We start from the raw sequence: 144,179 nt of genomic DNA on the forward strand, positions 1-144,179 counted from the left end.
TTTTTACAGTTTGAAGGTTTGTGGCAGTCCTGCATTGAGCAAGCCTGTCAGTGCCATTTCTCCAACAGCATTTGTTCACTTTATGCCTTTGTGTCACATTTTGATAATTCTCACAATATTTCAAACTTTTTCATTATTATCATATTTGCTGTGGTGATGTGTGATCAGTGATCTCTGATGTTACTATTGCAAAAAGATTAAGACTCACTGAAGGCTCAGATGATGGTTGGCATTTTTTAGCAATAAAGTATTTTCTAATTCAGGTATGTACATTTTAAACATACATAATGCTGTTGCACACTTCATAGACTGCAGTATATCGCAAACATAACTTTTATTGTACTGGGAAACCAAACAATTCATGTGATTCACTTTGTTGCAATATTTGCTGTATTGCGGTGGTCTGGAACCGAACCCACGATGTCTTCAAGGTCTGCCTGTATTAATGATTGCCCTGGGGAAAAGAAGCTCAAGTGGGGACCTGCCCCAGCAAACCAGGACCTACAGCCACCCAAGATGAAGGAGCTAGTCGTGTTGCAAGATTGATTTGTTTAAAACTGTGGTAAAATATACATAACATAAAACTTACCATGTTAACCATTTTAAGTGTATAGTTCAGTGGCATTAAGTACATTCATACTGTTGTGCAACCATCACCAACATTCATCTCCAGAACATTTGTCACTTTTCAAAGCTGAAATTATACCTATTAAACAATAACTCCCCATTCACCTCTCCTCCTAGCTCCTGGCAACCACCATTCCTACTTCCTGTCTCTATGAATTTGACTACTCTAGGTACATTATATTACTGGAATCACATAGTATTTGTCCTTTTGTGACTGGCTTATTTCACTTAGCAAAATGTCCTCAAAGTTCATCCATGTTGCAGCATGTATCCAAGTTTTACTTCTTTTAAAAGCTGAATAGTATTCTTCTGTATGTATATACACATTATGTTTATCCATTCATTACTAAATGGATACTTGAGTTGCTTCTGCCTTTGGCAATTGTGAATAATGCTGCTGTGAACAAGGGTGTGCAAATTTCTCTACGAGCCCTTGCTTTCAATTCTTTGGGGTATATACCCACCATATTGATTTTTAAATGAAGTTAAATAGAGGGAAAAAAGAACATTATTTCCTCTCAGGATCCTTTCTGGTTATACTTCTTCGGCATAATACTCTGTCAGGCTGAAGTCCAGCTATGCCTCTGCAGAATTCATCAGAAAAAGGAATTTGAGATAACCTAAACAAGCTGCCTGCTGAAAAAAACACCCAGGGTCTCAAATTCCATCCTCACACAAAAAAGGAAGCTAGCTTTTCTGTCACGACTACCATAATGCATTGACCACAGATGTCTCTAAGTGAAAAGGCCTGGCATCTAGAATGTCAGAGTTGGAGTCACATGAATAGCCTCCAGCAGCACAAAGAACTAGGGGATCAACAGCATGAGATCGAACAGAATTGGTCCATGTGACCAAAAACATAACACAGGGGACCGTGAACTTCCTGGAAACAGGCAACAGAACCAACAACCATCTGTTCGCTTGGAAGCTGAGATAAAAGGAGATGGGCTACAGTCATTGGCTGTGGACCTTCCACGTACAGAGAAAAATATTCTTCCTTTGGCTGTGGAAGTAGATATCAAAGTCAAGAACACTGGTGCACCCCAAACTTAGATAATCCCTTTATGGAAATAGATGCATTAAAATATGACCCTTCATTTGAAATTTTAGGTAATTGTATTCCCATTACAGATTTATAGCCCTGGAAAGTTACACTGACATATCTGCAACAAATAAGGAATTGCTGCATTTGCTGGATGGGAACTGCTCCCTCTCTTTAAATCTCAATGGCAGATACCAACCTTCTGTGGAGTCAACAAAGGAATCTCGTTCATCTCGAACAGCAGCCTTGAAGAAACTTAATAAACTTTTGGTAATTAGTGGTAACCGAGCTTCAGAAAATACATCTGTAGAAGTTATCTGCCAGCCAGAGATGACAGCTGAGAGCCCAACAGGTGTTAAGGATGTTGAGAAAAGCAGACCCAAAGTGAGTATCTTATGGGTGCTGAAAATGAACAGCGTTCACAAGTCTGCTCTCGTTAGACCACACTTGTATTGGCGAGCACTGAAAAATTAACAGGCAAATCCACACAAAAACCTGCACGTGCATGTTTACAACACAAACATCCCAAATTTGCAAATAACCAAGATGTCCTTCAGTAGGTGAATGGATAAACTGTCTGTCCATACAATGGAATATTATTCCGTGATGAAAATATCTATGGAGCCACAGGAAGACATGGAGGAACCTTAAGTGCATAACTGCTAAGTCAATAAACCAGTCTGAAAAGGCTAAATACTGTATAATTCCAATTATATGACATCTGGATAGGCAAAACTTCAGAGACAGTAAAAAGATCAGTGGTTGCCGGGGGTTTTGGGGGTGGGGGAGAGGAGATCAATAAGTGGACACAGGAGATTTTTAGGGCAGTGAAACTATTCTGCATGGTATGTGGGTAATTGTGGATACGTGACATTTTGCATTTGGCAAAACCCATAAAACTGTATGGTACAAATTATGAACTCTACTATATACTATGAACATTTATGAATAATAATGTACCAATATTAGTTCATCAGTTGTAACCAATGTTCCACATCAATGCAAGATGTTAGTTTTTAAATTACCTACATATTTTTAAAAATTAATAGTCACTTCATGTGCTAGGGTAGAAAATGTTAACTTCAGGGGTCCAGGTGATGGCATGTCAGGTGGTAGGGAACATGGCTCCAACTCAGGGAGATTCATAAACAACAGCAGTTCTGTCATTCTAGTCCCAGCTGAAACATTTCACAAGCTGCACTTACCTTAGGCAGAGAAACTTCACCCAAGCTCTTAGGAGGTGAGGAAGATGTACCCAATCAGACTTCCGAGCAAACTACTGCTTGCCATCCAGTTGCACGTGGGTTAAAGACTGGGATCAGAGCCCAGAGAATCCAGTGACAGGCCTGAAACCAGAGAAAATGTCGGTCTTGAAGCTGTAAGGCTTAAGCCTCGGATGAAGTGAAGCCAGTTTGCAACCAAACCAACCGGGGACCAGGATGTAGAGAGGAGGCTGCAACCAGAGCCCAGAGCTGGAGGGGATCTGCCCGGGTTTAAACTCTGCTCCAGCCTAACAAGGAAAACCCAGCTGGTTTCAGGTCTCTGCCTCTGCCTTTAAGTCCTGATGTCCTTTCCCTCCCCAAAGTTGCTAATTAAAGAATAAAATTTTAAGTGGTTTCTTGAAGAAAAAAAAAGAAAGAAAGAAAAAACCTTCATTATCGAGGCTCTCCAACCTTCTACCATTAATTTTTCCTACTGCAGACACTGCCCGGATTCTCCAGCCTGGCTTTTCTCTGCAGAAAGCTCTTGAGGCTTTGCATCAAGTTGCCAGAAATGCAGACCTACCTTTTCTTGTTTTGCTAGAGAAGAATGTTGTAGCTCCTATGTGACCATGAAAAATTGGGCCAGACCATCCGCCATTCCCTTAAAAAAAGCTATATAGACACAGGTGCACACCTATATTTATGCAGTAGACGTAGAAACCTGCAAGGGGAATGTTGAGCCAGACATTTTTAAAGTAATTTATGATCTTTTAACTGATAATTTGTCTATTCTACTTGTTAAAATTTAGGCCTCTTGAGATGCACTGGCAATATGTGCATTCAGAAGCTTTTTATTTTCATTAGGATGATATATTTTGGTATACACTGACGGTTTTATAACATATAACATACCACTTTAGGATGATAGTGAATGTTTGAAAAGCAGAAGCTACTAGAAATCCCACCACTTGTGCTGTTAAAAGCAGATGACTGTGCTGTAGGCAAGACATGCCCTGTTGACTCAACTGTCAAGTAGCAGACTTTTAACCACATGGTTTGGTGTTTTGAGTGATTCCCAGTGCTCTGTGTATTATGATTCGTCCTTTAAAACAGGAAATTGAATATTTTTTAAAAATGGAGGAAAACTATATGATATATATATATATATATATATATTTTTTTTTTTTTTTTTTTTTTTTTTTTTTTTGCGGTATGCGGGCGTCTCACTGTTGTGGCCTCTCCCATTGCAGAGCACAGGCTCTGGACGTGCAGGCTCAGTGGCCATGGCTCACGGGCCCAGCCGCTTCGCGGCATGTGGGATCTTCCCGGACGGGGGCACGAACCCACGTCCCCTGCATCGGCAGGCGGACTCTCAACCACTGCGCCACCAGGAATGCCCTATACGATATATTTTGACATGGAAATTTTTATTACAGGTAATAGTAACCATTAAAACATTTATTCAAGTTTTTGAATACTTTGTGTACCAACTAATTTAGTTAAAGTTGTGACTGCTTTAGTTAGATCATGGATCTGTTTATTTGAACTAGACTGCAGTGTGGCATGGTGGACCTCTGGGCTTGTAGAATCAGTACAGGTGGATTCTAGTCCTTCAGAAACTAACTATATAGTTTTATTTACTCCTTGGCTCTCAAGTATTTGTAAGTGACACCAATGGCATGATTTTCACTTACCGTGCCACAAAGCTTGAACCTCAGTCCACACACAGCTGGTATTTTCCTCGGCCTGACCACGCCAGCATCACATTCTTCCCTCTCTGACCTTATATCCTGCAACCATTTCCCTTCAAGCCTTCCTCAGCATCCTGAATCCTTCGCTTGAGCAGCACGTTAGCTGTCTGAGGCTTCTTGACTGCTGGATGACCAGTGGCTTCAGAAAGGCTACGTTCTGGTCCACGTGCTAATGGTCAGTCCCAGAGGTGCCAGCAAAATGACCATCCTGTGGAATTCAACTGCAGTTTTTCTCCAGGGTGGTGTGGGCAGGAGAACCCGAGAGACCTTTGTGATAGAGTGTGTCACATGGCAGCCAGGCTGCAGTGGGTTGAGAGGAGAATGAAGGACGAGGAAGCCGGCTGGGCTCACGGACCCCTCTTGAAAAGGAAGAGGAGTGTAAAGCTTGAGGGCAGCAGTAGGGTCTGGGAATGGCTGGCTTTGTGCGTGGTTTTCTGTTTCTGTTTAAGCTCTGTGTCTCTGCTGGCTGAGGAGAGGAGGCCGTGGGGCGAGAGCCTAACGCTGGGACGGAAAGAAGAGGCTATTGTCCCAGGAAAGGTGGGGTCAACGGAGGAGAGGGGCCAGCCTTGACAGCAGTCTGATGGTTCAGAAACAAAAGGGATGTACAAGGCTGTGGGGTAGTAAGAGGGAAACGGAAGAAATTCACATTTTCTTAATGAAGTAGGAACAGAGTCAGCCTGATAAGGCATCGTTTTGTCACTATCTCAGGCTTTCTGGGGAAATTGAGTTAGGTTCCCAATGTAAACAATAAAAGTGAAAGCTTTGTGTTTATATCTATTTGCCCATATTTGACTTTAGTTTTCTCATGCATGAGCTGTGCAACTTCTCATTTTCTAACAATTTAGGAGGCCATCAAACAAAGGTCTGGTGATCGAAGCAGACTATTGACTGGCCCTTTCTAAGGAGAAAGCTACTTGTAAAAACTCAAGTCAGTATTGTCCTATTTTTGTTGTTATGTAAAAACTATTTATCAAAAACATTGTATTTCATCCTTATTTTTTAATATTTCACATTTCCACATCGTTGGAATTGGGGTACATCTTACAGTTGATGACATAGCATCGCCTTTCTTGGTAAAATAACTGTGCTTATCACAAAATAGATGGGGTCTTCGTCAGCATGAGTGCCATGACCAAGTACCGTAGACTGGGTGGCTTAAACAACAGAAATTTGTTTTCTCACAAGTTCTGGAGGCTAGAAGTTCCAGCACAAGGTTTTAGCCTGTCTGGTTTCTGGTGAGAGCCCCCTTCGTCCTGGCTTACAGATGGCCACCTTCTCACTGTGTCCTCACATGACCTTTCCTCTGTGTGCACATGGAGAGAGAGAGCCCTCTGGTGTCTCTTATAAGGACATTAATCCTGTCAGATCAGGCCCCTACCCTTATGACTTCATTTAATCTTAAATTACCTCCTTATAGGCCCATTTCCAAATACAGCCACACTGAGGGTTAGAGCTTCAACATATGAATTCTGGGGGAGATGCAAACACTCAGTCCATGAAGATGGCTTCCTGGATTCCATTAAGTGTTCTATAATCATCACCAAGAAATATTTCCATCTTGCCATAGGTGCTTTATGTTAAATCTTTTGTCTTATTTAATTTTTTTTGGATTTTATACAGCAGGTTCTTATTAGTTATCTATTTTATACATATTAGTGTATATATGTCAATCCCAATTGTCTTATTTAATTTTTAATTTAGAATCAAACTGTATTTAACTTGTTTTTTAAAGTAGATTATGACGAAACTCTGTGAAGGTTAAAAAGTGGTATTTATAGTTTTAAATTAGACATAATAGACAGTGTATCCTTATAGGCTTATTGCTGAAGAAACAAACACTGTCATAAAGTGGAGTATGAAAACTGAAAAAATTAAACTTTCCAAAACAGTCTGGTTTATTTTGGGCACAGACTTAATAACTCTTGCTGCTAGGAGAAGTACAATTTACTGCCACAGGAAAGCTTAAAATGTCAAACATATTCTTATAAAATACAATGCAAGCTGCCTGCAGATTAGACCACTTTTTTTTTTCACCTGGCATAATTCCTCCTTCTATGCAGCTTTCATAACTGTGGCACTTACTTTGAATTGAAAGCCTCAGGTGTGTGAGGTAAACGTTCCAACCCCGCTACTGCACTGGTTGGTTTTCAGAGGTGTGGACTGCTACAGACAATGGAGAGAATTACGAGATCTGAGCTATCAGGAAGGAGCTCAGTAGAAATGAAACAGAATCAGCACTGATGCGAGCAAACAGCAGGGAGCTGAGGTCAGGGAGCTCTGCCTGAAAAACCAAAGGCTGACAATCAGAGGGCCAGCACCCGAGGATTTAGCAGGAGGCCACAGGTCCAGCAAGCCTTTTCCAGCCTCCAGATCATGACCCAGAACCAACACAGCCTGAGAGCCATCAGTACAGATGTCACCAAACTGGTTCATCCAAAGCTGACCCCTCTAATGACCCGAATGTCTTTTTCTCCATTTTTTAGGTAGGCTTCCAACAGATTTAGTTGTCTGATCTCTTTTAAGCCCCAAGCCAACGAAGAGAAGCAAATTACAAGGGAGAAGAGAGAGACAGAGTGAAAAGTGACTGCCCACAGCAGGGTAGGGCAGAGAAACAGTCAAGATGCATTCAAAACCTAGTGCCACTTAGCGTAAATGCAGACACTCTGTTAGGCTCTGGAGAGCGTCGCTGCTCTATAATACTTTGCCATAATTAACTCCTATGTTATCAATTTAAAAAATGTGTTATATAGGCTCTTTAGAAAGACATAAGGGAATTCCCTGGTGGTGCAGTGGTTAGGACTCTGTGCTTTCACTGCTGAGGGCGCAGGTTCAATCCCTGGTTGGGAAACTAAAATCCTGCAAGTCGTGAGGCGTGGCCAAAAAAAAGGAAGCCACATCTACATAAAAAGTTTGTGGTATATGTTAGAAAGATTTCCCTGAAAGTGATTAAAATAAACAGTACCTTGGTAATGAAAAGGGTCAACCTCCGCTATTTCTAATGTTCAATTATGTGACCTAGGTTTTTATTAAAATCGGTCTAAATTTTGAGTTCAGTACCTGTCTATTTAGCACAGGGCTTCCCAGACTAGTACAGGAGCTGGATGGCACATGCTAATACCACCCACCCTCCCAGAGTAGAAGCAAGATGCGGCGGGAGGTTGGAAAGCACTCTGGCTTCTAGAACAAGCCATCAGTTGGAAATGAGTGGAGCCTGTCTGCCTGGGAGTTGGCCCCTGGGGAGGCGCAGGGGCGGGGGGAGGGGTGGGGGGAGGGCGGGGGAATAACGGCCTCATTCCTTCAGATCAGAGGAGCAAAAAATAGAGGTTACAGCATCATCTCGTTTACATTTTTAATTGTCCCTTTCAAGTTTTACATGATGAGATTATAAGCCAAAGGCATTTTAGGATTAGGGAGCATCATCGTCAGTACAAGCACCAATGGTTAATACTCCTGAGGTATGGGAAGTGTAAGTAACAAAATCCAGGTGGCATGACAATAAATTTTTTCACAGTACACAAAAAATTGGATTGAGAAGCAGAAATCTTCTGTAGATTTTGTGTGCAAACACTGCTTAACTGTAGGGCACAAGGTAAATCAATTCCTGTATTTGTTTTCTCTCTGAAATGATCATCTAAAGATACGTACAGGGCCCCGAAATCTTCCACCAGTTAAATTAAACACTAGTGTGTTGGGCAAAAGCACAAGTAAAAAACCGTCCAAGGCTTTAGGAACAAACGTGTTCCATGAGGGGATGAGAGAGTGCAGGAATTTAGGGCTTCAAAACCATGTTCTTTACTCCTGTCCCACCCTATCGCTTCCACACAAAGACTGAACCTCAGCAGAACACAGGGAAGTCAGAGGGACAATGACAAGTATTTGCTCACCTCAGAGGTTTTTCTTGTAGTACAGCTGACATTAAAATGACTTTCTCTGTTGGCATTTGACCAACTCAAGCCCACATCATTTCGATTATTTCTTAAGTTTTTGCCCCTAACACACTATACCTAAGTGTATGTATCCTTTCTAATTAAAGCAGCTATTTAAAATTGATAATTTCTAGGGAAGGCAAATTCTGAATTTTAAATTTTTCTTGTTAAGAATGGAAGCTGTCATTCCCACAGTAGAATAACAATCACTAATCAACTCAGAAAGCCAGACCAGTACTAAATACATTTTTAGAACATTGTCTTTATACTGTATAGTGATTGTCCATAGGAAAGCAATAACTGGGACTAAGCTATTAACAGATTATGAATTTCTTCTGAAGCACTGTTACAAGTTTAGTTTACCACGGTCGCTGCACAGGCTGAAGGACTTTGTGATATGGTTTCTAAAAAGGGACAACACCATAGATGATTTTCTATTTTAAATGAGATGCTACCCAGATCACAGAAGACATACATGCTAAGGGACTATAAAGGTCTGCAGAATTACATGCCCTTCCTGGGACGTGGCCTGTTCGATAAGGATGAGGTCAGAAGGGGAACAAAGCGGGCAGAGCTTCCTGATTTCTGTTCCTTTAATCTAGAAAGCCATGGGTTTGCTCTTTGGAATTGCTGGAAAAGAAGAATTTTCCTTTCATAAACAAACATTGATCCTTTAGTAATTTCTGATTTATTTGTCTTAAGGAGCTACCATGGCTCTTTTAATTAATTACCAGAATCTCTTCATGTTCTCTAATCTGAGGTCTGAATGTTTACAGAATGCAGTCAGGGTAAGAGGAATCCTAGTGATGTTGCGAGGTTCGAGCTGGAGTCCACGTGGGCTGGGTGTCCAGCTGCCCCCCCAGGAGGGACCGGTCCTCGGGATGAGGCGCACAGGCAGCCCAGGGGGTTCGACTCTGAGGCGCTCACAGGCGGCACCAGCAGGCACCTCCACCTCTCCCGGTAGGCTTTATGCAGTTGAACAATGTCGGTTAATTACGAGAGGAGCTCAGGCGTGATGAACAGAAAAGATGCCCTGTATTAACTACCCTGGCCTGGCCTAAGCAGCGTCACAGAGAGAAGCAACCGATCCGCAGTCCTTCAGAAGTCGTCACAGAGGCATCTCCTCCTCACACACTTAGGAAAACCAGAGTCCCTCCCTCTCGTGGTTACAGCCCGGCTTCCATCCTGGGCTCTGAGACAGAGCTGCCTACTTCTGTGCTCACACAGGCTTGTGAGTCTACTTTCCTGTTTTGTGTCATTTATATATAAACACACACACACACACACACACACATACATACAGAGAAAGAGAGAGAGAGAGAGAGAGAGAATTCCTTGAGATCCTAGGCTCCCTCACTGATCGTAAGCATTCCTTTTTAGCCCCTTCCTGGGGCCCCCTCCAATACTACTTAGTCTTCTTCCAGGTAAGAAAACCATATTTTCTTACTTATATATATTTTGTACACACACATGGTATTTTACTTCTGTGAACAAAATTGTATGAAAACAACAAATTTACTCTGTTCCCTTTTGTAGACATGTGCTATCGTTAAACAGACCAGTCTGTTCTTTCACTGTCCTTGAACTTTTGACTCTGTGATGTCTTTTACGTAAGCCTGTTTTTCCTCTGTTTGCACTATTTCTAAAGTAGCATTGGACCGACTTTTATACTGTATTCTCCATCACACAGAACAGTACAGAGAGAATGGTTATAGCAGTTGTACTCTACTTTGTATTGTACCATTATTCCAGTTCCTTCTTTTTTTTGTTTTCATTTTGTTTTTATTTTTTTATTGGAGTATAATTGCTTTATGATGTTGTGTTAGTTTCTGCTGTACAATGAAGTGAATCAGCTATATGTATACATACATCCCCTCCCTCTTGGACCTCCCTCCCCCCTCCCCATTCCACCCATCTAGGCCATCACAGAGCACTGAGCTGGGCTCTCTGTGCTATACAGCAGGTTCCCACTAGCTATCTATTTTACACATGGTAGTGTATTTATGTCAAACCTAATCTCCCAGTTCATCCCACCTTCCCTTCCCACCTTGTGTCCACACACGTCTGTTCTCTACATCTGAGTTTCTGTTCCTGCCCTACAAACAGGTTCATCTGTACCATTTCTCTAGATTCCACATATATGTGTTAATATACAATATTTGTTTTTCTCTTTCTGACTTACTTCACTCTGTATGACAGTCTCTTGGTCCATCCACGTCTCTACAAATGACCCAATTTCATTCCATTTTATGGCTGAGTAACATTCCATTGTATATATGTACCACATCTTCTTTATCCATTCATCTGTCGATGGACATTTAGGTTGTTTCCATCTCCTGGCTATCGTAAATAGTGCTGCAGTGAACACTGGGGTACATGTGACTTTTTCAATTATGGTTTTCTCAGGGTGTATGCCCAGTAGTGGGATTGCTGGGTCATATGGTAGCTCTATTTTTAGTTTTTTAAGGAACCTCCATACTGTTCTCCCCAGTGGCTGTATCAATTTACATTCCCACCAACAGTGCAAGAGGGTTCCCTTTTCTCCACACCCTCTCCAGCGTTTGTTGTTTGTAGATTTTCTGATGATGCCCATTCTAACTGGTGTGAGGTGATACCTCATTGTAATTTTGATTTGCATTTTTCTAATAATTTAGTGATGTTGAGCATCTTTTCATGTGCCTCTTGGCCATCTGTAAGTCTTCTTTGGTGAAATGTCTATTTAGGTCTTCTGCCCATTTTTTGATTGGGTTGTTTGTTTTTTTTGATACTGAGCTGCATGAGCTGTTTGTATATTTTGGAGATTAATTCTTCATCTGTTGCTTTGTTTGCAAATATTTTCTCCCATTCTGAGGGTTGTCTTTTTGTTTTGTTTATGGTTTTCTTTGCTGTGCAAAAGCTTTTAAGTTTAATTAGGTCCCATTTGCTTATTTTTGTTTTTATTTTCATTACTCTAGGAGGTGGTTCATAAAAGATCTTGCTGTCATTTATGTTAAAGAGTGTTTTTCCTATGCTTTCCTCTAAGAGTTTTATAGTGTCCAGTCTTACATTTAGGTCTCTAATCCATTTTGAGTTTATTTTTGTGTATGGTGTTAGAGAGTGTTCTAATTTCATTCTTTTACATGTAGCTGTCCAGTTTGCCCAGCACCACTTATTGAGAGGCTGTCTTTTCTCCACTGTATGTTCTTGCCTCCTTTGTCATAGATTAGGTGATCATAGGTGTGTGGGTTTACCTCTGGGCTTTCTATCCTGTACCATTGATCTATATTTCTGTTTTTGTGACAGTACCATACTGTCTTGATTACTGTAGCTTTTTAGTATAGTCTGGAGTTGGGGAGACTGATTCCTCCAGTCCAGTTCCTTCTGTGGACTATTATTCCAGTTCCCTCCGTGGACCATTATTCCAGTTCATTCTGTGGACAATTATTCCAGTTCCTTCCATGGACTATTATTCCAGTTCATTCTGTGGACCATTATTACAGTTCCTTCCATGGACTATTATTTCAGTTCTTTCTGTGGACCATTATTCCAGTTCTTTCTGAGGACTATTATTCCAGTTTATTCTCATGGCTCCGTGGGTGCAGGGCTTTTTGCTGTGAGCCTGTGCTGCATTGGTCAGATCTCGGGCTGATGTCTTCTGGGCTGTCTGACATGTTTAGATGTCACGGAAAGAGAAGAGTTCACTGCCCTGACCTGGTCTTCTTTGAGCTTTGCAATGTATTCCAACGTGTTAGATGTTTCATGTCAATATTAACACTGCTCCACTAGGGTCTTAAAAATATCCAGCCAAGTTTAAAAAGTGTTAGCTACAGAAAATTATAATTTCATTTGGACCTGGAAATAGGAATTGGCACCAAAACTTTTTATTTGACTGTCAGTCACTTCACACTTTCCCAGGCTCAGTCTGGGTGTAGTGATAGGTTTGGGGACTGTGATAAAAAGACATTCGAGTCTGGGATAGACTGTCGATGCTTGAAAGTTATCTTGTGCTCTTGGGATGTGAAAGCACATTTCTATTTGAAGAATCAGAGTCTTAAAAGAGGAAGGGCACTTTAGAAATGATCTCTACTTCTTTATATCTAAGTTGAAGTCACATATACCAAGAAAAGCTAAGAGACTTGCCCAAGGTCACATGGCCAGTGACGACCTGGGCCTACGTCAACTCCCGATACAGTATTTTTTCATCACATCAAAATGCCCCGAGTTCTCCTTTTGAAGTTTTATTTGTGAAATTTAACGTATTGGTGTTTTGATTTTTTAAGCTGTGTATTTTATTGATTGAATGAATGTAAAGGAAGAACACACTCGTGTTTGTCTTCCCTACTCTCACACTGCTTCACTTCTGGTCCCCAGATGTGGAGGTTTCCCATATGTCTGACAGTTCTGCCACACCAGCCGAGTGTCCTACAATTTAACTCAATCCTGACATCATCCACCTGGAGATAGACTTGGACACCACAAGTCAAGGGCTCAGTCCCACAAGATTGCTACCCTCCTGCCACACACACACACATCAGATGCCAATGGTAAGTCCAGGTTGTCACCTGTGCTCTGACTGACTGGTTAATAAATCGGGGGTTCCCATGACCCCCTACTCAGATTAGATTAATTTGTTAGAGAAGCTCACAGAACTCAGGAAAATATTTTACTTACTAGGTTACTGGCTTGTTTTTAAAAGGTATAACTCAGGAACGAACCAGATGGAAGAGATGCGTAGGGCAAGGTCTGGACCTTTCAAGGCCTTTCTGCCCCCTTGGAGTCTGAGGTGTGACACCCTCCTGACATGTGGATATGTTCTTGTCCACCAACATGGAAGCTCTCCAAATCCTATCCTTTTGGGTTTTTAATGAAGGAATTATTGATTAAGTCCTTGGCCCTTGGTGTCTGAACTCTCTGGAGATCTGGGGGATAGGCCTGTAGGTCCAACCCTCCAATCACGTGGTTGGTTCCCCTGGCAACCAGCCCCTTCCTTAGGGGCTTTCCAAAGGTCACCTCAGTAACAGAAACTCAGGTGTGGTTGAAAGGGGCTGGTTATTTATTAATAACAGAAGACACTCATTTCGCCTTTATGCTCTTGGAGCTGTTTCAGGAACTCAGAAAAAACTAAATATTATAACAAAAGATGCCCCTGTGGCTCTCATATAGGAAATGATAAGGGTTTTAGGAGCTCTGTGCCAGGAACAGTGGAGGAAGACCAAATATATATTTCTTATTATAAATTGAAATATCACACTGACTGACTACTTACGGATAACATGCCCTAATGAACAAGAAAAATATGAAGAAACCCCCACTGACTAAAATTATTAAACAAGAAAATGGGGGGAAAAGCACAAGATGGATATTGCTAAGAATTTCAGAAAGAGAGCTTTGCAAACTTCAGCTACATATTTTCCCCTTGGATATATTTACACGTGGTTATCACTTTTATATATTGTAAGCACATTTTCATGACTTATTTTGGTTTTTTATGTTCAAATTAAATATTTCCTATTCATTTACCCAGTTAAGATGATACGGGTGCCTGCTGTATGCCAGGCTGTGTTCACAGTGCTGGGTGTATAGGTCAGTGAACCAAAAACACCTGGTTCCATGGTGTTTACAAACCAGTTAAAGCAGACAGGCAATAAACAACTATAGCAGGTGGTTGAAATGAAACAGTTTCTTGTTTTCATTTCTTGCACGGAAGTGCAGGAATACAGCAGTATTAGTCAACATCCCATCAGGAAAACGGAAACCCCACTAGTTATGTTAACAGAGGGAATTTAATATAAGGAGTTGGTTAAACAGGTATTAGAGGACTGAAAGTCATAGAGGGAACAAGTAAGGTAGGAATTGTCATCCTGTGCTGGGGGACCCAAGAGAAGAGAATGGGCTTTTCAGAACCTAGAAGCTTAGAGGAGGGGCCCCTGGAGCTGGGAACCAGACCTCAGAAACTCAGAGAAGACCCATGGAGTTAGGACCCAGACTCTGGGAAGAGGGTGCTGGCTAGCTAGTGCTGTTACCTTGAGAGCTCAGACGGGGGGCCCTGAGGGGCTGGGAACAGATCTCTGGGCAGGAGTGCTGCCCGGCTTGGAGGTATCTCTCAGGGGTAGGCAAAGGGCTGGTGCTGGGAGAGTGGAAAAGAACTGGGAACTGATTGCTCCCAGAAGCAAATGGTGCTGTGGGGTGCAGGACTGTTGCCAGGTTACACTGGCAGGAACAGGAAGCAACCAGAAGGGGGCTGGTCCCCCCTCCTTCCTCTCACCTACCGGACTCGCTTTGGTGTGGTGTGCCCTGTGTGCAGAGCCACTTGGCAAGGAAGAAATATTGTCTGCAGAGCCCCCATGCCCACAACACAAGTTGTGGAGAAAGGGGGTGCAGGGACCACACTTCACAACAGGCAGGGTCCTGTTGTGTCCCCAGACGTTAGGGGGCAGTTACTGTCATGGGCTGAAACTACTTGCTACGATACCCAAGCAGGACTTGCAGAAGAAAGGGCAGAAATCTGTTAAAATTTACCATCTTAACCATTTTTAAGTGCACAGTGCAGTGGCATTAAGTACATTCACACTGTTGGGAAACCAACTTCAAGAATTATTCTCTTCCTAAGCTGAAACTTCCTGAACAGTAACTCCCCCGCTGCTCCCTCAAATTCCCCAGCACCCCCAACCTTGACCACCACTCCACTCTCGGTTTCTATGAATTTGATTACTCTAGAAAGCTCACATAAGTGGACCATCCAACATTTGTCCTTTTGTGTCTGGCTTACATCACTTGACATAATGTCTTCAAGGTTCATCCGTGTTGTAGTGCGTGTCAGACTTTCATTCCTTTTAAGGCTGGATAATATGAAATCTGGTTTTGTGACCCTTAGGCCAACATCCATGTGGAAGGATTTGAACACGGGGGAGATGACTGGTTTAGAGAGATTGTTTCTGGCGTGCTGTGGATAATCCCTTTCCCTGCTAACACACACACGCGCGCACACACGCACACACACACACACACGGCATCTTGGGGGAAGAGAGGGAAATGTTTGTTCCATCCTCAAGTCAAGTGGCAGGGCCCCCAGGAAACGTGACAAGGGATGGTGAAGCACGCTGGGGTAGCAGCTGGGAGCAATATTCACCCCAGGCCTGAAGGGGAAAGGGAAAAAGACTAGTTACTTGGCAAGAACTGTAATCTCTGGAAAAAGCAGCCGAGCAGAAGCTGTGGCCGTCAGGAGAGAAACGAAGCCACCGTTAAACCCAGGCCCGTGTGGGAGGGAGCTGGCATAACAAAGAAGTTCACCTCTGTCTCCTCCCAAATCCTGCTCCTGCCCTTCATTGGCCCAAACCAGATGGAAGCCTGAGGGCAAAGCAGAGCCTCCTGGAGATGGTGCTAGGAGACGGTGTTGCTAAGAGAAGCGTGGTAGGCAAAGGAAGAAAACACAAATCCAGATTGAATGTTTACCCCATCTAATTCTCCTCTAGTTGCTCCCCCTCCATGATGAAAAGTGGCCCCAGACAATCAATCTGCTATCGGGCAAATAGCTGGTTCCCTTGGAGCTTTGTATCCCATCGTGGGCTCAGGGTTTACTACCTCTGCTGGTTGACTGAGCACTCGGTCACGAGGGTAGCAAGATCAGCCTGGAAAAAGGATCATATTATTGAGCACATATATAGCCTCCATCCTTGTCAACATGGCAGCCCAAGGAGTTCATGCACCCAAAGAGTCAAAGCTCTCGAGTAGTGGAGAAGGAGGTTGTGCTGGCCATCTTATACTCTTGAGTTAAAGATTCTCACACGGTGAGTCATTCTGAGAAGTCCATCCATACGATTCTCCCCCAAAATGTGTTTCTCTGTTACTAACATGCCAATCCGGTAGCCACTACATGGCATGAAGCAAGTCATCTTGCCAGACCTTAGCTGATCTTTGGCCAAGCAACGTATGGCATCTCATTTCTGACTGGGCCACCACTGAGTCCGGACTTTGATGCACCTGATGGGCAAGCTTCTCGGAGCCCCTCACTTTGGGCAGGTTGGCACAGTGAATCCAGAACCTCTGGTGAGGGCGCCCATATTGGTAAATCTGGTACAATCTAAAATTATATTTCCCTCTTTTGGGCAGTCTCCCTCAGAATCCACATGTGTGGACATTTACCCCAGCTCTCTGTTTTCTACCTTCAATGTCTGTAATTCTCCTGGTGTGTAAGCCTTCGGGGTTTGACTTCATCTCCCTGGGCCGTGCAGGAAAGTGACTGGGTACAGACCTGGGGACAGTGAGAGGTGGAGGGAATGTAGGTGTGGAGGGGGCCAACCTGTGTCCCTCTTATAAGAAACCCTCTCTGGTGGGGGAACTGTAGGGCCTACAAGGAAATAAGGAGGTGCTGGATCCATTAATTCTCAGTTCTGTTTTCAGGGCCCAGTCTATCCCCCCAAGAAATGTCCTAACTTTCTCATAAAATACTTGGTGACTCTGTGAATGCAAGTAATTTGGTAACCCACAAGCTCTAACTTGGAGTTTAATTTTCAGCTGCTTTAGCCCTACAGCTTCAAGAGATAATAGAATCAGGCTTAAGAATGAAGTAATTTGTTTGTTTTACTCTTTCTTAAGCTCTCTGAATGTCTTATCTCCCTTCTGGAATTCCTTATCTTCTTCTGTACAGTTCTCAGGGATGCAGAGTTGGTCCCCACAGCCTGGCCTCTTTAGGTGCCTCATTCCTATGACCACAGGTAATTAACTGATTTAGCCTTTTGCTACTGTAAGCCATTAGCTGCCAGATTCCCATTCTGAAACATTAATGGTGGTTTTCAGAATCTTTGTATCTCTCTGAACGGACTGGACTGTAACAACTACTGATATTTTAAAAAAATTAGTCGAGGGCTTCCCTGGTGGCACAGTGGTTAAGAATCCACCTGCCAATGCAGGGGACACGGGTTCGAGCCCTGGTCCGGGAAGATCCCACACATCATGGAGCAACTAAGCCCATGCGCCACAACTACTGAGCCTGCACTCTAGAGCCCATGAGTCACAAATACTGAAGCCCACGTGCCACAACTACTGAAGTCCAAGCCCGCGTGTCTGGAGCCCATGCTCCGCAACAAAGACAAGCCACCGCAATGAGAAGCCCGTGCACCGCAACAAAGAGTAGCCGCCGCTCGATGCAACTAGAGAGTACTGTGCACAGCAACGAGGACCCAATACAGCCAAAAATAAATAAATTAATTAAATTAAAAAAATTAGTTGAAGTTTTTAATTGCAAGCAGCAGAAATTAATCCTAGACGTCTTAAGTAGAGAAGAAAAATTTCTGGAATACACTGGGGACTGCACGAAATCAAGAGAGCCTAGGCTGGAAAATGGGCACAAACCAAGACCATCTGAAAAAGACATTGCCAAGTTCCCACTGGAGCCCCCAGGGGAGGGTCTGTCCTTGCCTCCTCCAGCCTCTGGAGGATCCAGGAGTTCCTTGGCTTGTAAGCATAGCTCCGACTTCTAGCCTCCAGGATTGTGAGAAAGTAGGTTTCTGTTGTTTAAGCCACCCAGTCTGTGGTACTTTGTTATGACAACCCTACCAAACTAATACACCATCCCACCAGGTGAGGGAAGCAGGCAAACCTCCCTGCTTCGGTGGCCATGGAGAAAGGCAAGGCCCTGCATCTCACCAGTACTGCACACTAGAGGCTGTCCCTAATCACAAATACAGCTGCATGTGAGGCAGTCCAAAGACACAAGACAATGGCCACCAAAATGCTAGTACTGATGTGTTTCTGTATACTACAGAGTAGACACAAGGGAGCACAAGGCGGTGAATCCTAGCTGGGGTCAGGAAATATGACCCAAGCTGAACCTTCAAAGAGAACTGTGTCTGGCAGGTGGGCTAGAGAAGAAAGGTAATTCCAGGCAGAGGGAAGAGATGAGCAAAAAGCACGAAGACCTCAAATGTCTAAACTGTTCGGAGAATCGCAAGTCACAAAGGTGACACCAGGGAAGGAGCTTGTGCCTGAGTGTGAATCAGCTAAGTTGCTAAGCTGACGGCCTTTTTGGGGACCGGCGATGTTGAGTAGCACTGTAGGACACAGGGCATGGAGCTGGGGGGTGGGACATCACAAGGGACAATGCTGGGGGTGGGCTGGGGTCAGACTGTGGAGGGCTTTATGACCTGCTGAGATATTTGGACTTTCTCTTTAAGTCCGAAGAGGGGCAGCAAGACATGACTGTGACAGTGCCGTGGAGGATGAATTTCAGGGCACAGAACTGTGACGGCAGGGAGATTGGTGGGTTGGGAAACCACTGTATTAATCTGCTCTCCTAAACCCAGTTCTTTTTTTTTTTTTTTTTTTTTTTGGCTGCGCCACACGACTTACAGGATCTTAGTTCCCCAACCAGGGATTGAACCCGTGCCCCGGCAGTGAAAGTGCCGAGTTCTAACCACCGAACTGCCAGGGAATTCCCTAAGCCCAGTTGTCTATTCCAGTGTTGGTTTGTGACAGTGTTTTCATCAATCTGTAGTAAAATGATAAATTTTTAAAAGGTAGAGTAAATTTTTCATAAAGCTGAATTTTATTTAATTTTAAAGGACTTCTTCAGTTCAAAATGATGACCTCCCAACATCTGTGGGGATAAACTGTTTATTCATCGATGCAGTCATGGTGTCAGTGAATAACAGGTTTTAAAAAAAATATAGGTGTGTGCTAGCCTTCAAGTGAAGAAGCAGCTGGTCCCTCTGGTTCTCCAAATGTCCCTTTGAGATTTTCCGGGTCCGTGAAATCCACAAGAGTGTGAACTCCTGGATTACTAGGGCAGGGCTTAAGCTCAGGCTGAGGCAGTGGGAAGGAGATGGGGAGACGCGTAAGGGGAATGAGACAGAGGTGGAATCTGTAGGACAACATACTCGACAGTCCAGATGTTACTGTACTTTGCACATGGACTCTCTTCCTGAATGTCAAATATACAATCAGACTTTTTTTTCAGTAATATCCCATGAGTGCCTCTTTTGGGTCAATTGTATTATAAACGTATTTTATAAAATACACCTACATAATTCACTCTCACATTTCTCCCCTTAATTCCATTCTTAGAATAACCATCATATGACTTATAGTTTTATGGTTGAGTACACGGGCTTCCCGCAAAAGCTCCTTCTTGAACAATCATTTGACGAGAAGATTCTAAAATGACCATGAGATTCCCTGTCATGCAACCTGCCGAAACCTTCTTCCCTCAGAGGAGAGGGGATGGGTACTGTGCCGCTTCTCTTCTGGCTTTGCCTTTCGTGATATCACAACCATCTCCTCCCCAGCTCCTGTGCCGGGAGCCTATTGCCTCGACTTTAACACAGACGGAGAGCTGGTTTCATCAAATTGACACGAGCAGCAAATGCCGGGGGTTATATTCTCATTTGTCTTAAATCTCATATTGGACTTTCTTGTCCTTCTCTGGCATTCTCTAATCTACACAATCAAGATGAACTGTGACAGAGTCACAATGAATACGGCCCAGCCGGTGCCCGCGGAGAAGCAGCTTTGGACAATAGATCTCATAATGAATATTGTGCTTCCTCATTTCCTACTTTTTTGTATTCTCCACCCGGAACAACCCCCCGCCCCTCACACAGACACACATTCCTTGCCTAGATGTTACCACCTTCATTTCCTTTATTTAGATTCTGGAGATACTATTCTACTCTGACACGAAGTCAATTTAGACACACAGTCTTCGAACATTTTCAAGAAAATCAAGTTATTCTTTGGGACTCTTTGATCTTTCCCCTATAAGAAACCCCCTCATTTTGTCCACATTCTTTCCACATATATTTACTCCAGGGTAATCTTTCAGTCCCTGTTGGGATTACAGAGAGGGTCCTATTCTCCCAGGGCTACATATTTTGTTATTTGAAAGCCCTGAGTTTGTTCTGCTCATAGGATTTCAATTAGAAATGCCAGCTGCCCTGCTCCTACCATTTCTACTATAATCTCTGGTGTATCATTAAGTGGTTCTGTGTAGCATAGGCAATACTAATTAGAACAGCACCCTGGCTTACATGCCTCATTATTTAGAGCGAGTAATACTCGGAGTTAAAGGATCACCCCAAATTATTTTTATTTATTTTATTTTTATGGCTGCGACTGGTCTTAGCTGCAGCACGCAGGATCTTCATTGAGGCATGCGGGATCTTTTGTTGCAGCGTGTGGGCTTCTCTCTAGTTGTGGCATGTGGGTTTTTCTCTCTCTAGTTGAGGCACACAAGCTCAGTAGTTGTGGCGTGCAAGCTCAGTAGTCGTGGCGTGCAGGCTTAGTTGCCCCGCAGCATGTGGGATCTTAGTTCCCCGACCAGGGATGGAACCCATGTCCCCTGCATCAGAAGGTGGATTCTTTACCACTGGACCACGAGGGAAGTCCCCACCCCAAATTATAAAAGCTGACACTGCTTGCTACCTTTGCTGCTCTATCGATAAATCATATGCTTGCTCCCTACGGTGTCATTCCACCGTTATTCGGTGTCACTCTTCACCTGTAGCTTCTTGAGAGTGAGCGCCACCCACCTCTGTTCTTCTCAGAGCTACCGAAAGCAACAGTTGCCTAGTAGTTTCTCAGTCGGTATTTCTTGCATTAAGTCTAATTACTCTAGAACCCTAATAGCACATGGCTAACCTCTCCTCTAACATGTATGGGGCTGACTATTGGTGATTCATGGTCTCCTAACCTCATGTTTTTTCTTGCTCTGCACAATCTCTTGATTTAATTCACTCCCTTTCTGTGGTGGGCTGGGTTTTAAATTATAAATGCTAACTGCCTCCGGGTGAAAAAGAGCTTTTAATAAACACCTTATTACCTCTTCACTGGACCAGCCCAACAACTTTAATTTTTTAATTGTGCAGAGATTTTTCCATGTAAATAGAAATGATCGTTAACTGGTTCCTTGCCTTTGCCTCTTGGGTCCATCCCCTGGACCAGGCTGGTGCTCAGGAGATTCTGTTTTTTAAGCTATTTGAGTCAGACCAAACTGTATTTGGTTGTGTCTGAACACTACATGCCTTCTCTCTTTGGGAATAAATGGTAAAAGTTAAAAAAAAATGTCACTGCCAAGTCCTAGGATAATGATGATTTTTAAATGATTTCTAGTCCAGCCTGCTCCCCTGAGCTTCATATCCATCTTACTTGGTTGTCCTTCAGATACCACAAAAACAATACGTCCAAACCTGAACCCTCCCTCGGATGTATTCCCTCTGACAGTGAACTGTAGCACCATCTAAAGGGCCCTCTTTTTTATTCTTCTCTGCCTTTCTTCACATATTTTTACCACAGACACCGACTGAGTGCTGTGTAAATTGCAATACTCAACAAGGATGCAGCGATCACGAGATCCACTGTCCCTATCTGGAAAATGTTGCCATCAATTACAGAACATACGGAATATATACAAGCAGCCCAGGCCATACTATAAAATATAATGTGTTACTGATCACTATGGCAATTCCGTTACAACACTTAGTCCTTCTTATAGCCTCTTTCCTGTAGATGCATACATGTTAAGTAATCATCTCTGGCTGTATTCACATGCATTCCAAAGGAAGCGTTTGTCACAGTTTATATATGGTCATTACCAAAGTTTCCTTTTGTTTGCCTTTCATTCTCACTCTCTCTCTCCCTTTATTTTAGGATGGAGGTGGTAGATCTTACAGGATCAGCCTTATCAGTATCACTGCTTCCTCTTCAGTGTGTTCTTTGCCTTAACTCTTCATCAGTCACCAAGTCCTATTAATGTGATGCTCTCTCCTTAATATCTCTTGTATTTTCCCCCTCCTAAGCATCCTTAATACCATTCTTTGTCTAAAGTATTTAATTAGGTTCTTTGTGAACCTGTCCAGGAAATACTAGTCTACACTCTTACCATAGATTTCTGGAAACCAGATCAGATTTTGTCATTTCTCTCATTGACATAATTCTATGGCTCACCATTATGTCCAGGATAAAATCTAACTCCTTAGAAAGCTAAACTAGGTCCTATGTGGTCTGACTCCTACGTATTCTTACAGCATCACCTGTCCTCCCTCCCTCCCTGTCGACTGTCTAGGTAAGAGTGTGAACTCTGGAATCTAACCTGGTTTCAAATCCTGGCTCTGCTATGTGACCTTGGAAAGTCACTTATGTTCTCAGTTTTCTTGTCTATAAAATGGGGACAAGATAGTTCCTGTTTCATATAGTTATTGGGTAGATTGAATGAGTTAATATATGTTAAATGCTTATAACAGGCCCTGGATGGTAGTAAATAATATATGTTGTGTGCACATGTATGTGTGTCTTGCTATTATTGTTAAGTTACTTGAAGTTCATCCAAGATTATAATTAGTCTCATTTCTTTTTTTTTTGTATATGCTGTTTCCTATGGCTAGAATCATCCACTCCCATTTTACCTGACTTACCCCTACTGTCTTCGGAGCTCCAACTTAGTTGTCAGTCTCTCAAGGAGGCATTCACACGTGCCCCCGCCCACCCCCCACCCCCCAGGCTCGATGAGTTGCCTCTCCTACGTGCTCCTATAGCACCTGTGCACACCTGGATCATAGCATTCATCATACCAGATGTGGGCTCTTGGCACTTGTGATCTTAAATACTTGTGATGGCCCAAAGGTCCATGAGGTAGTAATTTGTAATAGGTTTATTTTATCTGTTAATCTTTCTATCTATCAATCAATCAGTCTATCTAAAGATCGACAGATAAAATAAGGCAAGGCATAAGTAGCTTGGGGATTCAGAAGCTCAGAAGCTCTCGGGATGTATCCATACCAATAGTAAAGGTTCTACCATACTTTAATTTTCTATTCCTTTGTGTGTTTCCCGTATTAAATTTTGGATTCCTAAATTGGGGGACTTAAAAAACCCTTTATCCCTAGTGCCTTATATTTATATAACAGAGGTTTAAATAATATTTACTGAGTGAATGAATGTGTATTTTTAATTTAATACAGATTTTTACCCCAAAACTGACTTTGCCCCTGAGCCACAGTTTGAGGTGCTGACCCTCTTCCCAGGAAAATATACACACAGGGTTAACCTCAAAATTTCAGAAGGTTTGAGTCACCTTTGCCCTCAAGGACAGTTTCCCATTTATTCAAGGAGAAAGGGAGAAGGAATGCATTTTTTAATACTAAATACTCCAGAGATGTATGGCTGATAAAGTAAAAGGACTCATTTGAATTCAGCTTTTGAAAAGATAGATACTACCCTATTTTGTCTTTGCCCAGCAACTTCTTGGAAAAGGTAACATGATTCGTTTTCAAGAGAGACAAATTTGGATCATAATTTAGTAAACTTATAGAAAGTCAATTATCTTTAGGTGTTTGGGGGCTCTGATTCGGGGATAAAGAAGAAAAGTTCCCCACCCCTGCTTTCACCCGAGTAGCTCACACACGCCTGCTGCACTGTCTGAAATTCTTTTCATTCGCTGCACTTTGTGATTAAGGCTCAGAACACTCTGCCCTCAGTGGCATATCTGAGAGGGTGAATGCGTTTGGGCATGAATGCCTGAAGGAAAGGTGCTTAGACAGCCAGGGTGGCTGGTGACAAAGCAGCCCCTAGGTCACGGCAGGAAGGGTGAATCCCAGGGGACAGCCTTTAGCTTTGCCACTAGCGTGGAGGCTCAGACGACAACATCACCTCCTTTATGATTAAGGCAGGCTCTAAACCTGCAAAAGGAAGGGTGAGATCCTTTGGCTAGTAGCTCTTTCGAGACTCTTCCTAAATGTTCTTCCTAAAAAGCCAAGCGTCGTGGGTCTCAGTGGTACAGATCGTAAAGCTGCATACGACTGAGAGATAACATGTTAAAATGTATATGCATATTCTGAAGACCAGAGGGAAGCTTTCCAAAGCACACCCAAATCAGTGCTTCTTAAAGAGGGACCAAGAGTGGGGTGGATGGGGAGCTCAGGGAAGTTCAGGGACCCTCCTGAGAATCACTGTGTGTAATAAAGGGGTACAGTTCGTGGCACTGAGGTGCACACACAAAGGATGTGAAGACCGAGGAAAATGGTTGAGAACTATGATCGAGATTAAAGTCCATGTGCCTCATTTACAGGTAAGGAATCAGGTCCCCAGGTGTTACAGGATGGGCTTTTCCTACCGCACCAGACATCTCTTCAGACCTCATTTTACATCCTAAGACCTCTCCATTACAAAGTGCTTTCTGTCATACAAGGTCCTTTTTTTTTTTTTTTTAAAGTAACTCAGAGTCTTTTGATGAGCTTCATGACAGACCTGCTCTATTATGAAAAAAGAAAAAAATAAATGTGAACAACGAAGAATACCTAGGAATACTTGTCAAAGTGACATGGAAATAGCTGATAATATGAGCAAATATTGAACAGTTAAGTTGTACTGGAATGACTTAATAACATTTAGTCATATCTCTTAAATAGTTACATTTAATTAAACCACTGGATTCAAAGTTGACTCTCAGCGCTTGTAACTTTTTGAGGAACAAGATGAAATCATCCAATTTAATTTTGGGAGCAAGTACTGTATGTTTTACAGAAAGCTGAGGAATTGATTCAGAAACTACTCTTATAGTTCTGGCATGTTTCATATATTAACAGTTCTTTCTAATCCCTTCTTCTCTGGGTAATTTATGCATATGTCAAGAGGTCAACCTGGGCTGTAGCTGGTTCAATATTTTTATTATGTAAAATGAACTTTAGTATTTGTTTTTTTCCTAATAGGTCCTGTACTCCCTTCAAAGGCTCATGCAGAGTGGTTCGTCGTGTGAAGGGCCTTGCTATTTGATTCCACTCCTACTACTTTGCATTTACATTATACATTGAGAAAATTATGAACAACAGCTATCACTCTCTGAGGGTGGAAACTGCCATGAATCACAAAGACAAGAAGTAATTTTCTGTAATCACAAGATGACTCAGGTTAGTAGCTTTCAGTTATCACAGCAATTCACATAACATGAGCATATTCGGGAAACCTAATTAGTCCCAATCCCTTTAATTTAAAATTTATGACAATGTGATATAAGGTAAGCTGGAGTTTATTTTTGCACTAGGTGGAAAAAAGAATTTGAAAATAGTTGTCCAGGGTGAGTTAAAATTATAAGAATGTATTTAGTGTTTTATTAGAGAACAAAATGTGTTTCTAGGACTTAAGCATATTGTGAAATGATAGTTTTTATCATTCAAAAGGTTGCGGTATAATTTGTACTTGAAAATAATATGTAGGTGTTACATTTGAAGTATCATATATTAAAAAGTTTTTTAAAAACCTATGTATTTTATAATGAAGTCTTTTTATAATGTAAGTAAAGTCTTTGAACTGTCCAGGCCAATTTGTATTTTCACTTTAGAATTATAGTTTGAATCCATCTTTGAGATTTAAAGCAGTTCTATTCTCTTTTTTTAAATATTGTGTCTTCTGTGGCATTTATAACAAGAGAACAGTGTACAGTTATTTATATTTGTTTTTAGTTATAAAAATGTGACTATTGTGTGTCTAGGGTATATCTCTGAAACAGGCCTCTGCAAGGGAAGGAAATTATGAAACACAAAACACAACCGGGAAAGCTCAGTCTTAGCCCTGCTTCCTGAGTGCCTCTTGACTCCTACCAGGGGATTAATGATTTATGACCGCATATTTGAGGACCAGTTTATCTGGAGTAAAGCACTGTTGTCTTGCATAGGGAGCTAAGGAAACAGCTCACTGATTCATTAGTTCTACAGTTAATTATTGAGTGAAGGCACTATGATATATAAAAGAAAGATCAAATTTCAGTTCTGCCCTCCAGGAGCTTCTAATCTAGTTGGGAACATATACAAAGTTGAGAGTTCAAGATAGTATCAGGAGAAATGCTCTAAGAGTGATAGTGATAATAAATATGCAGTATATAGAAATACTGAGAGAAATTATTATTTTTATGGATAGCTATCCTTAAAGTCTTTATGGAGGAGAAAGAGGCTGAGCTAGATTTTGAAGGTAAGATTTTGGAAGGGAAGCATTTCAGATGAGAAAGAACAGCCTGCTGGCTTCAGCAAAGACCTGGATGACGAGCTATAAACAAGGCCCACTCAGGGAAAGGTGAGTCGAGTTCTCTGGGTAGAGCTGAGAATTTGAGCTGTGGCAGTTATAGGACATGGCTGGAAAGCTAGACTGGGACCAGGTCATGGAGGTTTTTGAATGCCAGATGGAGGAGTGCAAGCTTCATCTCATAGAGGTCTCCTGAAGGGTTTTCAACAGAGAGGGGAGATTATCAAATGCACATTATAGGAAAATTATCCAGCATCGGCATGAACTAGAGATTCTAAACTGCGTTTCTTGGGTTCATGGAGGAAAATTACAAGTTACAGCCATCAGGCTAAGAACAGCACATATGCAATGTGGTCTTTGCAGTTGCCTTTTACTATAGGAGTGTATGGTGTCTCCAGCAAGTGAATAGTGATTGAAAAGGAGTATTGCAACCTCCCAGCATGATGGATATATTAGAGGTGACGGGTGTGAGGAGTGGGAGGAAGGCAAGGGGGACAGAGAGACCAGCTAGAAAGCTGTAAGAACAGCTCAGATACTAGGTTGTGGCAGTACAGAAAAGGAAGACGGAGAGTTGGCAAAGATGGCAGCACTATGACAACAGCTCTGATCTTCTCTTAGTCTAGCGTTGGTTCCAATAGGACATTGCGTCCCACTATGTTCTGTTGCCAGAGGGCTCCAACAAGAGCCCTTTCATCTATGTGTGGCAAGTCCTCTTGGGACTCTGGTGGCCACAGCACATCTCTTCTACTGTGACACCCCCTGACGTCCATGTGGTGATTGTGAAGATGCATTCAAGTCTGAAATAAAGTGCTTTGCCTGCAAACATCAAAACGAACAAGAGGAGGGATATGTTGGGAGTATACTAAGTAGCTGATATAACAGTAGAGCTGCAAACCAAACCTCAGGAAAGGTAAGACTTAGGAGAAACTGGAGGATATTTCCTTTTGTGATTTGACTTCAACTACCTCTTGTCAGTTTCTCAGGGGAGAGAGAATGATTGTCCTAGATTAGGTCATGTGTCCACCCCTGTCCTACGTGACTGGCAGGCTCCAGCATCACTCGAAGTCCAAAGAGAGGTGCAGTTCCTCAAAGGAAGAGTGGGTAAGCAGAAATTTTTAAAAGTATTTAATCTCTGAAATGTCTGGGATTGTAAATAATGGTCATAAATGCTTGGGCTCAGGTTTGGGGAGAGATTAAGTATTCCCTCGAATCTTAGATCTCCAAAATTATTTTTCACTACTACCTCTGACAGATTCTCTTCTTTTTCAAACTAATGTCTTACTGTTAAATACACACACACACACACACACACGTTGACAGAAACCGCTTCCAGCAATACCTTGATGCCTTCACACTTTCAGGTCCACAGATATTAGTGTCTTTTCTCCCTGCCTCTCTCCTTTCCTTCCTTGGCTCACAATATTAAATTAAGTTTAAAAAAGTGGGATATAGAACCGTATTCTGTTTTCTCCCAATTTTGTTCTATCTACAGTAAAACGTATTAGTATTTATAAAGAAAAAACAGGACAAACTCACATAGTAACAAGTTATCTTCTAACAGAATATGATTGATAGTTTTTACTTTTTCATTATCTAGATAGATAATCAACATCCTTTATGATGAGCTGTTTGTTCCCTTATTTTTGGCTTAAAACATGCACACTGTCCATCCATAAAGAGGAGTCACTCAGGGACCTGGGCTGATGCTTCCAGGATCGCAGAGACACACACTGGCTCATAAAGCTTCTGCCCAGAAGTGATTCACATCTTTTCTGATCACATGTGATGGTCAAAGCAAGTCCCATGGCTTTGCCTGAATCAAGCTGGGTAGACAAGTGTTATCCTAGTTACATGCCCAGAACAGGAAAACCAAACATCTGTGACCTGTTACTGACCACCCTGTTGCTAGAAGCAAGGATGCTGATGTTTCTCTCTTTGCTTCTCTCTCCATGGGAAACACACCAAGCCAGTGACCTCTCCTATTAACTTTCTCTCCTCTTTTCTGCTTTCCGAGGAACCACTTTCCATTGTACTTAACATAAAGCCCAAAATAGTTCTTCAAGTGTTTGGTGCATTACATTCTATGACTTCTCTGTCCCTTTCAAATTACTTTCTCTTCTTTCGTGACTCACCAACAAGGCATCAGCTCCAAGGGCTGGACTTTGTCAGCACACAGATTAAGAAGCCTGGCTAAACCAAACCCTACCTTCCTAGCTACAGCTTGAACCCTATGTTACTACTTTATTATTTATTTATTTATTTATTTTATTTTTTGCTGTACGTGGGCCTCTCACTGTTGTGGCCTCTCCCGTTACGGAGCACAGGCTCCGGATGCTCAGGCTCAGCGGCCATGGCTCACGGGCCCAGCTGCTCTGTGCCATGTGGGATCTTCCCGGACTGGGGCACGAACCCGTGTCCCCTGCATCGGCAGGCGGACTCTCAACCACTGCGCCACCAGGGAAGCCCGACTACTTTAGTACTAGTCTTACTAGCTTAGTCATATTACCGGATTCACAAGGAATTTGCATACGTGTATACTGCAGGAAACTTAAATCCACAGACGGTGGAAAATGTCATATTGGATGGCCCCAACTCTACAGATCAATTTCATGGTCAGCTATATATTCTGCAGAATATAATCTTAAGTGTAAAGTAAACAAAATGGATTTATATTGTTCACACACATTATAATAGCTCTTTGAGGTTACTTGTTTATAGTAGAAGGAGGGCAACTTGGGGGGAAGACTTAGAGAAAGGTCTCCACGGGGTGCTGTTCAGATACTACAAATTCTGAGCTTGTAGTTGGAGCCAGATGGAGGGGAATCGAGTTTATGTTGATTTTGCCACTTAACATGGGCAAGTGCTGTAAGGTATTAAAATGTATTTGTTTTACGGTTCTCAAGACTGTATGGCCTGATTGATTCCTCAAGGGGGAAAAGTTTTAAACAGACTTAAGTCTACTGAGATTTTGATTAAAGAGAAAAGCACTCCGTGTTTGGGTTTTTCTCATGTGTAGGCAGTTATAGCCAGCCATATGTTTACTTTGTAAATTCTAGTTGAGGGTGCAATATAAGCTGTTTCAGTTTGGGTGGAAGTTTTGTCAGACATCACAAATGAGATTTGTACTCTGTCAGGAGTTTGCCAGATTTTTTGCAGGGACTGTGGGCAGGTCCGTAGTAATTAGGGATAACCTACTGCTAGTTTGTTTTAAGAGTGAATACTGAAAAGCTCTTCCTCACAGTTGAGGGAATGATGGAATTAGAATATTATCATTTGGTGACAGTATTACTCAGCCATAAAAAAAGAATGAAATTCTGCCATTTGCAGCAACGTGGATGGACCTAGAGAATGTTATGCTTAGTGACATAAGTCAGAGAGAGAAAGACAAACACCATATGATTTCACTTACATGTGGAATCTAAAAAATAAAACGAATGTATGTATCAAAACAGAAACAGACTCACAGATATAGAGAGCAAACTAGTGGTTACCAGTGGGGGAAGGGGAGGGGCAAAAGAGGGTTATGGAATTAAGAGATATAAACTACTACGTATAAAATAGATAAGCAACAAGTTTACATTGTACAGCACAGGGAAATACAGTCATTATTTTGTAATAACTTTAAATGGAGTATAATCTATAAAAATATTGAATCACTATGTTGTACACCTGAAGCTAATACAATATTTTAAATCAACTATACTTCAATTAGAAAGAGGCATCAATGGACTGGATGCTAAAAGTGGTGAGTGAGATGATGAGAAATAGGATATTTACATGGTCTCAAAGTATCTCTCATATTTCTTAAATAGAAAGCCGGGGAGGGGTGGCGGAGGGGTAGGCACTTTACAGTGGAGCAACTAATTAGATGCCATCTTACCCAAGTGCTTCCTACTTCCTAGAGTGGGAGTAGTGAGGGGGTGGGCGTATGGAGGGAACACAGAGACTGTGCAAGGACATTACCTTCTCTTACCATATTCCCATCTACAAGCTTGTGGGTGTAGGGTCCCCTCTCTTCTCACACTCCCCAGGTTACTCTCTTCTACCAAAGCCAATGTTACCCTCTGTACTCAGAGTCCATTCTGGTTGTTTGTTTGCTTGTTTGTTCATTTTTTGAAGGCCTGCTGTGTGCTAACTACTGAGGATTCAGCATTAAGTAAGATAAGTCCTATTTACCTAGGATCTTCCAGCCAGTGCTAGAGAAAAATATCTAACAGACTGTTACAGTCCTTGGTAATCTGTAGAGGATGCATGGGATGCAACAGGAGTACAAGGGGCAGGACTGAGCTAGCTGGTATGCACGAGTAGGGTCAAATGGGTTCTTCAGAGATTAATAATACTTTCATATTGGTTGGTAAAAAGCCACATTCTGAGCCCTTCCCTGGGATACTACTCCTCACTCACATGCCACAAGACAATAATTAAAAGATCAAACCCCAAATAAGCAGAGGCCTCTAAGAGCTGCTCTTGTACTTTGCCCACTCCTTTCTGATTGCCCTTATCCTGCATGGAAGTCAGGGAAGTCTTCCTGGAGGAGGCGATGCCTATGCCAAGGATGAACAGGAGTTCGCCTGGTAATGCACAGCAACCGTCCAGCCCCCGGATGACATGGGCTGTGTCATGCCTGAGAAGCCACGATCACTGAGTATTACAGGTGCATCTGATGCTGGGGAAGGGCGGTGAGAAATGGCTTCAAGAGGAAAATGGAGGCCGGATCAAAAAGAGCCTTGTATGCCCCCTGAGATACCTGAACTTGATCAGACAAGCTATAAAATGCCTTTAAAGAAGTCTAAGATAGGAAGCAACACAGTAAGACTTGTGTTACAGAAAAACAATTGTGGCATAATTGAAGGAAAGGGATTGAAGGGCAAACAAACAAACAAACAAACAAAAAACTGTTCACAGCCTGTTGAAGCAATTCAGGCAAGAAATGAGGACCTTTTCTAAAACAGAATCAGTAGGATATAGAGAAATGGTTGGAATCCAAAAAAATTAAAAAGGTAGAATCAGTTGGGCTTTGTGATTGGATTGGAGTGCTGAACGACGTGCTATGAAATTTTACAATCTATTTAGCATCCGATAGAACGATTTTATCCAAAGTGAACCTTTGCTAAGACCTTTGTGTATGCTTCCAAAATTAAGAATTGATCTTTCAGAGAAACATACTATAATTCGCTCATTCCCAAATGACTGTTTTCTGAAGATGTGCAGGTAAGAAGGATGCATTTGCTAGCCTTCTGACAACTCTGGTGAGGTTCCAGTGAAGGCTGTGTTCTTTGCAGCTTATAAGAAAGTATAAAAACAGGGAGTTCCCTGGTGGTCCAGTGGTTAAGGCTCCGTGCTTCCAGTGCAGGGGCTGTGGGTCTGATCCCTGGTCAGGGAAGTAAGATCCCACATGCCGCATGGCATGGCCAGAAAAAAAAAAAAGTATAAAAGCAGCACAATCTTGGCAGTTGTGAGTTCCCAATTTTAGGAAATCTGCATCCCCATCAGCCATCTCTGGTGCCTACTCTGAACTGCGTTCCTTGGTGTGGCCCTGTTTTCCCCAGGATGGATCATGCAGCTGCACAGCTGGAGAAACAGCACGTGCACGATGTGTATGAGAGCACCGCTCCTTACTTCAGCGACTTGCAGAGCAAAGCCTGGCCTCGTGTCCGCCAGTTCCTCCAGGACCAGAAGCCTGGCAGCCTCATCGCTGACATAGGTAACCCGGGGCGGTGCCACGTAATCTGAAATATATTCCATCATGCCTTTCCTTTTCAGATTCATTTTTCATTTCTGTTCTAACCAGAAGTCTGAAATTGTGTCCTTGGCATGTCAGCACCTGGAATATTCACTTTATAGCAGAAATTCATACAGTCAAGCCAGAAAGTAGAAAAGTCCCTCAAATCTACATATAGACAGTGGCAATTTTTTCAGAGCCTTCGTGCACATCCTCCCACAAAAATCAACCTGACGTTGCTTGAATAAATCAGGATTGAAATGGCCGCTTGTGAAACTGACCATTTTAAATTCAGAGTGGACTTCCCTGGTGGCGCAGTGGTTAAGAATCCGCCTGCCAGTGCAGGGGACACGGGTTCGAGCCCTGGTCCGGGAAGTCTCACATGCCGCGGAGCAACTAAGCCCATGCGCCACAGCTACTGAGCCTGTGTGCTAGAGCCCGCAAGCCACAACTACTGAGCCCACTGAAGCCCGCGCGCCTAGAGCCCGTGCTCTGCAACAAGAGAAGCCACCACGATGAGAAGACTGCGCACCACAACGAAGAGTAGCCCCCGCTCGCTGCAACTAGAGAAAGCCCTCACGCAGCAACGAAGACCCAACACAGCCAAAAAATTAATTAATTAATTTAAAAAATACTTTAAAAAACACTGAATGATTTAAAAAAATAATAAACTTAGAGACATTCACATTCGTGAATACAGTGTTTTGGTGGCTCACGCTGAGTAGCTCTCACGCCTTCTAAAGAAGAGCCAGAATTGTGAGATTATAGAAGAGGTCCTATAACCTCTTATGAATCTCATGGATCCTGTCCCTTAACTATTCCTTAGGGGTCTTATTATTAGAGCATTATCTTTAATTAGATCATATCTTCATAATCAAGCAAATAATGATTTGCTTGGAGGACTTTGGCTCAGTATCTTTTGGAATGTAGAAGTGGTAAATCACAGCCCAGGAGATCTAAGATTAAGTTTTAAGACATGGTAGGATTCCTATTTGAAGCATGCCCACTTAAAACGGCTTTCTAGCAATTACATGCATACGGCACCGTAAGAATCGTTAAGTCTACAGTTACAAGTTCCGTCTAATTTGACATTCACTCTAAATTTTGGTAAGAGAAACAGATGTGCCCAGGGCTTTTGGCTTGTTAAAGATGGTGCGAGCATGTAGAATTTGGGGAAGGGGTACATGCCACGTAGAAGTGGAGAGTCTTTAAAAACATCTTTATCATGTCAACTTAAAAAAAAAATCTGGTTTCATAAAATGCAGTGAGTTTGGAACTCTTACCACTCACAATATAAGCAAAGTACCAGAATCTTAAATCAACTGGGAGGAAAAGGTTTGGGGACAACAGAATATATATGCTACTTTCTCATACCTTACACCAAAAATTCCAAATGGAGCAAAGATTTAAGTGTAAGAAAATGAATTCATTAAAGGACTAGATGATGACTATATAATTAAAAAAAATATTCTCAAAAGCAAAAGGCCTCTCAATGTATGACACAAAAAAAGGGAGAAGACATAAAATAAAATACAGTTGACTGTCATTATCCACAGTAGTTAGGTTCTATAAAGTTTCCGTGAACCCTGAATTAGTGAATACTGAGTTATTGCCCTAGGGGAAATACTGGATTAGGTTCCTAGGAGCCTGTGGTCACAATATTTTTGTCAACTGATCAATACCTAATCTTGTTTCATGTGTGTTTCTGTTTAACGCTTTACATGCATGCGCTGCCAGTACAGACTTGGGCACTGCAAATAAATTTTAGCAATTAGATGAAGAGGCAAATACAGAGTCTGTGAGTAATGAGGATTAATTGCGTTGGCATTTTTGACAACATAAAATTTAAAAGGTTCTACAAGGAAAATTTCTAGACAAATATATAAATGAAGTAAAAAACCAAAAACAAACTAGGTAAAAATATCTGCAATATATCTGACAGAAAAATAGACAATTTTCTTACTCTATGGAGCCTTCTTCAAAGCCAGTATGAAAAAGACCAACACCCCCCCTGCAAAATGATGAAACCATATGAACAAACAGTTCAAAAATGGGAGGAATACAAATTGCTTAAAATTTTTTTGATAGGAAATCCATTTAAATGGCTTAACAACAAGGTACAAAAAAATGTACAGTGAAAAATATTCTCTCATCCCAGTCTTCCAGCACCAAGTAACCCACATCAGAGGCACCATGCTCTTAGCTTTTTTTTTTTTGCAGTACGTGGGCCTCTCGCTTTAGCTTCTTGTATAATCTTCTTGAGGTATTTCACATAAATATAAGCGTATATGTGCATATAAGTGTGTGCATGGGTGGATTTCCCTTTTTCAATTACACAAATTAGTATGTTATACAAACTGCTATACACCTAGCTCTTGTTTCTTTTAATATATTGAGATCACTCCATGTTTGTTCTCATAGAGCTGCTAACTATTAAAAGCTGCATAGCTTTCTATGCTAATAACACCATACCAACAGATATGTATGTTGTTTGCTACATTTTGCTACTACATATTATGGCACAAATAATATTCTTTAAGTACCGCTGTGCAAATCAATAATTATATCTAGTAAATGTTATTTTACCCATTTGTATCTTTTTTTTTTTTTGCAGTACACGGGCCTCTCACTGTTGTGGCCTCTCCCGTTGCGGAGCACAGGCTCCGGACGCACAGGCTCAGCGGCCATGGCTCACGGGCCCAGCCGCTCCGCGGCATGTGGGATCTTCCCAGACCGGGGCACCAACCAGTGTCTCCTGCATCGGCAGGCGGACTCTCAACCACTGCGCCACCAGGGAAGCCCCTGGGCTGTGTAAATCTTGAATTACTTGGGTCTCTGCCACCAGAAAGTGAATGTCAAAAATGGTCTATTTAAGGGACTTCCCTGGTGGTCCGGTGGTTAAGACTCCCAATGCAGGGGGCCTGGGTTCGATCCCTGGTCAGGAAACTAGATCCTGCATGCCGCAACTAAAGATCACGTGTGCCACAACTAAGACCCGGTGCAGCCAAATAAACAAATATTTTTTTAAAAAATGGTCTATTTAAGAAAAAATAGTTCTTTGTCAGAGTTGTATTCAGAGTTAATAGAGATCATTTAAAACCTAGCACTGACAACAGATTGGATAAAAATATGCTGAAATCCTTTTTTCATTCAAATTCAAATTTTCAATTTTTGAAAGGGCTGTTTTATTGTGTAAGTTATTTTATCTATACCCATTGAAAAGTTGTTGACAGTAGTCTGTTTTACATAGCCAGCAAGTGATGAAGGTTTGGAAAGATAACACAAGAATAAATGCCCAGAGCATGAGGACCTAAACATAATGAAATATGTGTGTGAAGGTAACTTTTATAGAGAGACTGGACCTTGTCACTAGGATACTAGGGAACTATTATTCTCTGCTGGAGGCCAGCTGACATTTCTTGATTGTGCTATCCTGTTAAGAAAGCCCTATGGACATGACCTCATTAAATATTCAATAAATAATATTTCTTTTTCCCATTTTCGTTTCCTCTTATCTTCTATATAAAATCATGTATGTGCTCTCTGAAGGCTTTTCTTTTTGTTTTTGTGTGTACCTTCAATCCATGTTGTGTTCTGTCTTGGTTAGTTAATACAGGCAGACCTCATTTTATTGCACTTCCCAGATACTGTGTTGTGTTTTGTACCAACTAAAGGTCTGTGGCAACCCTGCACTGAGCCAGTCTATTGGTGCTATTTTTCCAACGCCATTTGCTCACTTTGTGTCTCTGTGTCACATTTTGGTAATTCTCACAGTATTTCAAACCCTCCACCAGCAAAAACATTATGACTTGCTGAAGGCTCAGATGATGGGTAACATTTTTTTAGCAATACACTGTTTTAAAATTAAGGTATGTACATTGTTTTTGTAGACATAATGCCCTTGGACACTGAACAGACCACAGTATAGTGTAAATGTAACTTTTAAATGCACTGGCAAGCCAAAAGAGTCATGTGACTCACTTCATTGGGACATTCGCTTTATTGCAGTGGTCTGGAATGGAACCCGCAGCATCTCCAAGGTTCGCCTGTATCAAGTTATTTCTATTCCCTGTGATAAGACAAAGTGACCGACCATGTTCCCCTTTCCATTAAGGATGGCGGGTAACACAGGTTTTTCTCTTACAGGTTGTGGAACTGGAAAGTATCTGAAAGTGAACAGCCAGGTACACACCCTGGGCTGTGACTACTGTGCACCGTTGGTAGAGATTGCCCGGAGTAGAGGATGTGAAGTCATGGTATGTGACAACCTTAATCTCCCCTTTAGGGATCAGGGCTTCGACGCCATCATCTCCATAGGAGGTAAGGCAGCCCCGTCACACATTCACTCTTCACCATGAGAACAGCGTTACCTAGCTGAGGCTGCTCTCACAACTCAACATCCATTCTTTGTAGAAAGATCTATGTAATTCATTTTGTCTAATTTTTAAAAATATTGCAACTGAACTATTTAACTAAGTTCAAATGTACTTATGGTGGTACATACGATTGTTTTAACTAGTTCAACCCTCAAACTGTTGTTTTCTTCTTTTTGATGACTCATTCCAATTTCTTTCACTTACGAGTAAGAAAGTATTGGAGGAATTGTACTCATTGAATATAGTACTTTGTTCTACTGAAATGAAGCCAGATTCTTTCAACGTGAAGTAGATCTTTAGAAGTCATATTACCTTTTCCAGGCCACAGGTGTGCCCTTTATTAGCAGAATATTGCAGGACTAAGGCACTGAATGTCACTGGAAGGATGTGTCACTAACCTGCCACTCACTGTACAAAAGTCGCTGGGGAAGATGGTCCCACCTGGTCCCAGATTGCATTGTTTTTATAGTGCCAGTCTGCTCTCTTACTGCCAGAGATTGTTCATAAATCTAGGGAATACATTCCTCATATTCTCCCAACAAGTGTGCCCATAAAATATACATGCCAAAAATGAAAAGAAACAGCAAAAATCCATGCTTGAAATATACACAGGTAAGGGTCATTTTATTCAATACATATAGTCCTGAAACTTAGTGTGCTGGTCATATTTAAGTATGCTGGGGAATCATATTATTTAAGGAAATCTTGTGGCAAATCCTTTCCCAAAGCAAAAAATCTTTTGCAGGGCAAATTATTCCCTCCAACACACTTTAAAAAAATTAATGTATTTGAATATAACAAGCTTTATCAAAGCAAGGTGAATCTATATAAAACTGACCGCCAGATAAACATATGGAATAAGACTGCTCCATCCTGGAATAGATGAGAAATCGGTATTTCCACCATTCGCTGGGGCCTGTATCTTTGCATAGTGAGGGGATGCACGCTTGGATGCCATAACCTTGGAACCAGTTAGGACTGGGCAGGAGGTGGTTGCCATGGAAACCTGCTCTTTGACAGCCCTGCTTCTTTGCGTTTGAAACTGTTAAGTCCATTTGGTTTTAAGCATTAAGAGAAGGGATTCCTGTTGAACCAAGCAACACTATGCAATGCTCTGAATCTTTAGTAGGAAGAATTTTTGGTTTGGTCATGCTACCTAAAGAACCAGAAATTGGAGGGAGGCCAGAGAAGTGTACTTTTTTGCTCTTCTATTGTTTACTTTAGTTGTAGAGTCTATACAGCTGGCTACCTACAAAGAGGCTGTGCTGTTGAACCACTGTTGCAGGCATGGGGCTCCTGACCAACTTTCTTACTTCAGGGAAATGCTCCATGTTGTACATGGTTAAGTCTTTCTTTTCTTTCAGTTTAAGTCTCCTGCCCACAGAGGAAATGGAGCACACCAGGTTGCCATCTTCCAATGAAAAATGCTTCCTTAGGTGGAAGGAAACCCAGCATGTGTTTTTATGAACTGTAACTATAATTAACGTGGTGCAGTCAATTTCCAATTAGATTTTACATTTAGAACTATATTATGAGAACTTTCAATAAACCGTCTCTCCTATGTCCATATATATTTACTTCCCTATTTAGAATTCTGTATGTTGGCATTTCTTGCTTAACATGAAGAAATATAGTTTTAAATATATAGTTTTCCATGTCACTTAGTAATGAGACGGTAAGCATCATACCTAATTATACATTCCTTATGTTCTACTCACAGATTACGAAAAGAAACAGTCTTTCTGCTTACTTTTAGAATAGTATGACATGTGTCTGGAGAGCTGATTCACTTTGTTATACAGCAGAAACTAACACACCATTGTAAAGCAATCATACTCCAATAGAGATGTTAAAAAAAAAAAGAATAGTATGACCAAAATTTTATAAAAATTTGTTCATCTATTGAAATAGTGTCAACCAACTATTCGTGCCAGTGGTTCTCAACTTGCGGTTACACTGCCCCCCACCCTCAGGCGATGCCTGTCAATGTCTGGAGACATTTTTGGTTGTCGAAACTGGGTATGTGTATGTGCTGCCGTCATCTAGTTGCTGCCTCCCCAGCTCCCACAAGAAAGAATCATCTAGCTTGTTTACAGACGCCAACAATGCTGAGGTTGAAAAATTCTGCTTCATGCTAAACCCACAGATTCTGAATGCTTCCAGTTAGATGAGACAAACACCCTTAAAAATTAAATAACAATACATCATAAAATCCCAAGATATAACAGGACTTTAAAGATGATCTTGTGTAATTTCTGATTCTGGAGTCCAGTCACTGAATTCTACCTACCCACTTGTTCAATTCAACACCCTATCCTACAGGATACATATAATGAGTACTACTTTTGCCTTTAAATTGTGATTATGATTTTTAAACAACAGGGGACATTTTTATCCTTTAAAATTCAACACAGTTTCCTGACATTGATAAAATTCATATAAATATATGTTTAGGTCCCATTTGGGTTACATTTACAATGTTGCTTAATAGAACATGTATGCATAGGCATGTATAATACATTTTATATGTAATGAACACTTCATTTGTAAATTTTCTCTTTTTCAAAAGCATTTGGCTTAAAAGTTACTTAGTATTATATGTTAAATATAAATATAAAATATAATATGAAAGATTCAGATATTTCCTGGGTGAAATTATGGTATTAAAATGGATTATCGTATAACAAATATTTCAGGAATGAAAAATATAAAGATGTTCTTCCTTAAAAACAAAACTTCTGGGGACTTCCCTGGTGGTCCAGTGGCTAAGACTCCGCACTCCCACTGCAGGGGCCCCGGGTTTGATCCCTGGTCAGGGAACTAGATCCCACATGCCGCAACTAAAGATCCTGCATGCTGCAACTAAGACCCGGCACAGCCAAATACATAAATAACTATTTAAAAAAAAAAACAACTTCTGAAGCCAAGAATCCTGAAATGTTGAAGACCTATAAATCTGATAAAAAGAAATTACTGTATTAAAATAGTCCTGGTTTAATGGCGTTTTTTAATGGCCAAAACACAAGAATACAGTTGCTTCTCATTATTCACCATCATTATGTTCTGTAATGTCCCATGAACACTGAATTAACAAATACTGAACCATTGCTCCCAGGGATAATACAGGATTAGGTTCTTGTAAGCCTCTGGTCACAATACTTTTGTCAACTAATCAACATGTCATCTTGTTTTATGTGCGTTTCTGTTTAAAGATGACTTATTTAATTTTGAACTCATGCCAGCAACACTATAACACCCAAAAGGAGCTCATCTAACTCACATATTTTCTCTGTAAGACACATCGCAGCCTTACGGCTTACGAACCCTAGACAGCACTTCCACCCAGTGCTGGGGCAGGGCTGTGAGGGATCGTCAACAGAGAGACCACCAACAAAACACCAAGATGCGAAAACACACGGCACGAAACAGGCTGTGAAAAGGACACTTGTTGACAGCACCAGAGCTGAGACAGGAAGGCAGAGCATCTCCTCGCGGGACCCCAGCTGGGAACGTGGGCCTTGGGAGGCTCAACTTTTTGGCTGTTCTACGCATGTCAAGGAATGACTACGAAAATGCTGAGCGTACTGAGTTCTGAAGTCACAAGGCAATTTTAGCAAGTAGGCAAATTTGCAGATACAGAATCCACAGATGACGAGGATCACCTGCATTTAGAAAACGCACCCATGGAAGTTCCAGAGTGAATGAGGTGCAAGTTATGGGGGACATTAACGGCCAGGAGTATCCTAGATGTGAACGTTAGTACTGTCCTAAGTTTTACTCAGCCCTGACTTCTCTGCCCCCTTTTAGCTCATTGACCATGACACTACTTCGAGAAGTGTAAGCTTTCAAACTGACCATTGTAAAGGGCCCTTTCTTTGGGGATGGGGATTGGGGAGAACAGCCTGACACCTAGCGAAGTAAAGTACTTGGTCAAAGATCACAAGGCTGGTCACTGGTAGATCAAGGACAAAATACACTGGTGTCCTGTTCTTTAAATGCATTTGAACCTAATACCTCTTGCACTGCTGCATGGTACAGTAAGAGAAGCCAGGGTTTGTGCCCTGCTGATAGGAAAGCAAACCTGACTGGGAACAGTACAAAGTATGCCTCGTGTATAATCTTCCTCTGACAACTTTAGCCATATGATCATCTCATTTTAGGCATTTACGACCTCTCTGTGGCAGGTAAACTGAAGAGATTTATTTGCCTGAAACCACTGCTAACCTCTGGATCATGCTGAGGTTACAGGAGCTGTTTCATCTTCTCTGTTCCCTCACTACTCATATCTGAGCAGTAGTGTCCAGACTTTCCTGAGAGCTAATTTCCTACCTGAGATAAGTGATAGGCATATGTGTGGAAAAATAATTTGATGTTTTCTCTTGACACAGTGTGATTAAACTCTAGAAGCTAACAGACTAGTGCTTTCTATATACTGTTTGATAAAAATATGCCTAATAACCCACCTAAGACTAGATACAGGCAGTCCTGCTTGACTCTCACTTTAACTCTGCAATGACTGCAACTAAAATGATGACCTATAAGCTGCTTTTTCTTAAGTATACACAACAATTTCATATTATATTAACATTATTAAAAACTATAAGCAATCATTACTACATGTCAAAATTACGTCATACTAAGTGAAGTCAGTCAAAGACAAATATGTGATATCACTTATGTGTAGAATTTTTTTAAAAAAATGATACAAATGAACTTATTTACAAAACAGAAACAGACTCACAGATTTAGAGAACATACTTCTGGTTACCGGGGTGGGGAAGGGTGGGGAGAAGGAACAGTTAGGGAGCTCGGGATTGACATGTACACACTGCCATGTTTTAAGATAGATGACCAGCAAGGACCTATTGTATAGCACAGGGAACTCTGCTCACTATTCTGTAATAAATAACCTAGATAGGAAAAGAATCTGAAAAAGAATAGATACATGTATATGTATAATCACTTTGCTGTACACCTGAAATGAACACAATATTTTTGATCAACTATACTCCAATATAAAATTTAAAAAAAGAAAGCATACCTCTTTCTTTACCATTCTTCAACCCAGAAAACAGTTGTGATATAATTCTAATAAAAATCTTTATTTAGGGAAAAAAATGCATCATTTTTATATGGAAAACACTAGCCTATACATGTGTAGGTTTATGTGTGTATATACACACTGAGATCTAGTTTCTTCTTTTTCAGTCATACATCATTTTTCTACTAAACAAAGAAGAATCAGAGCAATAAAAGAAATGGCCAGGGTCTTAGTTCCTGGAGGCCAGCTGATGATTTACGTTTGGGCCATGGAACAAAAGAACCGGCACTTTGAGAAGCAAGACGTGCTTGTTCCATGGAACAAAGCCTTGTGCTCCCAGCCCCTCTCGGAATCCAGCCAGCCTGGGAGAAAGCAGCAGTGTGGGCATCCAGAAAGAAGCCATCCCTCCCACCCTCCCTGCTCTGCGTGTCGCTGTCCCGTTTGTTTTAAGGGGTGCTGTGATTCGAGGCGGTCCCATAGCGTGGACTGTGACTCTGCTCTAGCTGGCACCTGCTGTGCAAATATCTCCAAGGAAGGCGAGGAAGAGAATGGATTCTATAACACGCTGGGGAAATCTTTTCGTTCCTGGTTTTCCTCTAGATCTTTGGATGAATCAACTCTAAGGAAGCAAATTGAAAAAATGAGACCCTTGAAAAACACAGAAAGTTGGACCAATAGCACGATATCCACCCAGCCTTCAAGACACTCCAGTTTCGACTTAGATCATCCAGAGCCATTTTCAACGGGAGAGCAAAATTCAGATGAGGAAGTCTTTGTGGAGACTTCTCCAGAACACCTGGAATGGCTGAGAGCGCCCACCACACACAAACACCTAAATGGAGACCATCCAAGAGGCGTGAGGAGAAATGGAGGTGGGAATTTTCTGGGTAGCACCAATACCAAGGAGAATTGTATGGATGCAGGTAACTTAGAAGAGGGTACCCCTTCTGCTAGTAAAATATGGAGGAGGATTTCTTCAGCTGATTCCAAAGATTCCAACCCAGGTGACACCATTTCTGTCGAAGAACAACAGCCCGACATTTTGGATTCTGGTGCCTTTATGCGCTATTACCACGTGTTTCGAGAAGGCGAGCTCTATGGCCTGCTGAAGGAGAGTGTGTCGGAGCTCCATATTCTGAGCTCTGGGAATGATCATGGCAACTGGTGTATCATTGCAGAGAAGAAGGAAAGTTGTGACTGATCAGATCATTTCAGACATCTCCTCCAAAAGATGAACCCCATTCTTCTCACTGGGTTTGTGATATGGTCCCCTGAATGGGCATCCAATTTCGTCATTGGGTCTGTATTGAATCCATTTATATTTTGGTCTATAGAGACTATGAATTCATCATCTTTTTAGTCTATAGACAAGCACAGTGCTTGGCATCTGACAAAGAGTATTTGTGGTTAAATGTTAATATAAGAGATCTGAAGAAGCAATATAACATGAACTTCAATACAGCTGAATTACTATAATAATACATGTATACTGTTTTTCAGTATTACATATGATTTCAAAAGATTCTGCTTTTAAGTATACCTTTTAAAAACATTATTTGTATATAGGAAGGGGGTAATTCCTACTTCTCTGGTTATAATTTAGATCTGCAAGATAATAGGTAAACTCATACCACTGCACAAATGTAATTTGAACCATGTGATAAATGATTTCGTTGCCAAGGCCTTGCTTCTATTTAAAGTCTTCAGAAAGGTGAGAGACGGTGGAGAGAGACAAGAAGGTTCTGAGAACTTTTCTAGATGATAAGCAAACTTGCTTCAAGATAAGTAAATAATAAGGTTTTTGATGGTGCTCAGAAGGCTTTAAAGGCACTGTCAGCATGTAGAGAGTGGAGTATGTGGGCACCGGGAAGTTGCTGCAAGTTACCCAGGTGGTATTCTTCCAACCTTCTTAGAAGCAGGAATATCCAGTTATGGCAAGACCAAGACTGACTAATGAGTTTTCATCTGGAATGATGCTTTACTTATGCATTGAAGGGATACTTAGGAAATGAGAATCTGGTTGAAACAGTGCTTTTTATTGGTTCTCAAAACAAACAGATCATTAAGGTACAAGATATTTGGACTTGGTGGAGGACTGATTGTTGGATCTTTAAAAATAATACCTGGGCATTTATCTTATTGAAAGGGACTACATTTTAATAGTTATATTAGGGATTTAGGTAGAATCAAGTCCTATTAATTAAAGATTCAATTTCTGCCATTTTATAGACAAACGAATAGCTGGGCACTGTGTGACCACCACATCTGTTTACATTTAACCATGGGTCTGGTGTTTTTTGTTTTGTTTTGTTTTTTTTGCGGTACGCGGGCCTCTCACTGTTGTGGCCTCTCCCGTTGCAGAGCACAGGCTCCAGACGCGCAGGCTCAGTGGCCATGGCTCACGGGCCCAGCCGCTCCGCGGCATGTGGGATCTTCCCAGACCGGGGCACGAACCCGTGTCCCCTGCATCGGCAGGCGGACTCTCAACCACTGCGCCACCAGGGAAGCCCCCGTGGGTCTGTTTAAATCCATGTCGTGGATCCTGAGACACAGATATAATTAGGAGAAGCAAAAGTTGACCCAAGAATACAGCTTCAGGCAGTTCCTTAATGAGGAGAGAATCAACACTTGACAAAAGGCTTTTTACGGTACGGACCACTGTAAACCCAGAGGAAACCCAACTCTTGTTTTGTTTTCCACTGAAATTACTAAAATAGTATAAAATTTCATTAGCGTTGGGCTTATTTTTCCCTTCTGTAATTGTGCTCTAACTTAAAATAATGATGCTACTTTCAAAGAAATTTAAAGGATTTTAAAAAATATTTATTTTCGGCTTCATTGGATCTTCGTTGCTGCACATGGGCTTTCTCTAGTTGCGGCGAGCAGGGGCTACTCTTCATTGTGGTGCGCAGGCTTCTCATTGCGGTGGCTTCTCTTGCCGCGGAGCACGGGCTGTAGGCTCGTGGGCTTCAGTAGTTGTAGCACGCGGGCTCAGTGGTTGTGGCTCGCAGGCTCTAGAGCTTAGGCTCAGTAGTTGTGGCACACGGGCTTAGTTGCTCCGTGGCATGTGGGATCTTCCCAGACCAGGGCTCGAACCCATGTCCCCTACATTGGCAGGCAGATTCTTAACCACTGCACCACCAGGGAAGTCCTAAAGGATTATTTTTAATGTGCATCTGAAAAGTACTGGTGTTTATTACTTTCTCTTGGCTTCGAAATAAGATTGCATCATCACATTTTCGTTTGATGAGGTTGTCGGGTGGAAATGAGGTCTATGATTTATATTGTTTGGCACACAGTTTGCATTAGAGGGACGATGAAAACAGACATAAAAGTGGAATATAAATTAAAATTGAAATAATGTCTTCCATTTCTTAAATGAGGACATTAAGTCATGAGTGTTAGTGGGGTTTTTTGGTGGAAAGAAATGTTCTCAGAGTCAGAGACATTCTTACAATTCAGGCTTGATGACCTTTTTATTATGAGTGGATTTTTCCTCTCCTTGAAGCCTGTTGTCACATGTATCTTTAATCCCAGCCTTGCTGCTAGAAATCTGTTTCAAGTCAGGGCTTCCTGGTGGTAGCCCACCACTAACATGGAACTCAAGTTTATTAGATGGCACCAGAAAAGCTTTGAGCAGACCTATATGAGCAATTCCCTACACACACACACCCCACTTTGTATAAAATGACTCTAAAATAGTTCTTGAGAGAGGAATATTTTCACATAATTTTGACAGGGCTGTAAATTAAAAAAACACTAATAATAGCAATCTTTTGCCCTTCATCTGCCGAGCACAAGAATTCTACTCATCCAGACATTATATCGTATGCAAATATTTGACTTTGTGGTTGATAATATCTCTTTGGTATTCATGTGCAAAGCACTCTTAAATCTAACTTCTGCCTTTGGAGATTTATACGTACATATATATGTATAAATCTCCATGGATATATATGGATATGGTATATCCATATACTTCATATATACATGATATATATGCCCTTGAAGACCCAACCTAATGTAAATATCTTGACCATTTAAAATAAATTTTGTTCATATTAGGACTGTCCTTAGAAGGAAATACAAATACGTGAGTTTAAACATACACAGGTTATTTGTGAGTATTCAGTCGGCCTTAACTTGCTCTATTATAGATTTTGCTAACCTATCTGAAGTACATACTTGGAAAACTTAGACTCCGTTATTAATACTGGATCAAAGAGTGTCTTTCCTGTTCATTCCCCTTTACTTGTTGGCATCACTGCAGAGTCCCAGTATCTGAAGTGGAGGTGAGCATGTGCGGGGGATTCTTGGAAGGGCCTTAAAAACCTCTGCTGGCTTATCGATGCCTCGCTGGCCTACTTGAGGAATTCCATAAACAGTCAAACGATGTGGGGGAAAGTGCGTTAACACGGACAAAGGATGCAACCAGGCGAGTGGCCCATTCAAGCTATTATTTTTAAAATTGTCACCAAAGTGATTAAATGACACCAGCAAGTCATGGTGACTAACAGAGCATCTAACACATGTCTTGGATTATCAATTTCGCTTGTTCTTCCCTTCTCACCACACATCCCTATATACAACATGGTGTGTGATTTCTGGTTTTAGTTTGCCTTTCTGTGTCCTTCCAAATTCTAGATGTCAGTACTTCCTCTGGGTTTTAACTGACCATCAACTGAATGGGCAAAAATTGGCAGTAATCCAGAGAGAAAACAATCCAAATTTAAATCAGCTAGGAATGTTAATGTACTTGTATATTAATGGCCATCAAAAGTATAAGCACTGGTGGATTTTTTAAAAATAAAAGTAAATGGGTTTGCATGAGGATAGAGGGTCTAACCCAATAGTTGTTGATCTCGGTAGGGGAGGATATTCCTTAAAAATGAGTTGTGAGCACTCAGTTTGGGAGGGAGGGGGAAATGGGGTATAACCACTGGCCAGGCAGCTGCAGTCTGGGAAGAACAAATTAGGGCAAGCCTGAGCATGTCTCTCCTATTGTGTAGGAAATATGAAATAATAACAGCAGCTAACTTCTTAAATATCTAACATGTATTATTTTATCTGTAATCCTCACCATTGCTAAGTATACTTATTGCTCCCACTTTGCAGATTAGGAAAACTGAGTCAGAAAGAAATCAATTAAATTGCTCAATGCCACATTCATCTAGTAAAGGGCAGGGCTGAGTTTCAAACCAGGCAGTCTGCCTCCCAGCCTGCGTTCTTACCCACAACACTGTATACCCCCAGTCATGGTGCAAGGCAGATTATGAGAACATTTCAAGGGAAGTGTGATTATCCCCTTTCCAAATAAGCTTTAGTAAGGTTAAGCAAAGATTTCACAGTTAGACAGTAATTGGACAGGAATCCCTTATATATTTTTCCCTATCTTTTTTTTTTTTGCGGTACGTGGGCCTCTCACTGTTGTGGCCTCTCCCGTTGCAGAGCACAGGCTCCGGACACGCAGGCTCAGCTGCCATGGCTCACGGGACCAGCCGCTCCGCGGCATGTGGGATCTTCCCGGACCGGGGCACGAACCCGTGTCCCCTGCATCGGCAGGCGGACTCTCAACCACTGCGCCACCAGGGAAGCCCTTCCCTATCTTTTATATTAACTTTTTTCATTTGTAATTCTCTTTCCATTTGATTTTAATTTAAACAAATAGTAACAAAATGCGCTGTGATCACTTTGATCCAACTCTTCGATCCTCTAAAAATTAGTATTATTGTTTTCCCATTTTATAGGTGAGAAAATAGAGGGCTATTCAGATATTTCATTCCTTCTGTTTGTTCACTGAACCCTGTTATGTGCCAAATACATAGGATAATCAGGTGTATAGAATATCAGGTGTATCAAGGATACACGGAATATTAGAATTAACTGAGCAGGAACTGCCAAACTGGAGCAGTTTTCATATTCCTTGTGCACCTACTACCTCATTCTATTGGTTTGCTTGAGAAAAGCAATTTACAAAAACCCCTCTTAGAGAATCTCAATGCATATGAGCATATTTAAGGCCTCCCCTAAAGTAAACTGGGATTTGATTTAACTGAGCTTGCCCTCAACATGGTAACATCCTCTAGCACAAGCATTCTGTGGAATACATTTCAGAAAATAACGCACCCAACAGAGTAAAATACAGACTCTTTAGGATGGCCTGCACACCCCCCGCTACATAAATTCTCTCAAGTATTTTTCAGCCTCATCTCTTGCAATTGCAAACATTTTTTTCTGTTTTGCAATCTGCTGTTTTAAACAACACTTTCATTAGGATTTACATAATGACAAGTAATTATCACATCCCCTGGATATAAACTTGAATTTTAAATGCCAACTGTAATCCTTCTCCAAAGAAAAATGCATGAACAGACTTCATTCTGTCAATTCAAAGAGCCTCTGAGATAAGTGTCATCACACACCCATCCAAGAAAAACCATGGAAGGGGAAGGGAATTACAGAAGCATCAGCAGACCTCAAACCAGAACACTCAACTCCCCTTATCCCAATCTTAACTCAAATGTATGATTATTGGTTTGATATTATAGACTCCATATCTGCAACCTCGAATATCTACAAAACTGGAGTGGGAATATTTTAAAAGAACGCTTACCAACGAAGGCTTGAAATGATAATGCAAATAGAAAGCATTTGGCACGGTATGGGGAATGCAAACACGGAAGCCTAGGAGAGCTAATCACAGAGCTCACTGTGAACTGCCCTAGTTTTATTCACCTCCAGTATGTGACGGTCCTCCAGTATGTGATGCATTCGTAGGAATGTGAATCATTTCAGTTATAACCCACATTCTGTTTCCCTCCAGAAGCAGGTCTTTCCCAACTGATTATGCCTTGTCATCACCCTACCTGGGTGGGAGCACAGCTATAAGGTAACCTATATGGCCAATCCGACGGACCGCTTGTGAGAGCTGATTGATTATCAAATGGGATCTCTCATGGGGCAAATCAATATATATTTTGTCTCTCCTTCAACTAGAACTGGCAAAAACATAATTTACCCAACCCAACTGATTACTAATTAATCTACATGTAAAAATATATTTTCTCCACACAAAACATTTATTCTTCTCTGGATATTACCTCCATAAAGAAAAGACAGAGGGTCACTGTCGTTAATCCGGAGCCAGTGTAACTGAATGTTGAATTCCATGAAAATTTTACATTTATATTTACGCTCGCCCAGAAGGGAATTTGGCTGAATGACAGGCATTTCTCTAATGAGCTAATCATACCACTTCTATTGATTTTCTATTAATGGATGTAGATGGACACCATTAGTAAAGGTTTGCTTTTCTATTCTACTTATTTACACAGAACCTTGGCAATACTTAAGGCTCACTAATGTGGACCCCAGTGGAATTTCTCAGATACTTTGAATATGTATGTAAAAACTGTCCCATTTTCTTTAGATGTTCTCTTAAATATGTATTATGTAAATATATATGTATGTATATTCCTAGACATCTAGCGTTTGCTGTCACCAGTGACCTTCTTATGCACTTGTAAAAACGCTAAATTAGCAATTACAGTGGAAATGTATTTCATTGAATACATTTTGTTTTGGGGAAATATGAAGAGAATTGTCATATATTATTGTGCCTCCTCTGGTGTTGACGTGTATTTATATCAAAAGTGCAAAAATCCTTTTCTTCTACAATATAGTTAGTTACTTTAGCTTTTCCCAGATGAAGCTAGCAATAGTTTGAAAAGGACAAGTTGATGTAAAATATCGTGATGGTCGTACTAACTTGGAGGTATTTTATTTGCATTAACCAATAATGTTTAGGATCTTCTGTAGTAAGTATTATTTAAAATAGTGTAATTTGTATGCCTATGAAATGTATAAGATAGTTTAAGTTATGTCTAAGTTGTACTTTTTAAAATGTTACTAGATGAACAAAATCCTGCCTTTCATCTCCACTCTTGAGTGTGACAGGACAGGTATTACCCTCTTTCCAGTCACACAGGCACCTCTCCTTAGACTCAACAGAACTGGGCGAATTTGTATTTGGATTCTGTTAGTTTTGTCTAAAAGAAACGAAGCTAGCCATTTAATAACACAGTGTCATTAAGGGGTTAATAAAGGGATATTATTGACTAAAGCAAAAAGACATCTTTTAAGATGAATAAAGATGTATTAGACTATCTGAAAGTGGGCGTGTGTGAAAATACAGTACTAATATTGAAAGAGCATCATTTTTTATGTTATTGGAATGCAAGCACTTTTATTCTTTTTCCTGACCTGCTCCGTCTGCAGGCTGTCAGCTCATTATCAGAGTTGGGGGTGTGACGTAAAAGGGGACTGAGACTGGCACTGCTGTGGCTCCCACGCAGCTCAGCGGGGCCGCGCTTGAGAAGCAGATGGTGCCCTGGCATGTGCAGCCCTGACCACCTCCCATCCCTTCAGCATCTCCCCGAGCAATGGAAGAAGCTACAGCATCTCCCCAAGCATCCGTGTGCTGACGAAAACTGATGATGTGGGCTTGGTCCTTGGAGTTCACTGATCAAGGGTTAAAATGAAAACCACCAGTGACCAATTATCTAGCCATCAGTTACTAGCCCGAGCGTGGCTGCTTGGGAGACAAAAATGGAAAGTACCGACGACAAATGAAATACACTCTGTGCCCGTCTTTTGGCAAGAATCAACGAAGCCTCCATCATGCACTACGCACTCTTTGGCAGAAATCTCTCAGTTTAAAAACATCACTAGTTCCTGTCTTTAGAAACCATCACTTCTTCTATCTTTGTGCTCATCTTGCATTTCTGAAACATCTAAGTGTAAATTCAGCTTTAAAAGCTCTATGCATAATGGGTTTGTTAGCAGTTTTTAGAGTTTTCTCGATGGTTGGAATCAGAAGGAAATCACCAGCTTCAGTGTGTGCTTTTTACTGTATGCGTCACTCCCCGCCCAGTCCTCAGGGGCAGGGCACAGAAGACAGTCCCCATGACGATGGTGTACCTGTAAAGCAGTCTCAGGGTGGGAAACTGCCAGATGCTTGAGCTGCCAGGGACCTAAGCTGTCACTGACTCCAAGAAGGAGGGACTTGCCCCAACCAAGAACCAGACCTGCTCTTCCCACCACACCACACTGTATTCCTTCGGGGGGTTTCGGCCCTTTGCATCCATCCAGGTCTTTGTCACACTGCAGCCCCCAGCTCAGGTCCCACCTTCAGGGAAATCACCCCGATCCCCCTGCTCCACGTTGATTTCATCTTCACCATCCTACAGCCCTGTGCATTTAGGATAATTGACAGCACTACTTTTCCATATTCACCTTTAGCAATGAAAAAGCCTTCCTGCATCATCCATGATTTTGTCCCTTATGTCTCTCCAGTTAAAAAAAAAAAACCCAGCAAGTTGACTAACACCTTTCCAGCTCCAGTCACTTTTCTACCTAGTGTCTTTCTTCTCCATGTCACCCCCAACCCTGACCTCCAGAAACCAGCCCTCATTTGCCATTTTAAATGGCCCGCCTAAATGGACACAACGGAGCTCTCCCACCCACCGGCGACTCCAAGCCTGGCTTCTGAACACGAGAAAGGAAGAGTCCAGCTCTGGCTGCTGGAATTCCACTCCTGGGATCAGCTGCCTATGGAGGGCTGTGTCTCAGCTTCACTGACTCCCCGCATTTTGAGTCTCCTCCCAAGATAACTTCTCCTCATAGATCCCGTACTTCTAAGTCCTCTCATCTTTCTCTAAGACTCCCAGGTGGGAAGAGTTAAGTGTTCACTTATCTGTGAGATTTTTTATTTGAGGGCTGATGACAACTGATGCTGTGGGCTTGGTCCTCGGAGTTCACTGATCAAGGGTTAAAACCACCAGTGACCAACATTTAACCGTCAGTTACTAGTTTTGTCTTTCTCTTGAAGAGAAAGAGGCCACAGTATTTGGCTAAGTATACAATGAAGGGCGTGAGAGTTGGAGATACAAAGGGAAATCGCTTCCTTCCCACAAGTCACTCCTGAAAAATCAGGGCCGCCAGACCTTCGTGTTCAGAGCTCCCTTGCTCCAGAGGAGAACAGGACCATGAACTTAACCCAATCCATGCCTTTGAGAGGCCGAGGCCCCCAAAAGGTTGATCAATGGAGACGCCGCATTAAGAGGAAGGCTGGAGCAGCCCCACTAGCAGGGAGCCAGTTGGGGCCCCCAATACTGCCCCAGGGGTGGAAGGAACCTGCCTGGGGGTAGCCCCACATGTACCATGAGCCTGAGCACTGGCCCCATGTTTGGGAACCTTGGCAAAGATTCCTGTGCCCAGGCTTCGGGCTTGGCATAAAGTGGGTGGAGCTGTGACTTTCAAGTGGCACAGTGGGGCCATTTCCATAGGCCTTGTTCTTGCGCTGTGATGAGAGACCACCGTCCCTGTGCCCCGGACAAACCATTAACCTGCTTGTGCGCATCCTCATCAGAGGCACCTGAAAGTTCCTCATCAAAAGAAATGCAGTTGGGGGCTTCCCTGGCGGCGCAGTGGTTGAGAGTCCGCCTGCCGATGCAGGGGACACGGGTTCGTGCCCCGGTCCGGGAGGATCCCACATGCTGCGGAGCGGCTCGGCCCGTGAGCCATGGCCGCTGAGCCTGCACGTCCGGAGCCTGTGCTCCGCAATGGGAGAGGCCACAGCAGTGAGAGGCCCGTGTACCGCCAAAAAAAAAAAAAAAAAAAAAAAAAAGCAGCTGGATCCCCAGAGTTCCATGAAACGAGTTGAACTCCATGTGACGTTGATCGTTAGGGTGTCCTCATCCAGTCCCACACCCCTCTGTTTTATTAACGGGGTACCTCAGTGTGTAAGCTGCAGTGACCTGCACACCCCATGCAGAAAGCGCTCCCTTGCTCTGGGGGGAGGCACAGCACAGCCATCCTGAAGAAAGTCACCCATTTCACCTTGTGAGGCCTCAGCCCTCAGAAGTGGGTGTCTATGGAGAACCTGCCTGGTTTTCACTACTGTGATACGTCGGTACAGGCAGACCTCGTTTTGTTGCGCTTCATAGATATTGCATTTTTCACAAATTGAAGGTCTGTGGCAACCCTGCGTTGAGCAAGTCTATCTGAGCCATTTTTGCTCACTTTGTATCTGGGTCACATTTTGATAATTCTCGCAGTATTTCAAACTTTCTCATTATTACTGTGTTTGCTGTGATGATCTGTGATCAGTGATCTTTGATGTTACTGTTGCAAAAAGATTATGATTCACTGAGGGCTCAGAGGGTGGTTACCATTTTTTAGAAATAAAGTATTTTTAAATTAAATTACGTACAATTTTTTGGACATAATACTATTGCACACTTAATAGACTATAATATACTGTAAACGTAACTTTTATATGCACTGGGAAACCAAAAAATCTGTGTGACTTGTTTTATTGTGATATTCACTTTATTACCATGGTCTGGAATGGAACCCACAATATTTCCGAGGTCTGCCTATAACTGATTCAAAGTGAGTGGAGTAACCACCCCAAGAAGGGTACTGAAAACACAGCAACAGAAAGTGCTATTTTCTCCATCATTTTAAAGATGGTGCTTTTAAAACTCTACATTTCTTTATATTTTGTGTTGGACAATTTTTAAACAATTCCTTTTGGCAAGGAGCTATCTAGGGACTGTTGGAGATCTTATGGGGATAAGAGACAGTCCCTGGTCCTGGAGAACTGAAAACTAGCAGGAGAGATAGATGTGCACAGTTCTCTCTTTCTGGAATATTCTTCCACCCCCCTACTTGGCCTGACTTAACTGCATGTCCACCTCAACTTAAATGTGCCTTTCTGAGGTCGGCCCATGCTAACACAGACGAGATACTAAGTCATGTTCCTTCTCTACGTTCCCAGAGCCGTGTGTAGCCTTCCTCTTGAAACTGGTCACACACATTACTCCCTTAGCATGTTCTTACTCTAGCAGAGTATCCGTGCGGCGAGGGCGGGGACCCTGTCTCCCCTTCCACTGCACAAACTTACAGGCCTGGCAGAGTGCTGGCCCCGACAGGAGTGCCCAGGAAGACGGTTCACTGTTGCCAGGCTCAGGGCAGGAGGGGCTCCCAGAGGAAGATGCAGAGAATCACGGGGCCCCGGGGTAGAGGAGGGTTGTCTAAGGGAGGTGACACAAGGCTGGACCTTAGAGGGTGGCACATCGACAGGTGAGGAGGGTAGGGATTTGGACAGTGGCGAAGAGGGCGAAAACTGACGAAGTAAACTGACGAAGATGATGATAATAGTGATGGTGCCCTTTATCACCTGGACGCCAAGAGTTTCATTAATTGTCACACCGACCTGAGGGGAGGTGTTGCTGGGCCCCGTGAGTAGAGGTGGGCACTGGGGCCTAAGAGGTCAGGCCACCTGCCGGAGTCAGGGTTCTCCGCTTTGCACGTGGGCTTGTCTGTGCAGCTCCTGCCAGAGGGAGAAAAAGGCAGGGAAGACGACGGAGCAGGTGGCAGCTTTGATTCTCATAAGCCTTGAACACCTCACTAGGGGGCTGGGCTTCAACCTAGAATGCTAGAGAGGCTGGAGGATTTTCGAGCAGACGCTTGGCCAGAATACAGTGGAGCAGCGCGCAGGTGTGGGGGGAGGGGCTGAGGTGGAGGGTCCACGGCGGGCCGAGGCGCAGGGCGGGGCTGGGCCAGTAGGTCTGGAAATGAAAATAAGACACGTGCAGAGCTCAGGGAGAATGAGCGAGAATCTGATTAGAGAGCCAGGGAGGAGAAAAGGAGGAAATGGTTCCCATATCCCGCCCCCCCCCCCCCCCCCCCGGCTGCCCAGGAGGCTGGGAACAGAGCCCAGCCGGGAGCTGGGAGGAGAGGCCCTGCAGTGAAGGTGGAACTAGGGCGCCCTCTGCTGGACAGTAAAAGCCGGCTGTGCACCGTGCTGTCAGCCCCGGCCCAGCGCCACCTAGAGGTCTTTCCAGAACCGGTTGATGCTGAGTCATCACTAACTTCCAAACACTTGGTAACTAAGAAGCTGGTGGTAACCAGGTAGTAATTCAGACAAGTCTGTGCAGAGACGAGAGGCTTTCCAAGCCAGCTGCTGCATCTTCTAACGCATACTACCTCGCACTTAGAAGCTGTTCAGTGATACCAAAGAATCACCCTCGACAGAGAGTAGAAGAGAACATAATCTGTGGAAGAAAAATAAAGGCAGGTCTCCCGGGGAATGTTAAAACACGTGCAGAGTTGACAGAGGACTGAAATCGTGATCTTTAGCTGCTAAGGCGACACTGGACTACTTAAGGCTGTCAGCTGCTGAAATGTGGAAGGTTTGAACAACTTAAGAACATTGCACTTAAGAATTTGCCATTTGGCAAAGAGAACAGGAGAAGGACACTGGGCTGCACGGGTGGGAGGCGACTCAGTGGGAGGCCTCTGTGGCTTCCTTGCTGGATACACCTCAGCACCCAGCTCCCTGATTTCCACATCCACCCCGTGACAGACATGTGTCCTGGGCCACTGACAACGCCGGTGAAATGGCTGCTCTGGCCTGAGAGTCACGAGGAGAAAACTCTCAGCGACCTTCCAGCACCTACTGCTCGGACCCTGTCCCCCTCCAGCCTCATCGCTCACTCTGCTCCCCCGTGTCCGCAGCTCCGGCCTTGCTGCCTCCTCGCTATTCCTCAAACATTTCAGGACTCAGGGACTCCGCACTTGCTGTTCCCTCTACTGGGTCCCTGAAGCGAAAGCAATGCTCCCCTCACTTCTTTCCAGCTTTGGCTCGGATATCATGTTCTCCAAGTGGTCTTCCCGATCGACCCATTTAAAATTCCGCACACATACCCACTCCCTAGTCCCCCTCCATGCTTCTTCTTTTCCCCCAAAGCCCTCACCATCTTTAAATATTACATTTTACTTGTATATGTTATCTGCTCCCCACTCCCCAAGATGCAGGGCTCCAAGAGGACAGGGATTTTGTTCTGTGGTTTTGTTTTTTGTCCACTGCTCTATCTCCCACACCAAGAACAGGGCTGGGCACAAGGCAATCACTCGATAACTATTTGATGGGTTCCAGTGAATCAAGTCTTGGCTCGGCAATACCCAGCGTTCACCCCCGTGGAGACTACGTGACTGACCTTGGGCCAACTTGGCTGGGGCGGGGGGTACACCTGGCGGGGGGGTTCTCTGCAGCCTTTAATTACCTACATCTGACTGCTCCTGTTTTCTCCTTTCCCAGGCTGGGTGAGGTCTGTGTGGAAGCGAGAAAAAAAAACACACTTTGCCTTTCACCTACGCAGGAGTTTAGAGTTGGAAAACCGAGAACTGGGTGCCTCGATTTTCGGATTTTGAAGGGATGCCCTTTCTCAACAGCTGAGGGTGATTCCCCCCCCCCCCCCCCGCTGGCTGCCTGGGAGACGGTGTTCAGGACACAAGTGGAAAACTATAGTGAGCATGGGAGCTTGGACCAGGGGGAGATAAGAGAGCAAATGGCTTCCTTTCTCTGAGGTGTTAAGCCTCCCCTCCTAGGTTCTATCTCTCGCTTCTGTTAAGACCGACGGGCTTAACCAAATGGCTTGACACATCCTGAGCCTCAATTTTCTCACCTGTACAATTTCTTCACCTGTAAACTCAGGTTAATGGTAACAGTCCTGGGCAAACTGAATAAGATACAACCTGTGTTTGCATTTCAAAGCATCAGGAAAGGGAGTAGCTGTCAAGGAAGGCTGCGAGCACAGGGTTAAATGTAACATCCTCTCCAAATAGGTGGCCCAAACATCTTGTTTTAAAGGACAAACAGGACAAGAATAACTGGTGAGTAATGATGCTGAGACATTTGTCCTGTTCTTTCTAATTGTAAAAAGAAAAACATTAGAGTTTTGTATTAAATAGTAAAAAAAGAAACAAAATTGAAAGAGAGGAAGCAAGCGTTTGTAGCATCAACAGATCAAATTCCAAACCTCTAGTTTATACAAGGGCATTTTCCCAGTAACATATCCAACTAGAAATTGCCCGATGGTGTCAGGGCCAGGTCAGGGCCAGGCTTAGGCAAACCTGGGCAGCGTCCCCACTGGTTTTCACTGTCCTCCCCCCACACTCTGTGCCCACTCTGATTCCTCCGTGTCCCCAGCAGGCACTGGTGGTCCCATGCCATTCCCAGGAGCCCAGGGACTCCAAGTGTCCTACAGGTCATACATCCCTGGGAAACGTCTCAAGCCCAGAGCAGTAAATTTCCAGAACTTGGCTCTCTCCTCTCCAACCAGCGATCTCATTCGCCCGGGCCCAGCTTTCTAATCCACATTCATTCAACAGCTAAACGCAACTCCCAAAGCTCCCCTCTCCGGGGAACTCAGGCCTCCTCCTGTACTGCTTCATCCACTGCAGCTCCACACGGCCGTCAGAGTCGCCCAAAATGCAAACCTGCTTTAAAAACCTTTCCCGGGCTCTCCTTTGCTTACAGAAGTGGTTCTCAGCCTGGTTGCAGATGAAAAACACACATGCCAGTGAACACAATCCACTCCAAACCCACTAATTCAGACCCTCTGTTTCTAACTCAACTCGGATGTGCAGTCGCAGTTGGGAACCTGGCTCCTGAAGTCCCAGCTCCTCTTCCGGCCACAAGCCGTCCTAAGCCAGAGCCTCTCTCCCGCCTCCTTGCTCACCGTCATCTACACGAACAGCCTGGGGATGCTCCCCAAATCCCCTGACCACTTCATGCCCAGGCGGTTTTGCACATCCCTCTGTGGGTCTAGGACCTCATGACTCAAAGAGCGGTCCCCAGACCAGCAGCATCCATCTCACCCGGGAACGCAGAGCCGCAGCATAAGGAATCTGAATTTTAGCAACATCCCCAGCTGATTTGTAGGAACATTAAAGTCTGAGAGACACTCTGGATCCTTTCCCAGCTCACATCTCTGCAGAATTCACCTCATGCTTCCATCTCTCACTCGAGTGACTCTTCTGCAAAGCCTCTCCACCCTCATCCTCTTCCCTCCCAGCCCTCTCCCCCAAGGAACTAACCCTCCCCACTTCATGACGCCATGTCTGCAGCACCCAAGCACCAAAACCAACATACTGCCCTGTGCCCGTGTTAATAATGTTAGGACCAAACAAAATTACCTAGCTGTTCGCTTCAGGAAATACATGCTCCTAGAAGAAAACAATGAACCAGCTAGACAGCTGACTTACCAAGACTCATAGCTTGCGCATCAAGAGTGGCCCCAGGTCCTCACTTCACCGTGCCCACCGATCCAGAGAAAGCTAGGAAGGCAGAACTCGGCCCAATCCTGACCCCACCGTGCAAGACGCATCTGAAACTCACCCAGCCCAGGCCCTGGAACCATACAAATACCCTGCTCTCATCTCCTTTTTCGAGACACTACCAAGACAATCAGGGTTATGTTCTCCCTCATCGTGGTAGATCTAATAAACTTAGCTTTGCTGAATCAACACGTTTGTCCAGTGGCCTTTTAGATAGTTGTCAGGCAACACACCAATCACAGAGTATGTTATTTATTTATTTATATTTATCACACAGTTATTTATTTGTACGGTGGATATGACCCCATTCCCGCGGCACTGCCCCTTCCTGGGTTCTCTCTCTCTCTCTCACATACACACACACACACACACACACACACACACAGACTCACACACAGAACATCAAAACAACACAACCAGATGACTGAAAAGCTGAGCTGGAAACAAGGAGAGGAAAACAGAGTGAAAGGAAGGATGGGCCAAGGAGCAACTGAAAAGAGAGACGGGGCCAAAGAGGGGAAGTTTCCCATCAGGCAGGAAATAAACAGTCCTGGGCTGAGCCTAGCAGAACTCCTGCTCACCCGTCCTCCCTGGAGGAGCTCAGGACAACTGAATTGAATACAGCAGAGGAGCCAGTTTCAAATCCAGACAGCCCAGTGGAATTTTAAGGATGGAATATACAACTTGAACCTGAAACTAAAGACTCTTCTGTATCTTCTGTATATTCTAAGAGATTTATTATATGTATGGAGTTGTGAGTTATATGCACTGAGTACTGAATACATGTATAATATGTACTTGATCAGTCAATTGCATGTGTGTGTATACAGATATATAGAAATATACATACATATACATTTACCGAATATATATATACATATATATATATACACACACATTTACTATATATATATATCCACACATACACACAGTTACTCTATGTATGTATATACAGTAAATGTGGTACACATATATCAGCTTGGGTACCTTTGTGTAATAATGTTCCTATTCCTTCAATGTTATGTGACCTCTCTCTCTCTCTTTCTCTCTCTGTATGTAGTTCTTTGAGAGCTATCAAGACAGAGAAAACATAGGTTAAAATTAAATAACAGAGACAAAAGAATCTTTTGAGCTTATGTTGAAAGGGTAGGAGCGAGCATAATTACAAAGTCATGACCTTAGTAGGTAAAAACGTACTTGGATTTATCCAGAACTTTCTAATCCAAATATGAAAATATTATCAGGTAATTTTTCAGCACTGATGAATTAATTATCTATTGCTACATAACAAATTACCCCCAAATTCAGTAACTTAAGACAACAAGCATTTATTTTTTCACTCAGCTCCCGAGGATTGCGAGTCCGGGAGTGACACAGCTGAGTGGTTCTGAGCTAGTGGTTCTGGGTCTCTTACAAGGTTGTGGTCAATATGCCAGCAGGGTCTGCAGTCATCCAAAGGATTGACTGGGGCTGGGAAGCCACTTTCCATAAGCTTCACTCGAAGGGTTGTTGGTAGAACATCTCAGTGTCACGTGGACCTCTACAAGACTGCTCACAGTTTTCCCCAGAGTAGGCCATCCAAGAGGAAGAGCAAGCAGGAAGAGCCCGTGACTTTATGACCTGGTCTCTGAAGCCTCACACTGTCACTTCCTCTTGACTCAGTCATATACACACTACTGTATATAAAATAGACAACTAATAAGGACCTATTGTAGAGCACACGGAACTACACACAGTACCCTGTAATGGCCTATACAGGAAAAGAATCTAAAAGAGTGGATATGTGTATACATATAAATGATTCACTTTGCTGTGCTCCTGAAACTAACACAACATTGTAAATCAACTAAACTCCAATTAAAAAAAAAGAATTGAGTCAGTAAGTCCAGCCCACACTCAAGTACATGGTAATGAGGCTCCCCCTTTTGAAAGGAATGTTAAATAATTTGTGGACATTATTTATTTGTTTATTTATTCGCGGTACACGGGCCTCTCACTGTTGTGGCCTCTCCCGTTGCGGAGCACAGGTTCCGGATGCGCAGGCTCAGCGGCCATGGCTCACGGGCCCAGCCGCTCCACGGCACGTGGGATCTTCCCAGACCAGGGCATGAACCCGTGTCCCCTGCATCGGCAGGCGGACTCTCAACCACTGCATCACCAGGGAAGCCCTATTTGTTTATTTATTTATTTTTGGCTGTGTTGGGTCTTCGTTGCTGAGCGCGGGCTTTCTCTAGTTGCAGCGAGTGGAGGCTACTCTTCTTTGCAGTGTGCGGGCTTCTCACTGCGGTGGCTTCTCTTGTTGCAGAGCACGGGCTCTAGCTAGGCACGCGGGCTTCAGTAGTTGTGACTCGTGGCCCTAGAGCGCAGGCTCAGTAGTTGTGGTGCACGGGCTTAGTTGCTTTGTGTACATAGTTTAAACCATCATATTCCTCCCACATGCAAAATACTCTCATCCCTCCCAACACCTCCCAAAAGTCTCAACCCTGTATAGCATCAGCTTAAAGTCCAGGATGTCACCATTTATTTATTTATTTATTAAAATATATACTTTACTACTTAACTCAACAATTGTGTATTTTTTTAAGGTTTTTTTTTTTGATGTGGACCATTTTTAAAGTCTTTATTGAATTTGTTACAATATTGCTTCTGTTTTCTGTTTTGGTTTTTTGGCCCCGAGGCATGTGGGATCTTAGCTCCCCAACCAGGAATCGAACCTGCACCGCCTGCACTGGAAGGCGAAGTCCCAGCCACTGGACCGCCAGGGAAGTCCCCAGGATATCATCATTTAAACCAGGTCTCAGGACAGGTGAGTCTCCTTAGGTGAAGTCTTAAGTACGGATCTTCAAGTAGAGTTCAGACTTTAGTTATGAACTAAAGATATTATCTGAAGCATCTATTAGTTATCTGTCACTCTGTAACAAGGTACCCCAAAGCTTATTGGTTTAAAGCAACATTTATCATCTCCGTTTCTGTGGCTCAGGAATTCAGAGATAGTTTTGCTGGTAGGTCTGACTCAGTGTCTCCCAGGAGGCTTCAGCCAAGGTATCAGCTGGGGTTGTGCCATCTGGAGGCTTGATGAGGCTGGAGGACTTGCTTGTAAGGTCAGTCACTGACGTGGCTGTTGGCCGGAGGCCTCAGTTTCTCACCATGTGGAGCTTTCCACAGACCACTTAAATGTCCTCATGACATGAGAGTTAGCTTTCCCCAGAGTAAGTGATCCAAGAGAAAGCAAGCAAGATGGAAGCCAGGATGTCTTTTATGACCTAGTCTCTGAGTTGACAAATCATCACTTCTGCTGGGTTCTTTTGGTCACACAGAACAACCCTGATATGATATGGAAGGGGACCACACAAGGGGACTACACTTATGAATCCAGGAGGCAAGGCTTATTAGGGGCCATCCTGGAGACAGGCCAGCACGCATGCTAATGAATTAATGTTAGAAGCTGGACCCAGGAGCAATGTCAGAGGCCATAGAGTCTTGTAATGTTTCTGCCACTCTTCATATGATCTTCATACAGCAACAAAACTTACGGGTACCATGAAAATGGGGGTCTTATATAATAACTGTTTCTATCAGATGAATGATTATTGAATGGTGATGACTGACCAAGAGGAGTTGTGTGAAAACAGCCCACAGACACAGGTGCTGCAGACACATGTTTATCTGCAAAGAGGGTACTTTAAAGTCACATGAACCCCGCAACTGTGGTCTTGGAAAAAAATCACTGGCTTTCTCTCTTCCTTGGTTTGTCTTCTCAGCTCCAAAAAGAGCAAATAATAGCTCCTTCAGTGACATTTTATAGGGATTCAAAATTACATGTGTAAAGCAAACAGCAATTATTAAATTAAATTTAAAAATAACTATTGTAAAGATTACTTCATATTTCATGATATTGTATGGTAACCATCTGAGTTGATAGATGTCTTTCAGTTTTTGGAAAGAAATCTATAAATTCATAAAACATAAATCTCTCCCATTTTATATCTCATATAACCACATTTCAGAAAACTAATAAAAAAATCATCCATTACCCTGCAAGTCTAATACAACCTCATCACCATATTTCCTTCCAGCCTCCTTTTCTATGCACTTTTCCCGTAATTGAAGTCAAGGGTGTACATAGGGGCTTCCCTGGTAGCACAGTGGTTAAGAATCCACCTGCCAATGCAGGGGCCATGGGTTCGAGCCCTGGTCCAGGAAGATCCCACATGCCGTGGAGCAACTAAGCTCGTGAGCCACAACTACTGAAGCCCGCACGCCAACAGCCTGTGCTCCACAACAAGAGAAGCCACCGCAATGAGAAGACTGCGCACCACAACGAAGAGTAGCCCCCACTCGCCGCAACCAGAGAAGAAGCCCGTGCGCAGCAACAAAGACCCAACACAGCCAAAAATAAATAGATTTTTTAAAAAGTGTACATAAAAGTCTGCCTTTTGTTTCTTTCACTTTATGTCTTAATACAGAAACTTCATATAGAGTTTGACAAAGAAGCTATTCAAAATGTCATACTCGGGGCAGTGAGCAGAGGGTGGGAGTGGGAGGTGAAAGCTGGGGGAAGGAGGGAGGCACCACGGGTCAGTAAATGCTCAAGAAGGCTGTGTCATGATCAGCTGAGGCTCCGAGAAGCAGAAGTCTTGGAGGTTATAAAAGGCCAATGAGGGGAAACAGTAGGAGGTGCTGAGAAATTCTGGAAGTTGTGGTCTAGAGGTGAAATTAATTACCTAACCAATCTTTGGTCCAATTTCTCTACTATAAATCACAGATGCTACATGCACCTACCTTTATAGGGTTGCTGGTGGGGGGTTAGTCAAATTAATATATGTAAAGGGCCCAGAATATAGGAAAGATGTTATTACTAAAATGATAAGATTCCATGAATCAGGATCTAGGGTTTCCCAAAAACTGTTTAGCAGCCTAAGAATTCTTAACAGACCTCTTAGGCATACAATTTATGCCCTAAAATAAGCTAACGCATGACTAATTTCTATTGTTTAATATAGGACAGTCCATCTGGACATCAGGTCAGCGTAGGACTGATCACTAATCAAAACCATTGATAACAAATGCCTATGAGGACAGGAACCAGGAGGGCAACCCAAGGACAGGACGCTGGGAGGAGCATGAAACCTGGAGGGTGGAACCCCACCTCCGGGGGGCAGCAGGTACCGGCCTCATTGCACTGTGGGAGTGTAGACTAGGTTGCCAGGTGACAGCAAGCGAACATTTTCATCATTCATCAGAATTAATGTGCTATCCCACAAAGCAAGGTGATGCTACAGGGATGTTTTTGGAAAGTTACACACACAAACCAACAGTGGTTAGGTAACAGGGTTCCCAGCACAGGGAGAAGACCTACACTTTCTGTCTTATCCCCAACTGTTGGGGGTTATTTGATTTATATATTAAAATACAGTTAATTTATAAATTTTTTCAAAAGTACACAGACATACAAAATGTTTCAAGCAGTCCTACACTAGAGCCAAGAAACCCATTAACTTTATTCAGCCCAGCAGTTCTCATACTGTTTGACCTGGAAGCTTTGTGTGCATTATAAAATGTATTAACACCCTAGAAAGCACACTTTGGGAAAGGCTGCTCAGCTTTCAAAAAGAAGGCCCAAGCAAACCAGTCAACAAAAACACATAGGATGTTGTTACGGTGCCATATGCCCGGAGCACCCCAGAGCTGTTCCTCCAATGGTGCTGGCAGACCTCTGCCACCTGCCATCCTCGTATCATCAGCTGGGACACAGAAGTTACTCCTGAGGGCCTGACCCTCTATCTCTTCTCACTGCTCAGCTCACAGTGAACAGGTCTGAGCATCATGTTAGCACTTAAAAATGTGAGTGTCCCCCTGAATCCTTGGAAAACTTTTTTTTTCTTTTACTATTTCTCTAACAATAACCTTACTACAGAAGCTTTATGAGTATGTGAAAGATAGAGAACTATCTCCTCCAATGAGGCTTGAATACACTTGGTACTGTTGGAACCCTGCCAATGGTGTTATGATGAATTATAATGACAATAGCATATTTCTCACTTGCTTCTCTTTTATCTTCTTTATCAGCTTGTGAACATGGACAGCAGGCTGTGGTAGCCTTAGATTCCTTGTCTGTAAAATGAGCATAATCATATTCATCTTACAGAGTTTTGACAGCAAGAATTTTTTAAAGATCAAATAAAAAGGCAAATGTGTGTAAAGTTCCTAAAACAATACCGGAGATGTAGCAGTACCCAGTCACTGACAACTACTGATATTCTTTCTATACTTCCTCTTGGAGGATGGAAGGAACCATGGATCTGACATGTGTACCATCACTAGAGTAGGCCACAGAATTGTAGTGCTTGCAGTTGGCTGAAATTTTTTAAAAGGTTGGAAGGATTTTAGAAATGATCTTTTACAGATGAGAAAGAGAGAAACTGAGGCTGAGAAAAATCAAGCAACTTGACCATGTTTTTCACATGAGTGTAAATTACCACCCCCCAACACTTGGATCTCAAACTAAGAACACAAAACCTCACTGAAAAGTTCAAAACAACATTCAGGACTCATCTGAGGTGAAGACACCCATAAATCTTCACTTCACATGGTCCCAGGGATTCTGTAATTTACACACATTTGAATGGTTAATAACACACTAGAACTTTCTGTATATCAACACTAAGTGACCTGTTGCAGTTCCCAGTATGTGACTTAGGTCCCTGTTTGCCTGTATTTCACAGTCCACAGGTTTTCTCAGGCAGGCATTGCAGGAATTAGGCAGCAAAACATCAGCCCATTCCATCACTAGATGGTGCTGCACCCACTCGTGGCGGATCTGGGGAAGCCGGCAGAGGGAGGGACAGCCGAAGCTTGAGGAGAAAATAAGAGAAGTTTAACGTCCGGGTTCTATTTTAAATGTTCATACTGGGCCCCGAAAGCAGATGAGTTAAGTCTGCCATTATCCTGCATACTTCAATCTAATTAAATTTAATAAAAATAGAGCACAGCTGGAGAAGTGGCTGCCAGCCCAGCCTCTCTGGGCTCTATTGTGGGCAGAGGGAGGATCCTGACAGAAACCAATCTCCAAACTCTAGGTCCGCCCCCAACTGAACAGGAAGGGAACGCACTCTGGACCTTCTTTCTAAGAAAACGGTGACCATCTGTAACGTGATTTTAGAGGCAATGGGAACTGAGTGATAAGAGCTAGTGAAAGAGAACCATTTTGAAAGAAGTTAAATACAAGAGCACTTAATGTTGGGTTAATAAAGGGAAATGGAAGAGGACAAACAGCACGTAGAAAATAAAATCAGAAAGAAGAGAAATGAATGTTTCAGAGCAACAAAGTGTGGTGAGTTGGAAAGTGAGGCTTTTATAAGAACTCCGAGTTGCAAAATTTCAGAGCTGGAAGGAGCCTTATAAGGAAGCAGAATTGGGCCGGAGAACTAAATAATTTGCCCCGAACTACACAGATAATTCGTAGCAGACAACCACTGGACCCACATGTGCGCTAACCCAGAGCACTTTCCACAGAAACACGTGGCCCTCCGCACGTCTAACTGAAAACCTTTCACAAAATCCAAGGAAAACCGTGTAGAAACACCCTCCCTTCTGTCTCCGCGGGCGGTGTGCACACACAGCCACCATTCCAACAATACAGGAAATTGATGGAAGCCATCCGAAACTTCAACGGTGGGCACAGCTGCCACAGATAACATATCACACGAAAGACTGGAAATCCGTGCTGTGCACGTTCACACAGGAAGCCCAACTCAAGCTGTTTTGACCCTATTTAGTAATCAGTTACATGCTCACAAAAGAATGCCAGAGCAAAAACAGAAGGGAAAGAAAAACCACACACACACACACACACACACACACACACCCCTTTTTCTTACAAAGAAGAATCAGTCCAAGAAATTTAAAGAGAGGCCCAGCTGGTTTACAGTTTTGCAGGAAATCTGGTAACTATTCTGTGATGCCATTGTCTCCGCCAGCCCAGGGTGATGGCACAGCAAGGCAGGCAGTGGGGTCATTCAAATACATCAAAACTGTATTTTACCTCAATCACACTTACACTTCAAGTGAAAGTATTTTGGACACTTACACTTACATTTCAAGTAAATCACACTTACACTTCAAGTGAAAGTATTTTGGACCTCAACACTTCTGATAATTTGCAGATGTACTGGGGTTTGACGGGAGGTGCTGGGCAGACCTGTGGTTCGGCCACCCACTTCAGGGCTGTGTGATCTTGGGCAAGGTAGCTAACTACTCTGAGCCTTTCTTCTACCAAAATGGGACTGAATATCTATGACCTCACAGGATAGGTCTGAGGAAGAAGTAAGAGTCGACTTCCTACAGCACAAAGGAGCATCCGTAGATATTCACCTCCTTCCTTCAGTATTTTTTTCTAATTCACTTCATTGGTGTGGACTTGGCCTCAATTAAAGAGACACGTGAGAAGAAAATGGTTCATTCTTTGGAGCCACTGCTGAGTTCTTTTAACCCTAATCTAGGCCAGGGGTTCTCCAAACATTTTGGCCTCAGAATCCCCTGAACTTTTTTTTTTTTTTTTTAACACTTACACTCACAAAAGGGGATTCTGAGGAGCTTTTCTTTAAAAGTAGGTTATCAGTATTTACCATATTAGACATTAATACCGAGAAATTTTTTAAATATTTATTTATCAAAAAAATACTGCATTACATGCTAACAAAAATTATGACGGTTTTCCCAAACAAAAAGTTTAGTGAGAAGGGTGATGTCATTTACAAATCTCTTTAATGTCTGGCTCATAGAAAACAGCTGGATTCTCATATCTGTTCTGCTTCTACATTCAGTCTGTTGTAATGTCTTATTCTAGTTGAGGTTTATGAAGAAAAATCAGCCCCCGTGTGTGAGAGGAATAGGTGTTTTAGAAATAAGATAATTGTACATATTCTTTGATACTGCAACTAAATGCAGTAAAGTGCTCATTTCTTTAAAGTTAATTTTCAGTGTGGAATCTGCAACCTTGTCAATGAACTTTTAAAACTCTTATATGAAATCCATTCATCTACTTTGCTCTTTGTACAGTTCATTTTCTCATGCATGATTTTGTAACATTTGGAAAGTGCTGACTCATTGAACTATATAGATCATTCCAAATGTTGACCTATTTTATCATACAACATCAAAAAGTCCCACTATTCATATATCACCACCAATCTCAACAGAAAAGTCTCTATAAGGAAGCTCTCAAGCTTCCTGTGATGGACACAAGTTTTCCATAATTCTAATTTTCTCTTGAAACTTAAAATTTTATTGCTGGCAACTGATAGTGTCATTGTTTCACATGACAAGCTCACTTTATTCATTTTTGGCAGAATATGTGTGAAATGCCCAAGTCTAAATAACTATAGTTTGTCTTTCATTCTCTAAAGTAAAAATGATGTTCCATGACCAAAAAAAGAGCCAATTTAGCTCACGATTCAATTGCCAAGTGTTTTTCCTCAAGGAAACCAACATATTTCACTATTCAGCAGAAATGTTCTATGTGTATTTCCCATTTCACCCAGAACATGAAATAGACACGAGGTCGAGATTTCATAAAATGAATAGCTTTCACTGATTTATTGAGGACATTCTTCAATGAAACTGGAATCTGTTTTGCTGTGAGTGTGTGGTGGCAGTTTGGTGCCTCTGCTTTGGTTCATGCCCTACCCTCCTTTGCTTCTGTGCCATCAGTGGAAATGTCACCAAAGTGAAAAAGTCAACATCTGAATAAGGTTATGAAAATAGTTTTGATGTTACAGGCTCTCTGAAAGGGTCTCAGAAACCCCTGCCCCCGGGGCTCCGCTGACCACACCTTGAGAACCTCTGCTCTAGCCCCCTTCCCACCCCTTGATGTTCCTCCTTCCTCGGCGCTCCAGCGCTCCCACCTTCCGTGAGCTCTGGCTGCCCTGAGCTCCCCTCTGGCAGCGCTCAGTGGGATGTCCTATTTCCCCAAGTTCTCCGGTTTACAACTGACCATATCCTCTCTCTTCTTCAAAAACAACAGCAACAAAAACGACTGCATACCTATTACGTGCCAAACACTGTTCTCAGAACTGAAAACACAGTCATCAAGAAGACAAGCAAAGTCCTTGCTCTCATTATCCTTATATTTTCAAGGGAGAAGAAGAGACAATAAACTTGCAAATAAATTACATACAAGATAGTTTCCAAGTCCTGCGATAACCACGGACTGATGCTGACGGAGAGAGACAGGTGAGGCCGAATGAGACGGCCCCAAAATGAGAGGTGTCACGTTTGTGCACCCAGTGTGACTGATGGTAATTCATGGGTACAAACGGGGATGGGTGACGTTTCCCGTAAACTAGCTGGCGTAGAACTGGAATACCTCATGGGAAGCTGGGAAGAGGAGGAGGGGAGAAGGCATGGTTCTTTGTGTTTCAAAGGAGGGCTACCGTGGCCCTGTTGGGGCAGGAGGGATGGCAGCAACCAGTCCTCCAGGGGGAAAGCAAGGCACTGGGGGGAAATGAAGAAGAGTGGCTGGGACTTGGACAAGAAGCCACTCTGCCCCCCGAGGACCGATGTGGGGCTGCTGAAGTATTGTACTAGGTGCCACCTGGTCTGCCTGGAGGCTGGTGGGAGGGGACAAGGAGGGAACGGAATTATCTGTAATACACGACGACCTTCCAATACCCTGGCTGCCATACCCAACTTACACTGACATCCAGAAGCTGGCTGTCACTTCTGCTCCCAAGGATTACAGAGCCACTTCTAGGATACACTAACATTTCCATCCAAACCGGTACACGCCTAAATTAGGGCAAGAATAAACAAATAAAAATAAAAAACAAAGAAATCACATCTAACACGAAAGAATGACTTGGAGGCTCCACTAAGAGAAGCACTTTGCCGTGGAGGAAATCATGCCGCGCCCTTGAGAAGGTCTCTCTAGAATTAATTCTTGCCTGGCTTTCCTCTTGCCTTTACCCCAGCAAGACCACGCCGTGGTTCAGGCTGAAGGAACGTGTCCTCTGCGGGGGGGTGGCGGGGGGTTGGGGTGGGGTGCAGCTCTCCGGAAGTTTCCGGTGTTGTCTCTCATTGAAGCTTTTCTGCTTAGTCCTGGGAGTGGTCTCTTCTCCTCTGGGGCTCAGCTTTTCACGCCTCCTTCCCCTGCGATCCCTCTCCTTTGACTTCATGTTCCTCCCTCCAAGACCCACAATTTTGTTTCACAAGTTTCACACTTTTCCCATGAATTATTGTAACCGCAACAAAGGTATATTTTTCTCTTTCCCTGGTCACGTCTCTTTAGCCACTTCCTGTTTTTCAGAAGGGACACACTGGAGAGGTCGCGGGTCTCTCCGCAGGACACCACACTTCAGGCAGATGGTGTATATGCGACTGGCAACGTGAAAAGCCTCCCTGCTCTAGAAATGCTCATCCAAGGGCATCCATGCAAACCCCTCTACCCAGTAAATCACCAACGATTCCCTCTCCTCATGAAATCATAAAATTCTGGAGGGTAGGGACCTTTATATCGCTATAGCCCCAGGCCTTGCGGGCTGCTGAGGCTTTTACGAGAAGGATGTCAGAAAACGTGCTCCACTCTACTACTCAGCCGTCTTCATGCTGTTCCCAGAGGCAGCTGGTGTGGGTGGCAGTGATAAGGGCAGTGGGAGGGTGGGTCTTTCTCTAATCTCTGTTCCAAGAACAACAGTACGTCTGCTGTAACCGCCCCTTCCCTGATCACGTCGCTTATCATACGCTCCTTTTGCGTTGGCTCTAAAATGTTTAAAGCCAAATTTATACGCCACATTTAGCAGCCCTGCAGGACCTTATCACCAGCATCTTAAGAATCAGACACATGCAAGGCAGAGGACCACAGCTCCATCATTTCTGCCCCATCTTGCTTTCTGAACTCTGACCTGTGTCTTGGCTACAGTCTGTCTTCCGAAAATAGACCCTTGTATAAACGTTAACAAGCTGGTCCTGCATCTCCATCGCAGGGACATTTTTCACTTTTCAAAATCCCATGAATCACAGTGAGCTTTCACTTGGGGCCCTGGGGAACACGGCAGGGAAACAGCACATTTTAATAACGTTAAGGCAAGTCAGCGTCACAAGGGAGCCAGTAGGTTTCCACAGCTGCCTAACCTAGTTTGATACCACCAGCTCGCACTCTAAGTAACACATGAGTCATCAGCGTTGGCTGCCTATTGACTGCATTAGGATGGGGGTAGGTGGAAGCCATTGAGGGGGTGGGCGGTGGCCAAGGGTCAGGGAAGCCAGCAGGAAATCAGAGAGAAAATAAGCAAAGCTAGAGATGAGCTGTCCACTTTTCCTTTGTCCATTCTTCTGAAAACTCTATACTTTATAGTAAATTCACACCCTGCAAAGTGAATCTAGGAAGACCAGGGTGCATCCTAGCTGGTCCCTTTATCCCTCTTCATCCCAGATTTTTAGCTTTATATCCATCTTTAATCCATACCTCCAGCTCTTCGGTTTCTGCAAACAGCTGATTCACCTCTTAGCTTCTTGAAATGGAGCTTGCTTTCTGTCTCACTGAGTCTGCTCAATCCCTTGCTTTGAGTGTCTCCTTACAGCCTTTGAGAACCCTAAGAAACCACTGGCTCCATCGCCCCTGGCTGAACCAGTAACCAGTGGTAGGCCTGGGAGAGACTGCACTCAAAGATCTGATCAAAAACATGCTTCTGCTTAAAATCAGTATTAAAAACTAAAAACAAAGTTACCATATGATCCAGCAATCCCGTTCCTGGGCATATATCCGGAAAAGACAAAAACTCTAATTAGAAAAGATACATGCACCCCAATGTTCACAGAACCACTATTCACAATAGCCAAGACATGGAAGCAATCTAAGTGCCCACTGACAGATGAATGGATAAAGAAGATGTGGTACATATATACAATGGAATACTACTCAGCCATAAAAGAATGAAATAATGCCATTTGCAGCAACATGGATGCAACTAGAGATGATCATACTAACTGAAGTAAGTCAGACAGAGAAAGACAAATATTATATAACATGTGTGGAATCTAAAAAAAATGATACAAATGAACTTATTTACAAAACAGAAGCAGACTCACAGATTTCAAAAACAAACTTATGGCTACCAAAGGGGAAAGCGGGGGGAGGGATAAGTTAGGAGTTTGGGATTAACATATACACACTACTATATATAAAATAAACAACAAGGATTTACTGTATAGCACAGGGAACTATATTCAATATCTTGTAATAACCTATAATGGAAAAGAATCTGAAAAAGAATATATATATATATATATATATATAGAACTGAACCACTTTGCTGTACACCTGAAACTAATACAAAATTGTAAATCAACTATACATCAATAAAATTTTTTTAATCAATATTAAGTAAATAAAATGAAAGTTGTGTTTTCTGCCCAAATCTTAACTCTTCAAATATTTTCCTTCAACTTTTTAACTTAATTTTTTCAGTATAATTAAACTCATGGAGAAGTGAAATAAAAGGAGCTGAAATCCTAACCCATGTAGAATTTCTATTATGTAATATCTGCTCATTTATTTTTAGATGAAAATTTATCCTGTTTTGTAACCTTCCACCCAAGGCCTCCACGGAAGGTAGTAAGCATCGATAATGTTCAATTTTAAGAAGCTGAGATTTCACAGTTGTTATTTTTCTTCAGCTCTGCACAGCCAAAGAACGAAGCCTGCCAACAGCTTCCCTGAGAACACTCCGGTTGCATTTACACTGTTTCCTAAAGCAAGCGCACTCTGGTAGTTTCTGTTAAGGAAGAGGAAACTTTCCTCAGCTTAACTCCCAGAATACAGAGCTTGAGTGTGTGGGAGAAATCAAGTGGACTTGACAAACATATGACATTCACACCGGGGGGACAACAGATGGATGGTTCAGCCTTACCTGCCTAGGTTTGGTGAGGATATTTCCTATGGAAGAGGACCAGTGTGGCACAATGGAAAGAACAGTACGTTCACAGGTACTTTGATGGATTTAACTTTGGTTTTGGTTCATCACTCCAAAAACTGAATGTGTGAGGGAAAGCATTCATCCCCCAACAACGTTATGAATTACATGGCTACGAGCAGAACAACTGTTCTGGTTTATATCCTGGTAGGTGGCCACCAAGCCAGAGCCAAGGAACCCAAAAGCCAGGTATTAATCACCTGTCCATTCCTCACCATGCCCATTCCATACTGTATTAGTCGGGGTTCTCCAGAGAAACAGAATCAGTAAGATGTATCAAGAGATTTATTCTGAATTATCTTCTCACAATTGTGGGAGCTGGCGAGTTCAGAATCTGTAGGGCAGGCCAGCAAGCTGAAAACTCCAGTAAGAACTGATGTTGTGATCCAGAGTCAGAATTCCTTCCTCATCAGGGAAACTCAGTCTTTTCTCTTAAGGCCTTCAATTTATTAGATGAGGCCCAACTCACATTGTGGAGGATAATCTGCTTTACTTAAAATCTACTAAGTTAAACGTTATCACATCAAAAAAATATTCTTATAGCAACATCTAGACTAATGTTTAACCAAACAATTGGGCACCACAGTCTAGCCAAACTGACACATAAAATTAAGCATCACACCCGGTAAGTGCTCAACAAATTGATTTGACTGGATAGGAAAACCCAGACAAAACATGTTCCTGAGCCACTATTTCTTCAGCTGAACAATGTAAGGTTTAGACCTCATTCCTCCAATCCTGGTAGTCCAAGAGCAAACATTTAAGTCTTGAGAATATGGAAAATCTATGGCCTCTGGTCTCCTTGGATGAGTTGATGACTTTTAATCAGATGATAACACCATCACCACATGGTTACCCCCAGTGTCCACAACAGAATAAATGCTATATAAAGTTCTGCAATCCAAAGAGCCACCTTCCTGCTGCTCTGATTTTCTCTGGCCTAATCACACAGAGGGGCAGGCCTCAAGTTGCTTGTGGTGTCCAAATCACCGGATCTCCATGGGACAAGGGCTCTGACTCTAAAAGTGAACAGGCTGCTTAGGAATTTAGAACCTAGGAGTAAAGGAAACGCCTCTTAAGTTGAAGGGAGTTCACAGAGAAGCTTCCAGAAAGGCTCTAGTTCCATCCTTTACTCCTGGTTCTTTGTTGTTTTTTTAACCAGTCCAGGAAGGAAGTAACATCCATTGTCTTTGGCAGATTATCAGAAGAGGGCCACCGAGGAGGAAGGAAAGTCAAAACACAGTCATACCTTTTTCCTCATCTTGGTGCCCTGATTTGCTATTGAATTCTTTTCACCAGAGTTTGTTGTATTAGTTTGCTTGGTAGTTCATAACAAACTCCCACAAACTGGGTGGTTTCAACAACAGAAATGTATTGTCTCAGAGTTTTAGAGGCTAGAAGTCTGAAACCAAGGTGTGAGCAGGGTTGGTTCCTTCTGAGGGCTGTGAGGGAGGGATCTGTTCCAGGTCTCTCTCCTTGGCTTGTGGACGGCTGTCTTCATGTTCACATGGTCTTCCCATTATGGGTGTCTGTCTCCAAATTTCCTCTTTTTGTAAGGACACCAATCATATGACCTCTGTAAAGATCCTATACAGGTCACATCCAAATAGTCACATTCTGAGGTACTGAGGCTAGGACTTCAACATATGAACTTGTGGGGACACAATTCAACCTATAACACTTGTTCTCTGCATATGGCTGTTAGTTTCCCTTCACTGTAGATGCAATAAAACAGTATCATAGGAAACTGGTATTTCTGTAGTGCTTTATGTTGTTCAAGGGAGATAATAATCTCCTGGATGGAAGGAACCTCATCTATTTACCTTGAATACCCTAGAGCAGGAGTCCCCAACCCCCGGCCACAGACTGGTACCAGTCCACGGCCTGTTAGGAACCGGGCCACACAGCAGGACGTGAGTGGCGGGCGAGTGAGTGAAGCTTCACCTGCTGCCGCCCATAGCGCCCCATCACTCGTGTTACTGCCTGACCATCCCCCCACTTCTGTGGAAAAACTGTCTTCCACGAAACCGCTCCCTGGTGCCAAAAAGGTTGGGGACTGCTGCCCTAGAGCAGTGCCTTGTCCGTGACACTCAATAAATAAATGTTTGTGAGTGGACCAGTCATCCTCTCATTTTATACTTTCCCCATCTCTCTAAATATTTTCTTGAGCCCCTAATCAGAGATAGCATCCAAGGTACTGATATGCTCTGCTTGGTTCAACCCAAGGTTCAAGCAGATGAAACCAATACAAAGGAGACCCTAAACACCACAGCAAGTCCTGCTCTGAATCCCTACAACAAATACAATGGGCATTTCTTTTAGGTGATGCTCCACAAGGAGAAAAAAGGCAAATATTTTCGTTCAGTTTTGGTAACACACAGATTTATTTCTATTTCCTGTCTGACTCCATGCATATGAGGACTTTCTACACCAGGAAGGCAATTTGGTTTAGAAATGTTTTCTTTCATTTAGGGTTCTGTTTGTTTTCTGAACTTTCAGATCACTGACTGCGCCAAATAATTAAATCATAAATCTGGCATTTTATGCATGTAGATTACATCTTTTCAAAGTTGTTTTTATATGTGGAGTTTATCTGAAGCAAATGTACAGGCAAGGAGAAACCCCTGGACTTATTGCCAATAGAACTGGGCTCTTATGAAACCCCAGATGTCATGTAATTTATTTCTACAGTGTAGAATAGATGGATAAGGCCAATGGTTTGTTTCCCATGAGGCTTTGAGAGGTACTATACCTTAAAAGGGTTAACACAGACACAGGTCTGGAATTTCAAAGATTAACTCTGCCATGTTGGATCAGGCCCAGGAAAAACCAGCCTCCGAGTTAGGTGATGTTAAGAGTTATGTTCATTACCCTTTATAGCTGAGAGTCATCCTTCTCTACCAAAGGGACATAACTCTCAAGTAAAATAGATGATCACTTCCTTAGTGAAACTGCTTCCTAAGAAGCAAACGAACTGGTACACGGAGAGAGAATAAAGGGATGCGGGCCCTTACTGTTGGGTAGAGGAAGGTTTTTTTTTTTTTAAAGAAGATAACATTTAAGCTGAGATCTAAAGAGCAAGAAGTCAGCTGTGTGAAGCTCAATTTACAGACTTAGTGATGGATAAGATGAAGGCAAGTAGGGGTAAGGGAGAGGGAGAAATCATGTAGGACTCCCAGGCATCTGTCTTGTGCACCTGGCTTGGTGGTGCTAATGTTCCCAGAGATCGCAGAAAGTGGGGAGGAGAGGACTGAAGGAAAGTCAAGGGTTATGTTCCGGGTATGTCATGTTTGTGATGACTGTGAGAATTCCAAGGGGAGATGTCAAGTAGATACGGATGCATCAGGATCCTGGCTGGAAACCAGGATAATTTGAGGAGAGTTTAATAGAAGGATTATTTACAAAGGTGTGAGCAGAGTTTAGGACAAGCAAAGAGAGACGGAGCGGTACATCTTGAAGCTAGTAACCATGCATAGGCTTGACAGAGCAAGTGAATGGGGCAGTAACTGGTAGAGAGAGAAAGACAGAGAGAGACAGTGCCGGTTAGATGGAGAGGGCCTTCTGGTAGGTGCCGTGGCCCTCAACAGAGAGATGCAGTCTGAGGCGAACCACAAAGAGGGAGCTAGGTACTAAATTTATTGACTTCACTCTCCTCCTGCCTTTCAACCTTCTGCTGGAAACTTCTATTGGCCAAACCCAGTTGAAGTGAGAGAGTCTGTTGATGTAGCCCACAAAGGTCAAAGTGCCAAGGGCAGAGAGGAGGGTCAACAAGAGTAGAGAGTAGATCTAGAAGGACAAACAAAATATACAACACCAGGCAGCTGGATATACTGAGCTCTATTAATGGCAATGTAAAGTGGCGCAACCTCTATGGAAACAGTATGACAGTTCCTCAAAAAATTAAAAACAGAATTATGACCCTTGAGATCTTTGTACACCTGTGCTCACAGCAGCATTATTCATGATTGCCAAACAGTAGAGGCAACCCGAGTATCCACCAACAGACAAATGGATGAACAAAATGCGATATACACATATAATGAAATATTATTTAGCCTTGAATAGGAATGAAATTCTGACACATGCTACCACATGGGTGAACCTTGAGGACATCATGCTCAGTGAAATAAACAGTCACAAAAATACAAATACTATATGATTCCACTTATATGAGATACCTGGAGTAGTCAAGTTCATAAAGACAGAAGGTAGAATGGTTGTTGCCAGGGGCTGAGGGGAGGAAGAAAGAGGGGGATGGAAGAATGTTGCTAAATAGTATAGGGTTTTAGTTCTGCAAGATGAAAAACGTTCTGGAGATTGCTGGCACAACAATGTGAATGCACTCAACCCTACTGCACTGTGCACTTACAAAGGGTTAAGATGGGGACTTCCCTGGTGGCACCGTGGTTGACAATCCTCCTGTCAATGCAGGGGATAGGGGTTCGAGCCCTGGTCCGGGAAGATCCCACATGCCGCGGAGCAACTAAGCTCGTGCGCCACAACTGAGCCCGCGCTCTAGACAATGAGAGCTACAACTACTGAGCCCACGTGCCACAACTACTGAAGCCTGCGCGCTATAGGGCCCGTGCACTGTAATGAGAAGCCCGAGCACCACAACGAAAAGGAGCCCTGCTCACCTCAACTAGAGAAAGCCCACGCAGCAACAAAGACCCAACGCAGCCAAAAATAAATAAACAGATTTATATTTAAAAAAAAGGGTTAAGATGATAAATTTTATGTTACATGTATTTTACCACAATTGAAAATTAAAAATTAAAACATTTTATAATTTTGCTTTACTTCATTTAAAAATATCAACTGAACATCTTTTCGTATCAATTGAACATTTTTTGGTACTACCTTAGCAGTTACATAATAGTTGATTTTATTATTGCATATCTTATTTAATCAAATCACTGTTTTTTGAAATTTAGGTTTTCTACAAAACCAAACATCATAAACAAACTGCAATGGACGGCGCTTAGCTACCTCTTTGACACACGTGCAATTATTTCCCTAGAATAAATTCCTAGAATGGAATTGTTGGGTCAAAGGAGAATACGGCTGTGTCAGGGGTGAGACTGGGGTGGGAAATGCAACATGAAAGCTGAAATACGAAAACCAATCAACAGAGACCTGAAGTGGGATGCGATATAAATTAAGTGCTATATAACTATTTCTGGTTGGAAAAGGAAACGTGATTTACTCATTCATTTATTCCTTATATAAAATGTACTGAGACTCTGCCATGCACCACTGCTCTAGATACTGTGATATCACACAGTTGTTCTATTAAACACTCTCTTAGCTCTCAAGGAACTTAAAGACTAGGGAAGAGAGAAACAAGTAAATCACCAATTTCAGTGCAGCTTGGTACATGAGGGAAGGGAGAGATGCCCAAGGGCTAATGCAAGGAGAAGAGGAAGTTCACCGATCAGGGGAGGCTTCTCCATGGAACTAGATGTGTGTCAGTGAGCAGAGTTTTAAGGGACAAGTCAGAGTTGTTCAGACTTCGAAAGTGGATAACCACATGGCAGAGCCCACCTCCAAGATGGCGCCCAATGACCCTCACCTCCTGGTATTTGTGCCCTCGTGTAGCCCCCTCCCACAATGGACCAGGGCTGTTCTGAGCGCCCAATAGAGAATGATGGAGATGACAGTGTGTGAACTCTGAGGCTAGATTATAAAAAGCACAGTTTCCCTCTTGCTCTGCTGGATTGCATGCTCTGGAGGAAGTCAGTGTCCGAGCCATTCAAGCAGCCCTGTGAAGCGGCCCATGTGAAAAGGAACTGAGGCCTCCCACCAACAGGCAGCGCAACTTACCAGTCAGGTGACTAAGCCATCTCAGCAGGGAATCCTCCAGCCGCAGTGGTGACCGCAGCCCTGGCCAACATCTTAACTGTGGTCTCATGAGGGAACCTAAGCCAGAACCGAGAGTCATATAAGTGATTACTGGTTTTGTAAGCCATGAAAAAGTTCTGGGGGATTTGCTTCTTGGCAATAGTTAATTTAATATACTACATATCAAGCAGAGCTTAAAATGTCTAAAAATGGGAGATATTTGGAGTGACCCGAGGAAAGATTACATGTGGGGAAGCGCAGGAGCCGGAGCTGGAGAGGAAAGCAGGGGCCGGATTATTCCTGGCCGTGGTACACCCTGCCCTCCTCCCCTTCCTCCTTGCCAGCGGAACCAACCTTGTGGACGTGTTAGGTGGCCATTTGGATGAGGTCACACTGGGAGGATGCGTGTTAACAAGGTCAGTGGGCTGAGGGTAAGGCCTTGGCTGGGGGAAAACCCTCCAAGGGTGAGCAGAGGCAGAAAATTACAGCCGCCCAAGAAAGAGTGACCACTGAAGTAGGAAAGAAAAGGAGAAAGTGGAGCTCCAAAAGTTAGACTTTCAAAAAAGGGGGAAGGTTAATGGCATCAAAGGGAACAAGGAAATCTAACAAAGGGACTTCCCTGGCGGTCCAGTGGTTAAGACTCCCTGCTTCCACTACAGGGGATGCGGGTTTGATCTCTGATCGGGAACTAAGCTCCCTCCTGCCACGTGCACAGAGCAGCCAAAAAAATTTTTAAAGAAAGAAAAAAATCTAACAAGGCCCGAGCATTGGGCACTGGAAGGGTCACCATGGCAGCCCCTGTGTCCTTTGTTGGGGCTGTGGGAGCTTCAAAACACTGGGTCCGACCCTCTGACTCTGGTAAAACCCCTCACCTCTCTATCTCACCCCTTTGTCTCCTCCCATTTTCTCTTTTCTTCGCTTCCCATTGGCCATCTGGCCTCTTCCCTGCTCCCACCTCAAATGTCTTTGCCTTTTGCCTCTCAGAGCTTGGAAGAGTTTCCCCACAAAGGTCCACACTGCTCTCTCCTTCGACAACTTCAGGCTGACGCCCCTGTCGTCTTCCACGTGCCTGAGTTGGAACCTCCCATCCCCACTGACACACATTCTCTATTCTGTCCTCCCCCCTCTTGCTCCCCCTACTGGTCACTCTACAGGCCACATCTTTTACTTGGTGCTTATTTGCCCCTTCTCTAGGGTGTCAGCTCCAGGAGTCTGAACTCTATTCCCAGAACCCAGCACTGAAGTGTTCTTTAAACATCAGTTAAATGCTGCAAAAATAAGGCACAGTTCCTGTTTTCAGGACTCGTGACCTCCAACCAAGGTGTGACAGCTGCTACCTTTGAGGCAGGCACTGAGAGGGCTCCAAGGAAAGACTGACAGAGGAAGTAACTTCCGAGCAGAGAATACAGGAGCAGGGGAGGCGGAGCGTGATTGGGACATCAGATTCCGATGTGCCTGGACCATGGGGTGGGAGTGGAGGCGGGGCGTGATTGAGACCAGACTGTAAAAGGTTTGGAGACAAGCACACGAAAGAGCCTTACCTTTATCCCAAAGGCCAGAGACTTTCAAACTGTCCCCTGCGGAGGCCAAGGGCTTCACACTTGCCAGGCCACTCGATGCATTCCAGCCTCCACTGTTTTACATATCGGGCTTCTGATTAGTCCTTCTTTGGAAGGCTTCAATTCCGCCACCAGACTTTGAAAACCATCTCTGTTGGTAATGGAAACTGTGGTCTTAAAGAACCACCAAGTGCAAGTAGTATCAGTCATTCCCTTTGATTGAGGGCAGGCAAGACCTGGGGGGCTAGGAGGGCGTGAGAACGTGCAGGTTTTCGGACTCAGCTTTGGCAGCAGTGGGGCGTAGGAACCAAGCTTGGGCTTTGAGTAGGGCTCGCACTTTATCAAGGCTCAGCAAAGGACAGTGGAGCGGACCTGCCTTCCACGCACGTAACACGCACGTCCCGCTGCCTCGGGGCGCACCTGCGGTTAGCCCCTGTTGCACTCCCCGCTTCCCAAGAGATGAAGCAACTTGCTAAAGACACACCCTCACTTGCTGGCGAAGGTGGGGTTAGCTCTCCCAGCTCTGCCGTTTTTTTGTTTTGTTTTGTTTTTTTGCGGTGCGCGGGCCTCTCACCATTGTGGCCTCTCCCGTTGCGGAGCACAGGCTCGGGACGCGCAGGCTCAGCGGCCATGGCTCACGGGCCCAGCCGCTCCGCGGCATGTGGGCTCCTCCCGGACCGGGGCATGAACCCGCGTCCCCTGAACCCGCGTCCCCTGCATCGGCAGGCGGACTCTCAACCACTGCGCCACCAGGGAAGCCCTACGATTTTTAATGCATTGTTTCAAGTCCTAAGCCACCAGATAAAAATAGTGCAACGAGTGGAGTGAGTGAGGCAAGGGCAAAGAACGGGGGTGGGGGGGAGGGGCGGGAACAAGGCGGGTAAACAAGGGAGCGCGGGGAGACTGGGCCGGTTCCATTTGGGCCAAACCCGCTTCCTTATCTGCAAAACCGGAGAAACTCGTGCTCTCTGAGCCACCTGCTCATTCGGTGACACTTCTTTGCTTTCATAAAGTGTAACAGATACACGAATGCGCCAGATTCCCATTTTTCTGTCAACTTCTAGGAAGATACAGCTAAGGGAAGGAAAGGAGGAGTTTTCGCTTCCTGTATCACACCCATAACTCAAAGTGCTGACCTTCAGGAGTCCGCGCGGTCCGAGGGCGGCGCGGAGCGGACTGACTGCCTAGTGGCTACGTGACTGCGCGCTCGCCGCGCCCCTCGATGCCCGAGACGCGTGCCGCGGGCTGGCTCCGCCCCGGCGACTCGGGCGAGGAGGGGCGGATCCCCTCGCCCGCCCCCCTCCCCGCCTCCTGCGCAACTCCTGGCGTCCAAGTCGGGGGAGCCTGCCGTGCAGACGCACTTCCAGACGCACGCACCTCCCCCTCCTTCCTGGATCCAAGACGCACAAGGTCGGCAGCCCTGAGTCTTGGCTTCCTGGTTCATAGACTCACGACTTGGTGAGGCTCCCTGAGGGCCCTTCCAGCTGCTCTAAGGTCTGAGGTTGTGGTTTCATGAATGATGCTTTTCCACTCTGCAAACATTAATGAGACCATATCTGTGAAGTGCCGTGAGTTCTTTGGGATAAAAGTGCTGATTAATTTGTCATTCATTGCTTATAAAATCCACTAAAAATGGCATTTTAAAATCAACATTTACTTAGATATAACAACCTTCCTGTACAGCTTGCCAAATACTTTAAACATCAGGCTGGGATCTGAATCATTACTTCATTTTTATGGATGAGGTGAAACATTGTTTCTTATAATAGTAATCATCATGATATCATTATTACTGAAAGTGATCCATTTTTGAGTGAAAAACATAAGTTGCTAAATACATGTATCTCTGAGAAACTCTTCTGGAGCCACTTTCAAAGAATGCTCCCCATCTGACCTTAAACAAAAGGAAAGGGCAAAGCGATGTTATCTTTTAAGTCAGGAAAATAAACAGAGTTTTCTATTTTCTTCCCTCTTTTGTAAGCACTGACATTTGAGAGGTTTCTCACCAGCACGTGAGCCTAAGCAAGGCTGGGGCCATCTCGGGGGGCACCTAACTGTGTAAGTTGTGAGGCAGTGGAAAGGGGGGCTGCGGTTTTTAGGGAAATATCTTCCTGCTCATTTATTGGTTGCGTGGCGTCGTCTCCCTGACCCCTGAAAATGAGGCATTGTGGAAAGGAATGGGATTTGTCAGTATCTACTTGCTCCCTTTGTGAGGCTTGGGTGATGAATGTCCAAGGAACCCCAAGGGTAGAGGTCAAGCTGCCTAACTGGTCTGGTGTGGGCGTGGTAAGGGTGATAAAGGAATCCCATCTGCAGAGCCCCTTGGATGCAGTTTAACCTGTACTGCAGGCCTAGGAGACAGACTGCCATGATTCTCTCTGTGGCATATATAAAGCCCAGGAAAGTTCCCTCAAGTAAGACAGATGGGAAGTCACACAACCAGCTTTCAAATCCAGCTATCTGAACTCCAGCTTCAGAACTGTCTCCTTGTACTCCAAAGACCCAGACGTTATGAATGTTCTCATGCGTCATAAAAGTGTTGGTCCTGGGATGGCAGAGACTACGGGGAGTGAGATGTGGGTCTCTCCAATCTACCATGATCTGGCTTCAAAGCAGTGGGATTCATGGAAAATAAGGCTACACAGCAGGAGTTGGCAGACTATGGTCCATGGGCCAAATCCAGCCCGTCACTGGTTTTTGTGTGGCCAGCAAGTTAAAACTGGATTTTACATGTTTTAATAGTTTAGCGGGGAAATAATCAAAAGAATAATATTTTGTGGCATATAAAAAATTATATGAGGGCTTCCCTGGTGGCACAGTGGTTGAGAGTCCGCCTGACGATGCAGAGGGCACGGGTTCGTGCCCCGGTCCGGGAAGATCCCACATGCTGCGGAGCGGCTGGGCCCCTGAGCCATGGCTGCTGAGCCTGCGCGTCCGGAGCCTGTGCTCCGCAATGGGAGAGGCCACAACAGTGAGAGGCCTGCGTACCGCAAAAAAAAAAAAAAAAAAAAAAATTATATGAAATTCAAGTTTCCATGTTCACAAAGGAAATTTTATTGGAATGCAGCCATGCTCATTGCTTGCATACTGTCTATGGCTGCTTTCGCATTACAAATGCAGAGTTGAATGGAATCGATGTGCCGTAAATCAGCAATACTGAACCATTGCCCCTAAGGAAATACAGGGTTAATTTCCTGCAAGTCTCTGGTCACAACATTTTTGTTAACAGATCAATACATAACCTTATTTTATGTATTTCTGTTTAAAGAAACTTTATTTCAATATATATTGTTCATTCATTAAGGCTGAACTCATGACCAACTGCGGAGTAACTCATGCTTAGACAAAACTTATGTAACTCATGAATTTTCCCCTTTTAAAGCACATCACAGCGTTCTTACACACAGGAACACTAATCAGCACTTCAGAGCACTACACTTGGGGGGCCGTTTTAAACAGCAAAATCACTCACAAAACGCAATAAACGTGACACTAAATAGATCCCAAAAAGGATGTTTGTGTACAGTGTGAGAGCTGAAATACGAAGGCAGAAGTTTGCCTTGTTCACCCTCAGTGCTGGGAACATGGGTGTCAGGCGACACGCATTTTTTGCTGCTCTGCCCACACGTGACTGCCAAAGCACCAAAGGTACTGATTTGGGGGTTACAGATAAATGTTAGTGAGTAGGGGGCTTCCCTGGTGGCACAGTGGTTGGGAGTCCGCCTGCCGATGCAGGGGATGCGGGTTCGTGCCCCGGTCCGGGAAGATCCCACATGCCGCGGGGCGGCTGAGCCCGTGAGCCATGGCCGCTGAGCCTGCGTGTCTGGAGCCTGTGCTCCGCAACGGGAGAGGCCACAACAGTGAGAGGCCCGCGTACCGCAAAAAAAAAAAAAAAAAAAAAAAAAATGTTAGTGAGTAGGTACATTCACAAATACGGAACCCAAGAATAATAAAGATCAACTCTACTTGCAACAAAGACCACATGGCCTGCAAAAGCTAAAGTATTCACTGTGTGGCCCTTTACAAAAACAGTCTGCCACCCCCTGCTCACCAGTATTCTCAGCCTTCGCCTGAAGAGAGTGAAACAGGCAGAAAGGAACCGACTCCTCCATAACCGTGTCCAAACTAGTGGGAGCTCAGAAAGAAAAGCAAAACAAAACCAGTCACGAGGTCAGGAAACTGGGGGCTCACGTAGTTGAATGTGGGGAGAATTTTCAAACTGGGGGGCAAAGCTTCAACGTCTTCCCTTTGCAGATCTGGTTTTCATTCAACAAACATTTATCTATACCTTTGAATTTGCAGGAGTTGGTGCTGAGAGTTGGAAGCCAATCAGTTACTAGTTTAAATAGGAACACCCTCCCTTGGTCAGTGTCCTGAGAACTGAAGTGTAAAGGGCCGCTGGGAGGAGAGGAGACTTGAAACTTAAGGCCTGGCCATTTTATAACTCGAATCATGGGTCTCTGAAACGGATTAAGCACTTTCTTTGCTTGTTAGGACTTTCTAATGTCCAGAAAGGGTTGGAGACAGCTCACAGCCCAAGCACGTGTTACAGTAGGAGGAGGGAGACTAACAGGATAGGTGCAGAGGTCTGAGGAGTGATGCAGTACCATCAGGAAGGCAGGAGGGGCCACGGACTTGTTCTGTTGAGTTTCAACTTAAATTCTGAGGCTCCATCTCAAAAGACAAGGACAGGGGAGAGAAAGTCAGTTCTGAAAGCGCACTCGGTGGAGGAAAGGCTTTCCGTAGCCCTCGGCAGTAAAAAAGCCTTTTCTGATTGAGGTCTCTGCTGGTGGGCCCAGAGGATGGAGGGGCCCCAGCGGCACAGCCCAAGCAGATCCAACCCAATGCCTACCTGCATCCTGCTCTCCCCTTGGGGCTTCCCCAGTGAAAATGCAGCTCTCTGTTTTCCTTGGAACCTAAGGATTAAACGTCTAAGTATTTACTTTTCTGATGTCTGGCTGTATCCAAAGAAAGAACTCGAAGTACCAAGAAGAGTGATGGACTGAATAATTCTGAAATAACCCTTCACAAGGAACTCTTTCTCGCCTAGCCTTTGGATAAGAGTTAGAAGGCATCTGTTCATGGGCTTAGAGAGACCCTATTTTGTGTCATTAATTGAGGGGCGATCCGTAGACTTTAGAAATATTTGAGTACTGTGGAAGGTGAAGGGATCAGAGGCCAAGCCAGGAATTTTTTTCAGGAAATAGTTCAGGGTCCACCCTTGCCCATGAACAAGTCACAGCTTTATTTTACAGAGAGGGCTCAAGGTGATTTCATCCTGGAAGATTTTCAAAGTCCACCACCCCCTGAAAAAATTCCAGCAATGCTTACACTGTACAGACAGAAAAACCGTGTTTCTCCTAAGCCCCTTGTAGAGTCTAGTATACCTGAAGTCCCTTTGTGCTTACCCTGACCCTTCATCTAGGTGACGTATTTCTTCTTCCTGTTTCTTGACATGGAGACAGATACTCAGAGTTTAAGAAGTAGAGTCCTAAAATTCTGATCTCACTGAATTTCCCCATTAATCAATCATGTCCTGTTTCTCCCAACTACCAGTACTTAGTGGTATCAAAAGAGTAGCCATGAATGGAAGATTAAGGCACAGGATGTAGGCTGGATAACGACAGCGTGACCTTCTCCATCTTCCACCCCACAAACACACACACTGCAGAACTGGCATCTCAGCCTGGACATAAACTGATGTGATTCTCAAGCACTGCAGCGTGGCCTTGAAAATCCTTGCTGGGGGTTAGAATGCATCCTAGCCACCGGAAGCACTAATCATCCACTTTAGCATCTGATCTTATGAAGTGGATCTCCCTTGAGGAGTCTCATACAGTGAGTCGTTGGAATGGGTCTCTCTGCCTTGAAACCCATTCCTCCCTTCCACCTTCCCGTCCCCTACACTCCATCACGAGCCTCTGCAGGTTTCTAAGCAGCTTCTTATACCTGAGACAACCAGGTTCTAAAGATAATGCTAAAAAAAAAAAAAAAATCAGATGAATAGATTATAAGCCCTTTCGCGTAGAGGATTAATTTGAAGGATTTGTCAAGTCCAGAGGTCTCTTCCTGGCTTGGTGGAATCCCAGACTCCCCTTGTGGACCAGGCTGGAGAATTCCAGTCTGAAATCTCATCTTTGAATCAGGATGCAGCCTCCTCCCGTGGTCCAGGCAGTTTACAGTGACGCACTTAAAGGACACAGGGAGGTAGGTGTAAGTAGCAACTGGAGTCTGAACCGAAAAGCTCCGCCCTTCAGCCTCATTTACATCTTTTTATTTTTTCCTCCCCAGGTTGTTGCTACCACATTAATTCTCTGCATGGCTCCTAGTTGCTTCTTCCAGAGGTGACGCTTTAGGCAAAGATAAGAGGATATGAGGAGAGGCCCTTTATCTGGGAAGAGAAATGCAGCATAGAAAACAGGGGGTGGTAGTTAAATTACATACAATACGCTTCTTATCCATTAGGGACAGATGTCTGGCAGTTCAAAGATTTTAAAAGTAGCCTTCCCCCAAATGCTTTCGTAAGCCTAGATTTCTATTTGTGAACTGTTTGTGCTGAGTGAAATAAATATCTGAAGACTCTGTTGCTTGTTTTTTTTTTAAAAGGAGAGCCACTTGAGTAAGTGAGTAGGTAAATGACTGGAGAGGTCAGCTAAGAAAGAGTCATACCTACCAGGATGCACATAAAACAGAGCTCCCCAGAAAATGGTCAGAGTAATTTGAAGCAGAGACAAGGAATGCAATTACAAACAGATCTGGTAAAGCCGGAGACAACTGAGGTCTTCATTACAAAGGGGGAGAAACACACGTAGCGAGCATCTGGAGTTGAATCTTACCCTTGCCATTTGCCAGAACGGGAAGACCCAGCATTCAATGCAAATACCTTTGTCCATCTTTGCCCTAATTAAAACTTCTTCCAGGCTCCACTAGTCCTAACTCTGAGGATAAAAGCTTATTTAGATCCATTGTCTCATAGGGTGCAAACTGATAATCCACCATCCAGTGCTCAGCTGCAGGCATAGCCTGGAGGAAGAGATTCCTGTATCCAGCAGACCCAGACTGCGAGGTGGCCTCCTCTCCAGCATCTTGCTGAGCCCAGAGCTGCTGCTGGAGCTTTCGTGGTAGAAAATACCCGTTCTTCATCCTCTGTCTTCAAAGGCAAATCTCCTTGTAGAGCACATTCTGTGTCCTGCTCCACACACATTTTTGGAGCTCTGGAAATATGCCAGGCACTGTGTTTGGTGTTGGGAACAGAGGCAGGAATAAGGTAAAGTTTGCCCCTAAGAGGTTGCTGTCTGATAGAAGAGCCAGACCCAAACCAAAACAAACCGAAACACAAACCCAGACAGTGACAAAAGAATCTGGAAAAACAGAACCCAGAGGGAGACCTCACCCACCCTGGTGGGCTTCTTAGAGTCTCTGGAAGGATGACTTGGAGTTAGCTGGGCAGGATTTTAAATGTTCCATTCATCTCTTTCACAGAAGTGTTTGGAAATGTGAGCAGGCAGGACGCTTTGGTCACCTCAGGAGATGCCTGTGGCCCTGCCAGGTGGCTCCCAACTCACTAAGCAGGACAGTGAATAAGAGCAGAGCATTTGCTATGGGCTCCCAGACCTTTTGCCTGCCAGGATATCATTTTAGTTTTATTTTTTTAATCCTCAGAAACTTCACGTTTTGAAACCTGATGTCTTTCAATTAAAGTGCATTAAGTATACCTAACTAGTTTTCTCATAATTTAAATAAGTTAATAATTTAAATGACATATAATTATTATTAATGATAATTTAACTGCCAGTTGAAGCTTCTGTTTATCACAGGAGAGCAAATGACACTACACTGGGGAGGGTGTAATTTCTTCTAAAATCAACCAAGTGTTTTAATTAGTTTTAATTAGTTTGTACAGACTGACTGACTGCGCTAAGGCATGATTTTTTTTTTTTTTTTTTTTTTTGCGGTACGCGGGCCTCTCACTCTTGTGGCCTCTCCTGTTGCGGAGCACAGGCTCCGGACGCGCAGGCTCAGAGGCCATCGCTCACGGGCCCAGCTGCTCCGCGGCATGTGGGATCTTCCCGGACCGGGACATGAACCCATGTCCCCTGCATCGGCAGGCGTACTCTCAACCACTGCGCCACCAGGGAAGTCCTGACATTCAGATTTTCTAGAAGGGTGTGCAAGACACTTCTCCATCTCACAGGTCCTGCTTCTCCTGCCACACCTTCCCTAACAGAACACCTCCTCCCTCCTCCCTCCCTGCTTCCTCACCAAGCCAGGCTCCTCCAGGCTGCCCAGCGTTGCCCCTGCCTGGAATGTATTTCTGCCCTCTCCCCCTCTTTCATCCTTCAACACCCAGCTCAGATATCATCTCTTTCTCTGGGTATCGGGGTGGAGTCTCCACTCCAGCACATTTTATTGAAATGATTTCTCTGTCTGTCTCCTTGAAAAGACTAGAAGCACCTCCAAGTCAAGAGGGATGACTTATACTTCCGTGGCTTTCCTCTGTTGGTACCTAGTAGGTGTTCAACAAATGTTGGTTGAATGAATAACCAAGTAAAAATAGAGGGCTAATGCTGCTGAATTCTAGAGACCCCATAAGGAAACAAAGCTGTCAGGTCTTCACCACTCTGCTCATGGTGTCTGGCCACCCAGGCTTGGATGGTATTAATCTTAATTAATATTAATCTGATGCATATGGATAGTTCATTTTAGGCACAGGTTTAAACTAGGAAAGAATAAGAAACAGACATCTAGAAGTAATGATACTTAGTACTTACTATGCATTGCGCATGGTTGTGATTTCTTTACTATTATTATGTCTATTTTGCAGATATGAAAACTGAGGTTAAGTAACAATTTCCCTGAGATCACACCCTTAGTTTCAATGGTGGTTTTACTCTGAGAATCTGTCCAGAGTCTGTGCTCCCACCTGCTACATAAAATGACCTCTAGTATAATGTTAAAAATAGCAACAGCTAACAGACTCTGAGTGCTTACCACATGCTGGGCTCTTTTCTAAATGCTTTATGTGATTTATCTGATGGGAACGCAGACAGTTTAACCTAGTCATGCTCTGTTTTCCTTATCTGTAAAATGGGATAATAATGCCTCCAACCTTTTGGTTTTGCAGTGAGCCTTAAGTAAGATAATACATGGAAACACTAGAATTGTGCAGACCTACCTGCTTAAATGCAACCCAATGGCTACTCACAGCTTTAGGGGATAACGACGGAGAAAGTGGAAATGACACTCCTGGCTGACAGCGAAGTGGGTCCCAGCCCTAGAAGAGTCAGAAGTGTTAATGACAGTCACACCAGATCACCTGATGGAGGTAAACTCAGAGAGAAACGGCTATCACTGCAGCATTCATGTGCTGTTTTATTGGAGAGAAAAACTTAAGCCCCTCCAGGTGACCACTGTCACCCTAATGTGACTTCTAGCCCATTTGTTGCTGCAGTTTGAAACCTCAGGGCAGTCATAGCCTCTCTAACCCTGCTTCCACTTCTGGAAAATCAGATGGTGGAATTTAGTTATGTTGAAAGTTCCATCCAGTTCAACATTCTCTGATCACACAGCCCAAGGCTCTGGTTGACCAAAATCCTTTATCAGCCTGTCCTTCCTTGCTGTCCCAGAGCAAAGCATCCTCCTTTTTTCCTTCAAGTCACCCTCTGTCCTGTGAGCACATTCTTTCCCCATCACAGAGGGACTTTGAGGCTCTCTGTATTCCCTCCATCTCCACTGGCAAGTTTCCTTTGTCTTCAAACCTGTGCACATGTGTCCCTGAACTTAACAAAACTATGCCCAGATCTGCTTTCTCCAACTACCCGGCTATGGCTTTACCTGTCTAGCTTAGTGAAAGACCATTAATTCTCTCCCCAGTGCCTTACCATGTCTTGTAACCTTCCCTCTGTGACAACTTCTTATAGCTGTCCTTGCCCAAAGAGGGCAACGGGTAAAGAATTCCTTAGCCTATCTAGCAGAGGTAGATTGAATACCTGTAAATTAATAGAAGCAAGAGAAATACAAAGTGACCTTTCTGCTTTGCATTAAATTAAAGGAAGCCTAAGAAACTACAGTGGGTTTTTTTGTTTTCTTTTGGTGTGGTTTGGTATTTTTTTTTTTTTTTGAGGGATGTTGGGTGGGAAGGGGAGGCATGTAGAGACGTGAGAGATGGAAAGAGATGAAGGAGGAGACAGAGGGAGTCGTCCAGGCCACGTAGGAAGCCAGGGGAGGGTCCGGGAGTAAAGCTGGTTTGAAAGAATGAGGAGAGAAAAATCATAGGAGAGAGGAAGCATTCGTGTGAAGGAACAGTGGCCAGCGTGAGGGGAATCCAAATATCAAGAGGACGAGAAAAGGAGGAGGCCAAGGAGTTAGTGTGAAAATTGAAATAAGAAACGGCATTTCATTAGGCAATATAAGAAAGAGAGTCTGGCTCTTTGGGTGTCTCCAAACACAGAGGTAGGTAAAGGAGGGGTGATGTAGACTTAAGAATTTTAGCGAGTATATTTTAGCCATTGGAAACCCAGCGCTGGTCCTTCTTTTGTTTGCTTCCTCCCTGTACTGTTTCTTTCTTCTTTTGTTGCTTAAATGAGGGTTTTGTTGGGAGCCAGTGTCCCTTATATTTCCTGATTTTATCTCTATTTGTACTCTTCTTGCCATGGAATGGGTTTAGGATCAGAGAAAACTAGAAAGTGGGTGAAACCAAAGAAACGAAGTTATCAGTCTTGGAAATTACTTTCTTATTCTGTTGGGTCTGCTTTGTCATGAAATGGCACACACACACACACAAAAATCACCAAAATTGCAATCCTGAAATTTAAATGGCCGCTGGTCCTTTGATGTCAGGCTGAACTATCTCCTGGAGTCGCTGAAAAGGGGGAGTTCATGGAGGGTCCTGTTGGACCTCTTAGGGTCAGACAACTGGAGGTGTCCATGGGTGACCCTGTGGTGAAGATTAATCTGACCCAAGAGTGTTTACGGCATTAGGTTGGTTAAAAACAAACAACAGCTGTATGCTTATCCTGCCTTACCAGTCAGGTTGCTTTGCTTCTGGAAATTTATCTTCTTTCCTTTCCGGATGGTGGCAGGAAAACATATCCCATTTTCAATATTCTGGGTCATGGGGTGAAATATTCTTTAGCTCTTTGAGATATTGCAACACTTTGCATGGTCCCAGGGGCTTCACATCTCTTCTTGCTTTAATAATCTTTACAGTCTGTGTGACCTCTTCATTTCCTGCTTTCCTGGAATGATATTAATGATCTATTCATATTTTTACATTTTAAAATACTGCAACAAAATAGAGCTTGCCTTACGTTTGTTGTTGAAAAAACTACATCCTATCGGCCAGCCTTGGAAGTCAAGAAAACTAGTTTCTCTGGAGCATGACATTAAATCCCCCTTTTCCTTGATTAATTATCTGAGTATCAGGGCTAGGAACCATCACTCAGCTACAGACTGGTGATTGGGAGGAGTCTATGGCCTTTGGACGGTCTTCAGATTAAAAGCCTTCATAAGCTATTTTTCATTAAGAAAACTCTCAAATCATGTGCCAATAAAAGTTATTACGCACTTATTTCTAAGACGCCTCTAGACTTGATTAGCAGTTTTAAATAATATGTATCTATATCGAAAATTTTAAAAAACACATTACTTTTTTTTTTTTTTTTTGCGGTACGCAGGCCTCTCACTGTTGTGGCCTCTCCCGTTGCGGAGCACAGGCTCCGGATGCGCAGGCTCAGTGGCTATGGCTCACGGGCCCAGCCGCTCCACAGCATGTGGGATCTTCCCAGACTGGGGCACGAACCTGTGTCCCCTGCATCAGCAGGCGGACTCTCAACCAGTGCGCCACCAGGGAAGCCCAAAAAACACATTACTTCTTAGTAAGCTATACTGTTTAATACCACAAATATTGGAGAACTTTGAAAAAGACTGGAAGGTGTTAAGAAGTATAGTGAAGAGTCCTTGGAAGCAAAAAGCTAGGACCCCGCGTGGAAGATGTATCTTTACCTTAGAGCCGTTACCACTGACTTTTAAGTTCAGACACCTCACCAAGAACTCTTATCAGTGAAGGATACCTTGGGCTCTGACAGCTGCCCCCGGGCAGCTGGTCTCTCCAGCCTGCAAGAAGGCCTGCACACCAGCGACAAGGAAACCGAGGGGACAGGAGCCAACCACGAAGAGACCGCTGTGGTTGCTGGGACCGCAGCATCTGTGAGTATGCTGTGGCTTGCAGCAAGCCGAGGAGAATATTTTGAATCACAGAACGTTCTTTCAGATCAGCTACAGGATTGTCTGTGGTTTGGTGATGTACAAGTACTCTAGCAGCAAAGAAAAGAGATCATCCAACTCAAGCTTGAGAAGTGCAGGAGCTGGCCACAGGCTCGGGGAGACACAATTTTAGTCTTGTGGCTGGTGGAATGTTGAGTGGGTATTATCTGACCTGAAATATGGATTTTTACAAATATTTACCATATTTCTTTTTCCTTCCCTCCTTCCTCCCCCCTCCCTCCTTTCTTTCCTTTCTTTTTCTTTCTTTTCTTTCCCTTCTCTTCTCTCTTTTCCTCCCTCACTCCTTTCTTTCTTCTTTATTTCTTTCCTCTTCCTTCCTTCCTTCCTTGGAGGATTATTATAGGTGGAAGAGAGAGAGAAGAATTGGATTGCTTGGAATTATTCTCAGATCTTTGGAATAAAAATTTTACTGTCCAGTCCAGTAGCCACTAGCTACCTAGAACTGTTTAAATCTAACTTAATAAAAATTAAATAGAATTAAACATCCAGATCCTTAGTCTCATTTGCCACATCTCAACAATAGCCGCATGTCCTAGAGCAGAATGTTCTGTCATACAGTGCTGTTCTAGAATTTCTTGAGTCCCTTTGCAAATACTATATAGCTACTTTATTTCTTTAAGCATTCCTGACTCTTTAAACTTTTTCATTTATAAAATGAGGCTAATAAGTTCTCCTTCAAAGGACTGCTATAGGATTTAAATGTAGTATTAATTGAATAAAGCATATATTTCAGTACCTAGCACATTATTAGGCTTAATAAATGGTAGCTCAACAGCAAGTCCTCTCAGATGTGAGCCAAACACGTTTGTATTTGTCAAGTACCTGTAACCTACAGAGCTTTTAAAAACATCTTCCTTAGGAATCAGACTATTTTTATGGGAACAAATCACTATTTTTATGGGAACAACATCACCAAATCATGGCTGATGATGAGTCATAAAAAGAGTAAGGCTTTTGCTTTCCACAGTGCTTTGTATCTTGATAGGAAAAGAGAAAGAAATGAAAATCCCCTATGAGGAACATTTCTTGCCCTCATTTTTTTTTTTTTTTTAAGTCTAATGAGATGAAAAATCTCTGCAAAGAGGTGTTTATACTACAGTTGTCAACACAGCCTTGGGTCCAGACAGGCAAACCGGCTGCTCTAATGGGAACTGTGTATACACAGAGAGGGTAATTACTTTGGGCTACAGCTGCCAACATGATTTAGCAAACTCCCAGCCTGAAAAAAACTGATCATTCCCTGAAGAATGGGCCCAATTTCACTGCAACTGCACAGACCTACCTGAGCTTTCCCTGCCACAGGCTCTTTGAGGTTTTTTGTAATTTGCATTCCTTAGGCAAATGGAATTTAAATTCCTTAGGCAAATTTCATCCTGATGGAACACCAAGATGACATGCATGCCATGATCTCATTGTTTAGGATTTCTGCTTTATAATCATTTATGTATGCTTCAACAGGCAGGTGGGGAAAAGCATTTGGGCTAAATTCCACTTTGCTTTCCACTTTGCTTTCATGAAGCCTCCTTTACCTTTCAATAGCTCTCGGTTTTCAAAGCACCTTCACAAATATGTCAGTTGCACTTCATGATATTCTTTTGTGGTGGGCATCATGACGAATTGCAGAAAGTCACGGGACCGGGCTTCTGGTCCTGGGCTGCAGATTAAGAAGCCTGTAAGTAGTTATGCCCCTTGTATCCATGAAGCAATGCAAGCTCAGAGGGGTTGGGTGGGTTGCAATCTGACCACACATCAGATCGTCAGATCGTTCTGCGCTTGCAGATGGGGAGGGGCAGGTCCTATGCCTCACAGGAAGGCATCCCTGGAGTCTCGGTACACTGCAAATCACGTATTCAATTTGCAAACAGAACTACAAATTTTTTCAACCTGAAACAAAACTTTTGCCTCACCTTTATCTTGACCTACTTAATTTCTCCTTAAGCATCTCAGTAATCGGGTGACAGAATAATTTCTTGGCAACCTTGACTAATGTGGTTATTTTGCTATGGATCTTCCTTTTCCTTGCATTCTTCCCGATTCTGATGCTGATGCGACGCGAGTGAATCGGCCCTTACTGTGAGTTTGCCTCTGGATTAGAGAAAGATTGGCAGATGGGAGACGGTCTGGGGTAGAGGTACTGAGCTGGAATTTCAGCTCCTCTTTCTGGCTCTAGGCACCTTAATTCGTCACTAAGTCATAGCCATAGTCCTTAGAAGGATAATACCTATGCTTTGTGGGGTGTGTGTGAGGATTAAGCGTGTGAAAAGTGGACAAAAGTGGCATAAAGACCCGTGAGCATAACTATAACATCCCACACACCTCTCTACTACCTTTGTTTCCCCCTGGACACACACACACACCCCTAACCAGTGGTGTTGGAAAAGCGCCAATTTGGATTATCTTCCCTAGTTTTTCCTCAGTTTTTACTTTCCCAAAATCTCAGCTGTTTCCCTTAGCCCTGGGAGGGGAGAAAAAAAAAACAAACCCTCTTAAGAATCCATTTAATTTTGTTAGAATCTTCCAAGTTATGCCATCTGTAAATTGGCAGGCAGGATGCTATGGGGTGTTATCATTTCTATCTTAGTATCTCTGAGAGCAGATTTTCAGGGCTTTGGAATCTTCAGGCCTGAGCACCGTGTGAGCTAAATATAAATAGGTGTTGGAATAACTGACTAAATGAGGTAAATAGGAAAATGGGTCGTGACAAAAGCAATCTGAATCTACCTGGGTGCCCGTGAGAGCATCTCTTCCATCCTAGTAACCACATGTAGCCTATTCGTAACTCATGACTCCAGAGCTGTGCAAACAACTGAATTATTAGGTATTTCAGACATTTTGATCTTCCATTTTATATGGCTCTGAGGAAACCAGGACTGGAGGCAGAGTAAATAAAAAAGGTTTTGGTCTGTGTGTGTCTTTTAAAAAAATTATATCGAGATTGGTTTTTCTCCTTTACTATGTCCAGAGTATTTGTCAAAATCAAATGTAAGATGCATATCACATTCTATCGGAGGAATGAGACTGGTTGAAATTCCAGCACAAAGAACTCTCTAATTTAGAATCCAGAGCATCTCTGTAGAATATCTATGTCGTCTTCGCCAGTTTTTGAACTTTAAGATTTCACTAGGTTTAACAAGTGCCAGTCTCTGCCATCTCAAAATGGGCATTGATGAACCAAAGTGAGGGCTTAAGACAGAGAGCATCCTAGATTCTCTTCCTTTTCAAATAACAGACGCTGATTCAATCAATTCCATTTGGCAAATAATAAATTTATTAGGTGCCTACAAGTACAAAACACTGAAAGCTGCTGTAGGGGATTATAAAGACGTGTAGAAGAGCCCTGCTCTCAGAGAGCTTACAACCTAGACAATTAGTCACAATTAGTAAGTTGTGGCAATATCACTTTAGGTGGCTTAAAGCAGAGTTCTTCAAAATGTTCACATCCTTCACATTCTCCTCTGGTCAAATATGTAAGGAATCCTTTCAACAGGAAAGCCAAACAGTGGGAAAGAGACCTTTTGTGGAATGAATCGGTGACCTTGGCTTTGCTTATGAGCATCTTTCGGTCGCTGTTGCTTATTCTTGTAACTTTCTCAGTATCGTTTCCTCGAGACCTTTGTTTGGAGAGCATCTCTGTGCTTCCTGAACCTTCACCAGGGTTTCCTGTTTGTTAGTGAGTGGCTCAGTTGCAGTTTGGCCTTGGAATGATTTGTAGTCCGATTTTTCCTGTAGCAAATCTGTATTTTCATTTTAGTTGATGCTAGGATGGTATGCCTTGCCATCTGTGGTTTTACGGGTAGGAGTGAGATGTGATACAGTGGAAAGCAGGCCAGACGTTTCCCTTACTTTAAACATTTAATAGTGCACTTATTGATTATATTCTGTACAGATATAGAGCAAGTTATAAACCTCTTATTTACTTTTTTTCACTTAGACTGTATTCATGTAAAGTGTATTTACATTAGCAAAAAACAAACGAAAAAAAAAAAACCAAAAAAGCCTTGAGGTACAAAATCCAAAAGAATATCTGAGGTATAAATACAAGTATATTTTAAATAATAATCTTTATCATGCTTTATCTGTGTTGGAAAGCACAGTGGACAGGTAGGCGTACATGTTTCTTAATAGAATGGTATATACAACATATAATCTTACAAATCTCAAAGCCATTAAAGTTGAATATACAAGTATATCTTCATGAGGCACGCTAATATCCAAAATACTCAAATTAAACTCTGATCTGTCCCCTGCCCCCTAATTCTTCAAAGAACCTTTGAAATAACACTGACAATGGTAACTAAATTATAACAAAATAAAAGTCCTTCTTACAACTCTCATTCATACATTATTCACTTTTGATCCATATAAAATAAATTCACTAATACTGTCTTTTGAGCCAACCTTTACCGTTACAGTAAAACCTGTATAAAGACCACCCTTCCAAAGCCCTGCACTAGTGTGTTTTTGATGGTTGGTTTGTTTTTTACTGTGATTACTACTTTCCATTACTACTAAAATATATTTCCAGGGGCTTCATAAAGGAGAAGAAAAAGAAATGTAGGAAAAACAAAATAAAAAAAAAAACGCTATTTGCTGATAAGGACAAATCCAATTAACATATGCAGCTTTCAAAAATGCTGTTAATAACCATAACAACAAGTAACTTTTGTGGTTGGGTTAAATTTACAAGGATTTTCTTGGGACACAGTTTCCTGTGTTCCCATACATAGCGCCTTAAAGAGTTTCTCCTAACATGGAAGTGCAAAGAATTTGAGGACACGTAAAAGATGTTGATATTTGATTCAGGAGTAGATGTTAAGAGCGCTCAGTTTTCACATCTCAACTTAAAAACCAAAAAACAAAACTGTGCTTTGGAGCTAGCAAGGGGGAATTTCCATCCCTGAATTCACCTGTACTGGATAAAAACAACTTTGCTATCTGCAATCAGGTCTAGAGACAGACTGTGTTTAAAATGGGCTATCCAAGTAAATTTATTACAGTCACTTTTAAGGTAAAGAAGAGGTTGGTGGAGAAGGAAAATGTTTACTAACTCAGGAAAAAAAAAACCAGACAAGCGTGGGTTGTCTGACACCCCAAAATAAATCGGTTCACTTTCTGGATAATTCCATGGGGAGTCAGATATTCCAGGTTAAACTGAACCTGATGCATCAAGATCCTTCTTGGAGGTGTCTCAGTGTGCCAGACACTGTAGCCCAACTTACACATCTATGCCATTCGACCAGCAACAAACACACGTACACACACCTCTCTGTGCAAACCTTTCTTTGCTCTTCTCAGCGAGAAAATATGTCAAAGAGGACCAACTATTCCAGTGGATACACCAGTCCCTCCACACACTGCAAAGAAAATGACATAGGTACACGTACACAGACACCGACATTGCGAGAGAATGACGTCTCTTCATTATCTTCCCTAATGTATTTATAGTTTTGCTTCTCAGAAGCAATTCGAATAGGAATTTTTTTTTTTTTTTTTTTTGCACAGTCATATATTCCAGTCAAGGTCCATAATACAGACCTTAAACAAATAGAAAGCAGCTTTAAAAATGTATCAAATCACTATAGTCAATTCCCACACTCCAACTTGTAGTTTTGTTTCAGGATCAGACACTGAACCCAATCTTCCAAGGACTGGCAAGGGTTCTAGAAACAAAGGCCCAGATAATGGACATGCTTCGGGAATCACCTAGATTTGGTGTCTTTGGTTTCAGTGTTCTGATTACTGAAGGAGTCTCGGATCTTTACAACTTCAGCTGCACACAAATGTCCAAAAGATTTCGTGTACCACTCTGGCATGTGGCCCCTACGACAGACAGAAAAGGAAACGCAAATAAATTATTCGAGTTGGAAAACCCTGAATCAGCTGAAGGGAGTTCTGTATATACTTCTATTTCTTGATCAGCAAAATGTGCGAGTAAAGATCCCTCTTATTATTCCAAAGTAATCTGCTGGCACCTCCATTACACTTTTGGAAACAGAAGTTTCTCAAGGAACAACATATTGAGTGCAGATACTGAGTGAAACTGTTCAGGAAAGAAAGCTCTGGCATATACAGAACAAAAACAGACCATACAGATACTTGCAGTACGGAGCTGTAAAGACTTCAGATGAGGATTTATTTAACAGGAGAGCCACTTTGGAAAGTTTTTAGAGGCTTGTTTTTTGCTTGTTGGTATTGCTGCATTTCGTTCACTTTCTGATAAGAATGCGCACTGATCTATGGCGCAAAGTATAGGTCTAATTAATTACTAAAAGGGCATGTCCCATTATTCAAACCTCTTTGAATATACAATGAGAAACATCTGGTTGCTAATTCAAACTCTCATTTCCTGTGGCTTTAAGTTCATGGCAGAACCACCACATCCACATTGCTTTAGTACCATATTCTCTAAGGGGTGGAAATTAGTAAGTGGTACCCGGAAGACCAAGAAACATGAAGGAGTTACTTTATAAGCACCGCTCTTCACAGAGCATCCAAGATACAAGAATGTATTCATTTTAGACATTTTTTGCATCAGACAAGAAGTCTGAATCTTCTATATGCCCCTCACTCAAGACGTCAAAAAAAAAAAAAAATCAGCATCAGAACATACCTTAAGTCAGCTCTGCACATGTAGGTGAGTTTGGATTTCCCTGACCCGCAGGGTTCGATTAGATACCTGGCCAGGAGCACATTGACCCTCACTCCCACCACAGGGGCCCGGTCGTGATCCACGGAGGTGAGTAAAAGGGCACAAGCTCCCTTGGGTAAATTAGTCCTCCACGTTCTGTAGGGACAAAACGAGAGGGGAAAAAAATGGAGTTTCCTGGACGTCGAGTTTAAAACGGGGCCTCACTCTTAGAGGAGGCAGCTGAAGGGCAGGATGGGGGCCATGCCATGCATCCATCCTTGTGCAAGGACTCCTGAATGACTCACTTCAACAGAGCCCCTTCTGCAGTGGTATTTAAGCTCACACAGTCAGTTCTTGGAAAGAGAACCAATCTGAAGTGGGTCTGAAAACCCTTTTTATATTTCACAAATGTATTAGAACATGGACATCCAAATGTTAGTCTGTTGGAGAAGTTCTGGACTAATGATGTGACATTTCCTCAAAGATTTTTGGAATTCTTCTTTCAATAATATCTTCAGAGAATTTATGAATCACATATGAATCAGCTTTAACCACAGCTCACTTGGGACCCAAATGTTATTTCCTGGCTTATGCATTCACTAGCTGTTTCTAACGAGAAAATCTATCCTAAAGGGGGCAAAAATCAGCTACCCCTGAATACGTTCAATGGAATGTGCCTCTCTTTCTGAGCTCGATTCCAAAAGAGTTCAAACCATTTTCAGGGATGGACACACTGTTGGAATAAATGATGATATAGTTTTCGTATTTGGAAGGGGTCAACGCTTTTCTGGAAGCAAACGTTCTATTTTAAATAATGTTAACGTCTTGTAACATTCAGCGCCACAGAGGCTCATCCTGGCCGCAATAATCAGTCCGGAAGCTCACCTCAGAACGACGTAGTCCCGAGCAGGATGGGGTGCCATGCTGTTTTGGACATACTGGTAAATTTCAGTTTGGCTGTCCAGGATCTCAATCACTTTTGAATCCAACAAGTCTACGTCCCAGAGGTGCTGCTCTTTAAGTAGGCGCTTTAAGATTTCCTCAGGCGATGCAGGGACTTCAATGGTTGCCCTCCAAAGCCTTAGAGGTGGTCCTTCACTCACCTGAAAAGAGGATGTACTTTTCAGTGCTGGGACAATTCCCACACACCTAGACTCTGAAGGCAAACTACTAGCTGGGTACGTGGTCCTAATGTTTACCTCTGGCTTTAATAGGCTGCTGAACGCAAGTACATTCAAGATCAGGCCAGAAAGCAAACAGTACTGCTGGCGTCACCTCCGGTTCTATCTGTTTTCCTGGGACCCATATTAGGGTCAATGTAATAAAACTAAGATTTATCTGCACTCCCAAGCCTGCATGGCATCCGACTGCTCTCATTGTTTCTACTCAAGGTGGTAGAGACAAATCAACAAATACCTCCATGCACCTATCATGCAAAGCAATGCAGGATGCCTCTGCCCTTAAGGGGCTTTCAAGTTAACCACCCACCCACCCAGCACTCCCTGCTCATTAAAGGGCCAAGAGAAGAGTGACTGAGAACAGAAGAGAGCCCAAGGGGATTTCAATCAAATGATGGAAATACCTAAGCACATCACAAATGCCCAAAGGCCCAATACCATTAGTAAAACATTCCAGGGAATTCTAGTGTGTTTCTGTGGAACCAAAGGATTTCATTAGATATTTTGATTCCCCTGACACGTGTTCAATGAGTACTATTCCTTACTGAACTGGTTTCCACTCTTACCTGGGGGATGTGAATCACCTGGCTGCCTAGGCTCTATAAGGAAGGGAATGGGTGACAGATCCCCAAGGAGAACTGTGTTGGCAAAAGGGTATCTCGTCTCTGATGAACCCAAGTCCTGACCACTAGAATTCAAATGGCTGACAACAGGGAGACGACATACCTTCTTATAGGATAGCTCAGCCTGCTCAGATGTAGAGTAGCTGACCCAGCCTTTGAATTTCTCTTTGACCTCTTTAAACAGGCTGTCCACACAGTCCTGGAGGAAGTGTTGGTAGTTGGCTGACTCATCATTACAAAGGCGTCCTAATGCTTCTAGGGTAAGCGGCTTCAGCTCTTGTTCGGTGTAGGAATTTCGACATCGGCTCATTTCCTCAGGAACCTGGGAGGGACACGAGAGACATAAAGGAGGTTTGTTGCCCATCAGAGGAAGCGGCAAGATCCTCAAGGCAGTGCAAGCAGTCCAGTCCCCCTGCTTCCGACAGATGGAGGAGTGTCCCTGCCGACCTCACGTGGTACCGTGAGGATGCAAGCAGATCACCTTCATAAAGGTACCTAGAAAGCTTATTTTTGTGTGAGGTCCTCTTCTTTAGAAAGGTACAGTAGGAGAGTAAGTGATTAAAATAGGGTGTACATTGACGAAGACAGATTTTTTTTAATTGAAGTACAGTTAGTTGATTTACAACATTACAATAGTTTCAATTGTACAATATAGTGATCCAAAAACTTTATAGATTATGCTCCATTTAAAGTTATTGTAAAATATGGGCTATATTCCCTATGCTGTACAATATATCCTGTCGCTTATTTATTTTATACACAGTAGTTTGTACCTCTTAATCCCCTTGCCCCCACACCCCTCTTACCTTTCAAGCCACTAGTTTGTTCTCTATTCCTGTGAGTCTGTTTCTGTTTTGTTATATTCATTCTTTGTCTAATTTTTTTAGATTCCACATGTATGCAATAACATACAGTCCTTGTTTTCCCCTGCCTGACTTATTTCACTAAGCATAATACCCTCCAGGTCCATCCCTATTGTTGTAAATGGTAAAATTCAAAATTTCATTCTTTTATTTATTTTTTTTTTAATTTTAAAAAATTTGTTTATTTATTTATTTATTTTTGTGGTACGCGGACCTCTCACTGTTGTGGCCTCTCCCGTTGCGGAGCACAGGCTCCAGACGCGCAGGCTCAGTGGCCATGGCTCACGGGCCCAGCCGCTCCACGGCATGTGGGATCTTCCCGGACCGGGGCACAAACCGCATCCCCTGCATCAGCAGGCGGACTCTCAACCACTGCGCCACCAGGGAAGCCCCTCATTCTTTTATTTTAGTGGCTGAGTAGTATTTCATTTTATACACACACACCCCCTCCCCACCACATCTTCTTTATCCATTCATCTGTTGATGGACACCTAGGTTGCTTCCATTGGCTACTGTAAATAATGCTATGACCATTGGGGTGCATGTATCTTTTTGAATTAGTGCTTTTGTTTTCTTTGAATATACCCAGGAATGGAATTGCTGGATCCTAAGGTAGTTCTATTTTTAATTTTTTAAGGAATGGCCATATTGTTTTCCATAGCAGCTGCACCTCAGATACAGAATTTATTTCAGATAATTTGTTACTTCTGCTTTCTAAGTAAAGGGGTATGGAAATAGGCAATTTCATTAACATATTAACTCTAATGAGCTTATACATTATAAAATATATAAATAAGACATTCTCAGACTACATATATAATCTTCAGCTCTGGAAAAGACCTTTTGGTCAAGATGTGAACAAGTTGGGACTTCCCTAGCAGTCCAGTGGTTAAGACTCCGCTGTCTCAATGCAGGTGGCACAGGTTCAGTCCCTGGTTGGGGAACTAAGATTCCGCACGCCGCACAGTGCGGCCAAAAAAAAAAAAAAAAAAAAAAAACAAGACGTGAACGAGTACATGGTGCCCAAGATTTTGTCCTCATTTACATCATCCTTGACAAATAACAAAACTTTCCACCTCCTTACCTGGAAAAGCTTCTTGCACTCAGCAACCATATGGGCTAGCCCTTGAGTGGCAGCAAGATTTTCATTCAAATCTTTCTGATCTGGTTTGCCCAAGCTTTGTTTCCTTTGCATTACCCTAGGACAGAAATAAGGGAAGGGAAAGATTCAAGTATTTATATATTTTTAATCAATGTGTTATTCGAGGAAACCTAAAGGAGAGAAAAAGACTTTCACTGGAGGCTATTTGTCATTAAGTGGTTAAAGGAGAGCTTTACTTTGGTCACTAGAATGTCTCAGTTGTATCAACGATGCACAGAAAACATGGAAGAGACTGTCTCCAATGAAATCTAGGTTATTTACAACCATCACGTTAAATAGGTTCCTATTTAAACAGGGCAGCTTGTAAGGTCTGTACCCTGTGGGGTGGCAGGAAGGAAAGGCAGCTTTGAGGAGTAGGTGGGTGGGAGGCACTTGTCAAGGGGCTAAACAGGATCATTCTTTCCAGTATAAATAAACAGGAGCCCCTCCTGTCAGTGAGAGAAAAGTCTATTGTTTCCTAGAGCTTTTGTCTTAATCTTATCTCATCTCTCTCTTTTGCTCACCTCTAGCTCTCTATCCCATTAAACACAGAACTAGTTAATTAAGCATTGTATGGCTTTCAGAAGCAAAGCTAACTTCACTAGCACAACCAGGCCTCATGCCTACAGCTAAGAAATATTTGTCAAGTTCCTTTACAGCTGGGGAAAAGGATCAGCAGGATGAATTTAGTAGAAAGGGGTTAGTGACCCTTCACCATGAGGCCTTTATATGAAATATTCATATAAGTAAGATGATCCAACTGGTTCTGCCATTTTTTCCTATCAGCATAGGCAAGTTATTCAATACTTACTTAAGTGACCTGCCCTGCAGTCTTGCCTCATGTGTAAAATAGATACTAACAGGAGCTTCACCTCCTACGATTGTTATGAGGATTAAAGAAGATAATCAATGTCCAGGGTGTAGCCCCATGCTGGGGACAGAATAAGTGCTGAGCAAAAGAGCCTTTGTTATGTTCCAGATTCCTCGACTTCCACAGTCACTTCCATCTTGTCTACATCTAAGGAGAAACTTTGCAACAACTGGTTCAGCTGAGTCTTAACTTTGAGGCTTAATGTCATCCTTAGTCATTTCAGATCCAGCTCCTTTCAACTTTCCCACACAGGCTGGCAGCTTGGTTCTACTGAAGAAGCCAAGGCAGCTTGGTTTTATTTATGCAGAAGCCCAGGCAGCAGGGCTCTCGTCCTCCATCCAGTTTTTGAGGTCTGTAAACTCTCTTGTCTGTTTGCCGGCAGAAAGTATGATGACAATGTTACAGAGAGCACTGGGGGGAGGATCAGGGGAAACACCTGCCACCGCAAAGCAGTAATGCACATCTCTCTCAAAACCTGGTTGAAACTAGATTGTCTAGGAAGTCACACCCCCAGGGCCAAGAAGAAAGAATGGAAGCAGCACAAGGGAGGAACGTGGGCTGTGAAGGAAGGAGGTCAAACTCCTTTTTGCTGGATGCAGGTATGAATCCAACAAAAACACAGGGACAGCCCTACAAGGAAAGGGAGGCGTCTTCTGTCTAAAGAACGGAGCATGCGCGTGTGTGTCTCACCGTGCACGTGCGCGTCTCACCATCACACGTGCGCGTCTCACCATGCACGTGTGCAGCTCACTGGACCCGTCCGTACCTTGGAGAGGAATTCTCTCTCTTGAGGGTGTTGAGGTGGAAGAGGGAAGGCGCCAAGCACACGGCCAAGTTGGTGGGAGTCATCTGGTTCTCCTTCACGGCTGCTGTGACATCGCTCAGGAAGTAGAGGAGGGTCTGCAGGACCTCCCTGTTCTCGTCAGGCAGGAGCATGATCGCGGCCTTGATTGCCTGGAGGCGCTGGTCCTTGGGCACATCTGCACGACACCCGCATTTACCCCATCAACCCAGTGATTTTCCATGTACGTTCGCAAGGAAACGTCCCAAAGCAAATAGCGGCATCAAAGACCTCAGCCCAGCACTGAACAAGCACTTGCAAAAAGGGTACTTGAGGTTAATACGGAAGGAATTAGGGATGGCCACCAGCGTCACTACCCTCAAGTACTTCCTGCCTGTGGAGGAGTTACATTTTTTAAAAACCCACAATGCCAACATACTCGTGAATCCACCTCAGAGTGCAGCTCCAGATGATGCCTGCTCTTTTCTTTTACTTTACAGTTCTTTACGGTTCTTTCTTTTCTAAGTACTTTTTTGAAACTCCTAGTTTACCATTCTTAATTACTGAACATTATAGGCTATACTTTTGTTTAGTTTCAATGAGAAATCTTATCAAAGACATACAAGAGGATGAGAACCGAGATTTCTTCACCTTGACTACAAAATGTTCAGCATCTCAGCGGACTCTCCTAATTTCAACTGATCTGCTCATTCTTTAAATGGGGAAAGGAAGCTGCTATAATATTCCATTTAAACAACAGATATGTTTAGCTAGTAATTTCTTTAAGTTTTAGAAAGCCCTACTGAGAGGCTACTATAAAAATACACGCTTGAGAAATAAACCCATAAAAAATATATAATATAAATAATATAACAACATAATGTAATGTATTATAACATTATATAATATATATGTATAATACAATTATAATGTATTATATATAAATAAATAAAATAATACACGTAGAAAATGTGGAACACAACTTTCAGGTCTCCTTTACTAGGCAAATTTTTCTTTTAAAAGGCATGTGGTGGAAAACTGAAGTCACTCAAATGCAGCTCCATAGGACGAACTGATTAAACAGCTCCATGGTTACAATACATAACAAATACCTTGGTGGGGGAAATGTGACCTGTGTTTTCATAAAATCTGAAAGGACGAAACAAATAATGAAGTAATCCAGACCAACTCCATTTCTCATAAAATAAAGTCCCACGTGCCAGTTCTAAAGACAATTCAAGCACTGAGAGAAGCTGCTTTTAAATTACATTGCTGTAATACCACACTGAGCCCAGAAAAACACAAGGCTGTAAAAGCTATAATCCTGATCTTGATCATTAATTCAGACCACTGTTTGCTTTAAGCTCTGCTTAAAAGTGAGATGGGCATGGGTATTGTTTTCCCAAGTATTTCTGGTAGAAGCTGAGATGAATAGCAGAAAAAGATTATTTATTCGTTTTACAGCAAGATAAAACACACAGACACCTGTGAAACTTTAAACACAATAGGCCCTGCTAGAGAAATGTGAAGCAACTGCAATGCCTACAGACAAGGCAGAGAGAGAGAGATCTCGGAATCTGCTCTTTTCAGTATCTTAGATAACACTGTTCTGGAAACGAATGGAAAAAACGAGCTCCTGGATCAGAATGTAAAAATGCACAGTTGCTTCGGTAATTAGAGAATGATGAGAGGGAAATTTATTTTTGCATTATTCAACAGGTACACAGAAACCGGCTCCACAAACAAGAAGGCAAGGAAGAAAGAAATCGATGACGTATTTCTAAGAGATCATCATGTGGGTCCAAGAGAATGACATCAAAGGAGCTACAGGTTTCAGCTGACCCCACTTTTCCCCACTGCCAACAATGTCAAGGTCAAAGAACACTTACATTGGTAGATCTGCAGAAAGGTTTCCGAGAGTTTGTTCGTCATTAGTGGCTCAGGAAGATCTCGAAAATACTGCTTCAACATGTCTGCCACATCATAAGCAGACTGCCCCTCATAGTTGACACAATCAACGGCGCTTTCATTCATCTGGCGCAGAGCCTGAATCCGGGATTTGACACCCGATTTTCTGAAGAGTCCAACCTATTGGAAAAAAAAAAACATTAAGCGTTTTTTCACTGCAAAACTAGAAGAAGATGCATGCATCTGGACTCCCATGATTAAGCGGGACCTGCAGGCAGCGGCTCTCACCTGATCCAGACAATGGTTGCGGAGGTAGCGCATGGCCTGCTGAATGCTCTGGGGGAGGGGCTGTCCTGTGCGCTGCACGTTGACCGTCAGAGGGACCCCGAATACATGTCGGTCCTTGTAGTCTGGAACCTTGATCCTTTTCATGAACTTGGGCACAGCCCTATTGAAAAAATATTGGGGGTTGGAGGGATATGTTTACTTGTCTATGTTTTTGTCCATCTGTGCAGTTAAACCCTGTGGGCTCTAGATCTGTGCTAATAAGGCGGCTATTTAAATTTAAATCAAACAGAACTACAAATTCAGTTCCTCAGTTGTATCAGCCACATTTTAAGCACTCACTAGCCATTTGGGGCTGGTGGTTACCTACTGGACTGTGCAAATATAGAACATTTCTACCACCACAGAGAGTTCCATTGGACAGTGATGTTCTACATCCTCTAAGGGTTGGGGCTGTGAGGCCCAGTAACAGCCCCTCAGCTGGGGATTCTCCTTCCACTGGTAACTCTGAGAACTGGGTCTGTGTTCCTAAGGGAGGTGATGGGCTTCCTTACAAAACGGCGGCACAGAAAGGAACAGAAGGAGAAAAGAACAATCAAGCCCCTAAGTAGGAGCTTCAGGACGGAGTTGAAAAACAAGTTCCTGTTTGTCCTGAAAATGGACAAGAATCATTTCTAGGTTCTTGATGAGATCAAAAGTATTTAGGATAAAAAAAGATCAGGACGAGAAAACAGCAGATGCATGATGCTGGTCTGACATAATGAGAACCAACTCCAGAGCTCAACAGTGGGGGCCAAGCTAATGACCCGAAGTCAAAATAAATTCTCCTGCTGATGACCCCGGAGAATATAACATCTTTAGCTTTCTAAAGGAAGACGGAGAAGAACAATGAGGGTTTTGTGAGCCTTCGCCAGGCTCCCTGGAGTCCTGACACCAGGTCCAGCCGGAGCAGTATATGCAGCAGCAGGAAACCCATGTCATGCATTTAATGCTGTCAAGCAGAAATTTCAGCTCTACAAATGACCTCTCTAAATGGGACAAGAAAGGGCAAGGCCGAACAGGAAAAGAACTTTGTGTAGAATTTCTCCTCACTCCGTGGATCCCACAATGCGAGGCTTTAACATTTGGTTTGGACTCACTGGAAAAACTGACCAGAACCCAGGAGGTATTATGGACTTTCAGATTCTTGAGGTGGTGCTGGTGGGGGCAACCCAGAAATGAGAACGTAAAGTATGCAGTTTTAAATAGCCAGCCGGGAAACCCTGACTCGAAGCACAGAGGAACACGGCGCAAGGCAGACTGCCTTGACTTTTGAGTGCTTACCCCACAGCCAAGGCGTGTTACTGTTTATAGCTCAAGGAAAGGTAAAACTGAAGCACACAGCCAAATGTGTGTTTCCATACAGTTAAGTATATGGTATCACGGCTATAAGTGTGCATAATACTCGCTTTGTCGGGGGAGAAAAGCCCAGTGGCGGAATGTGCAAGGAACACATTACGATCTCCACCGAGAATCTGAAGCATGTGGGGATAAACCAGTCAATACTTATTTCTGTCATTCAGAACAAACAACTTCTGTATTTAGCAGGGCTCACATAATAACAGCCTTTGAACAGGAGATGCTTTGATGCTGAAGTTAACCTCACTATGAGTCCCAAGGAGGGGCGGAGCTGGAGAGAGAAGGGTTACATTGCTCCGCTGACTCTCCGGCTTGCTACCGAGCGCTACTCATGAATTGGGCCACTTCTCCATTTTTATAAAGAGCGGTAACTGTGCAACTGGATAATGAACACTTAGACTGGTGAAAAGACTTAAGGATACCCAACTGACACTGCAAAATGCGCTGGGATGTCAATGTAGAGACATTTCTCTGCTTTGCACTCAGTAGAAAAATTAAAATATGCACATAATGGGTCCTATCCATGACCCATCCAGCCCGACAGTCTACATCTCACACTATACACACCAAGGGCCATACTTTTGAAAGTATGGACAGCTCAATAAATTTTATCTTCGTATATTATGTTAGTCTATGATATCTTAGAGTGGTGAATTCCTTAAAATGATTATCCACTGCTTAAGAGTCTGTTGGAAAAAACAAAACTAAACTCTTTAGCTCAGGTAGATTTTTGTGATGCTGCAAACACATCAAAAATGATTTCTCAAAATGTGCACAAAGAGGGGTACAAAACCAGGTACTGTACATGAAGCATTTCAAAGTTGGTCTCATAACACCTTATGGTCTAAACAGTTTTCTTCCCCTCCTTCCAAATTATGATCTGATCCTGTACGTGTATCTGCCTGTGGTGGGCTATTCCCACCACTGGGAAGGAAGCGCCTGGGCGATGAGCTGGAACAGTAGAGCATTCTCATCCCATCGACTGGCGATTTGCTACTCAGAGCACTGAAAACTCAACCAACCCTGATGGAAATTCCCTAAAGCTGTATTGGCTTAAGCAGTGTCAAATGTAGCCTCAAGAATGCAGAAACTGACTGCATTAGGATGATGGACTAAAGATACAGGATGCAACTGTCCTATCCTCAGTGTTGGGACAGCATTGGTTGAGAACATTTTCACTGGACAGTTTGAACCCTTACCAGCTAAAACCATGCTTATTAGAAGGCGTGTATTTCTCCAGCAGGGCGGTTAACTTCAGGAGGGAGTATTTCTGCAGCAGGTTCATCTGGGCCACAGACTGGCAGTTAATCTGCAGCGATACAGAGTTTAAGCTGGGCCGATGAGAGCTCTGGAAACTGTGCCATCTCAGCCTGTGCCTGCGAGAGAAGGCGGGGAATGTGAGTGAGTATGAAAGCTTTTTAATGGGTCAATGCAGAGTCAGCAGTGGGCCGCTCACTGGCCTCTTATATTAGGAACTGAGAAGACTCAACTTCCATTCCAGTCTTTTTTTTCCCCCCTGTGGTAAAATATATATAACATAAAATTTACTGTCAACCACTTTTAGAGCACAGTTAAATACATTAAGTATTAAGTACACCCACAGTGTTGTACAACCATCCGTACCATCCATCCACAGAACTTACTTCATTCATCTTCCCAAACTGAGGCTCTGGTACCCACTGAACAGTGTTCACTCTTTTAGGGTGGTAGGATTTCCCCGCTGTGAATGCCGGACTTATTCCCATCTCCCTACGCAACAAGCAGAAGCAGCCTCCTCTGACCCCTCCTCCTCAAACTGGGTGGAGAAGGGAAGAAAAGCTCTTACCTGCTGGACCTGGTCAGGGAGGCCCCGACCCCAGAATCCCTCCTTTCCGGGATGTCTGAGGGCTCCTCGGGTTCGTTCAGTGAGTTGCCCGTGCTGTCCAGGTCGCTGGGGGTGGCTCGGTCATTGTCCACGTCCAGGTGGATCTGCTTGGGAGAGGACGGGCATGGAGAGACCGAGTCCAGGGCCGAGTCTGAGTCTCCCTCGTCTGAAAATTTCTCCGACCACTGGTTGACTATCCTCTGCATCCCCTTCACGTGGTAGAGGATGTCGTCCAGCTCGGGGAAGATGTCCTCGTTCTCCAGGTCGGCCAGGTCACCGGAACTGGAATAGAGGATGGAGCCGGGCACGTTGTCATAGATACTGAGGCGGCTGGTCATGGAGCTCGAGGAATTGCGTCTCTTAAGTTCCTTGGGGCTGTCGCTGCTGTTTTCCCTCCTCAGGCTGATATGGCCAGGGCCGTGGAAGCTTCCAGTCCTCCAGTTCACAGAGCTGTTATTCCCTGAGGGAGAGAAGTTGCCATTGGAGAGGGCTTTGGGGAAAGTGCCAGGCTTGTGATCTTCTGGGATGTAGAACACCGCGTCCTCCGGGTAGCTCTCGCAGTTTTTAAAGTTCTGTTCCATAACGTTGTTGAACGTGGACTGATTGAACGGATCGAAGCCCTCTAGGTACATGCCTCCCCGTTTGTTGCAGGCACTGAGGCTCCGGGTCCTGGTGACGGGACTGGGCGTGCTGACGTTGCTGCTGGTCTCGGACTGGCTGCTGCTGCTGCTCGTCTGCGTGGAGTTGGAGACGCTCCTCTTCCGCACCACGGGGACGTTGATGCGGTTGCCGTTGAGGGCGGAGATCTCCACGCAGTTCAGCTGCTTGAGCTTCTCCTCGTCCACCCCCTCCTGCAGGATGGGCCCGCTGATGATCAGCCCCAGCTTGGACGGCACCTTGTGCTTGCTGTGGTGGGAGCCCTTGAGCTTCAGGCTCTCCATGCGTTTCAGCAGGCTGTGCGTCTTGGACTTGGTGTTCTTCTCGTGGCCTTTCACGCTAAAGCTGAAGCTGGACAGTTCCTTGGGAGAGGGCAGGCTGCAGAAAGAGTCATCGTTGCCTACGAAGGTGCCGGAGGAGCAGACACTGGTGATGGAGTTAGTCCGGGCCGTCGCCGCGCCCCCGAGGTGGGTCGCTTGCGTGGCGAGGCTGCTGGTGCTGCTGAGGCTGCGGACAGAAGCCACCTCCTGGCGCTCGCTGAGGTCCGTCAGCACGCTTTCACGGCTGGGGGCGTTCTTCAGGTGGGGATCGTCTGGGGACCCAGGGACGGGGTCCTGCTTTGGAGAAAAGACATCGAACTCTTCAAGCCGGGACCACCTCTTGCTGTCCCTCTGGAAAGTCCATTTGGCACTTATTGCACAAGGCTCATCCTCGTCCGAATCCTCACTCTGCAGAGACAGAATGGAACTGCTCATCCTCTGGGACTGGCAGGCCGCAGGGGGCAGTATGTGCACCAAGGGCCAGGGGCCAGGAGAATGATCATAACGCCAGCTGTGTCACTTCCCCCCTTGCATCTTCATTTTATTATTTTAAAAAAATAACCAAGATGTATGTAAAGAATTTAACAGGAAAAAGCCTGACCATGTGTTTCAAGCTAAATAGGAGTTATTTAATGGAAACGGTGGGATCTATAGGCTGCTCTTTAATTGCTCACAGAGGAAAACTCTGAGATCTGTGAAAATTCCAGGCATGTAAAATATTTTGAACTGGAGTTAGCAGTGGGTAGGACTCCCTCTGGTCTGCCTTTAATTTTGCTGTCTGTTGATAGTATGTGTTTATATTCCCTTCTGCAATTAAAATGGTGGTTTTCAAACACTTTAAGAAGATGGGTACCCGAAATCTCCAGCTTCCCTAAAAGTACACACGATCTCCTCTAACAGATTAACGGAGACGCAAAGCAAGGTGAGCCATCCCGTCTCTTCAGTGGGTCAGTGGGTACTTCTCAGCCTCTTACCTGTTCCTTTTCGTTCCCTCCCCCACCAACACAGGAACCAGAGTTAACGCCACAAGTGTCCTGTGACGTTTCAACCTCAGACATGCTGCTCCAGCCTTTTAACAAGGCTTCACAAATACCCAGTCCTGACAGCACGTAACATTCACAAACACACAGTGACATCTCCGCTGACGATGCCTGATTTACTGGTGGGGCTCAGGGTCACCGTGTGACAGACCTACGGCATCAAAGCCCTTGAGGCGGGCTATCAAAAGGCACAGTTCAGTGTGACGCATGTCCTTCCCACTGGTGTGGAGAATCTCCTGAGACCAGAGTTTCCCAGGACAGTGAGAGGAGAGCATTGAAGGCTGACTTGCAGGCTCCTCTCCACAGCTCAGCGGGTGTGAGGTTCCAGCTCATTTGTTTAAAAGGTTTAACTCCCCCAAGGAGGCAACTTGCTGTAGGTTAGATAATTAAAATGGGTACTCTGAACAGTCAGAAATATGTTCTTTGACCAAACTTACTCCTGTTTACTCTAATTTGTGACACTCACTCCCACTACTACACCCACCTCTTCTCCTAAGATCTCGTAAGACATCCTCACATTTCATACGCAGAAGAAAATACCATCTGAATTGGTTATGTGCCACCATTTCACTAGAATGTGTGGGATTTCCTGCCCTCCCTCTTCCTCCTCTAATTCCTTTTCTCCCTCCAAATCTCTATTATTCTTCCATATCCTACCAGCCAGCCTTCACTGCCATCCCTACAGCTTCAAAACACAGTTACTGTTACATATGGGAAGACAGAGTTCCCAAGAACTTCAGCTTTAATTTCTGTAAGGAGGCAATGCAAAATCCACCGGAATTCCTTAAGCCTCATCCGTTTAATATGTCACAGGTATTGAGCTAATGAGGCAAAAATCACAGATGATCTTCTCAGATCAAAAACAGCAGGCAAGACACAATTTATTGGCTGGCTGCAGCTCTTGGTTTCAACTACTTAAGGCCACACAGCTTTTGGTAAACCTGACTGGATTATAACATTTAAAATGTCGATATTTTTGGACCACGGAAGTAAGAGTTTGAGAGACAAAATCGATCGCAAAGTTCATAACCCAGTTTTTGACCTGCCCCCTTTCCTCCCACCATGCTATACATTTTATATACTCACTCTCTTCCGATGAGGACTAATTTCCAACTTCATCACCGCGCATTTGTTTAAAGTATTCAGACGCCTACAGAGCAAAGAAATAACATTAGCAGAGACAGGAAACCACTGATGGGTGGATAAATATTTTTTCCAAACAGCTGACGTGTTTAATCGAGTTTCTTTGGATCCATTAATATCTATAATATAGAAGAGTACTTGAAACTTCTTTAAAAAGTGAATAGTTTAAAAATATTTATGTGTCACAAGTTTTCTCATTTAAATTTAATATTACTATTTTATAGTAAAAATGGCACACTGTGGTGGTTCTGTCCGGTGCCTCTTATTCCTCACAGAACAAACAACCCTCAGTGAGGACAGTTATTCTTTCAACAACCCCTAGGTTGAGTCATTAGGTATCTCCACCCGGTGCCAAGAAATAAAAGGCAGTGATGTCTTCTTTCACAGAAATAGAAACATGAACAAGGAACCAAGCAGAGTTTTTGGTAAATAAAGTGTATTCTATCTCAAATCAAAATTCAAATATAAAAATAATCTCTGACAAATAATAACCTTAGACAGCCTGTTACAAAATGCAGTCAGTTCTGTATAGACATTTGAACCCTCTTGACACCCAATTCTTTTTTACAACTGCCCATACAGGATAGGATAATGCATGGTATAGTCGTAGCAACAGCACAAATGACTAATGAAAAACTCTGTATACTTCAGCTTCCAGGGTGACTGTCTTTAAGAGTCAAACATAAGCACTTGAATCAGATTCTTCTTTGGAACGGGAGCCACATTTTTACTCTGAATATTTTTTACCCCTGCCAAAGAGTAATAATTTAAAATTAGGAAAGTAATTTAGCTTCACTGAAAATGAACTACTTAAAAAAAACAAAACAAAACCCACCTCACTGGTAACTAATGAAATAGCTGAAAAAAAGAAGCCCTTTACATGTGCAGGAATAGATGGCATGTAGAAGTCTGAAGGACAGCTTTTCAAGCCCCAATTCTTTCTAACATCTTCCAGATGATCATCACTTAGTCTTCCTCAAATGGACCTTTAACCTATCTGCTGTCTGGTACCATCAGTTTTCCAATTTTTCCTAAGATTGCAATTCTTCCAATTCCACAGGACAAGCGCATTTAATTCACACAAACTCAAACTGACCATGAGCCCTCTTCAAGGCTCTATCTTTCTGATCCTGTTCTTGCAGCCTGTCTAACAACTTGGATGCAGGAGGGTAGAAAGTATTTTTGCCTGCTGATAAGACTGCCTTTGATTTCATAGATTATGTGGTAGCCTGCTTATAGGATAAACAAAGATAACCCAGAGCACCTATGTTCAGGAAAATTCTCTCTCATGATGGAAAGGGAAAGAAAACAAATAACGAAAAAAAAATCCACAGACATTAAAACGAGTGGATATAAAGTCCCTTTTTAAGGGGCATTCATTACTTAAATGACTTCTACCCACAGTGTTTTAGTTCTCAAATGTTTTTCAGATTTAAAGAATCGGGAGGGTCACAGCTAGTCTTAGGTCTGGGTTTCATTAATCAAACCTGTAATCAAATACCCACTTGACATCATTTGGGCTGTAATGCTTGAGGGGTGTTTATAACCCAGTTTACTAGGCGTGGATGCCTGTAGGGGTGGGGGAGGGACTTGCTTCACAAGCTCCAGATTTGAGTCCAACAGAAAGGGCCAAGAAGGTCATTTTTGTAAAGGTCAGTGTTACCTTTTTCTATCCGTAGCACCAAGCTAATGGCGCTTCGAAACTGAAGCCCAGAAGTTATTCCCCGAGGTCTCCGTGGGATTCATTTGACCCCTAGGAACCTCCAAAGTGGTGGGATGTTACCGATTTAGAGACGTTACAGACACGAGGTGGTAGCTCTGGCTTGCCGAGTCGGGGCTGCGTTCTAGGTCAGGCATTGTGCCTGGAGCCTCATGTGTGTGATTTCGTCTTGATCCTCATAAGAACCCTATGGTAGAGATATTACTATTTATCTTCATTTTATAGATGAGGAAATGGGGGCTTGGAGTGGACACAAACCTTGTCCAAGGCCACATGACTAAAACATGGTGGCTCTGGCCCTCAAAAACAATATCTTCTGGGGCTTCCCTGGTGGCGCAGTGGTTGAGAGTCCGCCTGCCGATGCACGGGACAGGGGTTCGTGCCCCGGTCCGGGAAGGTCCCACATGCCGTGGAGCGGCTGGGCCCGTGAGCCATGGCCGCTGTGCCTGCGCGTCCAGAGCCTGTGCTCCGCAGTGGGAGAGGCCGCAACAGTGAGAGGCCCGCGTACCGCAAAAAACAAACAAACAAACAAACAAAAAAACAAAACCCAATATCTTCTGCATTCCTTCCTAAAATAAATGTTAATCAGGATAATGCATGAGAGCAGCTTCTGTCCTAAGTATGGCTCCCTCCACTGGTATCTCCCACCGTCCGTCCAGAAGCCCTGGCCTTTCCCACCCCACAGGGCCCTCACTGGCTCAGCTCCTCAGGAATGTGTCAGTCTTATCTGCTGGGCAACTTGTACTCTGCTCTGACAGGGGAGGGAGCACAGGGTGAGCCATCAAAGGTTCAAGAGCTTTGCTGGAGGGGGCTGCAAAGCGCCCTGATAAAAGCATGGCCGGCAGGGACCTGGGCCTCACGTATTCCAAGTGAAAACAGGGAAAGCAGAAGGGAGGTGAGAAAGGAAAAAGGAACGATTTCCCGAGTAGACCTGACAAATAAAAATTGTTCCATTCCTTAAAGATATTTTCTTGGAATGAATGCAATTGCTTTTCTTTTAATAGGACCAAAACAGTAATGTAGTTGAAATCTACTATGTGGCCGGCTGCTTCACAGAGCTTAGGCACTTCAAGGGCTGTTTTACAATAAAGTGCAGACTGGAGATGATACTACGGATATCTATTTGTCATTACATGATTATCACCTTATTTGCATAATTCTTTGCTGTACTCATAGGAGTCAGTTGTAATCCCAAAGGAAGATAGCGAGATGGGATATTTTTCAGAAGCTATAAAGAGAAAGAACATTTCATAAAAGGTACTGTAAAGAGTTGGTCACAGTTTGCATTATCACCTGTATACGCTTCAAGACAAGCGAATTACTCCTCCAGTATTAATACTGAATGTGATACTCTCAGAATCTGGGCCTTATCATCAGGGTTGGATTATACAGCAAAGCTAGCAAGATTGGGACAAAAGCCAATCTCTCCAAGGAAACAAGTACATTTACCCCTTACAAGTGTGTGTGTAAGAATGTTGGTTAGCATTCTAAATCCAAAAAATCTAGTAGTTGCATACTTACAACTTTTGGTCATTACAAACTATTGAAGACAGTATCATTAACATTCTCAAGAAAACATTAAGCTACAAGTTTTCTGCTCTAAGTAGACTATTTTAAGAGATCAGCTCCTACCAGATTTTTGACCAAAGGAGCTTTAAGATCTGCAAAAGTTATAAGTACATGAATGTTTATAATAATCATTAAGCAGAACATGGGAGCGTATACTAGTGTGTACATGGGAGTACTTCATACGTGTGTGTGGGGGGAGGCTGGGGTAGGGGGGTGGCAGGAAAGAGAAAGCATGTAAGAATTATTTTGTTCAAAACAAATCTAAAGAAGTTTTACTTAGGGCTTCCCTGGTGGCGCAGTGGTTGGGAGTCCGCCTGCCAATGCAGGGGACGCGGGTTCGTGCCCCGGTCTGGGGGGATCCCGCATGCCGCGGAGCGGCTGGGCCCGTGAGCCATGGCTGCTGGGCCTGCGTGTCCGGAGCCTGTGCTCCGCAACGGGAGAGGCCACAACAGTGAGAGGCCCGCGTACCGCAAAAAAAAAAAAAAAAGTTTTACTTAAAGTAAAAAATTAAATATTTAATAATATTTTATTAAGGTAAAACTTTTCAGTTGTGTTTTTGTAACTATATTACCGTATATATTTAAAATCAACTGCTCAAAATATTTCAACAAGGCAAAAGATGGAGGTCTACAAAAAAGTCCATCCGTCTAGAAAAAAACTTGACAAATGACAAGGCAAAATTTCAAACAACACTGTAGATTCAAGATTTGCTGTCCCTTTGAATTTCATGGGCTGAGAGAGTACATGGAAGAGGCCAGTCTAGCAGATGAGATGAATATCACATCATCAGTTAAACAAGTATCCTCAACTACTCTGCTGACAGCTCAGGACCTGTAGTGCATTTTCTGGGAAGATGCCTGTCCCCACCTTTTTCTTCAGAACATTTGTTTAGCCCTCTTGAAGGAAAATCATTTGCCATGAGCAGTCTATTTATGCGAACACATGGACAAGAGACCTTGGGTTTTCCATTACAAACAAGCTGATGACTGTTCCTGTGAATTTTGAACCCAACCTCAAGCCTTTCTCCACATACTCAACTCTGGGTGTCGGTTTTAGGCCTAATAATTTTTAAAGCACTTGACATCCATCACTGCATTTCCTTCTTACACTTAACCTATGAGATATTATTCTACACATAAGAGAAACTGAAGCCGAATCAGAATACACTTGCAGAATCCAAAGAGATCAAGGTCTAGTTGTTTTCAGGCTTTTCTTTTCACGAAAGATCTAAGAGTATAGATTTACTCCTTTTAATGGGAGGCAGCTTCTCTGATGGCACTAAGAGCCAGTGTAGCCAGTGCAAATCACAAAGTATGGAGGATGCCCTTATCCCCAGAATAGGGTAACTACGTTTCAAACTGATATTAAAAAAAAAAAAAAAAAAAGAAATTCAAGAATCTAATCACGATCCTTTGGGCTGCAATGCTGCAGTGATATTTTTATAACCCAGGAATTCCTAAGCTGTTGCTGCTGTTCAGAGGGCACGCTCACTAAGTAGCTTGAAATGTGTGAAATGGATGATCTGATGTGGTAACCTAGTAAATATTTCCTAGGTTACATCTTAGGAGTGATGTCATCTCTATGCATTATCACCAATGATGAAAAGAAATTAATTCTGCTCCACAGCTAAGCATTCAAACATTTCAAAAATGTCTGGAGTAGTTTATATTCCAGATGCAGACTCTTTCCCTCCTAAACTGTGTTGGTGAAATTTTTTCATTCCAGATGACATAGCTATGATATTACACTCTAGGGAGTGGGGTGGGGAGTTGGAATTAAGTTTCTTCCAGAAAAAGTGTACAAACCCTGGACATTTCTAAGCAATCATTCCATTGGATTTGAAAAGTGACAGTATTTCTGTGGTTAATGTGACATTTTTTTCTTTCTTAAGCCAGGAGAACTAGTCTATTACTCCATTCTAAACATCCTACCTATCTTCCCCTAAAACCCCTGCTTAAATTAAGTGCTTCAAAAAACACTGTATTACATAAGAGAGGCAAAAATAGTACTTTCACAAAGCTACAACTGCTTTCTTTGCCTATAAAGGGGAAATAAATCCTGGGTGCCATTCAACCTTAATGATGTTTTTCCAAGTTAAAATTAATATTGAAATTAAAAGAAAATTGTTTTAATTTTATGCTCAAATCGACGAGTGAATTTTGTCCATGTATAATTTTTTTTCTCCAGAGTTCAGCTTTGATGGCTTATAGGTTTTGAGAAAAATTCAAAGGATGATTAACTTAAAATGAATCATATGTCATGAAGAATCAGAGGAGTGTCCGTGTCCTGTCATTTTCTGCTGCGTGTTTTTATTACTTCCATTTCGTTAAACCCTGCAAGGTGCTCCTTAGCCTGAAGGTCCACCAGCACCATGAACGTGGGTTTCTGAACACTTTTGTTCACATTTCCCATCAATGTTCCTTTGACGGATGCCTGTCTACTGTATGTTAAAGCCTGTGCTGAGTTACATTACAGCCTTAGTTAACCCTACTGTTAGGACGGTGTGCCTGGGGAAGCTGAAGAGTTGCGGAAATGCTTTCCTGGAATTCAAGCAACGGCCCTCCTGCCTCTAGTCTGCCACAGCCCCTACTTCCATCTGTCCCTCTGAGCATCATTTCCATTCAATGCAACAGCGGCTCTGACTCGGTGAGGGTACCTGGCTGGGACTGCACAGTCAACTGCACTGCCTTAACCCCCCTATTCCAAGTTTCCAAACTTCCTGGACATTATCTGCTCCAGCAGTCGTATGAGCACATCCCAGGACAGTGCTATTTGAAGGGCAATACTAAATGACAGGAAGTTACTTATTCTAATCAAAAGGCCTATGATTTATAATGAAGTAAATCACTATATCCATTTACGGATCAAAACCCTGACATATTCAGAACGAAAGCAATCTCATCAGTGATAAGTACTACGTTCTTTAAAAAGAAGAAAAGAGAAAGAAAACACTCAAAACATTTCCTTTTACCTGCATAAAGCCTCAATAGCATCTCTGTCCAAAAAATCATGCTCTCTCTTGACCAAGGAAATATCAATGGGGAACAGGAGATCTATAAGAAAAATAAAAACAAATACGTCTATTGAGCACCCAAGCTCTTGCCAATCCAGCCCAGTTTAGCAGAAGGAAGAAAACAAGGTAATTTATTGAATACTTACTGTTTGCAGGACACTTCACTCCCTGTCAAGTGCTGTGGGTATGTAAAGCAGCTTAAGACAATTTCATCAGTGTCCTAAAGGAGCTTGGAATAAAGTGGTCTGCAGAGTCAAATTATCTGTTGTCAAAGATAAGTGGTTCAAAACACTGTTCCACCTTTAAACACATCAGCAGGCAACAGACCTCTGCTATGTAAATTATAATTTAAACCAGAATGAATACCAGAAGGATGTTCACAGTAACGTGGCTGTTTTTTCCCTCCCCTGTGTGTCTTTGCTCACATTTGATCAGGGAAGAGGTCACAGAAAACCGGGCCAAGGAAAGATCTAGAGAACTATGGTAGTTGTCAATGGAATCCAACCATTTGCATGACATCAAAAGCTAACGAGAATTAAGGATGTGCTATTTTTAAACAAATACTAGCACTTCCATATGGCTTTTCAGGAGTTTATATAACTCCTACTAAAACAAAAGGCCAGCTCTAAAGCAGCTGTAGAACAATAGAATCCCAAGTCCTTTCATCCTTGGAAGAGTTCACTACTCTAAGAACACGTGAGTTATATTAAAATCGAAAAGCAAAAAGGGGGGAAAAGTCAACTCAATCAAAGAATTCCCTTTTCTGTCCCTTGTTGATAAATACACTCCAGGAAGAGTAGGGAGGAAGAAGACCAGCAGCACCTGTGTGGAAATTTGCAACAGCTCTGGAAGTGCCACTAGATAAAAGCAAGTTATCCCTCTTTGGTGTTCCAAGCACTTGTGGTAAATAATGGGCCTTCCTAGTAAAATGCTTATAAAATATCATGAGGAAGAGTCCTGCTATGCAACTCTGTGGGTCAGGAATAGGCAAAATAAGAGCACTGGGGCCTCCCTGGTGGCGCAGTGGTTGAGAGTCCGCCTGCCGATGCAAGGGACACGGGTTCGTGCCCCGGTCTGGGAGGATCCCATATGCCGCGGAGCGGCTGGGCCCGTGAGCCACGGCCGCTGGGCCTGCGCGTCCGGAGCCTGTGCTCCGCAGCGGGAGGGGCCACAACAGTGAGAGGCCCGCGTACCGCAAAAAGAATAGAAAAAATAAATAAATAAATAAATAAATAAGAGCACTGCAGGACACCAGGATGAACAGAACCAAAAAATCGCTTTGGCCCCCCAGATGGCTAATGCTGCATACGGAAACAGACATCGCTATTGGTAGTTTTGGAGATGCAAGTAGCTAACAATGTTCTAGTTCTGGGGTTGACTAGGGAGCACATGACTGTCGCTTATGTTTTTATGGCTTCTAACTTAGGATCATTGGTTTTACAGGATGGCATGGAGCTCCTTATTCTTGGTCATCTGTTTTCCAGAGACTACACTTATGAGTACCTTTTTTTTTTTTTTTAAATAATGTTGAAAACTAACATAATGAGTATTGTGGTCTATTCTTTTTTCTGAAGGCTGGCATTAGATTAGTGATCCTGTTCTCTGAATGGTAAGACAGGCAGACCAATGAAGTAGCTAGAGCCTAAAGATTTATGAAGAAATCCATAAAATTCAGTATCGCAGGATTTATCTCTTCATTACCTTATAGACCAAGTCTCTTAGGCAAATGATTAGTGGCACCACTATGGTGGCAATAAAAGCGAAGACTTAAAGTGAATGTAAACTATTAGTAAATAGAAGCAAGCCAGACTGTAAAGCTGTTTGAAGGTTCTGGCAACTGTATTTCACTTTGAACAGATAACCTGCACTCAAAGTATTAAAGGACAGGGCTGATATTTAAAAATATATTTTTAATACTTAATAAATGTAAATCATAAAGTTCACATGCCTGTTAGGTGCATCTGAGAAAGCAACTCTGTTATTTTAGCAATTCCTAACTCAGTGTACCCAGAGCTGTATTTTACTTTCCTGATCCAAATTAACTTTAAAATTCTGTTTAAAAAAAAAAAAATTCTAGGATAGGTAGGGACTAAATTCAAGAGAAGAGTGAAATAATTACATTTTTTTTTTTTTTTTCAGTATTTCTCAGAGTCCTTCAGGTTAGGATTTAATCTTTCAGCTTGGGTTTAAGGGCAGGATGTTTATATTGTCAAGGACCGAAATAAAGGTAAACAGGAATCAAGGAATGAGTGGGATGGCATGTGGTGTGCGTGTACCCACCCTGCACATAGGGGTAGGATGAAGGGGAGAAATTATAAATGCTCAGAGCAATGTACAGTATAACTTCAAAAGCAGGTTTATGCTTCAAAAGACTTATAAATGTCAAGGGACCCCAAAATGTAACTTGTGAAAATACAGTCTGCATTTTAGGATTTGGAAAGATGTAAGACAGAGACCGGAACTGGATCTTAGCAAACACACACATCACAAGAAAGGGCTTCTTGGCAGCAAATCAACACCAAACTTGACATAATTGGAGGAAATTTAATTTCAAAACACGAGAACAAAAGGACAGCATGTTACTACCACTGCAAATGTAATTATCTTTCCTTATCTCCAGTAGAGCTGTGAACTGAAAATCCAATAGAATGCTGATCCACACCCCACCACCACCAAAGCTCTACTGAGAGACAGAGATGCTGTAAACGGCAACAGGTCAAAAATTCTCCCAAAGGAAGGATAAGCAACTCCACCATAATAAACATGCAGGTTAACCAAACACCTTAAAAAAAAAGAAAGACGAAGGAAAAAAAGAAAAAGGAATTGGAGATATTCTCTGAAATGGAGGAAGAGAAAGATATTCTACATAGTCTAACTATAAAATAATTTTAAACCCATCTTCATGGAGAAATATCATACGTTCAGTCTGGGCTACAATGAGGAGGGGCAGGCACTATTAAACGAGGTGAGGAACTAAACTAGCCGAGTGAGCCAGGGAAGTAAAACGACCTCTGTGGTCTCGCCCCAGTTGGCTTCCGGGGAGCACCCCCACCCCCTCTATATCCCTGCCGACCATGCTACCATTTCCAAGCTGAAAACCTGTATCTGTTTTTAGTATGGGTTCATGGCATTTTGCTCATGCGTTAAAGAAGGATGCTGGTGACCACCAGCTCCAACTGAGAGCCCACTGCCATTGCTACAGGAAGCAGCCTGCTTGTTATCATCCTAGAAGGACGGAAGGGCAAAAGACACGTTTTAAAATCACTATTTATTGTGAGAAGAGTTGAACATCCCTGGTGAAATTTAACCTGGATCTTTCAGCAGTTTTGTCACATCGTGGCTAAATGTCTCCCAGCATCTCCTTCCTCTTAAGTGCTAATAAAAAAGGTGTATTCTTTAACTGTAAATTAACCAATATTACGCTTGCTTTTTGAGATTTTTGGCAATTTCTTTGAGGTATGAACTGTTTTATTTCTATAAAATATGAAGCGTCTACCACAGTGGTGGGCATCCCTGTTGGTGCAGAATTAATACTGGCTTGTTGATTAGCTGAATGGATGGCTGGAGGGATGAATGGATGAATGGAGAGATGGAGGGATGGATGAATGAGAGACACCAGGTGCTGTCATCTCGGTAGAGTTAAGGAAACAAAGAATGCTCAAGTTGGAAGAGGGCTTGGAAGTCATCTATTCTCAAGGTAGGAGTCACTTCACTATCCACCCAACCTTGGCTTGAAAATCACCCATAAAATAGAGCTCACGAGTTCACAACTGTAGTTTTTTCTTAATGATTTCATGTAGAGAACAATAAGCCTCCCTTTTAAATCAACAGCCTCTTCCCCTCGCCTTGCACAGAGCACACTCTGCCCACCCTGGGCAGCCTGAGGCTCAGGGCATGAGCGAGACTCAGCGTGCTCATCATCCTCAGCCTCGGCATCTCAGCGATGCCCAGAGCGCTAATGAGAAAACGAAGAACTAGTAAAAGTCAGCCTAGGTCTTGATTTTTTTAAAAAGGTCCATTTTTTCTTAATTAAAAAATCGAATAACACAGGAGAAATAATATTCATCAAATGGCAATCCATGGAAAAGTGAAAAGCCTAATGACAGAGCGGAGAAAGATATCTATGACACATGACCAACAAAGCCTTAGTATTTAGAATAAAGAGCTCTTATAAATCATCAAAAAAAGTACAATCAACTCAGGGGAAAAATGGGCAACAGATATTTCACAGAAGAGCAAACATATGTGGCCAGATGACACAAAGAAATGTACCTTATCATTAAAAATTAGGAAAATGGCAGTCAAAATCCATAAGATATCATTTTATATCCATTTGATTGGCCAAAATTAAAGTCTGACAATATCAAGGGTTGAGAGCATGTGGATAGACAGGATCTTTATATATTACAGGGAGGACTGGAAATTGGTACAGGAACTTTTGAAAAACTTGCATTATAAAGTTGAACATACATCTCTATCACCCAGTAATGCTACTCTTAGGCAAACACGCAAGATAATTTATTTCACGTGTACCGAAAGAGTGCAAGAATATTCCCAACAGTACAGTTTATAAAAGCAAAACAAAAAAACCCCAAAATGCCCACCAATCAGAGTGTGGATATGATAAACTGTGGCATAACCACACAATGGAGTATTACACAGCAGTCAAAGGTGATGAACTATGAGGACACACAGTATGGAAGAACCTGAGCAATAATAAATGAAAAAATTAAATCATACAAGATTACATAGAGCATGATACCCTTTTTATAAAGATAAACAACTTTATAAAAATATTTATTTTAGGGAAATGCAATAAAGCTATATAAAAGGAAAGCAAGGAAATGATAAACCAAGGTTTCAGGATGATGGTTACTGTGGCTAGGGGGTGGCAGAGGGATGGGAGACAGGTGGGTGTGTTATTATCAAGGTCCTAGCTGTTTTGGGTGGTTGCCACACTGTTCCTTAGTGAAATATTTAAGTAAATAATAAAATGTCTGAAAATAAATCATAGATCAATAATAATCATGAAGGACTTCCCTGGTGGCACAGTGGTTAAAAATCCGCCTGCCAATGTAGGGAACATGGGTTCAAGCCCTGGTCCAAGAAGATTCCACATGCCATGGAGCAACTAAGCTCGTGTGTCACAACTACTGAGCCCGCGTGCTGCAACTACTGAAGCCCACTCGCCTAGAGCCTGTGCTCCACAACAAGAGAAGCCAACCGCAATAAGAAGCCCGTGCACCGCAATGAAGAGTAGTCCCCACTCGCCACAACTAGAGAAAGTCTGCGCACAGCAACGAAGACCCAATGCAGCCAAAAATTTAAAAATAAAATTAAAAAAAAGTGCAAAGCTTATAAAAAAATTATAATCATGATCCAAGGATATGATTTTGCCCATTAAAAAAGAATGGCATTCCCGGCTCACCTTCATACAACTGGGCGTACTGGGGGAATCCTGCTGCCCGTAGCCAATCACAAGCTTCTTTGGCTTCAATTTCTAGAATAGAACAGAGGACAGATAAACATGTTAGTCATGTGTAACTCAGCGTACTTCTTCTTCCTTAATAAACTCTGGTTTTGTTATATAAGCAAAAGACGACATCTGTTGATAAGGGATAAGCAAAAAGCGAAAAAGAAAATCCACTTATTCAAATGGTTTAGATTTTTGTGCATCTTTTCAGACTTTAAAAAATACATGTAATTATCCATCTTTCTTTAAAAAAAAAAAAAAAAAATGGAGCCCCAGCAGTAAGTTACTCTGCGCTGCTTCTGTGTTCTGGTTATAAATGATTAAGAAAATAGGGCTTAATGAGAAAGTTGAAGAAGGATTAAATAATTATTAATTTTAGGCCTAGATGGACTAACTTGCTTTACTTTTCACATCAATAAAAGGCCACCAAGTACATCTGACACCCTGGAAGAACACTAACTTGACCAAAGGGACTGACTTCTGCCACCCAATGGGATGCGTGTTAACTGCCCAGGGGCTGTGAAGGTGTGCCTTCGGGTGCATCAGGCAGTAAGAGAAGTCTGGGCGGTCAGGGGCCCTGGAGGGCATTAAGTCAATAAACCCCACAATCTCAGCAGGCTGAGATGCCTAATAAAGCTTCTACTTCCCCGTGGTTAACAGCTCATAGATAGTATTGATAAACAGAAAGGCCAAGAGCAACTGACAAACCTGCGTTCAAATTCACTCAAGCACTTATTTACAATCCCATTAAAACTGACTCACAGTGGAGGTCGGCACAGTCATTAGTTTCTCAGTTTGCACAAAGAATATTCTTTCAATCCTCTTCCCACCTTCCTCAGACTCTTAGAGTACTTAAGGTATGTAAGGCTATTCACTCATTTATAAATGTCTCAACATTGCTTAATTTATTCCAGATTCAAATCTTCATTATGCATCTCTCCTCTGAGCCAGATAGGAGGTGGACAGTCCATCATAGAGAAGTATGTATATATCACTTTTGTCTAGTAACTTATATATATATATATCACTTTTGTCTAGTAACTTTATAGTTCCAGAGCATTTTTTAAACTATTATTTTATGAGTTCCTTGAGTCTTTAAAGAAAAGAGAATTAAGAACACTCAAATTCATTAAAGCAAGTAGGAATGTCCTTATTGAACGAACGTGCCAAAGATAAAAGCCTTGCTGCTATCTTCTGATGAGTTAGTTAATACCCAAACAAAAACAATTATGGCAGCAGAGAAGCAATAAATGACAGGGCAAGGTTTATTACTTTCATGAATCTTTTCAGTGTGGCGATGAAAGTAGCATCATAAAACACAAGATTCAGGACTGAATTTGGGGAAGAAGGATAGAGTGACATGAATGTGTAAGAATCTTGATGTTTGTACTAAATCATAGAATTGTCCAATGTGAATTACCTGCGCTAACATTTTTTCATGTATTTATAACCATATCTTGTTTCAGAAAGGAATTACTGAAGCTTTAAATAAAATCATAAAATAAACATTTTCCAGAGAACTATATTGCTGGAAAAACATATAAAAAGCTCAACATTTTATTTTAAAGGATGTGGAAACTACTTTTTTCTCTATCCCCATGGCCCTCGCTCAAAGATAGATATGGAAAGAAAAAAAGCGAAGTCTTTTGTTTTTTAAAAATATTTTAAATATCTTACTTCTTCTGACTATCTGGAGGTTATTTCCATTGAACACATTGTTAGACATCGAACAACAGATTGCTAAAAAGTAAATGTATTTGCTTTTTAAATGTTTTACTTAATAAGTGGTGAGTGGCCAGAAATTCTCAACGTCCACCCTTTCTGGCCTATATTCAAATATGACAACAGATCAGTGCACATGCGCATGTGCGCACACACACACACACACACACACACACATGCCTTAACTGGACACAATTCTCCAGCCAGTATCACCACCTATTTAGAGAATGTTCCTGATTTCTTATTAAAATGGCTTCATGCCAAGAGGCACGAAAGATATAAGGTATTATTTTTCTAAAAAAACCTTTAAATTTATATAATACTTTACAAATCACAAAGTGTTTTCACATATATTATTCACTTAAGGCCCCATGTGACTTCAGGAACACATAAATGCCTACTGCTGTGTTGTCATCTTTATTCATTTCCTACCACTACAAAAAGAAATGCCCCCAAATGACCAAAATCGATCTAAAAAGCTGTGTTCACACAGCCACTCTTCTTAGGGCCAGTTGGTTAGAAAGAAATGATGTGAACAGGCCAAGGTTTGCTTCTTCAGCAGATAATTTAATGAAAGGTCTACAATGGCTAAAAAGCAGCACTTCCAAGAACTACAGAGATTAGTAATTTTACCTGATTTTTCCTTTCCCTAAAATAGATGAGAATATCTTTCTTTTAGATATGAAACCATGGGAAACAGACAAGCCTGTATCTAGTTTACATTCAACAAAGTCCATTCATGAAAACTTAGGCTGCATAATAATAAATGAGAACTTAAACCCACTGTTTCTACAGAAATCAGAATTAGAAAATTGTAAAAATTGTAAAAAGCTGTCACTGATTTTTTTTTTTTTTTTTGCGGTACGCGGGCCTCTCACTGTTGTGGCGTCTCCCGTGGCGGAGCACAGGCTTCGGACGCGCAGGCTCAGCGGCCATGGCTCACGGGCCCAGCCGCTCTACGGCATGTGGGATCTTCCCGGACCGGGGCACGAACCCGTGTCCCCTGCATCGGCAGGCGGACTCTCAACCACTGCGCCACCAGGGAAGCCCAACTGTCACTGATTTTTTAATAAATGAGGCAGTTACTGACTTCACTCTCACCCCCTTCCAGTTACCAAGTGAAAATGATAACGATCTAAGTACTGATTTTTAAAAAATCAGTATTTCCATTTTATTTAACATGAAATGAAACTATGTCTACATCCAGGTCAGGTAGGGATTTACCCCTTCTAGTTCCCTGGATCTAGGTCACAACTTTGACTCTTATCCTAACTGAAACTCCAAGTTTCCAATTCTCTCCTCTCTGAGACTCCAGCCACCAACCCTGCCTCATCAAACTTCCTGCATTACAGTTTTGATCTCGTCTCCCCTGCAAAAACTTCCCTGGAGCTCCACTGCTTAGAAAATCAAGTCTAAACATCTCCCTAGGTTTTCAAGGTTCTCCATGTGGCATCCAAACGAATCGTTCGGCTCCCTGTACTCCCTCCATACCCCAGCCAAAGTAAACTTGGTCCTTCCTCATCTCCCTACACATCCCTGGCTGGAAATTGTCTCCTATCCCCTCATTATCCTTCAAGGCCTAGTCCAAGCGCCACCTCCTCTAGGAAGTCTTCCCAGATGCCTCCTGACAATTCTGTCAATGGCTAACTTTGCTTGAGCACTGACTGTGCACAAGGCCCAGTTTAAGTACTTAAAGCATATGAATTCCTTGACTCCTCGTACTGATCCTAACACGTGGGGTGTGAATATCATCCCACATGGGCTGGGAATATCATGCCCAAGATATGCAGATGAAGAAACAAGTGGAGAAACAACCAGCTCTCCTCGAAAACAAGCTTCCTTTCCATTCAAATGCCCTAGTGAACAAGAGAGCTAAGACTTGCAGAAATGAGCAACACTGGATTTTCCTGAAAAAACGTGTAACAGTGAACAACATTTAAAATATTAAACAAAACCAGGTAAATGTTGCATACTGCTGTCAGTTTAACTCCCCATGCCTGTTTTTGGAGGCCTCTAACCAGTTCTCAGGGTGTGACTTTTCCTTCAGTGGTCGAATGAAAAACTATCAGCACGGTTTTAAAAAAAACATTCCCCACCAGGCAGAAGTGCCATCAGAAACTGGAAATACAGTGGAAATACAATGACACTTTTAGACTTGGGTTTTCTCTTAGCAAACAACAGACAAATGTGTGAAGGAGGAAACAGGAAATTTTTATTGGCACCACCTTTAATAATTAGTTGTATTAGATGAATGAGGTTCAGGACACCTTTGGCGTAAGGCTTGGGAACCATTAGGCCATATTTGCATGCTTCCTGGCATGACGGGATGACCCTGTCTTCCCCTTACCTCTCAACAGTAAGTCAGACAGAAATTCCCCAACACCGTCATCATTCCACTGAACTCGCTGATCTTAGCGGCTGAGCAATGGTAATTGGGTCGAAGCAGGATGTGATTACTTCCATCTTCCCTTTGCTCTACCTTCACAGTGCGAACCCTCGTGCTTGCTTCCTGCCTTCTTTGCAATGTGCTCCTGAAATCAGGGCTCAAGGCAAATGCTACATGGACTTTACCTCTTAAATAAAATTCTAAGGAATTGGAGGAATGTAAGAAAATTCAAACATTTTCTAGATCCCTTGGATTCCCCCAACTATGGCAAGACTTGCGGGCAAAGATCCATGGAAATGTTGATGTTCTTACGGCCATGGAGAAGCACGTCAACTGTGTGAAGGCAGGCAGTGCTTTCTGATCTGAACCAAGATTCCTTCCCTGGTCACAAAAATTCCTTCAAATGGAAGGAGTAATTACTTCAAATGATCAGTTCTCTCGCCTCTGTTAAGGTGGCCAATTTTACAGGACTGCCGTACAGCTGGGCACCAACAGCCTAACTTCCCCGGGCAGGTGGGTTTCACAGGGCAAAGAAGCAAACCACAGCCTCAGACACTTGATCTCAGTGGCTCTGAGCCTTGGATCCTAATAGTCATCACCTTGCGGAGCTTTCTAAAACCACCCACCACTATCCACTCCCAGGTATTCTGATTTCCGTCTAGGGAGGGCACAAACAGCATCTTTTTTTTTTTTTTTTTTTTTTTTTTTGCGGTACGCGGGCCTCTCACTGTTGTGGCCTCTCACGCCGCGGAGCACAGGCTCCGGACGCGCAGGCTCAGCGGCCATGGCTCACGGGCCCAGCCGCTCCGCGGCATGTGGCATCTTCCCGGACCGGGGCACGAGCCCGCGTCCCCTGCATCGGCAGGCGGACTCTCAACCACTACGCCACCAGAGAAGCCCAAACAGCATCTTTTTTAAAAAGCTCCTGGGGCTTCCCTGGTGGCGCAGTGGTTGGGAGTCCGCCTGCCGATGCAGGGGACGCGGGCTCGTGCCCCGGTCCGGGAAGATCCCACATGCTGCGGAGCGGCTGGGACGCTGAGCCTGTGCGTCCAGAGCCTGTGCTCCGCGGCGGGAGAGGCCACAACAGTGAGAGGCCCGCGTACCGCAAAACAAAACAAAACAAATAAAAAGCTCCTAGGTAAATGTAAAGGTAGCCAGGATTGGGAACCACTGAACCAGACAACATTTCTTTGCATGCCTTTATCCCAGACTCTTTCTTCCCCAGTTATCCTAACAGCCTTCCAACTGAACTCTCTGAACTCTCTGATAACCCCTGCCCCCAAGAAATCTACCCTAGTCCAAAGGGTTCCTGAGCCCTGGCTTGATTTGTATGAAATACATAATTCACCCTGTCACTCCTCTGCTTAGAATTCTTCCGTGCCTCTCCACTGCCTTTCACATACAATACAGTCCCGACTCCTCAGCAGACCCACGGCCGCCTTAACCCGGCCTCTGGCCAGCCATTCCGCTCCTGGAAGGTCTCCAAATGCAAGCTCTGCTACCGTCTTCCTGAATTCCTTGGGGTTCGCAGGATGCATACGCTCTCTTAACACTTCAAGTTCTTTATCTCTTCTCCCTCCTGCCGCAAACAAATTCCCCCTCTGCACCCCATCAACCCCTCTCCCCCACCTTCCTCGGTATGGTGAGGTGCAAATACCAGAAGCTTCTTAATTCATTTGTATATCTTGAAAGACTACTTTTTCCACATTGGAAGCACACATACATTTGTTTGAAGGAAAATAATCCATTAAAATTTCCCTTTCTTCAAAGACGGGCTAAAAAAACTACAACTTAAACCCCTGTCTTTTTGCAATTAATAAAAATAAATGTTCAGCACACACACTGTCAAAGACCGGTTATCGGGAGTTACCTATGTAAAGTGAATTCCTGGTTGGGCTAAGTCAGATAGCACAACGTATATATTAATATTTATTAAACTCTTCTGTTATCTAATCACAGCAAAGATTATGACTAGCCACTAGCAACATTCCTACCCTCAGAAGCCTAAAAAAATTCTAAACATTTGCTGTGCCTATTCTGAAAGAAACCAGTTAGGAAGCTTTTGGAAGACCGGTCAATACTAATTCAGTTTCTAGGCCATCTGGCCTCACAGGAGCTGACCCCAATCCACCTTTAGATATATTCTAGTACAGCCACACATGTACGTGAAGCCACTCACCCTTCATTTCCCCCCTTAACTCAATATTTATTTATTGAACATCCACTGTCTGTGCTGCCAGCCGTGCTCAGGGACAATCAAAGGCACAGGTTCCTGCCCTGAAGCTGGAAGCCAAAGGGAAAGGTAATTCACAGTTGAGGGCGTGATGTCAGATGATCCTCTACTTAGGAATGAACTGGTTTCCTAAGGGCTCTTCTGAGATCCCTGTATTTAAGTCCCAAGGGACCCTGTCTGGGCAGCACCAAAGAATCCCCACTTCACAGGTGAGAGCCAGAGGTCTAGCGATGGCCCACCCGTCCCAGCTCCTTCCTCTACCCCTCTGTCACCCCATCTACCACGGGCTAACGGATCCAGCCTCACTGATCTCACACACCCCATGCCCCCTTTCCTGCTTTATTTTTTCTTCTTCCAAAACATTTATTGCGTTTATTTTGTCTCACCCCTCTGCAAACTCGCAAGAGGCCAGTTTCTTTGCCTGTTTTACTCTTTGATATACCCCAAGCACTGCCAACAGTGTAGCGGACACAGTAGTTACTCGACAAATAAGTATTACATAAATAAATAAACTGCAATGTGATTTCCTTCTAGTGAAGCTGCCTTAATTTTTCAGACCAGGATCCACCATAAGAAACACGTTTTACATTGTAACCTGGCACACACATATATGCATATGTGTATATATGCACCCATTCATGTACACAAACACATGTGTGTATATGCATATATAAAACTGAAACAAGTTTCCCCAAATAACACTTACAATAAGTAATGCAGTCTGACATTTTTCCACTCTATTTTAAAAACTACTATTTGTTACGTCCCAAAGCAACCCATTTGAAATACACTATTCTCACACAGCTTTTTCTTAAAGAGAAAGGAAGGAAGGAAGGAAGGAGGAAGGAAGGGAGGGAAGGAGGGAGGGAGGGAGGAAGGAGAGGAGAAAAAAAAGAAAGAAAAAGAAAATAGTAAGCTAAAACACTTCTGTATAGTACAGAGGAGATTGTGATGTGACAAAGGAAACACACGTATGAATTCAGAGGTGGGAGGGGGAGAGAGGGAGGGGGTTGCTTGGGCACTCATTTTAATGCTCAGCCTTTATTTAAGGAGGCCTTATGATCTTTTATATAAGATTGGATTGCGGGAGAGGAGATTTGGAATAAAAGAGAATAAGCTAAGCGGAGAGCTGGCAAAACACAGGTGTGTGTGAAGGAATGGTACGTAGTCTCAATTTACTGTAACAGAGAACAAAGGAAGGGGAGGCATGCAGTGGAAAGCGGGGTACGCCACAGAGCAGATAGGAGCCTCTCCTTAGCCTGGTTACCCACTGAGCAACCAACACTATTTCCTCGGATGTAAAAGAGCTTTGCCTCTGAGTTTCCCAAGTTCCTTCTAAGAATCCATCACAGAAAGGGGGCAAGGTATGACCTGTGACAGCTCAGAAAAATAGGTCCAGGAAAGAATCCATTGCTTAGTTAAGCAGCCTTAAGAAAATAATCTCTCTGGACCGGTTTCCTCATCTGTAAAATGTGGGATTGACATAGGCTTTGTAAATTCCCTAAGTTTCTGACTCTAAGAATTCCTTTATGCCCATTTCCCTTGCTCTCTAAGACAACCTTTAGACTAGGTTCCATTTCTGTTAATTTTCCAGATTTATCATCAATTACATGGAGACATCCTTCTTCCTTCAAAAAATTAGATCAACAGTAAGTTCTCCAATTTTGTAAATTTACTGGTTTATTGCTGAAGTATCTAATTTGCTTCTTAATAGATCAATTTCTTTATTTGTCCTATGAAGCCAATGTTCATATTACAGAGAACCCAAAACCCTAGGTGTTGGGGCTTCCCTGGTGGCGCAGTGGTTGAGAGTCTGCCTGCCGATGCAGGGGACGCGGGTTCGTGCCCCGGTCTGGGAAGATCCCACATGCCGCAGAGCGGCTGGGCCCGTGAGCCATGGCCGCTGAGCCTGCGCGTCCGGAGCCTGTGCTCCGCAACGGGAGAGGCCACAACAGTGAGAGGCCCACATACCGCAAAAAAAAAAAAAAAAGAAAAAGAAAACTCTAGGTGTTTTTGCATATGTATATCTACAACCCTCAAACTAAAGTTAGTCTTTATAGGAAGAAAACACTTCAACCCAAAGAAAACTTTGAGTTTTACTTTGTTGATTGATCCTGTACATTTGTGTTTCAGTTAATAGCACCATCCTGGCATCTACCTAACCAGTGAATTGGGGGCTGGAAAGCATCTTGGAACTTTTCATGTTTTCTCTTTACAAATGAGGAAGCTGGTCCAAAGTTTAGGTAATTTGCTTAAGGTCCAGAGCCACCCAGGCCTCACTCCCGTTTAGAGAACTTCCTGCACACTGCAGTCTTGCCTACAAAGATCACCCTCACTTTTAAATCACTAGACTTTTCCAGTACAAGTAAGAACTGGGAGTTTTGAGGGAGTTCTCTTTTTAAGTTTTTTTCCCCGCCTCCTGCTTGAGATTTGGAGGCAGATATGTTGCTTTCTAGTGAAGAACATTCCTAGAAATAACATAAAGGGGGAAAAAAGGACCTATTTCCCCCAATGATGTGATGACAACTTAATAAATGGCTCTGCTTCGAAAAATGGAAAACTTGGGACACACAAGACAAACCTACACCTGAGATTCTGCACAGGAGGCCACACTCTAGCAATGCAGAGTTAAATGAATTGAAATCCCCTTTGGGGATCATTTAGGTCAAGTGTTTGCAAAACACAGTTTTTAACACACAAACCGGGAAAAAGCAAGTAGCTCATATCAAAAAATATATGCCCTTCCCTTGCAAAGGCAAACAGCTCTGTATTCATTTAAGCCCAGGCATGACCAGGTGCCTTCAGGCACTCCAGACTTCAGTTGATCTAGTTATTTCCAGGAACAGAAAATATCTCCCAATGAATCAAAAATTGGCACTTACTACCCAACACAAAATAGTCAAACTGAAATGAAAATAAACTATTAAGGAAATGGATACTGCATCATCACATCTTTCTACTTCATTTCAATCTGGGGTGGGGCAAAAAAAACTTCCATTTACACACACACACACACTTCTAGTATTCTACATCAAATATTTATGTATTTCAAACCATGCATTACTAAGAAAAGTGACTTGAAATAGCTCTTTAAATACTAAGTCCTTTAAAGATGATAACTGGGTAGATTAAGAAAATAATTTCAAGAAAGGAAACAATCTTAAACCAACTTTAAGGGCCTTATTTTTCTGAGCCTCATTTTTTTCATTAAGTGAAGTACATGGTTTAGGATTATATAATCCAATTCCTTTTAAACTTATTTTTCAAGGCAAAAATACCTGGTCACAAACCTAAAATAACACCTACCCCCCTATCTTCACCATTAAAGACTGACAGGCTCATCAAGTCTTTCTTTTACATATGTTAGCAAAGCTTATTCTACTAAACAACCCCTCCCAATCTTTGGCTTTTTCCCTAAGTTCTACAGCGTTATAGCACAGGAGAGATAAAATATTGTGCAAATTTTAGTGTTACAAAAAACCTTAAGTTAGAAATAAGGAGAATAGTGAGAGATTCTAAAGAAACTGTTCACTCATATTTCAGCGCATCCTGACAGAGAAAAAAGATCTAGAATTGAATGAAACATCAAGTTGCCTTATCAAAGACCAATGAAAATAAAAACATGGCATACTGGTTAATACAAGCAGCTTTTAGCCACTCCTATGTCTAACCTCAAACAGGAAACACTACAGGCAGACCTCATTTTACTGTACTTTGTAGATACTGCAGTTTTTACAAATGGAAGGTTTGTGGCAACCCTGTGTTGATCAAGTCTATTATTGGGGCCACTTTTCCAACAGCATTAAAAAAAATTAAGGTATGTATATTGTTTTTTAGACATAATGCTATTACACACTTAACAGACTAGAGTATAACATAAACATCACTTTTATATGCACTGGGAAACCAAAAAAATTCACGTGACTTGCTTTATTCCTGTGGTCTGGGACCGAATACCTGCAATACCTCCAAGGTATGCCTGTGTTCAATGTGACTTTCTCAGTTTTGTGCGAAAGGTGTAAGAAGAATAAGTATTACTGTTTTCTAGGTGAGCTGAAGAATTATTTTCATCAAAATCGCTCATGAGGGCCTCCCTGGTGGCGCAGTGGTTGAGAGTCCGCCTGCCGATGCAGGGGATATGGGTTCGTGCCCCGGTCTGGGAGGATCCCATATGCCGCGGAGCGGCTGGGCCCGTGAGCCATGGCCGCTAAGCCTGTGCGTCCAGAGCCTGTGCTCCGCAACGGGAGAGGCCACAACAGTGAGAGGCCCGCGCACAGCAAAAAAAAAAAAAAAAAAAAAAAAAAAAAATCGCTCATGACACCCAGCACCCCAAACACACAAAATCTACTGGTCAAAATGTGACTCAGGTCCATCTGTTTAGTTTAAGAACATTACTGGTTTTATAACATACATTTTTCCGACAAACACCTTAAGATCCTTATTTTGTTGTTTCCCCGTTTTGTTTACACATGGGGGCAGGAAGGGGTCTGAAGTTCCATTCAACTCACATATGACCTTGGACTAGTCATTGAACTTCCAGGCAACTCAGCTGCCCCCAGTAGGGAAGAGGCAATGTTTTTCCAGGCTGCCTTTGCAAAGTTCTGGAATTTCACATGGAATGACTTTTACAAATGCATGAGCACAATACAAGATCCCTTTCTGGTGCCACATAGTTTGAAAAGGGGAGTTGTGAGGAGATGTCCTTTTATGAGTTGATGATTTCTCCAAACTCAGGAGGGCAGGTGAAGATGATTTCAGAATTTCTGCATCTTCTATCTACTTCGGCTGGACTGCACCTCCCAGGTCCCTTCCTCTCTGGCTTCCTAAGTGCTGCAGCCTGGGAAATGCTACAAATTCAGGGTGTGGAAAACTTTTGTCCCTCAGACATCCTCTAGAGACTCCTACAAGGAGGAGGAAGGCGCCTTTCTGTCGAGCTGCAGGAAGCAGCCTCCAGCCCTCTCCACAGGACACTCAGAGGTGGGGCAGGGAAGAGAACAAAATGTGGATGGGAGGTGTCAAAGGCATCTGAGGACTCCACGCACTGACCTCAGCCTTCAGTTCGCCTTTGATTTTTCTCCTGGAGGTGGGAGGGGGTAAGACGTGAGAAGGCCATCAAGTTGAGGTATGTGTGGACAGAAAAGGAGCTTACTTTCCACTATGAAACTCACTCTAGTAGCAGCATTTTAAAAAACAAGGATGAAGGATTAGAGGAATGATTCCCATTGTGTGTTGGTTTGACTTTAGCGAGGAATAATATTTTACCTTTTGGTGCCCAAGAACATTATTTCCTGGTAGGTAGGCCTTTCCAAGATGCCATTCAAAATGTTTTCAGTGACGTCTGGGAGAAAACTTTCCCTTAGAAATATTATTTTGGAATACTTTCACTGAAGAAAGCACTGTTCAGTACAGTCAATAGGGGCTAGAAAATGGTATCCCAACCCCCTTCCCCAAATAGTAAAGACAGAGGCTCGAGTTCTCCATTCATGAGGCCCTTGAGACAGGACGCAGAAACCACTCATTTGTCAACCTGGGACCCTAACATTTCAGCTCTCTACCTACCAGCACAAGCCCCCTAGGAAACTGCAAAGTAATTGCAAGGTTCTATTTGGCCACCAAATATTGTTTCCTCAATTGAATCAACTCCTGCCAAATATATGTCCATAACTGGAATCTACAGCCACACACACCTGGATGAAATCCTAGCTATCATGTACAGTAGGTGATCTCAGGCAAGGTATTTAACTCCGCCGAGCCTCAGATTCCTCATCTGTAAAATGGGAATAATTATATCTACTTTGTGAGGTTGCCGTGAAGATTACATGTGACAATGAAAGCAAACTTCACAATAAATTTTAGCTTCTATAATGTTATTACTATTCTGTCAAAAGTCTGTGGATTTTTAATAAAAATTAAAAAGGAGTATCCACACTAGAGAAGGATGACTATTGTTTATGAGACTATAAAATATATATATATATGTGTGTGTATCTATCTATCTATCTATCTATCTACGGGCTAAAAACTCAAGACTTTCTTCCTACCCATTGTTAATTATGATGGCAAGAAGGGAATAGCTAGTGAAAAAAATGTTAAGACACAGTAGACCTAATTAAAGAAGCCCCAGCAGGACTACACCCTACTTATCATTGATCATGATAATCCTTAACAGCAACACAGGCTCCCGCAAGGAAAAGTACAAACAGACAGGAAGAGCCTTTCTCGTCTGGGAATCTTACCCCTTTTACATCAATTAGATTTCTGACTACTTTGAGGCGACAAGAAAACACCACCGATTGTACTCACTCCAGCCATTCATTCCTATAAGACATATTTTAACCCTACAGCACTGCCCTTCTTAAAAGAGTAAGAATTACCCTCAAGTCCCGGAACTCCTCCCTACACAATGGCCACACAATCAGATACACAGACAATTGTGAAAATCCACTGCAGAAAAGCATTTTCCTCCTAATTTCATGGCCATGGAAAAGAGGCACTTGGGACTGTGCTTTTTAGGACACAGTGCTGGACTGAGTTTAGAAATTAAATTCTCTCTCCTCCACTGGATTCTAACTCATATAATTCTAAGTATTAGACTAAGCCAACTTTAAAAATGAAAATCACCCTTCTCCCCGGGTCTCCCCTGCTTTAGAATTTCAACAGGCTTGGCATGATGTGAGCCTCCCTGACAGTTGCACCATGGGCCAGCTTGTGCTATAATGTTCTAAAGCACTAAGAATTCGGTCTTTAGCGATTTGGCAATGTCCAGGGAGGAAGGGGAAACATCTGAAGTTATTTTTACTTTTGCAAGTCCTCTGGTTGTACAGGGTGAATGCTAGGGTGGGTCAAGTATTGTCTGGAACCTTCAGGGTCTTTTTTTTTTTTTTTTTTTGCATGGCCTCATTTCCGTCTTCCTGTTGCTAGGAAGGAGAGCTAAGCATGAGAAACGCGTGTTTACAATACTGGACCATCCTGTCCAGCACAAGGCTCTCTTCAGAAAAGTACAATTCACTTCACCCACTGTACTTTGGATGCCCCCATTCTTCTAAACCAAATCACCCTCCCCTGAATATTTTCAAATTGCATATTTACCCACCTAAGTCATAAAAATACCACTCTCATTTGAACGTTGCATCATGGCTTAAAATCTCCATGGGGACACCAAGGGAAACCCAAGTACTTATTTTTGTATTTAAAACCACCTCTTGGAATCCCACCAAGCTTCTGATTGCAAGGCATCTCACTGGGGCCTCCCATGCCCTCTTTAAAGCCCCACGCTAGTTTTACAAGGAAGAGTTTAAGTAAGTACTATCTACATTTTTCACCCACTTCACAGTGATAAATTGTTTAATCATAACATGCTTTTCTATTAATCTGGTATATTTTCCAGAAGCAACCAAACATCCCCCTTTAATGTAAAAACGCCCTTAAACTTTGCTTGGTCTTTGGTTTTTGAACTACAATATAGAACAATAACAAAATAAAGGAAAAAAGGCTTTAGTTTTAAAGGGGCATCCGGTCTCTCAGAACCTTTGCTCCAAAACTATAGGAAAATCCTTTGATTAGTCCAGTGTATTAAAACTTGGAACACCGCCTTCGCTTAGCCATAGTTAATTGCTTAACAGTTTAACGTTTACATTCTTTAAGGAGGTAAATGGTGTTTCTCATAAGATCCACAATTAGGAAGTTAAGACATAAGTTAGTCACTGAAATGTCGTTTCTCATCCACTCTTGGGAAAGGTCAAGTTGGAAGCTACTTAATCTCATTCTGCGGAGTAGGGAAACCAAGTCAGTCCCCTTTCTTGAGCTTCCAGTAAGTCTGGTGTAAGGCAGCGGTCCCCAACCTTTTTGGCACCAGGGACCGGTTTCGTGGAAGGCAATTTTTCCACAGACCGGGGTGGGGGGATGGTTCCGGCAGTAACGCGAGTGATGCGGAGCGCTGGGCGGCAGCAGATGCAGCTTCGCTCGCTCCCCAGCCGCTCACCTCCTGCTGTGCGGCCAGGTCCCTAACAGGCCACGGACCGGTATGGGTCCGCGGGCCCGGGGTTGTGGCCCCCTGGTGTAAGGTGGCTTGAAGTAAAATAAAATCTGTTTTTGTCAAAAGCAAACTTTTAAAAACAGCTGGGAGAGAAAGTCTGCTGTGCTTCATTTTAAACTCTGAACAGTAGTGCTAATGAAAAAAATATGCACCTAGGATTGGACCACGCTGTAAATCTGGCAGGCCACAATAAAAATTAATACATGCAATCGCCAACATTTTCTCAGAAAACGTCTCGAAATAACGTCTGAACGCACATCTGCTAACTATTTGACACTCATTTCCTAGGACTTTAGTTCTATTAGGGGGGCTGTTGACTTACGGGGCACCCTTCGGACCATCTGCTGCAGTCTGCAAGCCAAGATGGCACTGGGTGCCTCCATTAATTCCACACTTATGCTCGGCAAATTATCTCTGTGGAGGACCAGCCTGCAGTCCAGATGGATGCTGAATTAGTCAACCTCTTGGAGCTGCTGATAGATTTACATCCAGAGTTCTGCTGGGCTATTATTTTCCCTCATCCCTTCAGCAAACAGAGTTTTGCAAAAAAAATGTAATTTGAGACTCAGTATTCTGCCTTCTCCATAGCTGTGATTTTTTTCCATCCAAATGCGTCATATATTCCGCCCTCATGCATCTTTGCATAACGGATGGCTCTGTCTGGACTGCATTCCTCCATCTCACCCGGCAATCACTGAGGCAGCTTCTGAATCCTAAGAATGTACCCATTTGCTAACCAAGTTGAGTGTAAAATGACTCAGTCAACGCAAGCATGAGGAAAGGTTTTCTTCTCCACAGTACAGATTAATGACTATATGCAGGGGTTTACTTCCACACTAATTAGCACAAATTGGGTACTGAACATCAGTCCCAGACACTGGGCTAAGCCCTTGTATTAGCTCGTTTGATCCTCAACACCTCCCCACGCAGTAAACACAGTTATTACCCCCATGTTGCAGATGAAGGAGGTACAGAGAGGTCCTGTCAATTCCCAGATTCGCCCAGCAAGCAGGCTGCAGACCCAGGATTCCCACCCCGCCGGCCTCACTCCGGGCTCGCTCTGACTCCCCTCGAGACAGGGGCTGTGCGCTGGGAAGTAGCGCGGAGACAGTAAGTTACACGTGGCGGCGTCGGTTTGCCGTGGCCAGAGGTGTAACTCCTCTCGAAGGATCAAAGGCTCGGCCCGCGACGTTGGAGGTGCGGACAGGGACACAGAGTGGGGCAGGGGTCCAAAAGGCCGTCGCCTCGCTACGGAAAAAGCCGGATCGCGCGGTGCGCTTCCTTCCTTTCGCCGGCCCCGGGACTCTCGGCGCGCGGGCGCCTCCTCCGGAGCCAAGGGCGTGGGCGTCTCCATGGGGCATTTTAGGAAACCCAATCCAACTCCCCAGCACGTGAAGGCATAGCCTTCCAGCAGGCGCCCCACATGTTGGACTGGCTAAACACCTCCAACATTCTCCAGGGGCCGACAGCCACCAAAGCGAGACTTTCCTGGCTAAGCCTGAGTTATTTTCCAGCGTCTAAAATACTTGAACAGAGACGGCTGGAAATTAAAACAATTTTTTGGTGAATTTAAAGTAGTTAAAAAAAAAAAACTTTCCAAGGGTCACTACGGTCTAAACATCCCTCAATAAGATTCTCAAGGGAGTCAACGCTGATTTTGGACTTCTATGGTGAAGGACAGCAAGTACCGAGCCCGGAACGGTCCTCGAAGGGAAGAGAGTAGAAAGAAGATCGCGCCGCGACCCTCAGAGCCAGAGGCCACCGCCTGGGATTTAGAATAAGAATAGAAGGGCCGCCAGCGCAGCTGGGCAGGAAGCCAACGGGTCCTGCGACCCCGGACCGGCCCTGCGCCCCCAGTTCGGGCGGGAAGTTATTTGGGGTTTCACTTCATCAGTCACGGTCGCCTTCCAGCCCGCAGCCCTTCCCGGAGCTCACCGGGCGTGCCGGCCCGCAGCCCCCAGGGGTCATTACCCGAGATTAAGACCTCCCTCCCTGAACTACGACCCTTGTTTTCCCCACACTCCACCACCTCCACTCCAAGAAACTCGGGCGACTCGGTTCCGAGCCTCCTCGGAAAGCGCCGCAAAAGCACAGAACGTCAGGCACTGACTTGACAAGGCAGGGTGACATTTCCTCCGCGGCGGGTCCCCTCCGCAGCTGGCTCTTGCGGCCGGCCTGACGGCAAGGCATAAGTCTAGCTTACGTGTTAGGATCATGGTGTCCGGCTTCTCTCTGCACATCAAGCGCGGCGGGGGACGGCGGGCGCGCAGTGGGGAAATCGAGGCAGCCCCACGCAGCTCGGCTCCGGCGCCCGGACCCACGGCGGCACCCGAGACGCGCGACCCAGCGGTCCTCAGCGCATCCTTACTCGCCACTCCGGAAAGAACTTGGTGTCTGTCCGAGATCGAAAAGGGAGAGCGCTCAGGGAGCTGGGCGAGAAGCCCGGCAGCGCTGGCTTCCCGGGAGTTCGGCCATGGCCAGGACCAGAGCGAAGCGCCCTCGCACGAGCCGCTGGAGCGCTCTGCCTCCCGCGTAGCCAGCCGGCCGCGCCCTCCCGCAGCGCCCACCCCTGAGTGGAGGGACCAGGCCCTGCGCGTCGCCTCCTCCCCGCTGCCAGGGTAGCCAGCAGCAGCCTCTCGCAGGCCTCAGGCCCCACCCCGCTCTCCCGGCCCCGCCCCCACCTCGAGCTCAGACACCTCCCCTCCCCTCCTCCCTGCGGCCCGGCTTCCCCGCCACCGCCTCAGGCAGTCCCCTGGCCCCGCCCCTCCTAGCTCCGCCCCGCTCCGCTCCTCCTCCGCCAGGGGCTGGAATGCTTTCCTCCAGGCTGCAAGTCTGCAGGGGGAAGCCCCTAAAATTCTCCAACTATTGGCAAGACAAAGGTTGGACCCAGGAGGCATTTACTTGCTGGGGAGGTCTGGGCTCCACGCTGGGACACCGCGCACTTTCCCCCTCATCGTTTTCTTGGTAGCTTTGCACACTTTTTTTTTTTTTTAACTCTGTTATTCTGCCTTTCCTCCTGATGGGAACCGCATAAATTCCTGGGAACGGAGGCGAAGTGGGGAAGTAGGGGTGAGTCAGTGTTTCGTCATGTGTAAAATGGGGAGGAGAGTACCTGTCCCTGGGACATTCATCATTCATTGCTAAGGTGCACAGGGGTACAGAGCAGATGTAAATAACTGACACTGTGGTAGAGAGGGACAACTTATACTCAGCACGTGCTGACTCTGTAGTGTGCAGTCAGAACCAGTGTTTTCCAAACCAAGGCCCTTGGGCCACAACCCAGTGCAGCTCCTGGAACTAGTAGAGTGGACTCTAGACTGCAGAATTAGAATCTCTGATGTTGAGAATCTGCATTTTTTACAAGCCCTCAGGTGATTCTGGTGCACTTCAATTTGAGGACCCCTGATATAAAAGGAAGCCTCATTTTAAAAGATCACAATTGACTATAATCTTTGTAAGATTTTTAAAAACTCAGACCAGGATTGCATGAAAATTTCCTTTGGGGCTAATTGATGCTTTCTGCCTATTACCGCTGCGCAAAGAAAACTACTAACCTAAACTCATTCATTCAACAAATATAACCAGAGCATTTATTTACCATGTGCCAAACACTGTTCTAGGCTCTGGAGATACAGCAGGGAACAAAAAATATAAACATCCCTTCCCTTCTGGAGTTTACTTCCTAGTGGGGAAGATGCACAATAAACAAAATAAACAAGTGAAATATATATAGTGTCTTAGATGGAGATATATAAAGGGGAAGGGATATGGAAGCTTGGAGCACAGTCTGTTTTTAAGTGGGGTTAAATACAAATGGGAGAATTTAGTCTCTTGGTTATAGTTTAAAATGTATTGATTTCATAGCTGTGTCTTAGTTGACACACACAAGACTCTTTCACCCCATTTTTTCAAAAACAAAATAAAAACACTCATTTCACCACTGACTTCCTAATTTACCCAAACCAGAATTGGGCTCTGAAGAGTGGCATCTCTGGAGGGCGAGGGGCTCCTTTACTTAACAGGTGTTTCCAGGGCTTTTACCTACTTAGAACTGCTGGGGACACCAAAATAAGCAAGGGCAGGCCCACCTCTGCCTGCTCAGAGTTTAATCTGCTGAGGGAGCAACAGGGGCTTATGAAAAAGAGGTGCTGTGAGGGCCCCAGGAAGTGGGGACCTGACCTGGCCCAGGAAGACAAGAAGAGGGAGCTTCCCTCTGAAATTCGGAAGCTGGAGGAAATGTCCAAACACCCACAGTTGCCAGCAAGGGGGAATGTGATTCAGGGGATACTGGAAAAGTAAAGGCAACAACTTTCAATTCCCTGCATGACTGTGTTGAGGAGGTTTTTTGTTTTTTGTTTTTCTTTTTTCGGTATGCAGGCCTCTCACCGCCGTGGCCTCTCCTGTTGCAGAGCACAGGCTCCAGACGCGCAGGCCCAGCAGCTACGGCTCACGGGCCCAGCCGCTCCGCGGCATGTGAGATCCTCCTGGACCGGGACACGAACCCGTGTCCACTGCATGGGCAGGCGGACTCCCAACTACTGCGCCACCAGGGAAGCCCTGTGTTGAGGAGTTTTAAAAATCCTTAACAGCAATAAACAGTGAGAAGCCACTGTAAAGGAAGAAGGCATCCCAGGATCAGATTTGCATTTTGAAATCTTCGTTCAGGCTGCAGTGTGGACTTCGAACTTAGGAAATAGGAGTATGCCACCTAAACTTCTCTTATACACTAACGTCCCTTATTTATTAACAATCCAAACCTCCAAGTTATAGATATTCTAAGCATCTCCTCCAAAGCATATCAATTCTCAGAATAAATTCTTAATATTTATTATTAGCTGGGTGAAGTTGTGTTTTAAGTGAACTGGGTTTTCTAGGAGTCTGTGCAATCTTGATGTACAACCTGCCACTAAGTATTCATCTTTCCAGAATAAAACCTGCTAATCTTTTTGTCTCTTCTTGTTCAAGCCTCATTCCTTTTTCCTTGATCACTGAGGTTGTCTCCTCTGGATCTTCTCTCATTTCATTCAATCTCTCTGGAGGTTTGTGTGATATGGATTGCTCATCACCTAGTAATATTAATAATTCCCGACACATTTTCCTTGGTGATGCATTGGTCCGCATTTGACCTTCCCTGAATCTCATCATTTTCTTCCATTCTTTGGTTTATTGACACAGCCTGTGACCTGGGCCAAATCCCAAATTTTATTTTTTAAATTCTTACTCCTGTTAGAAGTGGACATGCTACATTTTGAAAACTGCTACACGTGTAGAATATGGTTGAAAGCAGGACTTTTGGAACAGGCCACTTACCAGCTGTGTGATGTATATATTATTTAGCCTCCCAAACTTCGGTTTCTTCATCTTTGAAAAAAGAGGTTTAAACAGTGCATATCTCGTGAGGTTTTTAATGAGGATTGAAAAAGCTCATGCACATTAGTGCTTAGCACATAAGAAGCACTCGACAAGGCTAGACATGATTATTATGTATTACTAAGTGCGCACATCAAACTAAGCCATGCAATTAGTATTTAAATAATCATCCAGGAGAAGATGAAAACAAAACAAGACCTTGACTTCAACCTCTGTGAATCTGAGGAGCCTTTACAAACTGGGGGAAGGAAGAAGTGAAAAGTCATTAAGAGTTAAACAGTGGTCCTTTCCAGATGAAAGAGGGTCCCCAGGACAGAGCGGAGTCCTTCCTCTCCATGTAACCTTCAACTCATCACCCATGGTTTCATTTGTCTGTCACTGGAAGATGCCATTAGACTGGGTTTGTTAGCTGATGCGTGCCATGAGATGTGGGTATTGAAACACCA

At 43.4% G+C, this 144,179-nt stretch overlaps 3 protein-coding genes and 1 long non-coding RNA gene across 11 annotated transcripts in view; 1 reads left to right on the plus strand and 3 right to left on the minus strand.

Annotated features, from left to right (window-relative positions):
• Positions 1–2,763: 2,763 nt before the first annotated feature.
• LOC309795948 lies at positions 2,764–79,760 on the minus strand. Of its 2 annotated transcripts, none has more exons than XR_014292390.1 (3): positions 79,210–79,760; positions 77,651–77,746; positions 2,764–3,015 (listed from the first exon to the last, which is right to left on the minus strand). It is a non-coding gene; the product is annotated as an uncharacterized lncRNA (long non-coding RNA). The 2 variants fall into 2 exon arrangements; XR_014292391.1 differs by lacking the exon at positions 2,764–3,015 and adding an exon at positions 73,356–73,414.
• TRMT9B (tRNA methyltransferase 9B (putative)) lies at positions 31,920–43,178 on the plus strand. The gene is made up of 3 exons (XM_082608757.1): positions 31,920–32,234; positions 36,399–36,572; positions 41,837–43,178. The coding sequence occupies exons 1-3, from the start codon at positions 32,081–32,083 to the stop codon at positions 42,868–42,870; spliced, it is 1,362 nt and encodes a 453-aa protein (XP_082464883.1). The 5' UTR covers positions 31,920–32,080; the 3' UTR covers positions 42,871–43,178.
• A 14,997-nt stretch (positions 79,761–94,757) lies between the features above and the next one.
• DLC1 (DLC1 Rho GTPase activating protein) overlaps positions 94,758–144,179 on the minus strand; it is a 412,196-nt gene continuing 362,774 nt past the window's right edge. For 4 of the 7 annotated variants that reach the window (XM_082608637.1, XM_082608638.1, XM_082608636.1 and 1 more), the window contains 13 exons: positions 123,943–124,014; positions 118,473–118,554; positions 112,156–112,219; positions 109,014–110,437; positions 108,388–108,564; positions 105,794–105,953; positions 105,487–105,685; positions 103,583–103,796; positions 101,889–102,003; positions 100,045–100,263; positions 99,026–99,243; positions 98,123–98,296; positions 94,758–97,332 (listed from right to left, as the gene is read on the minus strand). In XM_082608637.1, coding sequence (XP_082464763.1) covers positions 97,212–97,332; positions 98,123–98,296; positions 99,026–99,243; positions 100,045–100,263; positions 101,889–102,003; positions 103,583–103,796; positions 105,487–105,685; positions 105,794–105,953; positions 108,388–108,564; positions 109,014–110,437; positions 112,156–112,219; positions 118,473–118,554; positions 123,943–124,014 — 3,239 coding nt within the window. In that variant the 3' untranslated portion in view covers positions 94,758–97,211. The other 3 variants (XM_082608640.1, XM_082608641.1, XM_082608642.1) reach the window with 3 other exon arrangements.
• Positions 134,392–140,546, minus strand: LOC309795834 (uncharacterized protein). The gene is made up of 2 exons (XM_082608643.1): positions 134,657–140,546; positions 134,392–134,422 (listed from the first exon to the last, which is right to left on the minus strand). Exon 1 carries the CDS (start codon positions 139,715–139,717, stop codon positions 139,259–139,261), a length of 459 nt encoding a protein of 152 aa, XP_082464769.1. The 5' UTR covers positions 139,718–140,546; the 3' UTR covers positions 134,392–134,422; positions 134,657–139,258.

Source organism: Mesoplodon mirus (assembly GCF_964341445.2).
Source record: "Mesoplodon mirus genome assembly, chromosome: 20".
NCBI lineage: Eukaryota > Metazoa > Chordata > Mammalia > Artiodactyla > Ziphiidae > Mesoplodon > Mesoplodon mirus.

What these genes read in the sequence shown, in the direction of transcription:
- TRMT9B (XM_082608757.1), top strand. Translation starts at nt 32,081, where the DNA reads ATGGATCATGCAGCTGCACAGCTGGAGAAACAGCACGTGCACGATGTG. An exon ending in CAGCCTCATCGCTGACATAG is followed by an intron (nt 32,235 to 36,398) that starts GTAACCCGGGGC and finishes TTTCTCTTACAG; the next exon opens with GTTGTGGAACTGGAAAGTAT. An exon ending in CGCCATCATCTCCATAGGAG is followed by an intron (nt 36,573 to 41,836) that starts GTAAGGCAGCCC and finishes CTTCTTTTTCAG; the next exon opens with TCATACATCATTTTTCTACT.
- LOC309795834 (XM_082608643.1), bottom strand. Translation starts at nt 139,717, where the DNA reads ATGGAGACGCCCACGCCCTTGGCTCCGGAGGAGGCGCCCGCGCGCCGA.